A 138094-nucleotide genomic window follows, 5' to 3' on the forward strand; every position below is an offset into this window, starting at 1 on the left:
TTTCCACCACGTCGGGCATCCTTTGCCAAGGTCAGTCCGCAGACAACTCCCGGGGCTACAGCCTGAAATTCCTTGCCGCGGGGGGACCCGGAGATGTTAGCTTTCAGATCTGTCCACTCCTTTCCCTTCCATTCAACACACTCTTGGTTCTTGGCTGTTTGGAACACTCTGCCCTTCGGAGCGCTTCCTCCTGGGTGCTCGAGGGCACCTAAAGGCTTCAGCTGTTTGTTTTCTCTTTGGGGCTTTTGCTAAAAGCCATCTTGTTCTTCTATCAGATTAGCCCCCGGCCCTGCCTGCCCCCCAGAAACGGTGTTCTGCGAAGACTGAGAATGCAGATGGCCAAAGCTCCCCTGGGCAAGTTACTCAACTGCTCTTTGGCCTGTTCCTTCATCCGCAAAAAAGGGGTTAGTGTTAGCACCTGCCTCGCAGGATGAACATTAAATACATATATACAGTATCTGGCATATAGGATGCAGTTTGCTATTATATTAGTATTATTATTATTTTTTAAAGATTTTATTTATCTATTTGACAGAGAGAGAGAGACAGGGAGAGAGGGAACACAAGCAGGGGGAGTGGGAGAGGGAGAAGCAGGCTTCCTGCGGAGCAGGGAGCCCGAAGTGGGGCTCGATCCCAGGACCGCGGGACCATGACCCGAGCCGAAGGCAGACGCTTAACGACTGAGCCACCCAGGCGCCCCTGTATTATCTTTTAAAGTAGGCTCCATACCCAATGCGGAGCTCAAACTCCGCGACCCTGAGATCATGACCTGAAATCAAGAGACGGATGCTCAACCGACTGAGCCACCCAGGTGCCCCTTATTATGATTATTTTATGTTGACAATCATAAGAAATGGGACCCCATCTGAGATCCCCAATCATAGGGGGTCTAGCTCAGAGTAAGTAGACCTAATCTTTTTTTTTTTTTTTTTTTTTTAACTTTCCCTCCTTCTGCATGGGGCACAGAGGTCCTTTCTTCAGCGAGAATCTCTAGTCACCCCTCACTCATGTCTGTCCTTCCCCTTGTTATATTCCCAGCAGTGCCCACAAGTGGGCACACACATATCTACTGAAAAGGAAAGGCATGAAGACCTCTATTGACATGCCACTCTTGACTTCCAAAGTAATTTGCTGAAGGAGACATCACACTGGATTCAATCAAAAGGATTGTTTTGAAAACCTTGTGGGAACTTTTGGTAAATGTTTTGATGGTTTTACTCTAAAGGTGGTAATATAAGGTTGCCAAATATTAAGTTTTACGTCCTTGTCGCACAATTCTGAGACATGACATTCTGATTTAGTTTAAGACTGTAACTTAATCTAACCTTTGTTTGGTTATGTAATATTTAACAGCATACCCTACATTGGTGTTAAAAATAGGTCCATGGGCTCAGTCGGTCAAGTGTCCGACTCTTGGTTTCGGCTCAGGTCATGATCTCAGGGTCGTGGGATTGAGCCCGGAGTTGGGCTCCACGCTCAGCGGGGAGTCTGCTTCTCTCCCTCTGCGCCCCCCATCCCCGCACATGCACGCTCACTCTCTCCCCCAAAATAAAATCTTTTTAAAAATGGGTTCAGTGAGGTTAAAACTATGCCGATTATAACTCAAACGTGCTCATTCTGGCGCTGTTCATGAATTAAGTAAGAAATTAAAATCAACTGGATTTTGAAAAAGTAGTGCTCAGTCAAAATCGGGCCAGATTGTTTCTAACCCACAGGCTGTTTGACAGTTAATACGCCACCATTTCCCACCAGACATCCGATGTGAGGGAGAATGAATGGTCTGAGGCTTGATGAGATGGTAGCAGGGTGGTGACTCCTGCCACAATTTGGAAATTAAATGATCTGTGGGGATCATTCTGATCAGAATATGAGTATAAAGCCATCCCCTAGTCATTCTGGACTTCAGTAGTATTCTAAAAGTACTGCACACAGTGTGACTTTCATGACCACATACGGGTATCTTCCTTGCAATTGTGCACATGCGATTCTCCCCCGTCTGAGCCCGGGCTGCCGCCGAGCACCGATGCTAATCATCTGGGGAATCTGGCGTTACCCAAAAGAAAGCCCTACACTGAGAGCAAAGGAGATTTAGCGTTATTTTTTTTTTTTTTAAGGTTTTATTTATTTGACAGAGAGAGAAAGCACACAAGCAGGGGGAGCGACAGGCAGAGGCAGAGGGAGAAGCTGGCTTCCCGCTGAGCAGGGAGCCCGACGTGGGGCTCGATCCCAGGACCCTGGGATCATGACCTGAGCTGAAGGCAGACGCTTAACTGACTGAGCCCCCCAGGTGCCCGGGAATTTAGCTGTTTTAAAATCTCCTGTAAAGATGCCCAGGTTGGTAAGTCTGAATGTTACGTGTTATATATATATATATATATATATAGTAAACATCAAGTAACACCACAAGCATTTAAAAAAAGGAAGTTTATTGGTCTTTAAATGGCTCAAATTGCAAATAAACCAATCGGGTAGTGGCATCAGCCTGACATGTGATGCATCCTTGTCAGTTTGCTTCATAGCACCTCAGTACCCAGGAGAGGAAAGGTCTAAAGCAAAGTCACAATGTTAGTGGTTAGGACCCCTGGTTAAATAAGACTGCAATGAGTACACATGGAGATCGCTGGGCCCGCGGGGCCGGTGTTACATTGGTAACTTTGATTCTGCACATGGCATAGCCTATGAAAAATATGAAATGAAAGATGTACATCTCAAACCCTTTAAGGACAAATATTTAACATGACAAGTCAGATGTAATACCTAAAGAGCGGAGTTCCTAAAAAGCCTATTTTTGTTCACTTTACGTACACACCTGTTACCTGGAATGCCTGAACACATCTTTGACTTGTTGAAATTAGGACTGAGCAAAAAAGAAAGACAAACTTTGTTGCATCAACTGTCTTAGCCCCAGTCCGAAGAAGAGAAGAAAAATCTGGGCAGCGGTGTATTTCCCGTTGAATTTACGTTCCCCAATAGCACGCTAGAATTCTTCCAGTGGGCGCACCACCCAACGGTGACACAAGCCCATGTGTGGCCTGCATTTACCAAACAGGCTTTCTGCACGACCCTCGGGGTCGACTGCCCGGTGTTAGCGTCAGGAAAATGTGGCTCTGGTGTTCTGCTGATGAATGCGGACTAGAGAGACTCCTGAAAACTCTCCCAGAGCCAAGCTGTCACCTCCTGAGCATAGACTGAGAAATTAACAGGAGGCCAGCACGCCCGCCTTCCCCAAGTGTCCCAGCGCACAATGCAGCAGCAGTAATGACCTTTCTCCTGTGCCCTGGTCCAGAGAAACCAACAGCTTAACACATGCTCACCGCTTGCAGAAAGGGATTTCCAGGGACTGGCATCTTAGAGAAAAAGAGGGATCACTGAAACGTGACTGTGCTGAACCCTCACGGTCTAAAATTATCTTACAAGTATATGCTGGCCCTTCATTGCAAACTACCTTACAGTTAATTAAAAGTAATCAAGCTGCTCTGGACCCTTGCGTTCAAGAACCAGAGTATGGCACACATTTTACATTTGGACAGACTCCTAGCAGATGCTTATGTTTTATGAACCTTCTACACAAAAGTTGTACTCCGTACCAGGCAAATATGCTCTCCTCAACAGGACACACGGGGCGACGGGCCCACGGCACCAGTGAGGACACACCCAGAATGATGTCACCGGGCATTTTTCGGTTTCTAAATTAAGGCATATTCAAAAATTTCCATGTCCAAGTTCACACCACTTTTCCACATGAATCACCAGGTAACCGATGCAGGTTCACAGATGAATTACTCTCAATTTAACTATACGCAACAATCATGCCAATCACTTTTCTTCTATATTTTGCATAACAATGGTTAAAAAAAGTGGTACAGTTTAACTACCATGTTCACAATTGTCATTTTTCAAGGCAGTAGAAGACCAAGACATTTTAAAATGATATAAAATTTAAGCTTTATAATAAACCAGAGGAAGTAGCCTTTCCTCCCATCCCCCCACCCCGTCTCAGCTCTAACAGTTCCAGAAAGACTGCCCTCGAAACACAAGCCGACACGCTACATTCAGGACCGCGATAAATGTAGGCAATTACGAAAGAAGTTGAACTGTGCTTCTCGGCGAAGCCACATTGATTTCTTTTTTAAGTGAATTTGACTTTCAGTGCAGTTCCAATTCATGCTTTTAGTGATACATAACAATTTCCAAATCGTTAAAGTAATTTCAGTCAATTGAGCCTTCGATGGCAATGCTTATAAATTATATTTATTAGTATGGTCAAGATAAGAAAGGAGTTTGGGCTTTGATTATAAAATGCAGCATCTTTCTCTGATTCTCTTGGCTAAACTTTTCCTCTTCTTTTTTCCATTCTTTTCTTTGCTGTCTTCCATCTTTCTGGCTCGAATTTCCCTCATCAGATCAAAAAATACCTAGAAAGAAGAAAACAGGGTAAATAAAGCCAACAGATAATATGAGGTTGGTACTTCTTGGAACCACAGCAGTAAGCCTTGGGAATTAACTAAGAATAACTACTTAAGACCTCTTGTTTGGGGAGTAGAGGGAGGAGACAGCACAAAACCAGTCTCCTTCTCCAAGTATACTGGGAAATTTTCTGAGTTACACTTTTCGGTAAAATTGGTCACATCACATAACCTAATCTTCCCATCCCAATTTTCAAGATAAAGAAGACAAGAGCACTACAAATGATGACAGTTCCAAAGTTACAACTCAATGGATTCCATTTATACAATTAATGAATGTATTTCACCAATTCATATTTAAAGGTAATTAATTTATGTTTAATAAAATTTGTATTTAATAACTTGTTTTCCTTCAGCTCCATTTTTAGAAACAAAGCTGAGGAAAATGAGTGCTTCCTTTATCGTTTTGATACCAGGTACTAAGAAAACAATTTTCTTTGTTGCAACATAGCTGAGATTTTATCAGTTCTGTCTGATGTCTAGAAACTGGCAAATGAGAGCTGTTAGCATAATAATTTAAAAATGACTAGTGTAACAACTCAAAAGTTAAGTATCACTAACAAATGTCTGAGGGCAGACAGACAAGGGTCTAGAAGGACATGGGCTCACACCGTACACAAAGAGTTATGAGTATGTGGATGATGACTGGATGAATAACTTTCATGGTCTGTACTCTAAAATTCTGAATTAAAAAAATTCAGTTATTACTTCTGTTTTATCTCTTTTTCTCGTAAGCATGAAGTAAGAAGTGACACCACACCGATTTATTAAGAACTCAACGGAAAACAAAGATTTCAAAAATTCTAGTTAGCTTGTGCATTGTGACTGTTGTAAGTAAACAAATGTATGTTATGTAATGGCCGGTGTGCTTCTAGCTCTCTAAAGGAAAGGCTAACTGAAAAAGCGAGGTGCTGGAAAGCGTAGGTAGAGAGCTACCTGCAGGAGTTATGTGGATTTGCCTGCATCTGAAACAGAAACGATGAAATGATAAACCAAACACTACTATCATTTTCGGGATGAAGGGAACAGGGGACATGGAACAGTGAGGCATGTCTGAATATGCTTCATTATACAACTTCTACTTTGTCAACTAACTGTTCTACATATTAAAAAATGAAATTAAACACAAAAAAGCAGCTGCCAAAGACTGAAAATCAAACTAAAACAAATTAAGACGAACTACACACAGAGTTGGTGACATAATTATACAGAGGAAAGAACTCAAGAGACTTTCAAACACAGCATACGGAATATACATCTCAGAATAGAAGCTAAGAATAAAAATAAAAACAAAACCTCAACAAATAAAAAACAAAACAAGACCAATCTTAAACCTCACTTTGTAATTTAGCTGTTAATAGGAACAGGGCACAATCTTATATATACGTTGCAGGATAGGATAAGAGAGCAAGCATGCTAATGTAGGTTAGCCCTCAGTGTAAGAGAGAAGGTACAAAGTCAGAGACGCAGAAAATCCTGAAGGCTAAAACTGAATTAGAAGTAACAGTATGCTCTCATGATCTGTTTTCTTTAATAATACACATTTCCCAGCACTTCACTGAAAGGCCCTGAAACAATGACGTTAACAATGGTGAGCGCATTCGTCCTCAGGCTATGGCTGCTAAATACCATTCCTCCCAAGGGAACCAGTGTTCCTTAGATAAACGGCTGATTCCTGATCTGGAGCAAGAAACAAAAAGTCAGACAGAAAGCAAGGAAGCTATTTAAAAAAAAAAAAAGGGCAAGTGATTAGAGACTAATGGCTTAAGTCAAATGGACACAGGACCAACAAAGGGGTGCGAATGGTTAGAACAGGGAAAAAACGAAGCAAAGAAAACCCGCAGAGAATGCAGGAGACTGAAACACACAGTGACGCAGACCCCAGGGGTCTCTGCCTCACTTGCTGCACCTTGGCTTCCCTGGGGTGATTTCGGAATGCCTTTGGCCTTCGAGCCCACAGCTGGCCAGCCGAGGCAGGAAGCTTCCAAACCAGCTACGTGTAACGTCAGAGGGCTCCCCTGAAGCTTTCTGATGCAGATGCATCACTATGGAATGAACTTTGGATAAAAAAAAATTTTTTTTTTTTAAAGTAGGCTCCATGCCCAGCATGGAGGCCAACGTGGGGCTTGATCTCACGACCCTGAGATCCTGACCTGAGCAGAAATCAAGAGCTGGACTCTCACCCGACTGCGCCACCCAGGCGCCCGTTATAAAATTTAAAAAGCAAACTACAGAAATGCATGATCTACATACACAGAAATACTATATATATGTAGTATATAAATGCACTATATATACTGTAAAAATCCTATTTATACAGGGAAAACACAAGCAAACACAAGCCTTCCCTTAGACTATATACTGGTCTTTAAATGCAGATAAACGTCTGGAAGGACACACCTGCGTTACCACTGTTACCTCACAGGAAGGGGAGTGGAGTGGAATCTGGGTGAAGAGTGATTCCCTTTCTCTCCTTACTACGAATTTTTCTTTACACAATAAGCATGTGTTCATGTTTTTAATGAAAAAAAAATTAAAAATACAGTACATTTCTACTAAAATTCTTTTCCCGACATAAAATTGGCTCTCTTCATGTAAGAAATCATACTCTCCTTTTTGACATCCATCTACTTGCTCAACCTCTTTCCATTCCTCCAAGACGTTCCTTAGAAATTAGGAGCAACCTTGGAGTTACGCTTTAGAGAGTCAGAGCGTTTAGCCAGAAGGCCACTAACAAGGTCATGAGATGAACCTGGCACCCAGTGAGTCCGCAAGCAGGTTTGCCTCTGGGTGACTCCTCTGTGACAGACGTGGCCTCTGAGACCGGTGAGGCCCCGGCTCGACCACTCAGGTGGTCAGGAAGCTTTTCACAGGGTGGATTCAAAATCTGCCTCTTTGAAACTTCATTCCATAGTCTATTGGGAATCCAAGAGGACACGGCATGAGCCCTTAATGTCTTGTAGGGGAGCTAGGATTTGTTTTCTGTGACAAAACAAGACACTTCCCAATATAATAGAAGGAGACAATGTTAACACTCACGAGCCCAGAAAAACCTGTAGCAGGCTCCCACAGTGGGTGACGCACACCCCGGGGGGAACCACAGGTACTCCAACCACCGTGTGGAGTAGAAGAGCGAGAGGACGTGGGCCCCAGAGTCGGCCACGCCCAGAGCCAGCAGCTGCCATCACAGGCCTTTTGAACTTGACTCCGGCACGTCATCGCTCCACAGCTCAGTCTCCTCATCTAAAAAGCGAGCATGAGAAGAGCACCTCTGCCTTACGGGGTTAAAGATGCACGCCTCGTGCTGGCCACCGTGCCTGTGTCTTATCAACCCTACTGAGTACGAGCTCTTTCAACTATGCACATGATTTCCTCAGCAAGAAACCACATAGCACCTAATTCTAGAAACTGAATAGCTGCTGCGAGTTACTTGTATTTAGCCACGGAGGTATTTTATCCGGCATGTGCCCTCTTCAGGGGGTAGCAGTACATGCAATCACAGTATTCAGTATGAACCTGGACCTTGGTTTACAAGCCACCACACTGCATCTAATTTTGCTTTGGAGAGGTGACCACTGGCTACAGACTACACTCTCCAAAACCGGCCACAGCAATACTCCCTCTGTGTTCTTCTAGTGTCTTGCCACTCTCCATCAAGAGCTGGAGTCCATTCCCCTTCCTGTTGACCCGGGGGGGAGAGGGGGGCGGACTTCGGGCCTCCTTCCTTCGGGCAAGAGAACAAACCGGAAATAATGCCGCGTAAACTCCCGTGGCTGGGTCAGAGAAGGTGACGTGGTTCCTGCCTGGTTCTTCTTCTCTTGTGACGCTGGCCCTTGGCACCCACCCCACCTCCCTGCTGGAAGAAAGCCTCAAGTAGGGCACCTGGAACAGGTCACATGGCGAGGAACCGAGGTGTCCCTGGACAACAGCCAGCATCCACTGGCTGAACCAGACACGTGTCAACGGTCTTTAGAAGCTGAGCCGAGAGGCTGCCAGTTCCCAGACCTGAAGCTTTTCAGCGGAGGCACCAGACACTGTGGAGCAGGGACAAGCCATCTCCCCTGTGAGCTGTCCAGATGCTCGGCCCAGAGATTCCATGAGCATAATAAATGGTTGTTTTCACCCGTAAGTTTTGGGGGTACAGTTTCTTACGCAGCCAGAGTAACTAAAATAGCCCTATACCTTGACCTTTCCTCCTTTGACAATACACGCATAGGGCAAAAAAATTCATGCGAGCAGATGACACCACAGGGATCGCTGGGACGACAGCTTCATGGCTTGGTTGCTTCCTGTTCGCCTCCTCTCCCCATTCCCCTCAGTTCAAATAGGTTTTAACAGAGTGTGTTCTACCTGCTCAAGACATCAATTAGGAGGAACCCCAATACACACACAACGCTAATATTCAATGTTGCCTCTCAAAACTCCAAACACACTGAACTTTAAGACATATTTTCATTAGTAGTTTAAATACATTTGCCATAGCTTTAGAGAAAACCAGTATACTGAGTAGAAATCCTGTAACACTCATTTTGTACAGGTATCTTGGGCCTATAGGAATCTGACCACGTGACAAAAAAACCTAATCGGCTTAAGACAGTATAATGACATTGTCTTAAGACCTACAGTAAATGAACAGAACGAATCTCTAATTTTTCTTTTTTTTAAGAATCTCTAATTTTTTTTTAGCCTAATGATTCCTGGATCAGCGTTATAAATCTACAGGCAACAAGCAGACCAGTTCACTAACACTTGAGGCCACCTAGGAGCAGTGTTACTTGAAGTGTGCGGTCCCCTGGGCCATAGTCCGTACCACCAGGCAGTTTACTGGAAATGCAAATTCTCAAGTTCCACCCACAGCAAATGAGTCAAAATCTCTGGGGGTCAGACCCAGGAATCCGTTTTTATGAAGTTTCACAGACGATTCTGCCAGTTAGAGTTTGCGAGGCACTCGGCAGAGCTGAGACGCTTGATGGCTGGAAAAGGCCCTACATGGGGCGTTCAAGGAGCCCGTGCCTCGGCCCAGGGGGCAGTTTTCCTGAACACTGAAGATGTAGGTCTCCAGCAGCAGGATGAAATAATGCACCTGGGCTGGCTCCTAGAAAGGAGGCAAGGGTGTTCCTCACCTGGACTCAGGAAAGGGCCACCTGAGCAAAGGGGGGACATACAGAAGAGGGCAGAGGGACAAACAGGTTGAGGGTGGGGAGTGTAAGTGTAGTAAAAAATTCCAAAGCCCTCTCGTCTGGGGCTCCTTTGTCTTGGGAGCGAACCTACATGGGGCTGGGCAGGTGTCAGCTCAGGGGACCTAACACCCTGCCTTCTAAATTACCCAGCCCAGTGGCACCTGGGTGGCTCAGATGGTTAAGCGTCTGCCTTCAGCTCGGGTCATGATCCCAGGGTCCTGGGATCGAGCCCCGCATCAGGCTCCTGGCTCAGCGAGGAGCCTGTTTCTCCCTCTCCCTCTGCCTCTCTCCCTGCTCATGCTTTCTCTCTCTCTCTCTGTATCTCTGTGTCTCAAATGAATAAATAAATAAAAAAATCTAAAAAAAAAAAAATAAATAAATTACCCAGCCCATCAGGATAAGTAAAAAGAAAAATTTAAAAAGGGGAGGGATTCAGGTCAGAAATCCTGTCAGTGCTAGAAAAAAAGTGGTGTCTCGTATTTCAATGTCTCTTGCGAACCTGAGGACAAGGTGAAGTAAGAAATTCCGAACATGTTGTACTTGAGCGTTCAGGGCGGATAACAATCAGCACATATTAAATCACTGTTCGAAAGTTGCACAAATCTCTAGACACAATGGAGCGGAGTTAGAGCGAATCAACGTATTGTTAACACGATGTAGCTGTAAGAAGGGCCGCCCTTTACCTTGTCAACATTAGCTCGAGTTTTAGCAGATGTTTCCACATAGTTAACATTCCACTGGTCGGCTCTGGTTTTTGCCTCTTCTACAGAAACCTGCCTTTTATCTTCTAAATCTGATTTGTTACCAACCAGCAGAAATGGAACATTCTCATCTTCTTTTACTCTTAAAATCTGCTCCCTGGATGAGAGGAAATGAGAAAGAAATATTAATATTACCCCCATGTGTTAGACCAACAAAATAACAAATACCATCTGCAACGAGCATTTATTTACATGTTTCTTTACAGCAACAATGAGCTCATTCGTTGCATGGTGGGACATGAGCAGCACGACCTCCTCATTCTATCATCAATCACTTGTGTTACATACTCACTTTTCCGATGAAGGAACAATACACCAGAGAAGACAATATAAATATGGCAGTAGAGGAACAAAATGGAAGTGCAACTTCCTCCAAATGCTTTTTAAAAATAAACTTTTATGAGAAGGGTGGTTTGAGATTTGCAGAGAAGTTGTGAAGACAGTACAGAGTTCCCGTACTCTCTGGACCCAGTTTCCCCTACTGGTAACATCTTACGCTAGTGTATGCGTTTACCACAACTAACGAGCCAATCCTGATACATCATTAACTGAAGTCCAAATTTTATTTCGATATTCTTAGTGTTTACCTAATGTCCTTCTCCTGTTCCAGGATCCCATCCAGGATCCCACATGACATTTAGTCATCAGCTCTCCTTAGACTCCATGTGGCTCTGACAGTTCCCAGATTTTCCTTGTTTTTGATGACCCTGACAGTTCTGAGACTTGCTGGTCAGCTCATTTGTAGAACATCTCTCAACCGGGATTGTCTGATGTTTTTCTTGTGATTAAACTGGGGTCATGAGATTTGGGGAGGAAGACCACAGAGGGAGAGAGCACCATTCTTATTCTTACTCATATCCTTATTACCTTGTATCGATGGTCCCACTAAATGTTTTTAAAAGCCCCACAAGGGCCAGATATCTCTTGAGTATAGATTTTATGTTTAGAGAGAAGTTATAGGCCGTCACCAGTTTTAAAGGTATCATGGCTCTCTGTCCCTCCTAGTCACGTGACTCTGAGCAAAGTACTTTGCCTCGGTCTCCTCGTGTATAAAATGGGGCTAACAACAGAACCTTCCTTACCCGGTTGCCAGCAGGATGAAATGTAAAGTGCTTAGAACTGAGCCTGGCACAGAGTAAATGCTCAACACATGTTAGCTGTTCTTAACGATTACCAGTACTCTACTGGAGAAAGAGGTTTTCTTCTAAAATCAACATTCTCTACCTTACCAATGCCTCTCCTTTGAAATGAAGAGATGCTGAAACTACAGAAACAGTATTTTAGACTAAGAGAAAATGAGAAAATTAAAGGGGTGATTAGAATGACAGGTCAGCAGAGGACACTGATTTTGCAGGGATCTCTCGTGATGTTTGAGATGGAATATGGATCTTCACCCAGGCTTAATCTCAGATTTGTCTATTTTGTGCTTCTTAGACAGCGTCGCCTGAATACCACTGCCACCTCCATCACCGCTAGCAATTTACTGAGCATCCCCAGTGGGCCACGGGCTTTCAATGCCGCGCACTGCACGCATTATGTCACGCACCACCGGGAAAAACCGCTGCTAGTTACAACTGTAAGATGTCCCACTACAAGACACGGCCCTGATTTTAAGAGATGATAAAATGCAAAAAATGTGTGTCTTAGAATCTGTGAAATTCCCTAGCACCTTGTTCATGCTCAGAGCAGTGCCTGGTGCGTGGTGAGCACTGTGTGAGTATTGGGCAGGGTTATGTTTAGTATTCATTCACCTGATGACCGATGTTGTCGTAAACATTCTAACAGACTCAGTGTTTGCCGGCAGCTCTCTGCACCCGAATTCCCAGTTTTCTAGCAGGAATAGATTATGGACCACACAGTCACCTCCATCTTTCGCTGATTCTCTCTCTCCCTTTCTCCCTTCCCTTTTAGGAAGGAACAAGGTCAGTGGGGCACAGTAACTGGGGGACACGTGCTGAGCTGTACAGGACTGGAGGGCTGTGATGTTTCCCACCACGCACATGACCTCTTGCAAAGAGCATGTCAACACTCACCATTACTATTACATTTCTGATGTGCTTGTGAAGGGAATATGGGCCAGTCCTTATCTTTGTCCAGTGCCGGTAACAACAAATGCGCTGGTGCCTTCTTAACCAGTTTCCTTTGTGATCAACAGCCTCGACTAAGATGTTAACAACAACGGGCTTACCACTTGATCTCACTAACCACCAGAGACGGACTCTGGTTTTTGTGACTCTGGTACTTCTGGTCATATGTATATACAGTCATTAGTTTCTTAGTAAAACACCTACTAAGCTACTCTGAGTCAGGTGCTTCAGGAAGACCAATACTGAAAATGCAGTGAGAGCATTAATGAATGCTATCAGAAACGAGGCGAGGCCATGGAAAGCCTGGACTTACTGGGCTCAGGGGTGAGAGGACAATATTCATGAGAGTTAATTAGTTGGTTTGAATAAGCTACTTTCCTGGATGTCAGAGAAAGGCAATGCTATGTCTACAATCTTCAGACACATTTTACTTAATGTGACGCCCCCTTTAAATAGAGTGTTAGAGGCTGTTATAGAATTTAGAACAGGAAAGTACCTTCACAAACTGGTCCAATTTCTTTTTGACATAAGAAAAGTGAGAACCAAAAAAAAAAACGAGCGTTTTCTAACACTTCTATTAAACGTTTGTTTACTAAGCATGCCCTGTATGATACGTGCCAGGGACCGGGCCGAATATGGGTACTAGGGATACTCAGATGGTAACAAGTGGGTCCTGCTCTCAAGAGTTCTCCCCTCGTCAGGGAAAACACCTGCAAACCGAGCAGGTTCTGGGAGTGTGGTAAGTATGCCGGAGGCGCTGTTGCAAGCACCCTGTGTGTGCAGATGAGGAAACGGTGGGCTGCCCTGGAGACGGGAGGCCCAGGAAGGCTCCAGAGAGGAGCCGCCACTGTGGGTTAGACCATGTGGAGCGCAACCATTCAGATGGCCTCAAAAATGCTTTCCTGTTGCCGCTGAGTCACTGGGACTATTTTTATTTATGGGAAGGCAACACGTCGGAGGTACGGAGGTACGACAGAAGAGCAGTGAATGATTCACTTCTTCTCTGTCACAGCAGTAGCCCAAGATTCTCACTCCTGGCGTAAAAATACTTTATTCCCTTGAGATACCACTTTGGCTTTGGCAAACTCTGGTGACAACATTTATCCCCTTACCTAGAACAGGACTTGCTATATAACAAGCACTCAAGTATTTGCTGAATGAGTGAATGAGCACTGACATTTATATAACTTGCAACATGCCTCCCAAGATTATAAGTTCCCAGGGCCTGCACCCTTTGCACTTTATCACATACAAAACTCCTTCCTTAGAGAAACCAATAAAGTTAATTTTACAAATAAATCTGCATTTCAATTACTTATTTATTTGAGAGAAAGAGTGAGCAGGAGCAGGGGGAGGGGCAGAGGGAGAGGCAGAACCCCTGCTGAGCAGGGAGCCTGTCGCGGGGCTCGATCCCAGGACACTGGGGTCACGGCCTGAGTTGAAGGCAGATGCTTAACTGACCTGAGCCACCCAGGTGCCCCATACATCTGCATTTTGAAAGTTTCTCAATGACATTTTTTTTTTGCAAAGAATGCTCTCTTAAATTCCTTTAAGTTCTTGAGACTTTCAAGTGGACATGAAAAGGAAGCTTTATATAAGCCCAGGTTCAGTTTTTGCTCAACCACCGGAAAACTTCTTTCCTCATCAGTGGAAATCCTTCTTATCCAGGCTCACCTATCTCATGAAGGCCTCTCAGCTTCTCTCCTCTCCAGGATCCCGGCAATGATCACTGCCCACGTCTCTTACTTTGTCACTACCTTGCTCTTGGTTTCATGCCTTTTTCAACTAGGCTGTGTGAATCTTGAAAATAGAGGATACACGACATGTTTCTTTTGCGTCCCTCATACCAAGGCAAACTTGCAACACAAAAATAAAAAAATGTAATTAAAGAATACTTCTGGGGGTGCCTGGGTGGCTCAGTGGGTTGAGTGTCTGACTGTTGGTTTCAGCTCAGGTCGTGACCCCAGTGGGATCAAGCCCCGCATCTGGCTCCGTGCTCAGTGCGGAGTCTGCTTGGGATTCTCTTTCTCCCTCTCCCCGCTCACACTCTCTCTCTAAAATAAATAAATAAAAAATATATATTTTTAAAGAATACTTTTGGGTGCCTGGGTGGCTCAGTCGTTGGGCGTCTGCCTTTGGCCTGGGTCATGATCCCAGGGTCCTGGGATCGAGCCCTGCATTGGGCTCCCTGCTCAGTGGGGAGCCTGCTTCTCCCTCTCCCACTCCCCCTGCTTGTGTTCCTGCTCTCGCTATCTCTGTCAAATAAATAAATAAAATATTAAAAAAAAAAACAATACTTTTGATTATGCATGTAGTATCTGAGACTACTCAAGAACTTATTTATGCCATATCTCTCTTAGAACCTCTCTCTCCTTCACCAACCACGCCCCTGCAAACCAAATGGATGAGATTTTGATGAAGCAAATAGTAAATAAGATATAAGAAATAGATAACAGAACCTTGTGTGCCAATCTAAAGTGTTATTATTTCTATTAAAACAATCAGCGTGTGCTGCCGGGCATGTGTGTCGTGGGGGGAGGGCGACGTGCCTGCGGAGCCTTACGGAGGCGCCGTAACACCGGTGACTCACAGAGACAGATCTAAAATCTGGGGCAGAGCTCCACGAGGTGAGCCAAGTGTCAAGTATTACGGTAGCAGTAGGAGTATACTCCAAAGAGAAACACTTGAGTAGCGGGTATTGAGGCTGTCACAGTGGGAATAAACACAATCACACACAGAGTGAGAGACTAACGAGGAGCCAGCTCCAGCTGTCCGCTTGTTTCGGGGGAAGACATCGCTGTGCGGGATGTCAGTGCAAAGGCCTCCGTCCCCATCATACCTGAAGTCGGCCGTGGCTGCAAAGGATTCCATTTCTGTGATAGAGAAGACACAGAGGAAACCCTCCCCGCTCCGAAAGTAGTTGTCTCTAATTGCGGCATAATCCTCCTGCCCAGCTGTATCCAAGATATCGATCTGCACTTCCTCCCCATCCAGCACTACCTTCTTCCGATAGCTGTCTGCTTTGGTAGGCTCATAGTCCTCCACAAACTGGAAAAGATGAAATACAGATTCACAGGAAGTTGCCAAAACAGTACAGAGAGCTCCCATGCACTCTGCTTCCGTGTTCCCCAGTGGTAAACACAATATTAATTTACATTTTCATTTTAGGTAATTCGGTGGCTTCTACTTTTGCAAAAAGCAAGGGATGAATGATTAAGTTTAGATGGTTTACAGCTTGAAAACTGTGCCTTTTTCTTCCTGCAAAAATGATTATACATCTACTTAATCAAATATATAAAAACACCTTTCAATGTGACTCTAAATATAAATTTTCATGCCAGAATTGTGGAAATAACTTGAAAGTGAGTCAATATTGAGGTAAGCATTGAAAGTTGCTGTGAAATCTTTTCTAAAATGAACCAAGTCAATAAAGTGGCCTATACTACTCAGCAGAACAGCAAATCACGAACTTTGAGATCTCTCTCTAAATGTCTGACTTTTTAAATAATACAATTAAACAACTTTACATTCCCACATCTATCTTCAACTCTGTAAATCTCATCTTGGTATTTTTGATCAGTGTATCATTGTTAGCATGTGTGTATGTAGATACACATACTTTTGCAGGTTTTTTTTTTATTAGTTCCTAAAAATATTTTCATTATCTGATACTTTCTTATTTATTTGCTCATGTCTATATCCCCCTATGAGAATATAACCCCTGGGAGTAGGGACCTTGACTATTCTACTCATCACTGTAGCTCCCAGAGCTTAGAACAGTTCCTGGTACATGGAGGATACTCAATATATAATTATTTAAAAAATGAACACAGTATATTTGTAACTATAAAGGCTACAGAACATTCTGCCATATTTCCATGCTTATTTTTATAAGTATTAAATATTTACGAAGATTTAACAAATACAAATATTCAGATATCACATCAGATACTACTGTGAATATTAATATTGATGAATACTAAGTGAAAGCTTAACCATTCATCAAATGTCAGGTATGTGAATAGTATTACTTTTGACCTCCTCCTTATTGTTAAGAAGGGGCCGGATTTAGTGATTAGTTTGAAAGACTAGCTATTAAAATGAATAGTATGGAAAACAGATTGAACAGATAAATCAGCAAGTTCATTTAAAGAACCATTTCAATCTCTTCTGTTTCCAATTTTTTTTTAAAGATTTTTTATTTATTTATTTGACAGAGAGAGAGACAGCGAGAGAGGGAACACAAGCAGTGGGGAAGTGGGAGAGGGAGAAGCAGGCTTCCCGCCGAGCAGGGAGCCCGATGCGGGGCTCGATCCCAGGATCCTGGGATCACGACCTGAGCCGAAGGCAGACGCCTAACAACTGAGCCACCCAGGTGCCCCTCTTTCCAATTTTTTTGCTATAGTCCCCAGTCAGCGAGACGACTGGCTGGATTTAAGCCATTTGCGCATGTGACAGAAATGCTGATGAGCAGGCAATCGGGTGGTAAGGGTCTGCAGGATTTGTCGTTAGAAGACCAGGCTTCATGCTCCGTTACTCATTGGCGATCACACTCCTCTTGGACAGGCTGAGAAACCTCTCCGAGGTTCTGTTTTCTCATCTGTAAAATGGGGATACTACCATACCAGGATTGTTATGAGGATTAAGTAAAAAAGAGTAATCATAAAATCTTGCTTCTACTGGAAGGAAGAGTTGAGGATAAATGCTTAAGCTGGATTATCAACTCTTAAATCATTTAGGCTTGGTAAGAGTCTTCTGGGGAAAGAATATATTGCTGTATATGGGCTGAGACCTTAACTCTGGGGCAGTAAAGTCTGATATAAATACAGGCACACAAATCTATAGCCTTCTCGTAATTATGTTTTAGGGACACAGCCTTTACCTGTCTAATGGTGAGTGTAGCGCCATGCCAAATACAACGGATTTTTTCACTATTTTTAAATTATTTTATTTTTTTATTATTATTATTATCACAGGACACCTTATTATGTCAACTTCAAGTCTCAATTAGGTACTGTATCTACCGGATCTATTAATTCAAGGTGGGAACCTCCATTAAACACTTAAAACGAAAAAGCCAAAGTTAGATTGCTTTAAGTAGGTACTGTTTCCAGGTTTGTTTTGTTTTTAAAGTATAAAGTTTTTAAGGATCTTAAGTTATTGACTTGTTAAATCAAGATGTGTACAAACATTGGCTCTGAATTTAAAAATGGGAAAAAACGATTACAGTAGCTTTCAATGATTCAGGAATACATCTAAAACAGCACCAAAACGAAGCCACAGAAATCCTCTCTGAAAGCCCAAACTTAGCTATTCATTAAAAATGGGCACTCACCTCATCATACATGAACTGTAGGGTCAAAGCGGACTTGCCCACACCACCACTGCCGACCATGATGACTTTGTGTAGGGCCAAAGAATTCTGACCCTTGGGCTTGTTTGCAGCCATCTTGTGTCACAGAGTTTGCAGCAAAGGAGTAAGAAGAATCTAAAAACGAAGAATGAAAAAATAAGTAATGCCCAGTACATTCTTCTTCAGAATTCCAAGTGTAGGAAAAAGATACGGTGTCCTTGGGCTTCAAGATACTAGTTTTCATTTTCATGAAATCACTGTGGTGATTTTCAACAGATGGCAAATGAAGTATGCTCATTTAGAGGAAGAACCACTTATCAGAGAAGACCATGACAATACAAGTATATGAATCAAGGGCAGGCATTTCTGCTAGAACAGCTCATTTTCAGTAATGAGCTGTGACCCAAAGCAAAAATTTCCCAGTGCAACCACATCCTGACAATAATGGAGTGTTACAGGTATTAGAATATAATCACACAGATTATGAAAACGGGCTAAACAATCACTGTTTTCTTTTTTTTTTTTTAAAGATTTTATTTATTTATTTGACAGAGAGAGAAACAGAGAGAGAGGGAACACAAGCAGGGGGAGTGGGAGGGGGAGAAGCAGGCTTCCCACGGAGCAGAGAGCCCGACATGGGGCTCCATCCCGGACGCTGGGATCATGACCTGAGCCGAAGGCAGACGCTTAACGACTGAGCCACCCAGGCGCCCCACTTTGTTTTCATATTAACCTTTATTGGCAATAATTAAGGAGATGTTTCTTCTAATTCTAGTAAGAAACAACTGACCCGCGCCCCAGCCCCGCAACGAAAAAAGAAAAAAAGAGGTTGCCGACTGAAAGGTTTACTCACTGTCAGTTTATAAATGAAGAAATCTCATCCCGGTAACTTGGCAGCAGAATTATAGATAGAATCCAATACTGTATATCACACCTCCCAAGGGGCATCATGGAGTAGATGGCCGATCTAACTTAAATGGCTGGATGCAGTGTGCCCTCACTCTATTCAGAGCACGCACTTGTGTACTACTTGTATGTGCTCAGGGTGGGAAGACCAGGTTCCTCCAGAAGCTGGAGCGCTGCTCCACACTATGGCACCCAGTACCTGGCCTTAGAAAAAGAGGCCATGAGGTCACAACCAGCAGCATGTGGAGCCCAAGCTAGAAGCCTTTTGTTATTCGAGGTTCAAGGGGCTGGCAGCAGCCTTCCTTCTCAGCATCCTCTGACTGGTTCTGGTCCCGTATGGCTTTCCCAAATTGCAGCTCACAGGACCACACCTCCTCCTGCCTACCTCCCCGTTCCGTCTCCCAGCTAGGCTGCATCAGCCCCCCACTGGCCTCCTTCAGTTCTGCAGGTACTCTTCGGTGCCTCTTGGCCCTCACCATGCAGTAGCCTGCGTCTGGCATACTTATATTCTATTTGGCTAAGACTTCTCAGTTTTGGGGTCTCAGCCTTACCTGAAACTCTCAACCTCAATTAGTTAGGCTCTCCCCTGCCCTGTGCTCTCATGCAACATCTGATGATACTTTCCCTCATAACCATTATTACAGGTTGAAACTGCTTGAATGTGTTAGTTGCTTCTTCCGGGTCTTCTTCCCTAATACACCAGAAACAACTCGAGTGCAGGGAGCCATGCCTACTTGCTTTACTTTATGCTCAACGTGACTAACATGGCTCGGCGAAATCAGCCATTCAGTACAAACGTCCTGAATGAACAAATAAATGTTCTCAGTCTGACAGCCTTGGGGAGTGATTTAGACTGTACTGGTATAAAGCCATTGCTACTAGAGATCCGATCACAAGTCTGGGCAAGGACAGTCCACTGTGGGTCTGTGCCTCACACACTGGCTTACAGGCACTCAAGAGCTGGGCAATTCTCAGGCTGCGCCCAGAGATCACACCCATATGACTATTTGCCCAAACAGAAAAGTCTTTTTTTTTAACAGATTTATTTATTTATTGTACAGAGAAAGAGGGAGAGAGAGCGCGTATGTGTGAGATGGGGGAGGGGCAGAAGGAGAGAATCTTCAAGCAGACACCCTGCTGAGCACAGAGCCCCACAAGGGGCTCGACCTCAGAACCCATGAGGTCATGACCTGAGCTGAAACCAAGAGTCCCACACTTAACCCACTGAGCCACCCAGGCGCCCCCTCAAACAGAAAAGTCTTAAGGAAAAAAAACACAACCACCCATAATCTTACTATCCATTTAACAGCATGAACATGTTATACTTTGAGGGTCCTTTCAATCTGTACGGAGCATAACCTGAGCTGACGCTAGCTATGCCACTGCTGGCCCCGTTCTTATCGTGCATCACAATCATTTTAGCAGAAGCAGCCTGCACTGTGAAGCAGCCGGTAAGGAATCTGTACTTGGAGGCCAGCAATTTGATCAACTCAACCACAAGAATTGAGTCCCTCCTTTTTCCTGGGACCAATCATTAGATTATGAATGACTATCACTGCTCAGAAATAGTGAAAAATAACAGCATTATTTCAGATAAGGAACTAAAAGCCTGAAGTCTTCCCAGCCTAAGCAGTTTATGGAACATGATGTTGCTGGTGTCCCTATGTGAATCAGGAAATGACTTCTCACCATTATGATCCTTACTTGCTGGTAGCTGTAATCACTTCATGACTTCATGTAACTACTGTCTTATTTTTAAAACAGTAAGTATACTCTAAGAGCTGTGTGTGTGTGTGTTTTGAAAGCAAAACATTTAGCAGCAATAGCAACTGGGTTAGAACACTTTTCTTTCCAGAACAATTTAAAATACTGTTTAAGGGGCACCTGGGTGGCTCAGATGGTTAAGCATCTGCCTTCTGCTCAGGTCATGATCTCCAGGTCCTGGGATCGAGCCCCACATCGGACTCCCAGCTCAGCCAGGAGTCTGCTTCTCCCTCTCCTTCTGCCTCTCCCCCGCTTGTGCTTTCTCTGTCTCTCTCCCTCTCAAATGAATAAATAAAATCTTTAAAAAAAAAAAAAAATACTGTTTAAATATTTGTAATATATAATTCAAAATTCACATATTTATTTCATATACATATTTAAATATATAAGGTATTTAAATATTGTAAAATATTGTGATTTAGATATAAAAAAGGCAGATTCCCAAAGATATTTTTCCAAAGTGCAATCGGTCCCTAATAACTATGAGCTGCATATCCCATACGTTCAAGAGGCTATGTAGGACAAGAAGCTTCCGCCGAGGAGACACTCCTCTCTTCCCAGTTCAAAAACTTGGCATTTAGCTCCCAATTCCTAGTCTAGATGTTGTTTTGATGGTAAATAAGCCGAAGCCCCTTCTTACCTAGAACTTAAAACAAACACATACATAAATAAGAAAATTCCATAGCGCTGAGTTCAATAAAGAAGATGAAGGGCATGGGGCTGAAGAGTAGGGGGACAGGCTAGTTTAACCAGGATGGTCAAGGATGACTCCTTTGAAGAGGTAGCATTTGAGCTGAGACCTGAATTTTATGAGAGAACCAGGCAGCTCTGAGGGAAGCGCATTCCAGACGAATGGCAAGTGCAAAGACCTAAAATGGGAGAGTCTGGCATGTTTTAGGGACCAAGCCGAAGTCCTGAGTGGATGGAGCCTTCGGAGCAACAGTGGGGAGAGTAACAGGAGGTGAGACTGAGAGGTAGAAGAGGCCAACTGACAAAAAGCCTTGCAGGCCATGGAAAGGTGTCAGAGTTTAATTTTAATTGTAAGGGAAGCTCCTGGAGAGTTTTTAAGCAAGATAGTGACATAATTGCACTTATACCTTTAAGAAGATTAGCCTGGCTGGTGTGTAGAGAGTGGCTGGGAGAGGTGCAGGAGCGGAGGGCCCAGGAGGCTGTCTCACAGTCCACTTAAGAGAGGGCAGATGCTTGGCCTACGGCAGCTGCAGCCCAAATGGTGATACTACTAGGCCCCCGTAACTAGTACTTGCATAACTATCAATACTATCTATACTGGGGACAACACCGACAAACCTTTACTGAGCACTCACCAGTGCCAGGCACTGCTCAGAGCACCTTACACATACCAATTCAGTTGGGTACCACATGTTATGAATGAACAGTCCTGTGAGAAGTACTATCTTAATTTCATTTGAAAGCTGAGGATCACAGAAGTTGACTCGCTCAAGGCCGAGTCAGGACTCAAACTGAGGCAGCCTGGCTCTCCCAACTGCTATGCTACCTGGCGTACTTCTGGAGAAACAGCTGACGTGGGGGAGATGGCAGGGGGGCGGGGGGAACAAGAGTATCTTCTAAAAGTACTGGATGTGTGGTGGTGCCACCACCGAACATGGAAAAAGACAGGAAGGAATAGGTCTGCGAAAGAAATCCTAAGCTCTGCTCCAGCTGGGAATTGAAAAGGAAACTGGACGTTCTAGTCTGGAATTCAGGAGTGAGGGTAGAGATGGACACAAGATTTGAAGGTTAGTTTACATATGTATTTAAAGATTTTATTTATTTATTTATTTATTTATTTATTTATTTATTTATTTATTTATCTGAGAGAGAAAGCATGCACACGCATGTGGGGGAGGCAGAGGGAGAGGCAGAATCTCAAGCAGACTCCCCAGTGAGTGCGCAGCCTGACGTGGGGCTTGATCTCACCACCCTGAGATCATGACCTGAGCTGAAACCAAGAGTTGGACGCTTAACCAACTGAGCCACCCAGGTGTACCAGTTTACAGATGTATTTAAAGTCACAAATCTGAATGAAGTCACTTGGGGATAAGATGAAGACAGACAGGAAAAGGCAGCAGAGGAGAGATTCCTAAGACAACCCAGCAGTCTCATTCAGAAGTGGCCACTCAGGAGAAAATCCAGTGACTGTATAGTCAGAAGGTGGTTAAATGTCAAATCTGCTGGGAGACTGAGCTGAGATATGACGAGATAAGAGATTTACCGTAAGATATATAAGATAGATAAGATAAGAGATTACCAGATTTGGCAAGATGGAGGTTGCTAATGACCTTGGGAAGAGTCATTTCACCAATGTGGTAGGAACCACAGCCCGGATGGAGTTGGTTGAAGAGAAAACAAGAGGTACAGAAGTGCACTTTTACTCTGAAGATGAAGAAGTGAGGCCATAGATGGACAAATTTATTGTTTGGTTGCTTTTAAAACATTATTAATGGATGTTCATATGACAATCATCTAAAAGAGGCAGAAACACATTACCAAGTGAAAGGATAAAAACCAGATGGTCATCTCAATAGATGCAGGAAAAAACATTTGACAAAGTACAATATCCATTCATGATAAAAATTTTCAACAAAGTAGGTTTAGAGGGAACATATGTCAACATAATAAAGGCCACATGAAAAACCCACGGCTAACATCATATTCAATGGTGAAAAACTGAGAGCTTTTCCTCTAAGATCAAGGATGTCCACTCACCACTTTTATTCAACATAGTACTAGAAATCCTAGCCACAACAATCAGACAAGAAAAAAGGCACCCAAATTAGTAAGGAAGAAGTAAAACTTTCACTATTTGCAGATGACATGATGCGATATAGAGAAAATCCTGCAGACCAACAAAAAACTACTAGAACTGATAAATGAATTTAGTAAAGGTGCAGGATACAAAATTAATATACAGAAATGTGTTGCATTTCTTTTTTTTTTTTTTTTTTAAAGATTTTATTTATTTGACAGAGAGAGAGAGAGAGACAGCTAGAGAGGGAACACAAGCAGGGGGAGTAGGAAAGGGAGAAGCAGGCTTCCCGCCGAGCAGGGAGCCTGATGTGGGCCTCGATCCCAGGACCCTGGGATCATGACCTGAGCCGAAGGCAGACGCTTAACGACTGAGCCACCCAGGCGCCCATGTGTTGCATTTCTATACACTAATGCTGAAGTAGCAGAAAGAAAAATTAAGAGAACAATCCCATTTACAATTGCACCAAGAACAAACAAATATCTAGGAATAAACTTAACCAAAGAGGTGAAAGACCTGTACTCTGAAAACTATGAAACACTGATGAGAGAAATTGAAGATGACACAAATGGAAAGATATTCCATGCTTATGGACTGGAAGAGCCAATATTATTAAAATGTCCATACTACCCAAAGCAATTTACAGATTTAATACCATCTCTATAAAAATACCAACATTTTTCACAGAAGTAGAACAAATAATACTAAAATTTGCATGGAACCACAAAAAACCCTGAGTAGCCAGAGGAGTCTTGAGAAAGAACAAAGCTGGATATTTCAAGATTTACTACAAAGGTGTAGTAATCAAAACAGTATGGCACAAAAACAGACAGACAGATGGAACAGAATAGACAGTTCAGAAATAAACCCATGATTATATGGTCAATTAATCTTCAACAAAGGAGGCAAGAATACGGAAAGGGGAAAAGACAGTCTCTTCAACAAATAGTGCTGGGAAAGCTGGAGAGCTACATGCAAAAGAATGAAACTGGACCACTTTCTTACACCATACATAAAAATAAACTCAAAATGGGGAAAAAAAAAAAAAACACTCAAAATGGATTAAAGACCTAAATGTGAGACCTGAAACTATAAAACTCCTAGGGGCGCCTGGGTGGCTCAGTTGTTAAGCGTCTGCCTTCGGCTCAGGTCGTGGTCCCAGGGTCCTGGGATCGAGCCCCGCATCGGGCTCCCTGCTCCGCGGGAAGCCTGCTTCTCCCTCTCCCATTCCCCCTGCTTGTATTCCCTCTCTCGCTGTGTCTCTCTCTGTCAAATAAATAAATAAAATCTTTAAAAAAAAACAACAACAACAAAAAAAAAAACAAAAAAAACCTATAAAACTCCTAGAAGAAAACAGGCAGTCATCTCTTTCATATCATCTGTAGAAACATTTTTCTAGATGTGTTTCCTCAGGAAAGGGAAACATGGGCAAAAGTAAACTACTGGGATTTGACCTAAATAAAAAGCTTTTGCACAGTAAAAGAAACCAACAAAACAAAATGCAACCTACTGAATGAGAGAAGATATTTGCAAATGATATATCTAATAAGGGGTTAGGAACCAAAACATACAAAGAAGTTATACAACTTAATGCCAAAAAAAATCAAACAATCTGATTAAAAAATGGGCAGAGGACTCGAACATTTTTCCAAAGACGTATAGACAAAGTCGTCAATTGACACATGAAAAGATGCTCATCATCACTAGTTATCAAGGAAACGCAAATCAAAACCACACTGAGGTATCACCTCACACCTGTCAGAATGGCCAAAAGCAAAAACATAAGAAACAAGTATTGGAGAGGATGTGGAGAAAAAGGCACCCTCATTGCATTGTTGGTAAGAATGCAAATTGGCATAGCCACTGTGGAAAACAGCATGGAGGTTCCTCAAAAAATTAAAAATAGAATGACCATATTATCCAGTAATTCCACTAATTGGGAATTTACCCAAAGAGAAGGAAAACACTAATTCAAAAAGATATGCACCCCATGTTTATTGCAGCATTATATATAATAAGCAACATATGAGAGCAAGCCAAGTGTTCACTGACAGATGAATGGATAAAGCAGATGTGCTAAATTGTGTATACAATGGAATATTATTCAGCCATGAAAACAATGAGATCTTGCCATTTGCAACAACACGAAAACACCTAGAGGGTATAATGCTAAGTGAAATAAATCAGTAGGAGAAAGACAAATACCATATAATTTCTCTCATACATGGAATTTAGGAAACAAAAGAGACAAAGAAAAAGAGACAAACAAAAACTCAGATTCTTAAATACAGAGAACAAACTGGTAGCTGCCCAAGGGGAGGTGGGTAGAGGGATGGGTGAATAAACAGAGGGGATTAAGAGTGCACTTACCGAGGCACCTGGGTGGCTCAGTCGGTTAAGCGTCTGACTCTTGATTTTGGCTCAGGTCATAATCTCAGGGTCATGAGATCGAGCCCCGTGTCCAGCTCCGTGCTGGGCGTGGAGCCTGCTTAAGATTCTCTCCCTCTCCCTCTGCCCCTCACCACCAGCCCCCCATACTCTCTCTTAAAAAAAAATGAGTGCACTTATTGTGATGAGCACTGAGTAAAGTATAGAATTGCTGAACCATTATACTGTACACCTGAAACTAACATAACACTATATGTTAATTATACTTCAAAAATAAGTAAATAAAAGAGAAATTAATGATGTAGAAGAGAGGGTGCTTCCAGGGGCAAAGTACCTCTAATAGTGGGCCAGAGGAATGGAGAAGGGTCACGCAGGAGGAGGGCCATCTCTTCCTTTTTAACAGGAGGGGAGGTAAAGCGAAGAACAGGGGTATAGGCGAAGGTTGCAGACAGATTTGATCATTTCTTTATTTAACTGCATCTATATTTCCTCAATGAAATATGATCACACAGCAATTCACTGAGGGAGTTGTAATTCAAAAGCAAAGCCTGTCTAGAAAGATCAATGGAACAGAATATACAGCAATAGATCTGAATACATACTATAGTTTAGTGCGTAATAAAGGTGGCATTTCAAATGGAGGGGGGAAGGGGAGCATGGAGGATAATTCAATAAACGGTATGGGGACAACTGGTGAGCCATCTGGAAAAAAATAAAGTTGGATCCATTCTCCTCACACCAATATAAACTGTAAGTGGATCAAAGATTTAGATGATAAAATCACAACAGCACCGGGGCGCCTGGGTGGCTCCGTTGGTTAAGCGTCCGACTCTTGATTTCGGCTCAAGTCACAATCTCAGGGTTGTGCGGTGGGCTCCTCCCTTAACAGGGTGTCTGCTTGAGAGTCTCTCTCCCTCTGCCCCTCCCCCGCTCGTGCACGCACGCTCTCTCTCTCTCTCTCTCTGATAAATAAATAAATCTTAAAAAAAAAAATATCACAAAAGCACCTGGGCGGGGGGAGGGGGTGGGTGGGGGGGGGCGGGGAGAACCCTGAAAGAACTGTTTGATAATCTCAGAATGGGAAAGGCATGAATTACTGCAGAGCACTCATCATCAAATAACTGACAAATTTTACTACTCAAAACAATTTCTACATGACAAAATCTTCTACAAGCGAAGTAAAAAGATAAAGATAAAACTGAGGAAAATATTTGCAATTCATTTCAAAGAGATAATTTCCCTATATAAAACGTTACTATAAATAAGATCAACAACTATAGGAAAATGGGCAAAAGATATGAATAGTCACAGGAAAGGAAATATAAATGGCTCTAACATGCTCAACTTTGCTGATAAGAGAAATACTAATAAAATTACATTGGGACACCACTGTTTTGCCCAACGGGTTGATAACAGTATGTTTGCAAAGGTCAGCAAACGATAGCCCCTTGGCCTGCTTTTTGGATGGCCCGTGAGCTAACAATGGTTTTGTTTTTGAAGGACTGTAAACAAACCAAACCAAATCAAACCAAGAATATACAACAGAGAATGTATGTGGCCCACAAGTCTAAAATGTTTACTTCTGGCCCTTTACAGACAGTTTATCTATCCCTGGTGTAAAGAAACGGGCACATTCATTCGCTGCAGTGGGAGTGTAAGCTGGATACAGGGAATAACCCCAACCACAAAACACAAGGATGCTCTTTACCCAGTGATATGGAGGGAGCTCTAACATATTGTTAAAGTGTAAAAAACAAGATTTAGAACAATGTACCTCGTATGCTATGAACCGCATACACAGATGAGGAAGATTCTTATTTAGGAATTTACTTGTTTATTGTATCTGGAACAATATAAAATAATGGTAACACAGGGTTGCCAGTGAGGATGGAAATGAGGTCACTGGTGGATAGAAGTGGGACAACGGCTTTTCACTGCATACCATTTTTTTGCATTCTGAATTTTGTATCATGTGTATATACAACTTGTTTTAAATAAAGAATTAAAATTAGTCATAAAATTAACAATATAAGCTTGTTTATTTCTTGCATCCACCTGGCAAAAGTGCAATTAACTACCTTGTTGGAACTTTCATCCAAACTAGGAATTGAAGGACTGAATCTACATTTTAATTAAAATATGACATCTCCATGTGTGTGCAGGGGTTTCCCCCCTCAACTTACGAGATAGGGATTCTTGAATTTCAAATGGTTTGGTTTATTTGGTTTCTCAATTATCTTCTACCTTTTACTGTTCAATTTTTTAAAAGTGATGTCCTAGAATAATACTATAGAACCTGTTTGGTTATGGGTGGGCTTCAAGTTTTCGATCTTACTGTTTTTCTCTGCTTCATTCAGAAACTAGACACCTATAACCATGCTCAAAATATTCATGTAAAATACGAATTCCCTGATTTTCCCTCCCTCTCTGCCTTCCTTCTTTCCCTCCCTCCACCCACAAAGGCACTGTGAACTCCACAGGCCGAGGCCTTGCCACTGAGCTTTAGTGGACAGGTAGCCGCACGGTATGAGTTTCCTGTGGTTGCTGTAACAAATCACCACAAACCTATAGAGGCTTCAAATAATACACATTTATTGTCTTAACACTTCTGATTGCCAGAAATCCAAAATGAGTCTTAAGACTCAATCAAGGTGTCAGCTGTGCAGATTCCTTCTGGATGCTCCAGGGGAGAATCTGTTCCTTGCTTTTTCCAGTTTTTAGAGACTGGCTTCCCTTGGCCCTAAACAGTCTTAAATCCCTTTGCAAAAAGATTTAAATTCTGTAGCTGCATCACTGCAATCTCTGCTTCTGTGGTCACTCTACCGTAGTCAACCCCCCTTCTATCTCCCTCTTAAAAAGGACACTTATGATTACATTTAAGGCCCACCCAGATTGTCCAGAATAAGTATCCCATCTTAAGATCCTTAACTTAATCACACCTGTAAGGTCCCTTTTGCCACAGAAAGTAACATTCACAGATTCCAGGGATTAGGTCATGGATATTGTGGGCCATTACTCAGCCTAGCACGTACAGAAAGGGCAAGGTGCTTCAGACTACAAATCTTCAATCCAAATTCTAAATTCTCTATTTTAAACTTTAAGAAACTTTCTAACAAACGATCCATCTAGTTCTCCAATACTGAATGAGGAATACTCTTACCAAGTAAGGTATCAAACAGTCCCTGCCCACCAAAACCAAAAATCCCAACAATCTTCATATTTCCAGAGTTCATTATTGTCTTTAGACTTTCCTAATAAAGGCACTATTAGGCTTTAGTCTAACAAAAATATTAGCTGTAAAAGTTCTTAACAAGAGATTCCTTGTACTAAAGAAATTAAATGAAACATTCACCTTCCCTCCAATTTCAATAGTGCATTAAAGGTTTATGATCACTCAAGTTCAGTTCCTATCACACCGTTACTAATCACAAGTAGGTAGAAGCCAAATTAGTGACTTTTTCTCAAAATGTAAGGTATTTCATGCAAACTCACCCATGACACTCACTATCTGCATTAAGAATATCTGCTCAGTAAAAAACCCCAGGAATTTAGTATAAAATTAACAATTTTAGAAGAGTTAGAGTATACTTGACCAAGGAAATAAGACACACTATTCTTTCTTGAAAGGGATTTAAGACTAATAAGGTTTATTACCAGGCACAAATAATATCACTGGTATAATTTTCCAGCCATTTAAAGAACAGGTATTATCAATACTATTTACTGTTCCAGAAAAAGCTTCCAAATCCTCCTCAGAGAACTAGCTTAACATCGATGAAATCCTAACAAAGAGAGACTAGAGGAAATGTAGATTAACTGACCTATCATGTGAATACAGTGTAAACACTTGAAATAAAAAAATGTTACCATATAGAATCCAGCACATTAGAAGAATAAACCAAAGTGACCAAGTGGGATTCAACCACATATTGCAAGAACAGCTTTATATTTTAGGAAGTCAATATAATTCCTCATATTAATAGATGAAAATAATATTAGTATCTTCATAAGATCTGGAATATTTGATAAAACTCAAAAGTCCACTACTAATAAAAACCCTTAACAAAGTAGAAATTTATTGGTACTCACACAATACAGAAACTGGCGACCTTAAAACCAAAACCCTAAAAATCTCATCATGCTTCATGATAAAATAAAAGCACTTCCACTAATGTTTTTGTCAGGAGTAAGGTAAGAATGCCCACTATCATCACTCCTTTTAGCATTGTTCTGGAAGTAGCATCTGATGGCATCAGAAAGAGAAATAAGGAGCAAATGATCATTATTAACTGAACATGATTTCATACTTAGGCCAAAGGAATCAATTGAAAAATTGCTATTATAAGAGATTTCAAAGGATAAATGGTTCTGTTAACAAATATGTTATATAAAAAATAAATTTCTTTTCAAATAACCAGTTAGAACGTATAATGGAAGAAGGGGCAAAGCAATTAAATGGGGGAAATGACAATCTTCAACAAATGGTCCTGGAACAACTGTATAAACCTTGGGAGAAAAGAACCTCTATGCATTTCTCACACTGTATCAAAAAATTAATTTGATATGTATGATAGACTCAAATGTAAAGCGAACATATGAAGTTTTCAGAAAACAGGAAAATACCTTTGAGACCCTGAGGGAGAAGAAGATTTCTTCTTAGAGAGGACACAAAATATATGAAGTACAAAAGAAAAAACTGAAAAACTGGACTATCAAAACTAAAATCCTCTGCTCATCAGAAGAGGTTGTTAAGAAAATTAAATGGTAAGCCACAGGCTGGGAGAAAATACTCGCAACTTATTATGTCTGTCAAAGGACTTGCATCCTGAATATATAAATAACTCCAACAAAGTCATGAAAAAATTATAAGCAACCCAATAAAAACTGGGCATAATACTTGACCTTCATAAACACTTCATAAAAGATATTTTTTTGGCCAAAAAGCTCATTAAAAACAGCTCAACATTAGAGGAAAATTCAAATTAAAGTCACAAGGATATCCTACTTCATGCCCACTAGAATAGCTAAAATTAAAAAGTCAACATTGGATGCAGGCAAGGATGATGAACTATCAGAACTCTTATGCCTTGCTGATGGGAGTATAAAAATGGTATAATCATTTTGAAAAATGGTGATTTCTCAAAAAGCTAAACATATACATACCCTATGACCCAAAGTTCTACTCCTATGCTTTACCCAAGTGATATATGTCCACAAAAAGACTTGTACAAGAATGTTCATAGTTTTGGGGCGCCTGGGTGGCTCAGCCTTTAAGCATCTGCCTTCGGCTCAGGTCATGATCCCAGGGTCCTGGGATCGAGCCCCACATTGGGCTCCCTGCTCCGCGGGAAGCCTGCTTCTTCCTCTCCCACTCCTCCTGCTTGTGTTCCCTCTCTTGCTGTGTCTCTCTCTGTCAAATAAATAAATAAAATCTAAAAAAAAAAAAAAAAAAAGAATGTTCACAGTTTTATTCACAGTAGCCAAAAACTGGAAACAACCAAATGTCTAACAATTAAAAAAAAAAAAATATATAGATATAATGGAAAAAAAGACTGAATTTACAACAGCACTCACAAAGGGTACATAAGACTGACACAAACTGTCTAAGATACACATGAAGACAATTTAATAATGTACTAACTTTATAAAGAGTGATTCAAATAAATGAAGATAGATCCTGTTGTGGGGAAAGAAGATCATATATTGGTAAAGGCACAAAATCCTGTTAATAAAAAAAGACTATTATTTTTTAATATCTAAGAATTTATTTACAATAAAAAAACAAACACCACTGACTCAAAAGACAAAGGACCTGATTTAGGAGTCATCGGATCTACCTCCTAGAATTTTCTTTACCCTTAAATTTGTGAAAATAGTTTCTGATGTTGAAAACTGGCTTTAACTTTTTCTTTAAAGGCAGTTTGGTTTACATACAATAAAATCACCCTTTTAATGAATTTTGATAAATGTATAGAGTCATGTAACCACCACCACAATCAAGATATATAACATTTCCATCCCCCCCAAAAGGTTCCTCTTATCCCTTTGCAGTCAATCTTCCCCCATGACCCCATCCCCTGGCAGCCGCTGATCCAACTTCAGTTCCTACGACCTTTTCCAGAACGTTATATAAATGGACCATATTGTACGTAACCTTTTGTACCTGGTTTCTTTTACTTAGCTATGGCTTTTGAGATACATCCATATTGTTACATGTACCAGGAGTGCATATTATCTTTTTTTAATGTTGGATGGTATTCAGCTGCCTGCAAATAGCACAATTTATTTATCTATTCACATTTATTTGGGTTGTTTCCATTTAAAAGATGTTAAGGATGAAGAAGCTATAAACATTCACATAGAAGTCTTTGTGTGTGTGTGTGTGTGTGTGTGTGTATAAATATATATATTTTTTTCCTACTTCTCTTGGGTAAATACCTAGGAATAGGATTGCTAAACTGCATGGTAAATTTGTGTTTAAATATATTTTCCAAGTGGCTGTACCCTTCTGCATTTCCACTAACATGTACGCGACTTGTAGTTGCTTTCTCTCTGGTACTGTCAGTCTAGTAGACGAGTAGTAGTATTTCACTGTGGTTGTAATTTGCATTTTCCTAATAGCAAGCATATCTTCATGTGGTTGTCTGCCATCTATGTCTTTGGTGTTCAAATCTTTTGCCCGTTTATAAAAATTGGGTTTTTGTTTTTTCAGTTCTTTACATTTTCTGGAACAAAATCCTTTACCAGAAAATATTTTCCCCCAGTCTGTGGCTTATCTTTTCATTTTCATTTTTTTTTTTTTTTAAAGATTTTATTTATAAGACAGAGAGAGACACAGCGAGAGAGGGAACACAAGCAGGGGGAGGGTCAGAGGGAGAAGCAGGCTTCCCGCCGAGCAGGGAGCCCGACGCGGGGCTCGATCCCAGGACCCTGAGATCATGACCTGAGCTGAAGGCAGTCGCTTAACCAACTGAGCTACCGAGGTGCCCCTCTTTTCATTTTCTTTACACATTTTTTGAAGAGGAGCAGCTTTTAATTTTGACAGAGTCCCATTCATCATTTTTTTTGTTTCATACTTTTAGAATTCCAATATATCTTTGACAAATATTAAGTGACAAAGAAACTACTGTTTTGAATATTTATAAACAAAACCTTAGTAATTAGTCATTATTAAAAAGAGAAGGTGGAAGGAAGTCCAGGTGAAATATAACATTAGTAGTAACTGTCACCCTAAAGTCTCAGGAGGTCTTCCTTCACTTTAAAGGATACAATCAAGCTCTATATGAGCAACATTCAAAGTCGGAAAGTTTTATTTTTGAGGCGCTGTTTTATTTTTAAAATGTAACAACATAATATTTTCCAATTATTCAAGCTGCACTGAATAAGGAGAATACAAAATTATCATAAAGACTGAACTAAGGAAAGTAATACTGTTTTAAAGATACAGTAGCTGGAAACCACTTAAAGATGGCCTAACATTTTCCCTTGTCTGAATAATAAAATTTATTTATATGATTTGCCAAACATGTCAGATATCAAAGCACAGACTTAAAATCACAAAGGCTCGAATTACTTTATCTCCTTGGGTCTCGGCTTGTTTGGAAAGCCAAGGTTAACATGAATAAAACAGCATATGGAAGATGTCTAATAGAGTAAGTATGCGTAACATAAACATTCATCTTTTTAAGCATCTTTTTAGAAGATCCTACCTTTCTATGCAGCATACATTCTGCCACCAGTCAGGGCAAAATTACTAACAGCAGCACAAAGGTAAAGCCCTTGCCACAGTTAAAACTAACAAAAATTCTCTAGAACAAATGAGGAAGTGAGGGCTGAGACTTAAAAGACAAAGCACTAGCCAACCAGGTAAACGAGTGAGAGATGAAGCCAGAAGAAGTAAAAAGGGCCAGAAATAGAACCTGATGTACCAGGAATTTAGATTTTTGTCCTCAGAGCAGTGGAGACCCACTGGGAGTTTTGAAGACTGAGACTATGACTCAGAGGCAGGCAGAACGGCTGGAAGGCTAGAGGGCCACGTGGACTTGAGTGTGGACCAGGGAGAAGGTGAGGATGGATTCAAGAGATACTCAACCAATTTGGGGACAGGTTAGATGTGAGAGGTAAAGGGGAAAGTTCAAGCCAAATCACCCAACTCTCTGGCTAGAATGGACATGATGGGTAAGGAAAAGAGGAGGAATGAGCGGCCTTTTGTTGGGGGGAGAGGGGTAGGTGGTAAGAAGGGTTCATGCAGGGAAATAATGGAAATCAATACTGATCTTTTAATAGAGCAAAATAATTTAAAACAAGAATCTAAGTATAGCCTAAGTGTTTTTTTTCACCCAGGCCTCAGTGGTTTTGTTACCATATTATGACTTGATTTTTTTTTTTTTAACGACTTTATTTATTTGAGAGAGAGAGAGAGTGAAAGAGATGGAGAGTGCATGAGTAGGGGGGAGGGGCAGGGAGAAAGAGAAGCAGACTCCCTGCCCAGCAAGGAGCCCGATGTGGGGCTCGATCCCAGGACCCTGAGATCATGACTTGAGCTGAAGGCAGATGCTTAACCGACTGAGCCACCCAGGCATCCTTTTATTACTTGATTTCAATAATGTTGAGAAATAAGTAACAGGGCGGAACCCGAAAGGTAAAAAACTGATAAACTACTATTTACAGCTATTTTAACACTTCTCTTTGAACCCCTAAACGTGCTTTTGAAATAAGATTATGTAGTTTACGAAAACAGTAAATAATTAATAATTATAAACAATATACATTTTGCTTCTGTACTGCTATGGTAACTCTGGAAGGATACATAACAGATAGTAATCATTTGAATTTTGAACCATGCGGATATGTTACTTATTTGAAAATTAAATACATTAAGTGTTATTTACTGAATTTACCAGCTACAAAACTGGATAAAGAAATAATACTCAGAGCCTGGATGCTTAACAGATCTAATAAAAAAGTATAATTTGGGTAACTTATATCTGCTTCAGGTTCTACTGTGTATGAGCTATAAATTAGGTATAGATATATACGGTTACAGTTTCTCTTACTGATAGATTTATGAACTTCATATTGTCTATGAATGCCTTGCTATTTTAAAAAATGTAACCAGAAAAAAGAATTGAATTAATCATGTCTGAATGATCCAGCTTAAAAATCATTCAAGTAAATAAGACTTATATCAAACCTAGACATTAGAGGGACGCCTGGGTGGTACGGTCAGTTAGGCGACCGACTCTTGGTTTTGGCTCAGGTTGTGATCTTGGGGTTGTGCGATTGGGCCGGTGTTGGGTTCCGCGCTCAGAGTGGAGTCTGCTTGAGTTTCTCTCTCCCCACTCTGCCCTCTCCCTGCGCTCTCTCTAAAATAAAATAAGCCAATCTTAAAAAAAAACCACCCTAGATATTAGAAGAAAAAACCCTAGATATTAGAAGAAATACTGACAAAAACTTTCAGAGTAAATAGTCACGAAATATTTTTAAGGAATCTAAGTTCACATGAAGACATGTTAAATTCTGCTTTTCAACACATGTTTCATTAGTAAGCTAGCTTTCTCTGTGTCAAGTGGCTTCTCTGATCTTTTGGCTTATTTTTGGATTTCCTTCCTGTTTCTTTTTCCTATGCCCATCTTCTGAGTCAATATATAATTACTGAGAGTCAGGTACCATGCTAGGCATCAGGGGGCAGCAGCGGATGGGCACAGAGATAAGCAAGTCAGGATCCCTGACTTCAAGGATCTCACAATCAAGTACTGAGACATGGTGGGAAGAGGTTAAGTTGTAACACACAAGTTTGCTTTCTGCATCCCTTTCCACTCAAGTCATACTTGTTTTTCAGTGTTATTTTGTTGACTTCATGGCTGTAATTCTTATGGCTACTTAATATGTCATTCTGTAGATGTACGGCAGTTTACTTACCAAGTCCTGTAACAGAAGACGTTATAGCCGGTTAGAATTCTTCAGTGTAACAATGAATGACCATCTATTTCTACACCTAAAATGCTTTTCATGAGGTAGACTCTAAGAAACAGAAATGAATGAATGGATTGTTTAAAGGTTTATTAGGCATAATGTCCAACTCCTTTTCAAAAGGACTGTAAAATTGTTCACGATATTCCTATTAGCGATTAGTATTCTTTAAAAAAACCTGCTATTTATATATTAGGAAAAAGATCTGTTATTTCTCTTCCATCTTTGATTACATGAAGAGTGTGAATATTTTTTCCATGTATTTATTTTGTGAATTGTTAATTCATATCCTGTACTAATCTGGCAATAGTATCGTATTACATTTTATATAATTTCATGTCCCCATTGGCTAGGCTTTCTTTCCTCTAGCTTCCCCAGGCCACCATAGCAGGTTTCCTCTGGTGGTGGGTAGATATACTTCCCATTACAGATCTGGAGACTCCATGTTCACTGGCATTTTAACAGACACACTTCACTTCAAGGTTCTTGGGCAAGCAACAGGATGACAGGTTGGATTCTTCTCCAAATATCCAAACAAGAAGAGTTTACCTTGGGTCACTAACACTTTCACTGGAACTCCTAGTCCTCCTCAGGCTGAGAGTTTAAAAAGAAACTTTTTTTGAAAGCAGATTTCCAAAATTAGCATGGGAACCAATGCTGTTGCAACATTTGTACGGGCTGGGTGTGTGGGCAGAACACCCAGTTAGCTCTTAATGCATACATGCATAATACCATGTCCTACCATCTCTTCTGCTCTGTTCCTACTGACTCAGCTGAAAGTCTCTTCAGCAATCTATGGGGAAGGAGAGATTCCACTTGCAGCTTTTCCTCATGGGTATGCTGGACTGGGGCTTCCTCCACCCCGGTTCATCCATCAATGCCATCTGTCTTCTGCCTTCTAAAACCTGGGAAGGGGGCACCTGGGTGGCTCAGTCATTAAGCGTCTGCCTTCGGCTCAGGTCATGCTCCCAGGGTCCTGAGATCGAGCCCCGCACTGGGCTCCCTGCTCGGCGGGAAGCCTGCTTCTCCCTCTCCCACTCCCCCTGCTCGTGTTCCCTCTCTCGCTATGTTTCTCTCTGTCAAATAAATAAATAAAATCTTTAAAACCTGGGAAATCTTTGCTTTGCTGATGGTCATCCATCTGTTCCCATTTTCAGTGCTGTCATGAATTTACAAATTTCTGTCTGTAAACTTTATTTTCCTCTGTCATCTCACTGGGAGTCAGGGACACAGAGGAGTCAGTCTATTGGCTTTCACTACAAACTTGAGTTAAAATTCTTTGTTGGCTTACTTGAAATCCCCAAATACTTCAAATTCAGAAACTATGAAAATCTCAAAGACATCCAATTAAAATTAGCCTCAGTTTTATCTTTTAAGATTATTTATTTATTTGTTTGAAAGAGAGCAAGCAAGAGAGCACGAGTGGGGCCGGGGCGGGGGGGGGGGTGCAGAATGAGAGGGACAAGCAGACTCCTCGCTGAGCAGGGACCGTGATACGGGGACTCGATCCCAAAACTCTGGGGTCATGACCTGAGCCAAAGGCAGATGCTTAACTGACTGAGCCACCCAGGGGCCCCAAATTAGCCTCAGTTTTAAAGAATACAATTATCCACTACCAATTTTAAGAATAAATAGGTTTCCTGAAATGAGTGACCAACTAACCATAAATAAAGAAAAAAGTTAAGATTAGGCAATATCTGGCACAGAAAAGGAGGAGGAGTGAGGCACAAGTGGGAGAAAAGAGAAAGGAGAGCCAGTAGTCTTCACTGCTGCTATAGAGAAGAACTGAAGTGATTTTTTTAAAAAATGTGTTCTTTATAGCACTGAGACAGGTTAGCTAAAACTAAGAATTTACCAAGGGCCATACTGATCAGTCGTGCTCTGCAAATTAAGTACTGAAACTATTTTTATAAACCAAGAGTTTATTTTTTTTTAAGATTTTATTTATTTGAGAGCATGCACAAACAGGGGGAAGGGCAGAGGGAGAGGGAGAAGCAGACTCCAGGCTGAGCAGGGAGCCTGACACGGGGCTGGATCCTCCAAGTCCCAGGATCATGACCTGAGCTGAAGTGGGATGCTCAACTGCCTGAGCCACTCAGATGCCCCATAAACTAGGGATTTCAAGCTAAAGATGAACTCTACAGCAATAAAGAGAAGTTCCCTTTGTACCAATTAACCTCTACTACAGCTCTTTTAACAGGATGAGAACCTAGGCTAGTTACTGATCTCTGTGCCTAAGGCAAAGAACAGCAATGCTAAGGGAGAAGACAGGAACATTAAAATGCCTGAAAGTATTAAAAAGAAGAACCTTTTCACTTTCTTAAATAAGACAGAAAACGACATCTTTTATTTTCCTCATGCAGTGGCAGCACGCTTGCTGGTTTTCATGCAACACGATTTCTGTAAGGAGGTCTGCGGCCAATCAGCTTGCTCAGTCACGGGAGGACAAACAAGAGGCTGCCTGCTTATGCTAGAGCCGGGTCTTCCCGCAACACCTCCCATAGGTGCTATGCTCAGGCTGGATCTACAGAGGTGCCCCCAACACCATCATGTGCAGCAGTGAAAGCTTCTGGAACATCGCAATGGTATATCGAGAGTTTTTTGCTTTTTGTGTTTTTTGGTGGGCTAGGTCTTTCTTGTACATGTAAACTCTTTTGGAAGAGCTGGAGTTAAAGGATGAGCAGGAGTTTGGTTTTGAGCCACAATGTTTCCCCCGCACAGATGCCCCTGCCCTATTCCACGACATGTTCTTTTCTGAGAAACACATTCAGTGGTTGAGTGTTAAGTCCTGTGGTTGAAAGAAGTGACCGGCTCGCCACCATCCACCATCCTTCTTCCTCCATGTGACTCTCCCAACAGCGGAGGCCAGAGATGGGAAGGTTGTCTCTGTTCCCGGGCACCAGGGAAATGACTTGGCGACCTAGTGAAAGGCAGGGCAAGGTAGCCCCCTGCCACAGAGATGCGGCTGTCCTCTGTCATACAGACGGAGAACTCCTTGGCCTCTCTGCCTGTGAAACGGAACACGCCAATCCGGTCAGTGATGTGCTGCTAGTGTGGAAGGAGCCATCCTTCTTGAGGCCGGAGACCAGTAGAGTCCGCACGCTCCCTTCCTGCCTCCCTTCCTGCCTCCGTTGTTTTCCCAGGTCGGGGCTGGTCAGGATGGGGCTGGTCAGGATGGTCGAGGCAATCTGGGCCCCACTGATCAGGGAGAGTTGGAATACATGGGACGGATCAAGATCTTTAACCGTGACTCCAAGCTTCTGGCTGCCTCAGCATCTTGGCCGACCAGTGACGGTTCCCACGTGCTCCCAATACAGGCCCCTGTTCTTGGCAACAGGATGGGCCGAGACCAACATGAATGCCCTGTTCAATGAAGTGGCGTACAGCCCGGGTGTCCTTGTTGCCATCACCGCGGGCAAAGCCTTGGGAGGCCACGTCAAAGAATGCCAAGAAGTGCTGCTCTTCCTCACCACTGCTGGATTTCCTGCCGCTGCTCAGGGCGAGGGTCCCCTCCGGCGGGGCTGTGGGCACAGGCACACAGGAGAACACTTGGCTGTGGCATTCTCAGTGTCCTCCCGAGTGCCTGTGAAGTAAAGCCGCACATCTTGGGGTTATTGTATCAATTAACCTTTGGCTGCATGCCTGCATCCCTGATTTCCCAGGATGGCTCCCAGAAAGACATTTGGCTGAACTTAAAAAATCTTTGCAGAAAACTGGCTCCATTCCTCAAGGCCCCAGTTCCAGAAATGGTCTTCAGGGTGACATACCTGCTACTTTTCAGCACTTGGTTGTTCTTACCCGGGGCTAGTTCTGCAGCTGCATTACAAAATTCAGCGAGTCTCAGGACGGGCAGGTATTCTTTGTCCAAATTTTTTGCAGCAGTCTGGGCCTCTGCCTTCCGGATGCTGGGGAGCACATAAGGCTTTCCATTACCATCCCGGTAGGCACCAACTCCCAGACTCATCTTTTTGCTGTTGGTGTCTCTCTGGAAGGCTTCTGGGACTCCCCGGATAGGATGTTGGGGGCCCCATTTCCACATGGGTCCACCAGGAGCTGACTCTGGCAGAGGCCACAGAGCAAGGCCTGGGTGGAAGGTGGCAATGAACCGGGACAGCGTGCCTGGCCCGGGGGTGCAGTAGGGCCATGGTGGGCGGAGAGAAGGCAGTGGGGAGCTGCAGGGCGGAGCGGAGGGCCAGCAGCCAATTCTTTTTAAATAATAACAGGGAGTCATTCAAAACACAGAAAGAAAGAAAACAGAAACTGGTAACCTCTGAAATTCTGACTTGCTATTATGCATGGCACCAGGCATCCACGTAGTCCCATTACGCTTTTGGTATGGACTCTATGATGCTTACTGTATAAGTATGGCACAGCAAAAAGACAGGAAATACCACCGTTTTTAATTAAAAACTCTAACAATGAATATAAGAAATAGACGATCTGAACTTATGTTTAATAACAACTTGAGTATTTATCAACTAAATTCTCCATTGCAAATCTCTTTACCACAGGCTCACTTCCGAAGGCTATCCTGAATGCTGTGGAGTACTCTTAATGTTATCATTAGTGTTGATCAACCGCCTACATAAACGTATGCATGTGTGCGTATGCGTACACGTGCATACACACACATGCATGGGATGTGTACTCCTTCAATTTTTCATTATTATAAAAAGTAACATGTACTCATCATACAAAACTTTGAGAGTAAAGAGACAAGGGGAAAAGTCACCTGTGTGGTCCTATTACCCAATGTTAATATTTTTGAATTTTTATCTTCTTCTAGGACTATCTTATCTTTTTAAAAAGATTTTATTTATTTGAGAGACAGAGAGAGTGAGCACAGGAGCGGGGGAGGAGCAGAGGGAGAAGCAGACTCCCCACCAAGGAGGGAGACCCAGGCAGGGCTCAATCCTGGGACTCTGGGATCATGACCTGAGCCCAAGGCAGACGCTTAATCGCTTAACCGACTGAGCCACTCAGGCGCCCCACCAGGACTATCTTATACAGAGCATTCAAACCAATCATATGGTTCAAGAAGCTGGGAGAAAAATCCCAAGGAAAGCAGGAAAAAGAAAAAAAGGGAAATTGAGAAAAAATACCGGGAGATAAGATAATAACATTGGAGGAAAATAAATATTTTCACTTATTGAGTATTTAAGTTGGACACTTTTTCAACTACTTGAGTATCTCGAGAAACTCTTAAAGGACATTAAAACTATAACCCACATTTTACAGCTCAGCCACAGAGAGCTTTTAGAAGGTGCCCAAAGTCACACTGTTGGAGTGAAGCCAGGATTTTTAAAAATCCAAATCCTAAGTGTTTACCATCTAAACTTTACTACCATTATGGAAGAAACTGATAAGAATGACCTTTCTACAGGGTTTGGGCCCCAGACAGTTTTTGTTTGTTTTTTAAAGATTTTATTTATTCATTTGAGAGAGAGAGAGTGTGAGTGGGGAGTGGTAGAGGGAGGAAGAATCTGAAGCAGACTCTGCACTGAGCACAGAGCTGGAAGCTCAACTGACTGAGCGCCCAGAGCCTCAACCCAGGTGCCCCGGGCCCCAGACAGTTTTAAAGGCAATTTCTCTTAAACATAAAAAGAGAATTCTCAAGGGCTGCACAGAAAAACTACCCAAATCATTTCATTTGGGTAATAAAAGCCAGTGGTACCACAATAGCAGTAATCATACCAAAAAAAGGGCCACATTATAATTTCATTAAAGAACATTTCATAAAATACAAATACCTGATTTTTACCTCTTAGTAATGAATAATCCATTACAGTTAAATGTGTTTTATCCCAGAAATACTAACAGCTTAATAATAAGAATGCTAGAATATGATCTAATCACATGAATAAGCCAAATGAGAAAACCCATATAATCAACAGAAGAGAAAAGAAAAAGGCATTAGGTAAAATTCAATATTCCTTCCTGATAAAACATTTTTGAGCTAACTAGCAAAGGCTGCATGTTGTTTAGTGTATACATACACTTTAATGAAATGCTTTACAAATCTGACAGTCATTTTTCTTCAGGAGCCACACTAACCTTAAACTTCTCTGTATTTTAAGAGTATGCATGCCACTAAAGCAAGCCCACTTCATGATGAAGGAATGCAAATCGGAGAGAACATGGTGGCGGGAGGTAGAAAAAAGCTCAGAATCCTCTTTTCTGTGTTTTACTATTTTTGTCTATAGCTGCCAATGAACTAACAGAAAAATTTTGCCCGTAACTTTGGGCTTATCTAGAACCCACTTACCCAGAGATTTCACAACACTGGTTAACAACAAGAGAACAGGACACAAATTACCATCAGTGAAGGGAGAAGCTGCTGTTCAAAGAAACTCCCTCCATTTTCTCTTGGCTACATTAAAATTACATGGGTAAGCTGCCATTGTGAGTCACGTGAGTCAAGGCAAGTTAAACTGAACTGTGGCCCGCTTACTACTGTTTATTCTCTTTTGTGTGAAAAGGCAAGAGTATATTGGAAAAGTGCAAAATCCTAAGTTTAAGTTGTATGAAAGATAATGTGAAGTGACCTTTCACAACCAGGGGAAAGAAAGACTTGGGAAATTCCTTGAAAATCATGAAAACATCCTATAGCACCTAGATTTGCCTTCCCAAGATTGAGTACTGATAAATCTTAATTTGAGATTTGATCGTATCTGAAAGTTAAAAATGATGGTAATTTGTGGAGTCATAAAAATAGTTTCAGTTCATGACCAGATAATGGATTACATGAAAAACATACAGGTATGTATAAAAGAACTTGCACATTAAAAGAAAAACAACCCGAAGGGAAGATTCTCTGACAGGTATTTTAGCAGGAATATGAATCAGAATCATCGGGGGAGCTTCTTAAAAATGCATTTACCCATGGGGTGCCTAGGTGGCTCAGTTGGTTAAGCATCTGCTCACATCATGATCCTGGGGTCCTGGGATCGAGTCCCGCATCGAGCTCCCTGCTCCATGGGGAGCCTGCTGCTCCCTCTGCCTCTCATGAATAAATAAAATCTTTGGGAAAAAATGCATTTACCCAGGAGGAACCTGGGTAGCTCAGTCAGTTGGGCGCCAGACTCTTGATTTTGGCTCAGGTCATGATCTCAGGGTTGTGAGATCGAGCCCAGCACTGGGTTCCACACTGGGTGTGGAGCCTGCTTGGGATTCTCTCTCTCCCTCTGTGCACTGCCCCCACTCTCTAAAAAAAAAAAAAAAAAAAAGTACTTATCCAGGATCCATGCATGAAGATCCTGATTCAATGGGATAGGATGGGGGCAGTGTATATTTACATATTTCAAAAGGCTGACTAGATAATTCTAATTTGCATCCTGGTTAAAAACCATCACTCTGTATATCTATAAAGTTGAACTATATAAAACTGCCAACATTAGATTTCTTCTTTTACTTACAAAACAGCAATTTCATCTGATTCATTTAATAGAAAGTGGCCAAGACTAAAAACAGCTAACATTTACTGAATATACTACTTTGTACCAGACACTAAGTTCTGTACACCTGTCGCTGCAAGTTTCCTAACACTAGCCAAGAAATGGGCAAAAATATACCTGGACTTTGTATGGGGAAATGAGGGGGAAAGAAAGGCAGTTGAGAAGAGGAGGAGCGGAGTCAGCAATGATACCACAGGGCAAATCATCATTATGTCTGGAATAAAGACCACTGGGGTTCTAGATGGATTGATGGAGGCAGGAACAGAGACTGGACGACATTAATTTAAAACGAGTCCCACATACAGCAACTGTCTAGGTGGTCAAGGAGGGACAAGCCTCCTCGGTCATTTCCAACACGTCTAACAGCCAGAATACAGAGCAGAATGCATGTCCTATTACTGTAAGTGGGGTCAGGGGGTGGGCCGGTGAGCGAGAGTGGGTGGAAGGGGCTGATGAGGGATAGTCACGGCTCATCAGGAATGGTCGGGAATCACAGGCTGGGTAGCAGGCCCATGCACAAGGAAGCTTCCCATCTCTTTAAACGGCATCACCAAAAGTCAACCATATATTAAAATGAAAACACTAAACATGTGCACCTAAATTCAAACTGGGGGTAGAAGCAAAGTTGTAGCATCTCATTATCATGTAAGGCTCCCTTCAGTATAGAGGACAATCTGATAATCAAAGAGCTAACATTTGGAAGGTCCAGGCCCCATAGAAAGTGAGATTTACCTAGGGACCTCATTCAATACAATATCCCCTTCGGTATACTAGCCTGTTTCTTCCAATTTTACAAGTGATAGGATTTAAAAAGTTATTTCCATTTTTACCTAGAAGTTTCACTGTAAGATGTTAAGTCAAGTAAATACAATGTAACTGAAGAACTGAGAAGGAAGTCTTAAAATAGTCAATTCTCTCATCCTTCATAAGAAGAAATAAGGGCTAGAGAAGAGTTAAGTCACTTGCAAGAAATTCCACAGAAAGCTGTGGTAGAGTTAAAACTGGAACTGACCCAGGATGGTATGGTCCAGCAGAATCCACGTATCTGCGTCCGTGTAGTTAGAGCAGACGGGAAATCACTGCATACTCACACATGACTTTTGAAGCCAGTATCCCTTATTCTCATTCTTTTGCTCTATCCCAAAACCCAGGGTTCAGTTCGAGGGATGGGCTGAGCATGTTTATTTTAGCAGTAACTGGTACCCACTTATGGGCTTCCACAGTCACCAATCCATCCTACCGGAGGACTGAGTTCAACTCACCTCCTGAAGGACTGGTCTCATATGATCTAGTAGTTTCATGTTATGCCAGGTGTTGAAAAACATGGTCTTGGTTAGGCGGTGACAGGTGCTGCATGAAGACAAAGAAACTTCTAACAATAAAGTCACTTTAACAACAGAGCATTCCAGTTGCCAGAAGCCTGGCCACTGCTCTTAAATCACCTTTTTCCTTTCTGGGTTCTTGCCGTCTCTTGCTGTCATCGAGAATCAGTAGGGCCTTACCGAGAATCATAACTAATCCCAAATTAGTGACCCTTGACTCTACAGGTTTGAAAGGAAGAAAAATAAGATATTAAAACCATTTACATGCCATTTTATAAGATTTCATACTGAAAAACAGCAAGGATGAATACATGAAGCCTGTATTTAATTCCAGTAGACTAAATTCTTAAGCCTAAATATAGCTGTCATTCTCACAAATCCAAGAAGCAGAAGCAAGAAAATTCAGGTAGCTCTGAACTTTGAATTGCTACTTATATTTCACTTGACAGGATGCAACTATAATGTACAAAGCCTGGGAATGAATTAAAGTATCAGAAGAAGAGTATTGACCTGCCTCCCCCAAAAAACTACATATTAACTAAAATACCAAAGAGACTGATACAAAGCCCCTCGTTGTTAATATTGCCTGCCTCTTTATGTAACTACAACCTATCACATTAAAAGGGAAATTAGTCTGACATGGCTCAGCTAAAATTCTTCAAAGACTCCGTAGTGCTCTTAGGTTAAAATCTAAATTCTGTAATATTGTCTCCCTATGTTATCTGTCCCCGATCATTTCCTTTTTTACACTTTTCCCCTTAAACCTTATATATCTTGATCCTATGCATTTTTCAGTTTCTACTAGTGAAATAAGTGTGGACATTTGGGGGAGTCTGAGTTAAATGGATAACAAAGTGGGTTGTACGTAGTGGAACAATGGTACCAAGGAAAGATAACAGACCCTGTAGGAACTGACATGACATAAGGACTTGAATAAAGAAACAGAAGGTATACCTGAAATGAGTTTACAATGATCACATTTTCTGAATGCTTTGTTGAGATCTACACACCATTTTTTTTAATAGGAATAATAAAGCAGGGGTTATTGTATGAAGAAAAGATTAAGGAATAAGAAAAGAAAAATATGAGCTATCAAAAGTTTACTGTGTTATTCTATAGAATTTTTAGAATTTTATTTGTAACAGCTTTATTGAGGTATAATATATAATAAACTGCACGTATTTGAAAGTCTGACCCATTGTAATCTCCCCTTCTATCGCCACCCTCCTTAATACATTGAATTAAATACACTGTTTCCTATATAGGTTAATTAGCATTTCCTAGAGTTTCTAGAATTATGCAATATGTATCCCTCAGGCTTCTTTCACTCCACATAATTTTGAGATACATCCCTGCTGTTGCCTGTATAAGCACAGCACTCCACTGTATGGATACACCACCACTCATTTTCCTATCCACCTGCTGATGGACAAGTGGGTTGTTCACAGTTTTGGACCCCTGTCGACAAAGGTGCAAAAGGCAATGCAGTACAGAAAGGATAGTCTTTTCAACAATGACACTGGAACAATTATGATATCCATATGTAAAAAAAGGAAAGTACCATATACAAAAGTTAACTCAAATTGGACCATTCTTAAATGTAAAACCTATCATTGCAAAATTTCTAGAAGAAAGCAAAGAATTAGGCATGTGGCCTTGGATTAGGTGACCTTGGGTTAAGTAATGACTTTTTTTTTTTTTTTGAGAGAGAGAGAGACAGGAGAGAAGGAACACAATCAGGGGGAGTGGGAGAGGAAGAAGCAGGCTTCCCGCTGAGCAGAAAGCTCGATGTGGGGCCCCATCCCAGGACCCCGGGATCACGACCTGAGCCGAAGGCAGACGCTTAATGACTGAGCCACCCAGGCGCCCCTAAGTAATGATTTCTTAGATAGAATACCAAAAGTAGAATCCACAAAAGAACAAACTGATAAATTGGACATCAAAATGAAAAACTGTTACTCTTCAAAAGACAGGTAAGTAAACGATTACACCATCATCCACTACATGCCTATGGGGTGCCTTTTATTCCTGGGATTTATTCATTCCTAAATGGTGACAAGTGGTAGCTACATCTGTGGTGAGCACAGCGTAATATACAGACTTGTGGAATCACTATGCTAGACACCTGAAACTAACGTGATGTTGTGTGTCAGCTATATTCAAATAAAAACAATAAAAAACGTATTTTCTCCCTTCAAAAAATAAAAGACAGTTAAGAAAATGAAAGGAGTGGTGCCTGGCTGTCTCAGTTGGTAGAGCATGAGACTCTTGATGTTGGGGTCATGAGTTCAAGCCCCACATGGGTGTGGAGCTTACTTTAAAAAAAAAAAAATGATGCAGGTAGAAGAAAATGAAAGGATAGAAAGGCCCCAGTGGAGAAGCTGAGGTCAACACAAAATCTGAAATACTCAAAAAAGATACAAAACCGTCTCAGCACTGCAGACGAATAAACAAGTACATTGCTGTGGGCGATGGTGGATGGTGCCGCTGGTAAAATGCGTCTCCTGATTCCCTACAGGACACATTTCCCTCTGAATATGTACCCAACTGTTTCTGACAACCATGCAGGCATGGTCATGACTGGTGGAGAGCCACATACTCTTGCACTTTGTGTGTTTCACTGTTGTCTCTGTCCTCATTCAAAATGTGAAAGAAAAGTGAGTACCTGAGAAAAGACCCCTTTCTTGCTGGTTCCTTTTCCATTTTGGGGGTGTGTGTTTGGTTTGTTTTTATTTAGTCTTTAAAAAAAGTCATTAGGTGGCACCTGGGTGGCTCAGTCGTTAAGTGTCTGCCTTCAGCTATCAAACTGATATCAGAGATGACCGCTCTCCTACTGAGAAGCTTTAAGAACAAACAGAAGCCTACCACTCCACAGACTGCTTGAAGGCTATCACGTATGTGGAGTGCTTTGAACTCATACGGAAAGGCCTAAAGAATGTGTTTGATGACGCAATACCGGCTGCCCCCGCCAGCCGGAGACCGAAGAAGAGCCGCAGGCATGTGCTGCTATGAACGTCTCTACAGAGCCCTTTCTGCACGGCTGGTGTCAGCATCGTACTAAAAGGGAGGTCTGACTCAAAAATTAAAACCTGTCCTTCCAATAACGACATATGCCCTGCACCTCCCCACACGCACTTGTGTGAGGCAGGGCCCATCGGTATGGCCCCCCACCTCCCCCGATACTGGTTAATTCTGAGTAGTTCTATATTGTCAGAAAAGTGATCAGTATTAGTTTTTGATCTTTTGTTTCCAAAAAAAAAAAAAGGTTTCTGTTGTTGTTTAAAAGCAAGGTATACTTGTGATGACTCTCTAACAGGCTAATCTGGACTGCTGAAGCTGCCCTGGTTCCACTCCGGACAGTAGGCAGGGACATCTTAGTAGTATTCGTTCCTTTTCCATTTTGGGGGTGTGTGTTTGGTTTGTTTTTATTTAGTCTTTAAAAAAAGTCATTAGGTGGCACCTGGGTGGCTCAGTCGTTAAGTGTCTGCCTTCAGCTCAGGTAATGATCCCAGGGTCCTGGGATCAAGCCCCACATTGGGGTCCCTGCTCAGCGGGAAGCCTGCTTCTCCCTCTCCCACTCCCCCTGCTTGTGTTCCCTCTCTCGCTGTGTCTCTCTGTCAAATAAATAAACAAAATCTTTAAAAAATAAAAAAGTAAAAAAAGTCATTAACCAGTGGACAGCCCTTAAGGTATAGAGAACAAACTGATTCCACTTCCTAGATCTAGTTCAGAAAACATGTCATTACCCCCCACCCCCACGCCACCACTACGTGCTCTTAAGAAGGTGTGTATTAAAAGCCTCATGTAGTAACATACTCCTTTTTGAGAGCTGACTTTTCTGTCCACCGTTGAGTAGGTCCAGTATTTGATGAAACTCATAAAAGCAGGTGGTACCTGACCTGCCCCTCCTCTTTTCCGGGATGCACTCTATATGTGACTGTGACTTCCAAGGACATTTGTTTGCCATTTGCTGAGGTTTTTAAAAGCTAATTACTAACTTCTACTGTTGGTAAATGAAGAAAAGTATTGTATCTTTTGAGATATATCAAATGGATTGAGTTCATAATTTAAAAAAAATTTTTTTCCCTTTCAAAAAGAAAATGAGATGTGCCTGGCTAGCTCAGTCAGTAGAGCATGTGACTCTTGATCTTGGGGTTGTAAGCTCGAGCCTCATGTTGGGTGTAAAGATTACTTTAAAATAATATCTTAAAAAAAAAAAAGAAAATGAAAGGATAAGCTACAGACTGCGAGAAAATGTTTAGAATTTGAAACTAAAAATACTGAGGAAAAGAAAAAGGCAAATTTTGGCTCACTGGCAGATTCTTTCTGATTACTTAATTATGGTAAAAAAAATGAATGAACTGTGTATAAGCTCCCAACAAAGGATTCAAACAGTAGAAATGAGGGTGATAGAGACTCAGATAATTAAATTTAAATTGCTTCTTACTCTATAAATATACTTTTTAGCTATTTCTAAGATGACTAACTTAATGCATATTTGATACCATATTAAGTAAATCGTGAAAAAAGTTCTTGATCCATACAACTGGATCAAAACATTTTCAATGAAAACAATGGCCTAACAGGGTAATGTGAAATGTGTACATAAGGGTAAAGAAAGCTGTTTAAACAGAACCTCTTCTGTGAAGCATGTCCAGCCTTCTGACTGCTCTCTGGGGCCTGAGTGGCTACTTCCTTGGTGGTTCCAGAGCATTCTGGACATAACTTCTATCAGTGCTTCACACCACATTAATTATTGGGGGCTTTTCAACAGCAAGGAGCTTATTTTTTCAGTTCTGAAAAAAAATCCCAGCATCTAGCATGGTATCTAGCAAATAACTAATCCATACATATACTTTTGAAAAACAAATCAAACTCTAGAAAATGACTGGAGAACAGGTAATCAGTATTGGTAAAATCCTGAGACATTCTCCCAACAAGAATAGGAACTCCAGTTAAGAATTGCTGATTGAGGGGTGCCTCGGTGGCTCAACTGGTTAAGCTTCTGGCTTTGGCTCAGGTCATGATCCCAGGGTTCTGGGATGGAGCCCCACATCGGGCTCCCTGCTCAGCGGGGTGTCTGCTTCTCCCTCTCCCTCTGTCCCTCCCTCCCTGCCTGGCTCATGCTTTCTCTCTCAAAAAAAAAAAAAAAAAAAAAAAAATTGCTGATTGAGGGGATGGGTAGAGAAAAGAGAGCCAGCAAAGGAGACAGACTGCTCCCACATCTGATAATGTGATGTTGTATTACTTGGAATTACGATGTATTATGCATTATGGACAAATTACACACTGCTCTCAGAAGCTAAGTTAGCTTTTCCAAGACTAATGTCCAAAAAAGGCCTCAGAAAAAAATTAAATGGAATAGTCAGAGATAATTCTAAGTTCAGCAGATACTTCATGCAATTTTCTTAATAAATTAATATAACCATGTCAATGTTATATAACATCTGACTACAAAGCAATTCAATCTTCTGACAATGAGGTCATTTACTAAGATCACTACAGCAAGTGGCAAATCTCCACAAACATTTTTTCTTCTTACCTTACATACGTATCATAAGATTTAGGAGTTTGGGGGATATTAGATGTGTTATGTTCTTATATCCAACCCAAGAGGTTTATGTAAGGTAAGTTTATAGTCACTGACCTATTTTTGCAAATGAACTCAGGATGTGAGTATCCCCGTCACTTTTGAGAACCTAATAATGTCTATGGACCCTCAACACATAAGCCTCACCATGGTCCTATTTAAAAACTAATACAAATATTATAAAATTTATATCTAGAGTTATTGCTTTTGTTGAATTTGTATGTGAATTATTAGTAAGAACTGATACTTGAAAAAAGGCTATCATAATCATGGTTGTACAAAGAGAATTAACAACAAGGATATTTACTGTAACATTATTCATAATTAAAAAATGAAGAATTAAATTATGGATGGCCATAAAATGCGATTATAAAACAATCATTAAAAAGTGACACTGAGGGGCGCCTGGGTGGCTCAGTCGTTAAGTGTCTGCCTTCGGCTCAGGTCATGATCCCAGGGTCCTGTGATCAAGCCCCACATCGGGCTCTCTGCACAGCGGAAAGCCTGCTTCTCCCTCTCCCACTTCCCCTGCTTGTGTTCCCTCTCTCGCTGTCTCTCTCTGTCAAATAAATAAATAAAATCTTTAAAAAAAAAAAAGTGACACTGAGTACTGAAGGACGCTGAAAAATTTCACAAAATATGTGAAAGCAGCTCACAAATAATGTGAAATATGAAAACACATTACATATTAGTACAAACAGGGAAAATATCAGACAGCAAAATAAAATCTCAGTAAGAGTAATCTAAACAGAGGCACATGAAAAATGTGTAATTTCCAGAGCCTTTTACTTCTCTGAATTCCAGTTTTCTTTCATGAATGTTTCTTTTGTAATCAGAACAGAAAAAAGCTTAGGAAAAAGGAAACAATATTTAAACAGTGTTTGCGGTTGGGCTTTAATATAATCAAACTGTCACTACTAGCTGCTGTGGGCAGTTACGAAAACACTGGTCACTACCCGGCAAAGCTGGAGGCGCACAATGTAAGTTTGTAGACGTTCAAATGAGTCTGTGTAGTCAGCCTCCAAGATGGCTCCCAACAGCCCCTGCCTTCTGGTATTCACACCCTTCTGCAGTATCTTCCTGTAAGGTACCAGGGGTGATCTGTATGACCGTTACAAGAGAGCAGAAGTGAAGGCATGTCACTCCCAGGACTAGGCTGTAAAAGACTTAAGGCTTCTGTCCTGGGCACTTGCTCTCATCACTCTCTTCCGGGGAAACCACGCTGTGAGTTGTCCCACGGAGAAGCCCCTGTGGCAAGGCACTGAAGCCTCCTGTCAGCACCATGTGAGCGAGACAGAAAGCCAGACCTCTAGACCTAGCCACGTCTCAAACGACGGGAGTTCTGGCTGACACCTTGACTGCAGCTTCATGAGAGACTGAGTCAGAACCATACCGCTAAACCGCTTCTGATTCCTGACCCCCAGAAACTGTGAGATAATCATGTTGGTTGTTTAAAGCTGCTAAGGTTGGGGTCATTTGTAACACAGCAATAGCTGACTATACGGTTGGCTGATACTTTTGGAGACTGCAGGCCTTCTAAGAACCCACCTTAATTTGAAGAAGCACCTAGGCTATAACTCATTTTGCTCTAAATTCAAGGTTCTCATTTCCTTCTGGTCTGACCCAAGCCAGAAAAAACATTTGAATACCTTTTTCAAAATGTTCAGTTCCTTAGAACTGCCTTCTACTTCTCTCCCGCTCGTATTGCATCTCCTCTTTCAGTTACTGTAAATCCAGGGTCGGCAAACCCGTTCTGCAAAGAGCCAGACAGTAAACAGCTTAGGCTCCTCTGTGGCGACTCTCACAACAGCTTGACAGCAGCCGGAGACAACAGCTAAATAAACGGGCACAGCTGCATTCCAATAAAACTTTATTTCAAGGACAGTTGGTAGGCTGATTTTAGCTCCAGAACTGTGGCTTGCCAACCTGCTATAAATGAAAACTAGTAAGATCAATGCTTCCAACTCATGCAGTAGGATCCCATTCCCTCTAGCTGACTCCAAATATCGCTCCAGAAAGCCCAGAAAACCAATGCATCAATCTGTCCCTCCCTACTGAATGTAAACATGTTATTTCTCCTTTCTTAAAAAACAAAATTAAAAACAAAAAAAAAACCAAAATAAACACTCTCAACCCTCCTTCCATTTCTCCAACGCACTGTCTTAATTTTTCTCCCCTACTCCTCCCCAAGCTTACTCTTACCAGGCTTTTGTTAAGATCACCAATGATATTCAGGTTGCGAAGCCCATCGTCAATTCTCAACCTTCATTATACTTCACTTAGCAGCAGCAGCTGACCCAGATATCATTCCCTTTTTCTTAAAATACCTTGTTTTGGGGTGCCTGGGTGGCTCAGTCCTTAAGCGTGCTCAGTTCTTAAGCGTTTGCCTATGGCTCAGGTCATTATCCCAGGGTCCTGGGATTGAGTCCCACATCGGGCTCCCTGCTCAGCGGGGAGTCTGCTTCTCCCTCTGCTTGTGCTCTCTCTCTGACAAATAAATAAAATCTTTAAAGAAAAATACCTCGTTTTATTTCCAGGATACCATAATCACTTGGTTTTCCTCAAATCTCTATGGCTGCTCCCTTTTGATCCCCTTTGTTCTAAGTGTGGTGGATCTCAGGGTTCAACTTGAACCTCTGTTTTCTGTTTATACTCATTCCTTCATAACCTCACTCAGTATACTTCTATATGAGATGACACCCAAATTTACATGTCCAGATTTCATCTCTCCCCTGAAGGCCAGACTTATATTCAGCTGCCTACTCGACATCTTCAATTGGTTGTGTTCCAAACTCCAAACTATCCAAAACTAAACTAGTATCACCAGTCTCAACCTACCTCTCTCTCTCAGTTTTCCCCTTATCTTAGTAAAAGGCAACCCCATTCTTTGAGTTGCTCAGGCCAAAACCCTTGAGTCATTTTTGCCTCCTTTTTCACAGCCCACATCTGATCTGCTGGCAAATCTGTAAGCTCTAAAATAGATCTACTCCTGAGAAGAATTTCCATGTTACTCTGAATAACACAGTCTTACAATGAAATGTAAGGTCCTAAATTATCTTGCCATGCCTTCTACTAGAAGATAAACATATGTCTTACTCACTCACATCATTTAGGACTCCCCTCAGTAAAATATGAGATTCACGGGGGAAGGGAATTTTTCTTTGTTTACTGTTTGTTACATCTCCATTACTTTATGTAGTGCATAACACATAGTAGATCCTTACAGTAGTATTTGTTGAATGAATGAGTTAACCGTGAAAAATGACAAAAAATACTTTCTAGTTGATGGAAAACTTACTGGTAAAACAAATCGGGTATGTTAACTTTTTTCTCACTTCCTACTTTCATAGTGTTTTTTAAATATAATCAAAGCCCCTGGTAACTTAGAGCATTTTAAAAAAGACTAGAATATGAGTCAGCGGTCTAGGCTCTGCCACCTACCAGTCTCTAAAGTCTTTGGTTTTTCTCTAATGACCATGGTTTTCAGATCTGTAAAATGAGGACTGCGCTAGGAACCTTGGACCCTTTTAAAATTTACGATCATTCAAACCTGTACATATGACTTTAGAGGCTTAGGCAATGAGAGATACTCTTGAAGCCCACAGGCATCTGACCACAGCCTCTATAAAGGTGTGTTGATAGGGAAGTTTAAGTCTGACTTCCTGGAAAAAATGTCATGCTATATAGGAGAAGTGGCAGGGCAGCTGTTAAGTTGGTGGCACGGAGGAGAAACACTTACTTAAGGGCTTTAAATGTCCAAGGCTTTATGTTAGATACAATAATAAGGCTGGAAAGTAGATAGGAATTTTCTTGGTTTATTTATTATTTTTAAAGGTCTTATTTATTTGAGAGACAGAGACAGTATGAGTGGGGGGAGCCCGACGCGGGGCTTGATCCCAGAACCCTGAGATCATGACCTGAGCTGAAGTTGGATGCTTAACTGACTGAGCCACCCAGGCACCCCAGGAATTTTCTTTGTTTAGATTTTTGTGATAGACCATGTAAATGAGTCCCCAAAGTTATGTAACATGTCCAAGGTCACACAGCTTATAAATGGTTGAGCCATTTATTCAAATACAGGTTTATGAAATCCTTGATACTAACAAGCTGAGTGGAGATGTGACCAGAGTCCATCTGTTTCCAAGTGCTACTACTCATATTTATTTGGATATTCACAGACAACTGAAACTCAAATGATGATCCATTCAGGCTCAGGGACCCATATCAGAAACTCCCATTATTCTTGATGCCTCTCCTTAACTTTTCATTTGTAATTAATCACTCAAGCCCTACACAGTATTTCAAATCGAGCTGCTTTTCTTAATCCCCCTGATCCTATTTAGGACATTATACTAACAGCCTGGGCTGTTCTGAGAATCATATTATCCCCACCTGATAGCCTGACCCCTTCCAGTGCATTTTCTAGAATACTGACTTTGAGAGGAGGCTTATATGCACCCCAGGATGAATAGAAAATGAGCCACTGGAATATGGGAAAATATTAGAACTTGTATTTACATGTGTTTCTAATCTTAAAAACTGAGAAAGAAATTAAACTTTACTAATAGCCAACATGCTGACTGACACTGACACTGACATCCTCACTGGGTCTCTGTCAAATGGAGGAGTTTGAGGGGTCGGACCTAAGGGAAGGGCGCGCAATCTGAGAGAGATGGAGAGTGGTGCTCTCCTAGCTGTTCACTAACTGTCAGGATATTAGGGTGTATTTAGTTTACATGACCCAGGTAGACAGATATAAAAAATATTATCTAAGTTTTACCTAAACATCTTTACAAGACAGATAATTTAATAAGCTTACTGAAAAGAAACCATGAATTGAAAAGATGCACACAAGCACAGGTGAGCAATAAGACAATGCAGAGTCAACTCATTTTCACTTCTAGTATAAACTCTTCATCAGTTTCATGGAAGAAAACAATGACAAAGTAAATCAGATCTGAGAAGTAGGCCAAATTGAAATGAAAGATGGAAATGGTAATATGGATTTATATATCTAATTCTGTGTTAGGTTTAGGTCTGGCTGCTAATGATGGAAAACCCCAAATGACGGTTAAAAAAAGAAACTAATTTCCATGATGATCTAACTATAGTCAACCCAGGGCTGACAACACGGCTCCAATGTTATCTAGCAACCAGCATGCTTCCGGTTTTCCAGGGGGCAGCCATCCCCATGGCGCAGAGGATTCCCAGTCATTACAAGTAAGTTTAAGGTGTACAACCCTCTCAACTTTGAAAGCCCTTCCTGGAGTTTCACAGATCATTTCTGCTTGATCTCACTGGCCAGCCTGGCCATGGTTAACTGTAAGGGAGATGGGGAATTGGAGTCTTTATCCTGGCAGCGGCACGCCCTGCTAGTATCCCCGGAGTGCTACTACTCATATTTATTTGGATATTCACAGGCAACTGAAACTCAAATGATGATCCATTCAGGCTCAGGGACCCATATCAGTTCATTTACAAAAGAAGGGGAACGCTGAGATCAGCTGTCTCCAACGTACAAACAATAACCCTCATTCCTATTCCTCCTTGCTAACCAAGAGTCAGCCACAGTATCAAAACACAAAAAGGTCTGAATGATGACGTTTTTCGCAGGTAAGTATGGTGCAAACTGATGTGAGGCAAAACCTGTACTGAACAGACAAGAGACTATTTGTACTATTGACTTATTTAGTGTGAACAGTCATATACTTTGCTGTAGAAATATTATTTGATTAATGGGTACTGCCCCAAATTATGAAATATTTAGTATATGCATAAAATTATCTTTCTTTAGGTCTAAGGATTCCAAATCCTAAAACACATCCATTTTGGATAAAAGGACTATGGAATAGTACTATGTAACAATTAGAATTAATAAGGTCTTTAAAAATTAAGGGTTAGAATAAGAAAATCTCCACGTTTTTTAGTCCTCTCTAAAGTAATGCAGTACTGAGTCAAACTTTTATTATTTTTTTTAAAAGATTTTTTTTTTAAAGATTTTATTTATTTATTTGACAGAGACAGCGAGCGCAGGAACACAAGCAGGGGGAGTGGGAGAGGGAGAAGCAGGCTTCCCGCTGAGCAGGGAGCCCAATGTGGGGCTCGATCCCAGGACCCTGGGATCATGACCTGAGCCGAAGGCAGCCACTTAACGACTGAGCCACCCAGGCGCCCTCAAAACTTTTATTATTTATCATTACTCTGAAATTAATGATAAAGGTTCATAAGCATCCATTCAGGCTTCTTACTTAATAGCAACATCCACATTATATTCTATTAACACTTGTTGTTTCTGTCATGGTAAAAACGTCCAAAATAACACAGAAAACAAAAGGCAAAATTAAACTGAATTTCACTAACAACAAACAGTGCTGGAAATCATATAGGTTTTAGGTTAACAAGAACAAGATTCTTAGGTAGATTAAAGTGCAGATGTTTCTAACATATCAGCTAAGGTACTTACTGGATTCCAGAATAACATAACACACAAGAGCTGCTTTTTTATTTGCTAAAAAAGCAAAAGGTAGCAGAGAAGAGATCTCCAAAAGCAAAGTACTTCTTTCATAAAAACAATGTGCTACATGGAAAAACTATGTACATATATCACTGATGGAGCTATATTGATGAATAAGGAGGATTCTAGGATAAGCACATAGAGGTAGCACCACATCTGAAATTTATTCTCTGCCTAATTCACAGCTAGTGTAACAAAACTGAAACTGGAAGTGCACAAAATGTTATGCCATTAATATGGCTCATTTTATAAAAGTAAGACCCATAAAATACAGAAGAGAAGAGGGACCATATCCCCACTCATTTTGTAACACCAACATACCTTAGTATGAAAACCTGAAAATGAAAAGAAAGTCAATTACAGGACAATCTCTCATGAACAAAGATGTAAAAACATTAAAGATATTAGCAGACCAAAACCAATGATACATCAAAAAAAAAAAAAAAAATCATGATCCAACTGGATTTATTCGAGGAATACAAGGTTCTATTCACAAATTGATGTGTAATTCACAAAGGGGGAGAAAATCATATGAATAGTCATTCATAGGAAAGGCCTTATTAGCAAACTAGAAACAGAAGGAAACCTCTTTATACTAATAAATACTATTTACAAAAACTTTACAGGTAAAATAGCAAATGTTTTCCCCATGAGACGAGGGATAAGACAAGACTGCTTACTTTAATCACTGCTAGTCAGTAAAGTCTTAGAAATTCTAGTCAGTGCAATAAAGCAAGAACAGAAATAAAAGGCAAAAGACTGGATAGGAAGAAGCAAAACTGAGACTATTCATAGGCAACACTCCAAAACAATCAAATTTTAAATACTAACAAGTGAATTTAGCTAAATTGCTGAAAATGTGGTCCTAACTTAACATTATTTTCAATATCTAAAAAGTAATTACAGGATCAAGGACCTAAATATAAGACTTAAAATAATAAAACTCTTGGAAGAAAAAAAGGACAAAAGCTTCATGATACTGGATTTGGCAATGGTTTCCTGGCCAGGACACCAAAGGCACAGGTAACAAAAGAAAAAATAGACAAACTGGACTTCATGAAAATGAGAAGATTTTGTGCATCAAAAGATGTTATCGACAGAGTGAAAAGGCAACCCACAGAACAGGAGAAAATATTTGCAAACCACATCTCTGATAAGGGATTGATATCTAGAACATCAAGGGAGAGCTGTAACTCAACAACAAAAACACCAAACAACCTAGTTTAAAAATGGGCAAAGGACTTGAACAAACATTTCTTCAAAGAAGGTAAACGAATGGCCAACAAGCACATGAAAAGCTGCTCAACATCACTAATTGTTAGAGAACTGCAAATTAAACTACAATGAGATACCATTTCACATGCATTAGGATGACCACTATCAGAAAAACAGAAAACAAGTGCTGGCGAAGATGTGGAGAAATCAGAACCCTTGTGCACTGCAGTGGGAATGTAAAATGGCACAGCCACAGTAGAAAACAGTACGGCAGTTCTCCCCAAAATAAAAAATAGACTTACCACAGGATCCAGCAATTCCACGTCATGCTTTGTACCCAGAAGAATTGAAAGCAGGGTCTTGAAGAAATATTTGTGCACCCATGTTCAGAGCAGCATTATTCACCATAGCTAAAGCATGGAAGCAACCCATCTGTCCATGTGTAAATGAATAAGCAAAATGTGGTGTGGTAAACACACACACACAATGGAATATTATTCGGCCTTAAAAAGCAAGTAAGTTCTGACATATGCTACAACATGAATGAATGCTGAGGACATTATGCTAAGCAAAGTAAGCTAACACAAAAAGGCAAATACTGTAAGATTCCATGTATATGAGGTATTTAGAGCAATCAACATCATAAAGACAGCAAGAATGTCACCACATTCTTGGTTCGAGGACTAAAGGGAAGGAAGAATGTGAAGTTATTATTTATTGAGTACAGTTTCAGTTTTACAAGATGAGAAGAGTTATGGGGACGGATGACAGTGGTGATGGTTGCCTAACAACGTGAATGTCAACGTATTTAATACCGCTAAATTGTACACTTAAAATGGTTAAGATGGTAAATAGCATATGTATTTTACCACAAAAAAAGGAAACAAAACCAGTAATTACATAGAATTTGAGAATGAAAACTTAAAAATAAAATATGTATAAAACTGTGTTGTCTTTTGCTGCACAAATTACCCTAAAACTTAGTGACTTAAAATAACAAACATTTATTATCCTACAGTTCAAGCAGCCCAGCTAGGTGGTTCTAGCTCAAAGACTCTCATGAGGCTACAGTCAAGATGCTGTCAAACTGCAACCATCTAAAGGCTTAAACACTGGAGAATCTGCCTCTAAGATGTCACTCACCACTGGGCTGCTAAATGTTCTCTTAACATGACAGCTGCTTTCTCCAGATGAGTGATCCAAAAGAGCAAGGCAGAAGCCAAAGTGTCTTTTATGACCTAGTCTTGGAAGTCACACAATGTCATTTGGTCAATGTGAAAGGGAACAAAGAGGCAACAATCTCTGGTGGGCAATTTGGAGGATGGCGACCACAGAGAACTTTAAATAAAAAATTATAAAACAGCGATGAGAAAATTTAAAGAAGACCTAAATATGCTTTATTTTATGTTTATGGACTGGAAGACTCATTACTGTAAAAAAAAAAATGTCAATTCTTCTCAAGTTTATTTATAGATTTAATGCAATCCCAATCAAAATCCCAGCAGGTTTTTGGTAGAACCTGGCAGTTGATTTAAAAATTTGTATGGAAACATGGGGCACCTGGGTGGCTCAGTTGGTTGAATATCTGCCTTTGGCTCAGATCATGGTATCGTGGTCCTGGGATTGTTCCCCGTGTCAGGCCCTACACTCAGAAATGAGTCTGCTCTCCCTGCCCCCAACTCATGCTTTCTCTCTCTCAAATAAAGAAATAAAATCTTAAAACAAAAATCTGTATAACATCCAACATCCAAGACCAATTTTGAAGAACAGTCATCAAAGTACCCAGTGGTTGGCAAACTAGGCTGCTTGGGTTTCTTCCTACAATAAATTTATTTTACTTACCTTTTTTTTTTAGATTTTATTTATTTATTTATTTGACAGAGAGAGACACAGCGAGAGAGGGAACACAAGCAGGAGGAGAGGGAGAAGCAGGCTTCCTGTGGAGCAGGGAGCCAGATGCAGGGCTCGATCCCAGGACCCTGGGATTATGACCTGAGCCGGAGGCAGACGCTTAATGACTGAGCCACCCAGGCTCCCCTATTTTACTTACTTTTAATGATAATGTATTTTTTAAGTGTTGGAACTATCTCAAATTTATAGAAAAGTTACAATACAGAAAATTTTCTCCCTGAGCCATTTAAGAGTAAGTTGCTGGGGCACCTGGGTGGCTCAGCCAGTTAAGCGTCCCAAGTCCTGATTTTAGCTCAGGTCCTGCATGATCTCAGGGTTGTGAGATTGAGCTGTGCGTCTGGCTCCGTGCTGGGCGTGGAACCTGCTTAAGGTTGTCTCTCTCCCTCTGCCCCTCCCCTGCTCTCTCTCTCTCTCTCCCCCATCTCTCCAGGAAAAAAAAAAAAAAGAAGAAAAGAGTAAGTTGCTGATAAGATGCTTCATCTCACCTGAACACTTTTGAGTTTATTTCCAACAAACAAGGACAATCCCCTACAAACCAATATACAGTCATCATCATTGGGATATGAACATTAACATAGTCCTATCATAGAATCCTCAGACCCCATCCAAGATTCTGCACTGGCTTAGAATCATGTATTACATTTAATTGTTCCATCTCTTTGGCCTTCTTCAGTCTGGAACAATTCTTCATACTTTGACTTTCATGAACTCAACAACTTTGAAGATTACTAACCAAATATTTTATAGAACATCTCTTCATTGAGTTTTGTCTGATGATTAGATTCAGGTTATGCATTTTCCATAGGAACAACGAAAAAGTGATGCTGTTTCTTCTGTCCGCATTTCTTTTTAACAGACTTTATTTTTTAGGGCAGTTTTAGGTTTGTAAATAAAGTTTTGTTGGGACATAGCCACTCCCATCTGCTTATGTATTGACTATGGCTGCTTTTTATTACAACAGCTGAGGTGAGTAGTTTTAAGAGACCATATGGCCTGCAAAGCCTACATTTGTTATTTTGGCCCTCTGAGAAAACCTTTGCTGACTCCCACTCTACTGACTATAAAGACTTCTACAGTCATTAAGACAGTGTGATATTAGTGAATGGATACACCAGGAGTTGGCAACTTTTACTGTTACGAATGTAAATGTATCACTTTAGAAGATAATCTCACCTGAACACCAACTTGAAAATTAATTTCTAACCTGTTTAAATCTATAATTTCACTGGATTTTGAAAACATTTATTACAAATACACACAAAAAAGGAAACACATTTTGATGAATTTGCAAGAACTGACTGACATCAGAGAAGATGGAAATCAGCAAGACAAATTTCATGAAAAATCTGTTCTTATTTATTAGATAAAATTAAAAACTGACGACTATCATTAAGCCAACACAATCAACAACATCATTCTCCCATTTTTGATCTATATCTTAATGAGGCATCTATTTCAAATGTGACAAGCATTAAAACAAATATAAAACAGATTGCACCTAAAACCAAGCCTTTGAATCACCATTTCACAAAGTGAACTGACTTTCACTAGAATGAAGACCATGTAAGCAGAGATTTTTTTTTTTTTTTGGCATATATTATGGTCTACCGTATCCCCTAGCACCTGTAAGAGGGCCTAAATGACACTTGTTTTTTTACTTATTTTTTTCCAGCTTTATTGAGGTAAAATTGACAAATTTCTATTTGGAGAAATTATATACAACATGATGATTTAATATACTATTTATCTGTTGTATGAATGAACCAAGACTTGTAAAAGTTATAATAAAGCAATCTGATTACAGTGCTTTCACTAAACAATGTTTTAGTGCCAAAGAAAAAATTTATACTATTAAAATTTTTAAATTTAAAATAGCTTATATAACCTCCCATTATTTTCTAATTTATATTTTATGATTTATAATGTATACTGTATAACCTCACAGCAGTATATGTGTGCGATTTAAAAATAAATATACACATGGGGGTTTCTAGAATTCTGTAGTGATGGGGCATATGATCAAAAAGAGATCACTCCTCTGTAGCAGAGGTACTCAAAGCCTAACTAGTTAATGACCAGGAAAGAACAAATTTGAGAGCATACATTTGGAAACTTATAGAGAAACTTAAGAGTGATTTTGTATCTGTTCAATCTAACTTTTGAAATGGGCTTGTTTTCTGTTTTTAAAATTTCATTTTTTAGGAATTCATTTTTATCGTATTTTACAAACTTCTCAGTCTGATACGTATTGAAAATTTTAAAAACAGTTCTTCACCAAAGTTAATTTCAGAAGCACTGCTATCGGGAATGATCAAAACACAAATCTGATCATAATGCTTCCTAAATTTATTTGATGGCTACACAAGGGCCTGAGATGAGGGGCTTTACGATGGGTCTACAACCCTCCCAACCCTCCCCTCAGGGCCTTTGCACGCTCCCCTCCTTACCCCTCAGGAATACACCACACTCACTCTAAATTCATGGCATGAATTTGATTCCCTGGTCCTGAACTCTCAATGTCCAACTCAACCTGATCCTAATTTCTTTTACCAAATTCCTACTCATCCTCCTGGTGGTCACTTCCAGAAAACTCTCCTTGTTCCTGAAGCGTAGGTTGAGTGCCGGTCCTTTTACGTGTCCAGCACAGCACCTGGCACACAACAGGTGCTTATTCATTCAACAAACATTTTATTAAACAAAACCTACGTTCATGTCACCACACCACACTGTCTCCCCCAAAATGTTCTATACTTCTCTTAAAAGTTTCATTCTACTGACAAATAAATGGATGTCTATCAGCTTCAAATATTAAAGAATAAAAAAAACAAATTATAATTTCTAAAGGGAAACCCCCAACTACTATCAATCTTCCCTTTCTCATTTCATTTATGAAACATTATTGCCAACATGTCCAAGTTTTGGAATGAAGAAAAAACACATCAGCAACAACTTTCATCTCAAAATTACTTTCATATGACTGCCTTAAAAGGGAATGCTTCCTGGGATGCCTGGGTGGCTTAATCGGTTAAGTGTCCAACTCTTGATTTCAGCTCCAGTCATGATCTCAGGGTCGTGAGATCCAGCCCCATGTAGGGTTCTGCCCTGGGCGTGGAGCCCACTTAAGATTCTCCCTCTCCCTCTGCCCCTACCCACCTCTCACACTCCCCACCTGCTCCCATGTGTGCGCACGCTCTCGCTCTCTCTCAAAAACCAAAACAAAAAAACCCAGAATGCTTCCTTCTAAACCCTCCTGCCCTAAAACACAGGTTTACTGACTAATCTAGGAAAAATAAACTACAAAAAGGAAACCTGCTGCTGTTTATCCTTGGCCCAAATACTTCAGTGTAAGTGAAAATATTTTATACTGACAGTAAGTTGAAAAAATGAGTCCAGAGTTCTGAACCCAAATGATGTTATAATTACAGTCTCAGTACTTTAAGCCAAAGAGCACTTCACACTTTTTTTTTTTAAGATTTTATTTATTTATTTGACAGGGAGAGACACAGCGAGGGAGGGAACACAAGCAGGGGGAGTGGGAGAGGGAGAAGCAGGCTTCCCGCAGAGCAGGGAGCCCGATGTGGGTCTCGATCCCAGGACCCTGGGATCATGACCTGAGCTGAAGGCAGACGCTTAATGACTGAGCCACCCAGGCGCCCCAACACTTCACACTTTTAAGGAAAGTCACTGGAAACTCTGAATGTATCATACTTCTTCATCTATCAACATATAAACAGCACAAAGTAGTTTATAAGCAGAGGTTGGGTTTCCTACATTTTTCACAAATCTGTCAGGTAATTATATACATTCTATGCTGCATGACAAACTGTTCTTAATATGAAGTTACTAAAATTTCACTAAAAGCACAGAGAAGCTTACTGTTTTATAATCCTCAATGGTAGCAATGCCCTGACAAGATTACTGCTAGGTTTTAAACAACCAAAAAAAAAAAAAAAAAAAACCCTATCAATATTCTGGCACTATACATTTTAATCTTTTTTTGATTGAAGAACAAATTGTCAATATGTGCATCAACTTAAAGATGTAATAATATTAGAGACAGTTGAAACTTACAAGAATAAAGGGCAGTTGACCACTTATATCAAAACAGCAACCAAGTGAACAAACTGGGGTTTGGAAGAAAAGGAGAAGAGTAAAACCTAAAGTATTTCTGGAATAATACAATCTTACACTTTTACTTCCCAATCCAAAAGAAAGCAACTGTTAACTAGGTAATTTAAAAAGTACTCACATACACTTTTATATGAAAATTTAAACTGTTCTGCTTAGTCTAATAACAGCATTCTCTAAATATTTATCAACTGATGGCAGGGGAAGTGGATCAGAATGTGCTGGCACATGAAGGGAAGACAAGCAGTAATAAACCTCAGCACATCCAAGATGGGAGAACCTTGCTAATTCAGCCAACGTTATAGGAAATGACAAATTCTAACTGTATAGGTTACCTCCCGCAATCAATCATCAACAAGTGAACAGCTTATTTTACTTAATGCTTAACACACATTAAAAAAAAATCATCATCATGGGAATTTAGTAAAGAGATGATAATCGATGAGAAACAGGCGATTTAGCCACCAGAAGCAGTATCCAGGTAGGAGAGTACTCTTAATTTTTGAGGTGCATTCAACAAAGTTTTTGAGTTCAGAATTGTATGTCTCACAAATCCCTCAACTTAACTGAGTAAGTTTTTTAAAAAATTCCTTGATAACCCAGAATCCTAATAAGCAACTATTCTCCTGTTCTTAGAGGCTATTATGACTCCGGGGCCATTTTGCCCGGATTCTGTAGCCCTAGAATGTGGAACTGTGAATTCTCCTATGGTCATGTACAAGTCCTTCTGCCTCTTGCTTTCCTCTGACAGTTGTCCCTCACTGACCACTACTGCCTATGTGCTTGCCTTCAGCAGCATCCCTTCGCCCCTAACGACTGTTCGGACGCAAACTACCAGGCTTACTGTAATTAGATATAAAGTAAGAGTTCTGAAAGATGGCATAATTATTCTCTTGAGCATCAGATGCATAATAGCCTTTGGTGCTAGGACCTTGCTTTTCTACTGTGGATGTTCAAAGGTCTGTTGTTTTTTCTATTTGTTTGTTTTTAAACTTTACTTCCTGATTCTGATAGCCTTTCCGTTTCCTCATCTTCTACCTCATCTGGCTGAATCTGGACAATTAAATGGAAATAATGAATCTGAAATTGTTTAGCGTCAGGGCCTGGCTACAGAAGGAAATCTACAGATTCAAGTTTCCTCCTTCCTCTATTCAGTGTGTTTCATATTTTAAGTTGTAAAATTTGACCTCGAAATAAGTGAATGTTACCGCATTATTTTTGGAAGCCTGTGATCAGGATAGTTAGGAACTAACTAAAGAAATGAGGGGTGTTTGGCCTGAACAGGCAGACACTTGGGAAGCTGGCAAAGGACTTGTATCACTGCCATCTTCAATTACTTGAAGAAAGGTATCTGCAAAATGCCTGTTCTCAATTCTGTCAACAGATGTACTGTGTTTAACAAGGGTTCAAAAATACGTCTGGGTACTAAGTGCTTCTTCATAGAGCAAACCAGGCACAAAGAGAAGTCACAGAATAATACACTTCAGTGCAAAACAAGAATGAATTTTTAAATGAAAACATCCAAAAATGACCCAGATTTCCATAAGATCACTGCAAGTGCTTAAGCAATGGCTCGTGGCTGGGTAGTTTTGAAGGGGTTTTTGTAAACGGTGGAAAAATACGTTAGAAAACCTTTCAAGGCCCATTCTTTTTTTTTTTTTTTTTTTAAGATTTTTATTTATTCGACAGAGAGAGAGAGTACAAGCAGGGGGGGGAGTCGTAGAGGGAGAGAGAGAAGCTGACTTCCCACTGAGCAGGGAGCCTGACGCGGGGCTCGATCCCAGGACCCTGAGATCACAACCTGAGCAGAAGGCAGATGCTTAACCATCCGAGCCACCCAGGCGCCCCTCAAGGCCCGTTCTTCTAACTCAGTGAGAGATGATACACCTGATTCAGACAGGCCCAAACCGTAAGTCCTCATTTCTGCATTTCACTTTCATACTGAAAACAAACCCTGAAGAGTACTGGAAGAGTATGGAAGCAACTTCAGGGACAGTATTTATACAGTGGTTAGAGCTATCTATTAAAGATTTTAGATAAGAATCCTTTTAAGTGATAAAAATTATCTCCTTTTTAGAGCAGGAAAACCACAACTACATCAACAGCATCGTCACTATCACCATAGACATCATACACCCAATGTCACGAAAAGGAATTGGGAACTATCCTTACTTTTAAAAAATCACTTTGAAGATGAATCATACAACATATGGACACTGACAGGGCTTGAGAATCCAAGTAAATGAAAGAGAAGAGAAGGAAACTAATTATAAAAAATTGATTTCAGCAATCTGTAGGAATGTAGGAACTCCAAGACAGTCAGATATAACCCCCACTCAGAAAGCTAAAGAAAACTACATGAAAGAACACTCAAGGGGCGCCTGGGTGGCTCAGTCGTTGAGCATCTGCCTTTGGCTCGGGTCGTGATCCCGGGGTCCTGGGATTGAGCCCAGCGTCTTCCGACGCCGGGAATCCCTCCTCAGCGGGGAGCCTGCTTCTCCCTCTCCTGCTCCCCCTGCTTGTCCTCTCTGTCAAATAAATAAATTAAATCTTAAAAAAAAAAAAAAGACAGTCTACACTGGATTTCTGGCTCTTACAACCAAAAGAGCCCTAATATCTGCAGTATCTATCTCTATTTGCTTCTTACGGTTCAGAAGGGAAGTTTCCCACCGCTTAATTGCAGAATGAAGACGAAGGTGACTATCATTGTCTTTAATTATTTACTCTGCTTTTGTACTAGCTAGACATGTGGAAGAATTAAGAAAAGATGCAGCTTTTATTCCAATTGTCTAAAAAAGCCCCATGGCACATGAGAAAAATTAAGCAAGGCTCATGGTTAACATCATTACAAAAACAAAACCGCATTCTCTGGGAGAAAATCTTTGCAAATCACATATCTGATGAAGGACTGTATCTGAAACACACAAAGAACTCACAATTCAATAACAAGATAGATAACCCAATTTAAAAAAATAGGAAAAAGATTTAAGTAGACATTCCACCAAAGAAAATTTGTGAATGGCTAATAAGCACATGAAAAGATGCTCAACACCATTAGTCATTAGGGAAATGCAATTAAATCACACTGAGATACCAATTTATACCCACTAGAATGGCCATAATAATTTCTAAAAAGACTATAACCACTGTTAAAGATGCAGAGAAATGGGAATTCTCAAACTCGGCTGGTGGAAATGCAAAATAACATGTAGCCACTTTGGAAAACAGTTCAGCACCTCCTTAAAAGGTTAAACATAAATGTAGCATACCACTAGGCATTTCTACTCTTAGGTATATAAAAACATATGTCCACATAAAGGCCTGTACATGAATGTTCATAGCAGAATTACTCATAATAATCAAAAAGGGGTAAACAATCCAAATGTCCATCAACTGGTAAATGGATAAGCAAAATGTGGCATATCATAAAATGGAATACATACTTACTATTCACCAATAAAAAGAATTATGGACACAAGCCACAACATGATGAACCAGAAAAAAAGAAAAAAAGAAAAAAAACAACAACCCAAAGACGACATATGGAATGATTCCATTTATAGTAATGCCCAGAAAAGGCAAATCTGTGGAGATAGAATGTAAGTTAATGACTGCCTGGGGCTGGAGGTGGGAATGGGGATTATTAACTACAAATGGGCAAAGGGATTTTATTGAAGTGATAAAAATGTTTTAAAACTGGATTATGGTGATGTTTACACAATCAATTACTAAAAATGACTGTAAACTTAAACGGGTGAATTTTATGATATGTAAATTATACCTCAAAAAAGTTAATTAGAAAAGATGGAATAAGAGACTAAAGAAGACATAATGAGCAAACAGAAATCATGAACCTTGATCAGACCCTGGATCAGAGGAAAAACAGCTATTAAAGACACTGGGTGGCAACTAGGGAAGGAAATCTGAATCTGGATGATGTTATGGAATTACTACTAATTTCCTTGTGTGTTACAAGAGCATTAAGGTTATATAGGAGAATGCCTTTATTCTCAGAAGATGCAAGATGAAGTATATAGAGGTGAAGTTTCATGAGGTCTCCAGCCTTCTTTCAAATAGTAGAGAAAAATAAAGGCATCTATACTTAGAAAGATAAAGCAAATGGGGCAAAATAATAATTGGTAATTGGTGATTGGGAAATACAGGCATTCAATATAATACTCCTTTAACTTTTTTATAAGTTTGGAATATTTCAAAATACAAAGTTGGGGAGGTGGGAAGAGCACTCTCATTTTAAAATGTAACCAACTGTAAAAGAATCACCAATGCAGTTCTCTATGCATTTCAGAAAGAGGGATGCAGTTGAGATATAGAGACTGTCATCTCTTTATTAACATACAGATAATAACAGGGAACAAATGGAAACTAAAAGTATAAAATAATTATGCAAAGACTTAGCGAGTTAGAGCTTTATGAACATGCTAATACTAACAATAATTTTTTGAAAGAATCATTGAAGACAAAGCAACACAGTTATTAGTTGGTGTGGAAATATTTAAGTTATAGGGATATCCAAGAAAACACTGTTGAATGAAGGTCAATAAATTTTCCCATCCCAAAGAGCACCCATCCCACCTATAACTCTTGGCTGATATAAAGATCAAATGAGATCATGTACACAAGAGTGCTAAGTTTCAATTTTAAAAAATTTAGTCACTTACACTTTGTACCTTCCTGGTAAGAACAGGTATACAAACATAGGATCAAACCTAGCATCATTTTTGGCTGCTCTTGTGTATAACTGGTGTTCCTCAATTTTGTAGTGAACACTGCACCAACAAATCTCCAAAACACTGTTGGTGTTCATTATGAATGATTCCCCCTCACCCTCTATCTTCGGCATTTTGTCTTTCTACTTGTTAAGCCACAATTTTTAACAGTGTGCTTTTAACAATTTAAAGTTGTAACAGCTTAAAACTCATCAGACACACTAATGTAAAACAGAAATCTTGTTATGAATCAAAAGCAAAGTTCACCTGGAAGTTCAAACAAAAAGCCACGTTTATAGTTTTTACAATAAAGAAAACATTCTTGGAATTGGGCCTCAAAGTAAAATATCTAAGAAGAAAAAGATGTGATATGCTAAGATGTCATTACTTCACATACACAGGGCATCTGAGACAAAGTATTCTAGCAGATGAAAGAAGATAATCACACTCACTGGATGGCTGTAATTAAAAAGATGGACTATAACAAATGTTGGTAAGGATGCAGAGAAACTGGGAAGCCTCATACACGGATAGTGGGCATGTAAAACAGTGCAGGTGCTTTAGAAAACAGTTTGGCTGTTTCTCAAAATGTTAAATATGGACTTATCACATGACTGAGTAATTCTGTTCCTATATATATATATATATATATATACATACACACACACCCAGGAAAAATGAAAACACACATCCATGCAAAAACATGTACGTCAATGTTCATGGCAGCATTATCCAATATAAGCCAAAAAGTGGAAATACCCAAATCTGTCCCTCAACTGATAAACAGATAAACAAAATGTGCTATATCTATTCAATCGAACATTATTCAGCCATAAAAAGGAATGAAGTACTGATACATGATACAACCTGGATGAACACTGAAAACATGCTGAGTGAAAGAAGCCAAACAGAAAAGACCACATATTGTATGATTCCATTTACAGAATGGAGAAATGTCCAGAATGTGAAAATCTGTACAGATGGTAAGTGGATTAATAGTTCTCTGGTGCTGGGGCTGGAGGGAATCAGGAGTGATAGCTAATAAGCATGGGGTTTCTTTTTGGGGTCATGAAAATGTTCGTAAATCAGACAGTGGTGATGGTTGCACAATTCCATGACTATACTAAAAACCACTGAATTATACTTTAAAAGAGTAAATTTTATGGAATGTAAATTACATCTCAATAAATCTGCTTTTTTTTTAAATCCAGCCCCTCCACTCCCCCAAGATAAGCAAATGACATAAAGACAATTCACAGAATAAAAAATATGAATGACCAGTTACTGTACAAAGAGCTTAAACAGTTGTACCCAAATAAACTTCAAAAAACAAAACAAAATATAACGACAAGAATGAGTTTTATGATCTGAGCCAAAGCAAAGAATAAGAAGAGATAATAAGCAGAGCAAATGATCAAGTTTTATTTATTCTAAGGGGTCAAGAAAGCTACACAAAACCCACAAGCAGCAAATAAGAATAAATGAAGTAACAGACACAGAGAATTATCTTAGTTGTAGCATGCAGACACAGAAGTAGGGAGACCCTGGAGACCAGCAGGGTAGTGGTAAAGTTACCAATAATCCAAGCATTAAGACCAGGGCAACCGAAGACCTCAGGGAATGGGGATTTTCTGTCACAGTCAAAATGTCTTAGGCAGAAGGATGAGGGGAGACAGACTGTCCTCAGCCTTAAAAGGTAGGGGTAGGTGAAGTAAGGAAAAAAAAAAATAGCAACATGACCCAGAGAGAAAAAGGCAACATGGGTCCCAGGAAAAGTGGAGATGGACAAATGGACCACTCACCTGGTGAGTGAGAGCTCTTCAACCTAAGGACAAGAAGAGATTATTAAACACTCTACCTACCAGTGCTCCTGGGACAGTGAAGATGGACAACAGGCCATGGAATAAGACTTGTAGGGACTTCTGGGGAGGAGCTCCTCAGCATAAGGGGCAAGAAATTAATAAATATCCTACCATCCAGCACTCCTGGGAAAGGAAATACTTAGAATGAAAAGACAACAGGATGTGGATTGGGAGTTCACAAATGGACCTAGATAATTGTGAAATTATAAGAATCTACAGAAAATATGCTATTTAAACTCTGTGGGTGAATTAGATGGCAGTGAAATGAAAGCACCTCTAGAACTTGGGAGACAGCACTGGTGTGTATCCATAATTGACATGTGGATGGAATGTGTGCTAGAGGCCCAACACTTGCTTCCACACAAGCATATCGCTTCCAGCTAGAGGACTAAGTCTTTGAAAATGAATTTTGGAGAAAGAACAGATGATCCAGGCCCTACAAACTTGTCTGGAACCACCCCCTATCTGTGTACTTTAGGTCACCCCCATGGATAAACTCATCTAATTACAAACCTGCCTCACCACATGACCTGTAGCCCCAAGAACCCAAGCCATAACCACATCAACACAAGGTAAGCCTAATTTGTCTGTCTGCAATGCAAAGAAACCACTTGAGACTGCAAAAGCCTGGAAGGGCACCCTTAGATCATCAGAGACACATGGCAGCTTCAGCCCAGAGGAGAAAAGGAGGTCACCCTGTGGCATCCATGACTGGCTGAGAGAAGATTACGATGAAGTTCGACAAAACTGTGTGGCAAGGTAAGAACGAACAAACTTAGGACTGGTTGCGTGAGCTGGGAAACTACAGATCAGTCCTTACCTTGCTTATCTTTGTACTTTGCCCGCTAAGAAAATCCATCTTTTCTGCCTCTCCATTTATAATTATAGAGACAGTGAAGGACTGCAGTCTTTGAAAGGCACTTCCATATCCAAGTTAATATTTAGTGCAATGTACATCTTTGTATATCCACAGAAAAAATAATGAAGCAATCAGCACCTCTTATTAAAGACACTGTTAAACTGCAGTTTAACTGTCCTGGAGATATTAATCAATGCAATTAGACAGGATAAACAATTAGAGGCATAACCACTGGAAAAGAAAGGAGTGAAATCTCTGCAGGTGATATAATAGTATCTGAGCCTAAAAGAAGCAATGATAAAAGTAACTCAAACAATATGAGTTTAGCAAGGTAGCAGGAAAACATGCAAAAATCTGCAATATTCACATACATGAGTAATAACCAGTTAGAAGATATAATGTATAAGAAAATTCTATTTATAATAGCAACAACAACAGCAACAAAGATAAAATACTTAGGAATGAACTTAACAAGAAATGTTCAAAACCTGTATGAAGAAAACCATAAACCATTCCCCAAAGACACAAAAGTAGATTTAAGAAAATGAAAAAACATTGCTTGTTCTAGGTTAAGATGTCTCCACACCATCAAGAAATTAGTTCTAAGTTAAATCATAAGTTTAATGCAATCTCCATAAAAAATAGCAATAAGCTTTTTAATGAATGGACTTAGATAAACTGATGCTGAAGTTCACATGGAAAAATAAAACATGCAAGAAAAGCAGGGACAACAATGAAGAGGACGAGCTATAATGGGGACTAGTCCTACATGGTATGAAATCATATACAATGCCTCTATGACTAAAACAGTGTAGCACTGGTGCATGAACGGTCAGACAATCCAACAGAATAAAATACACCCAACTACATATAGAAATCCAGTATGTGATAAAGGGAGCAAAGATTTTTTAAAAATAAATGGCATTGGGACAACTGGATAGTCATGCAGAAAACGATAACATTATATCCATTCCTCACACCATATACAGAAATATACTCCAAATGGATCAGAAAACTAAATGTGGAAAATGAAACTATACTGACTATTAGAAAGCATGGGTAAATTCCTCTATAACTGGGGGATAAAGAAAGACTCTCTAATGATAACTAAAAATCCAGATGTAATAAATTTAAGATTAATATATTTGATGGGGCGCCTGGGTGGCTCAGTTGGTTGGGCATCTGCCTTCAGCTCAGGTCATGATCCCAGGGTCCTGAGATCCAGCCGTCGGGCTTCCCTGCTCAGTTCTCCCTCTCCCTCTGCCGCCCTCCTGCTTGTGTGTTCTCTCTCTCTCAAATAAATAAATAAAATCTTTAAAAAATAAAATAGGGGGCACCTAGGTGGCTCAGTCGTTAAGCGTCTGCCTTCAGCTCAGGTCAGGATCCCAGGGTCCTGGGATCGAGCCCTGCATCGGGCTCCCTGCTCTGCAGGAAGCTGCTTCTCTCTCTCCCACTCCCCCTGCTAGTGTTCCCTTCTCGCTGCGTCTCTCTCTGTCAAATAAATAAATAAAGGGGCACCTGGGTGGCTCAGTTGGTTAAGCGACTGCCTTCGGCTCAGGTCATGACCCTGGAGTCCCGGGATCGAGTCCCACATCGGGCTCCCTGCTTGGCAGGGAGTCTGCTTCTCCCTCTGACCCTCCTCCCTCTCATGCTCTCTGTCTCTCATTCTCTCTCGCAAATAAATAAAATCTTAAAAAAAAAAAAAAATTTTTTTAAATAAATAAAAAATCTTTAAAAAAATAAAATAAAAATAAAAAGTGGGCAAATAACGTGAACAATTATTTTTTTAAATGTAAAAAATGGCCCTTTAGTATACAAAAAAATGTTCAATTCACAAATTAAAACTATACTGAGATACCATTTCTCACCTTAGATTGGCAGAAATGCAAAAGCTTGGCAATATACTCCGTCGGTGAGGCCGTGGCACTCTTACACGCTGCTGGTAGGTATTCAAAATAGTACAGCTCCATTAAGGAGAGGAATTTGGCAATACCTAACAAATCTTATATATGCATTTACCCTGAATATTTACTTCCAACGATACAAAGACACACGTACGTAAAGATTTTCATTATAATGTCATTTGTAATTGAAAAATACTGGAAATGACTTAAGTGTCCAAGTACAGGAGACTGGTTGAATAAACCATGGAGTACTATGCAGTTAAGAAAGAAAATTATTTAATTCATGTGTATTTCTTTTCCAAACAGCTACTAAATTTTTAGGACTTAAATACTTAGTAAGTTGGTTGGGCTTATTTAATAAATTAAACCGTTAGGTGTTTCTTTTGATCTAGGGATGCTGTGAAAAAGTTATTGATATGATAAGGATGTCATGAACTAAAAAAGTTTGGGAACTTCTGGTAAAGGCCTATGAAGGCTTTTAAGAGTGTATTTATGCGTGTAGTTATGAGTTATGTGTGTAGTTACTATGGATTGTGGTCAACAAAGTTTATAATAGACTAATGAAGGCACTGCCCATAGTGGTAAAAGTGCTATGCTGGATTTTATGGCAGCCCAAAAAAGAGTAGCTAGCCCAGTATTGAAAGTTGTTAAAGTTTTTATTTGTTGGTTTTTTGGCTTCTTGTTTTTGAGGGATGAGATCAAGAGAAAGAATCTAATCAAGATACAGTTTTGGAGAGGTACAACCTACACTGAGTGCTGGAAGACAAGCAGGCATATAGTGGACTGGGGTAAGGAGGAATGGCTACAACGACAAGAGGAGGAAATGGGGCACTAAGAAAAGGCTAGCATTCTAGAAGCTTGGTACTGCTGAAACAGAATATCCTGGAGGGGAAGAGATGAGGCTAGAAGGAGCAGGTCTTGAAAGTTTTGTATATGAGATTAAGGATTAAAGGAGTTTGGATTTTATTAATGGGCAAGAAGGAGCGGCAAAATGGCTTTAAGCAGGGGAGTGTCATGACTGCTCTAACCAAGTGTGGAGAACAGATCCAGGTGGGGTGGGCAACAAAAGGCTAACAGGCTGCTGCAGTAATCCAGAATAGATGTAAGAGGGGCAGATGAACTAAAGCATTTGCAATCCGTAGTGGGCAACCTCCATTTTCAATGAGTTACTATGCTAGCTACTCAACTGCATTAGAAAGCAGGGATCCTGTGGCTTAGATGACTACAATCATGATCTTTGTGGAAACTGGGGATCTCTGCCTGCCCTTCATGATGCATCTGGGAGTAGAAGTCATTTCATAATCTTGCTATGTTTCATTCTCCAACATGACATTGTCAAACCCTGATACTTAGTTTCAATAAGTGAATTCAGCAACCCAATTGGATCCCAGACTTCAAAAAGATTATGTGTGTCAAGCGTTAGGTCTATTGCATCTAAAAGAGAATTCTAACTGTGACGGGCTTGAAGAATAGTATCCTAATATTTCATGTAAGCTCACTGTTTTTGGCTTGTACAGACTACCCTCTTGATGTTGAGGAATTACATCAAAGATTCAAATTCTCTTCTAAAATTTACTCACATGACTCTTAAAACTCATAGAGCTTTAATTTCATTTTTTCTATATTGTAACCAAATCCTTTTGAGTGTAATAAGGTAGTAAGAAAGGTGTCTCAGAAAAACAAAGAATAACTGTTCCTAATGGGGGCTGGGGAATGAGCCATTGTTTAGTTAGAGCTATATACTTTTTTTTTTTTTAACCAAGAGATGAACACATCCTTCAAATTAAGCCCATTAAAAGTGCATTAAAAAAAAAACAACTGCACAGTCTTGAGAAGAGTAAAGAGAGTTCGACCAGCACTGAATAGCAATTAGACCCTTACAAGAACTCTGCCACCTTTAAACCTCTATATTAAACCCAAAGTGAAAATGATACATGGTCTGAAATGGTAAAAACAGACCCAGGATACCTCTGCTTCTTTTACATTCTTCCCAATTCTGCCTCTTCCCCCCACCCCCAACATTCCCCCCGCTACCTCCTTTAGTGAAAGAACTAAAAAACAAGATTTCAGGAAAGGTCACTACAAAATAGGTTTTCCATAGTCCCCTCCAGTAGGGATTATTCAGGTACTTCAGAGGTGAAAAGCAGTAATCAACACCACTGTTGAGTTCCTAACACTCTCCTCCTTCAGGACCCCTCTCTGAACAATACCAACCACTTCATCATGGCACACACAGTGGATGGTAACACCGCATTTGTAGGCACGCTGGAGATAAACAGTGGTAACCCCAGGGCCCACCTGATGGCCAAGAGTGCTGAGATCATTAGATTCATTTCCTGAAGTTCAGCTCAATCAGAAACTTGTTTTTCCTCAGCCTTTTAGGATTAACTGCAATATGCGATGCTCCCAGAAATCGTTACTTTCAAATCCAGACTCTCCTAAATACTAGCTATTACCCTCCAGCCAATAGCTTCACTTAACCTTAGTAAAGTATGGAAAAACTACCTATCCTACAGAGGTACTGTGGAAATTAAAAATAATATAACTAAAGCTCTTATCACAGTGCTTGGCAGGCAATCAATGTATACAGACTGTTATTACCAAGAGGGTTGCTGAATTAAAAAGAGAGATCTGACCTCTGTACAGTGGTGATTTTGCTGAGATAAGAAACTGCAAGCTTCTCTCTCCTTAGTGTCTAAGAGTTAAAACATTTTATAAAACAATAAAAACCATAAACCGTCTCCCTACTACTTCCAAATCATAATTCTTTTCCTCATTAAAAATACATACTATTTCAAAAATGACTGTCCTTGTCACCCATCTATAAGGGTTACAAGTATGTGTAACAGTGATACACACATATACAAGAAGTGATTCTGGTACATTCATTTATATCCTGCAGAAGCTGAGCTTGGAAAACCAGTGCAGCACCACACAAGACATTTGGAGAGGAAAGAAGATATCAGCACTAACCATCTATAGACAAAAATTATTCCCCCACACAAATGGTACACAAGTTTCTTCCCTATAATTAGCCCTTTTTTCCCCTGAAAGCCCTGCAAAGAAAGGGTTGTATGAAACTACTTTAAAATAAGTGATACAGATGACTGCACATTCAGCAGACACACTGAAGAACATCTGATCTCTGCAAAGAAATGTGAAAGTGGCTACTGGTAAATCATGCCAAGGTCATATCAGGATGTCAGAGGGTTTCATGTACCCATGGGAGAAATAAGCCACTATAAGCAATTCTGTGATGTATCAGGTTTTCCAAACAGTGGTAACTCCCAATTTCCTCTTTTTTATTAGGATATGGTACGGTTATCAACCCCAAACATAAACTTACTATCACTAGGAAATCTCTTAATAACCCTGGCTAAACATGTTTAAGTAGTAAGTACTGAAGACTGGAATACAAGTTATTACAATGTCCAATCACAATACCCCAAATATAATTTCAACCTTTCAGGGGAGGATAGTTTTGGAAGAACAGCAAAGGATTCTTCTTGGATTGTCCTTTCACCACTCTAAAAAACATTAAGACAACGCAAAGTCTGTATGTGCCAAGAAACTGGAACACAAAACAAAAAGCCAACAAAATAAATGACTCCTGAGGCAACTGTGGGATTGCCTACACATTCATTCATTCAGTGAAGAAATATGGGAATAACTTCTATGTTCCAGTCATCACTTGTGAACACAGGAATGCATAAGACATGGTTCCTGCCCTGAAAAAATTCAAAGTCTAAAAATAATGTCTGAAGAGTCACAAGAGTCATTTTATAATAATATTGTATTAATAGGCACAGAAACACAAACTAGTAAGATACATTTAAATATATTAATAAGCTAAAGAAAAGGCCTTCTACTGCGAGTTTACTAACAAATTTTGTTATCCGAGTTTGGGAACATGATTAAAGTTGTAATGTACTTTCAGGACAAAAATTAACTTATGACACATGTTTTATAAAGGCCTCCCCACTCCCCCTGCCCCCAACACACACCGAACACAATTTGTAAATTGGGTCCTTTTCAGCGTGACACGTATGGCGTGGCACTGGAGTTTTCACACAACCCCAAAGACACTTGGATAAGCTCTCACAAGTCTGGACATTCAGGTTTCCCAAGCAAAGGCCAGTTAACTCCCTAATTCTCCTTAAACCTTGAAACAACACTGCCACCTCTCTGTGCGGTCATCCCTGCCCACTTACACACATATACCCAGGCTAAAGCATACAAATCACATCTTCCACTCCGAGAAACCATAAGGAACAAATCACAGGAATTACCCGCTACTCAAAAATAATCTATATTCTCTTCCTCGCTTTAGAGGCTAGATTACTTTAATATGGGTAAACCTGTGCAGTTCAATGCAGAGCATCTAATGACTTCAGTCTGAAAAAGCCATTCCTTTAACTGGCACAAAACCCTGGCGAAGATGCTTAAAAAGCAACTGCTCTAGTACAGGCGAGGAGTGAAAGAAAGGGAAGGAGGGGAGAGGGGCGGAGGGAAGCGCGGGGACTGCGGCGGTGGCGACGGGTCCCCCCAGGTCGCGGGCACCGCCCAGGCGGGGACCTCGGCGCGGCGGGCCAGAGATGCAGGGTGACCTTCCGACGAGGCCAACTCAAGGAGGTGCTCGGCTCGGAGGACCGCGCCGCAGCCGCCGGCTCTCGGCGGTGCGCTCGCCCGCACAGCAGCGAACACCGCGCCCCGGATTCCAGCCCGGGCTCGTCCCGCAGCTCGCTCCCGGGTAGAACGCGGGATGTGCAATCTCGGCGTCCGGGCCCTGAGCCTGGGCCTCGGCCCGCCGCCGCCCGGACACACCCCCGCCGCCGCCACCGCCCCGGCGGCCCCAACCCCTCCCGGGGCGGCCCGGGCAGGCATCGCTCACCTGCACCGCAAGCCGGTCCGCCGCCCCGCGGGCTCCGGAAGCCGCGGCTGAGCTGGCTTCGGCCGGAGAGAGCTTGGCCCTTGTCGTCTGGGAGGCTCCCCGCCGCGAGCGGCAGAAGGACGAGTCCGACGGGCGGCGGCGGAGCCTGGGCGGCAGGAGGAGGAGGAGGACTCGGGGCGCTCCGCTCTCCGGAGATCCACCCTCCTCCTGGCCGCTCTGCAGCAGCCGCCGCAGATCACTTCCGGGGCGCTGGGGGAGCGGGGCGGGGCCGGCTGGGGAGCGACTTCCTGTCCGTGGGCGGAGAGGAGGGTGCTGAGGGCCGGGGCTGGAGAACAATGGCCAGGAGGGCGCGGGCTTGCCGGCGTCCACCCGCTGCGTGCCGACAGCTGGCTGCGCTGCCCTTTGGACCGCCCCACCCCCGGCTCCCCGCGCGCGGAGAGGTGGAGTCGCCTCCCGGGGGCTCGGGAGCTGCCGCAGGCCTCGCGGAGGTTCCCGGATCTCGGCGTCGGCGCCGCGACGTCCTTGTCTCTCTTCTGGGGACCAGGAGGGGGGTTTTCGGGGAAGGAGGGGAAAGCGGAGGCCGCCATCTTGCTTCCGGGGGGGCAGCCGCTTCTCCTTGGTTGTCCAAGGGTGGAGGCCGCTCTGTGCCGTGGCCGGGGTTTTCCAGAGTGGAGCTGGCGACGTGGCTCCTTGCGGGCCGAATCCTTGGAGATGGTTTGGTCAGTTGCCTGCCCTGGCTGGAGGGTTTCGGTAGCTGCCCTGGGCCTCCTGTCTAACTGCTGATCCCTGGAGAGCTCGGCCCGGAGGATGGTCTGTGGTCCTTTACTCAGGGGGTTCGAGCCCCCCGGACACCGCAGGTCTGGTGTCTGGTGCGGCGCTGAGATCAAACGGCGCCCCCATCTCGTGATTTGGTAGCTTAAGTTTCAAGTAGTTCCACTAAATCGGTTGCTTTATTTGAATCCTTCCACAGATTGGAAATAGATCGTTTGCCTAACATCCGTTAGCACTTACAGACTTATCTATTGACATATATTTATCCCCTTATCTCCTGCCACCATTGAGTACCAACTCCCTGCTTTGCACAACTCGTTCGAGGAATACCCAGTCTAATGGGCAGACATGAAAGCAAATAATTATGATTGGAAGTATGGTATATCGAGGTATTCAGAGGAAAGAATGGATGACTCGTAACTGCGTTAAGATTTTCAAGATAAGGGATTTTCCAACACAAAAATAAGGGGTGGGATGGTAAATCCAGATTCCAACAAAAGGACATGCAGCACAGGGACAAATAATATGTGTTTAGAAGTCTGGGTAGTAATGACAGGACTTAAAAGTTCAAGTCTGAGTTGCTGAAAAAGATGAATCTGGAGAAGCAGATAGGAACCAAATTGTGAACTTTCACTCCTTGGTGAAGCAATGGGTAGAGGAATGACCCTGGACAGTTTTACAGCTTAGGCTGTTAGTAGAGGACATTAGTTGAGGGGAGGAGAAGGGTAAGAGGGCTTGTAGACAAGGGGCCGTGAAATCAAGAGACAGGATAAGGACCATTAGGAGAGTGTCAGTGAGGACCCAAAGAAGATGGATTCCTAAAATATCAGGATGCCAAATAAACTGATTGTAATTGCTGGGGGCAGATTCTGGGTAAGCAAATGGAAGTAGCAACATAATGCCTTGTTTTGCTTTTGGGGGAGGGTAAAGGTGTAATTTACGAAATGAGATAGGGAATGGCTGGGATGGGATAGGGGAGGGGATGTGGAAATCAAGTGCCATTTTGGACCTGGCTGGCTTGAAGTACCAGTGGTGCTGTCTAATGGCAGTTGCTACATGGGTCTAGAGCTCTGGGGAAATTCTGGGCTAAAGTTAGAAACCACAGGCTTGTATCACTACATCCAAGCCCACTGCGGTCTCACTTCATTGAGCACAGTTTCAGAACCACTTCTCCCTTTTTTTGGGAAAACTGCTGAAATACTACATTTTAAAAAATCCCCACGTGGTGATACCTATGCCCAACGACATGGTAATATTCAAATGTTTAATGTTCCTGTTAAGGACCAGAAAGGTCAGGCTTACAAAAAACCAAGTATGACAATGATTAACTAGGATATAATCATAAACTCAGAAGATGAAATGTCATTGTTAATTTAAAAAATTTTTAGGTTTAATCATTGACAATAAACAACTTCTTTAAAGCAGCCACAAAGGATTGAGGATGGTAGGCTGCACAGATATCTGTTGAATGGAAAACGAGGAGGATGACTTCAAGAAGAGTGAGCAATGAGAACACAATGACAGACAACCTCAAGTTCATTAGTCAGCCTGTCTCAGCTGCTTCTTAGTTGTTGATAGCCACGCTAACCTAGCTGAAAGCAGTCAGAAATAGAATGGATCAATTTGAGCAGAGACTTCAGAAAGCTACAAATAACAAAAGCCCTGTAAATAAGAGCTACAGTGGCAAACCAAAGAGTAATTATTAGTTTTTATTCAGCATTTTTGAACATTAAAACTAAGGAACTCTCACCTTTAGTTCGTAGATTATTCAAATATATTATTCTCAGTTTTCCTAGAGTAGAAATACATGTAGGTGTATTAAACAACCCTTTAATGGATACCATACCGAACTGGAAATGAGAACAATGATCTCGAGGCCCTTTTTTGTTCTTTGTTCACCATATGATCCTAGCACAGTCACTGAACCTCTCCATGCCCTAGTTTCTTTGTAAAATAGAAATAATAATAACCCTCTACTGGCCTGCCTCTCAGAGATATTATAAGAAATAACAAATTAATGCTTTAAAAGCTCTTTGAGGTACTTGGATGAAAGGGTATAATTGTAACTACATATCATTAATAATTAGCACTAATATCCAGTAGAACTCATGAGCGTTCCTAAATTAGCTGCCTCGGTGACTCAAAGAACATGAAGGATTCTATTTTTAAAATAGGCTTAGATTACAAAAAAAAAGATAAGCTTAGATTTCTTCTTGTGAGTTTAATTTTTATTATTTATGATCAAACCGTAAATATTAAATATAGTATGAGTAAAAGTAAAAGAAATTTTTAGTAACTACAATTCTTATGTTCACTGCTGTTATAGCTAATCTATGTTTGGGGGGGATGTATAGGTAGGTATGCTTTTGTCAGAATCTTGTTTTAGAATTAGTGATTAGTTTACTGCAATTAGTTTACTGGAATTTTCTATGAAAGCATTATTCACGTCCCTATAGAATAATAAGAATTTTACCTGCAATTAAATGTTTATCTGAAACATGAAGCATTCCTGTGAGTCTTCTGTCATTCCCATCATTGCTTAATCAGAAATACAAAATCAAATACGTAGGCCTGTGAGGTTTTATCCAATGTCTACCCTACAGTAGATGAAATTTTGCCCATTAGATTCGTGGCTTCAGTATTTCTATTTTGAAAGGTATATGCATAAACACATTTAAACATCCATGACTATATAATGTGCATATTTTTATATACATACTTACTATATACCAATTTATAAAAATATTATATGAATGTACATTACACATATACTAACAACTGTTAACAACAAAAGCCTCTTTGGGTGTATTGGCCAGATAAAAAAGCAGTGGTTATAGACAATTTGTCACTATTGATGGAAAAGCAACTCAAAATATATGTTCCTGTCTATAATACTCATGGTTCCTTAACATTTATATTACTTCATTTTGTTTTCACAATTTTGTGAGGCACACATTGTTCAAAAAAAGAGGACCAGAGGGCTTAAAGACTTGCTACAAATTGTCAAATAGCAGAGTCAAAGTCAAACTTTTGAGATTCTCAAATGCACTGTTCCCTGTAGTACTTGGTGGTTACCAGCTTGATATGACAGGCCAGAACATATTTATAATACGGACATTTTTGGCTTGTGATTGCCTGCAGAATCTAAAATTCAGCCAGACTTAAATTTTTAAAACTTAAGCTGCTATTCTTATGTTTATGGCTGTGTCTTCAGCAAAAACTTTGTTTTATTCATCTTTGTATCCATGATGTCAGGCATAAATACTCGAAGTATTTTAGGGATGAAAATAAAAAGTATATTGTGATGATCAGTTGAATAAGAAAAAGAAAAATCCATATATATAATCACCTCCAAAACAGGCGTGTGCATGTGTGTGTGTGTGTGTGTGTGTGTGTGTGTGTGCGCGCGCGCACATATAACACCCTCCTTCGAATTCTGATCATCAGTCAGGTTTGGGAAGCTCTGGTTTCATTAACTTATCCAAGGTCACCCAGAACTGTAAATAGACCCAGAAACAAACTCAAATCTTACAAGTCCAAGTTAAAGATCTTTTCACTGCACCTTTACTGAATACATATGATGGGGTAGGAGAGAAAAGTAGCAATTTCAAGTTTTTTAAAGTATTTTTTATCATATTGTGTTACATGGTTTTGTTTTATTTTTTTAAGATTTTATTTTTAAGTATCTCTACAACCAACATAGAGCTTGAACTCACGACTCCGAGATAAGAGCTGCATATTCCACCAATGGAGCCAGCCAGGTGCCCGTCTGTTACATGGTTTTAAGATTAAATGAGTTTAGGGGCGCCTGGGTGGCTCAGTCGGTGAAGCGTCTGCCTTTGGCTCGGGTCATGGTCCCAGGGTCCTGGGATCGAGCCCCGTATCAGGCTCCCTGCTCAGCAGAGAGTCTTCTTCTCCCTCTCCCTCTGCCTGCCATTCTGCCTACTTGTGCTCTCTATCTCTGTCGTATAAATAAAATCTTTTTTAAAAAAAGTATTAAATGAGTTTATACCTGTAGAGTGCTTAGAACCGTACCTGACATGAGGCAAGTAACATGTTAAATAATAAGTCTGTTGTCTAATTATAGTGCTCCCGTTGCCCAGGGTTAAAATTGGTAAGATTGTGTTAGATATAGGCATTTTCTGTGTAGAAAAAATGTATGTAAATAATGGTGGAATCCCCAGTCTTTTTTTTTTTTTTTTTGTCATGGAAGCTTTGAATTTGTATAGCTGAAAGTATTTCTATATTGTTTCTTTTAATCTTTCCTGACATCTTAAAAGAAATGTTAATAGTATACCTATTAGAGGGACGCCTGGGTGGTTCAGTCGGTTAAGCGTCTGCCTTTGGCTCAGGTCATGATCCCAGGACTGGGATCGAGTCCCGCATCTGGCTGCCTGCTCAACAGGGAGCCTGCTTCTCCCCCTGCCTGCCACTCCCTCTGCTTGTGCTCTCTCACTCTCTCTCTAGCAAACAAATAAATAAAATATTTTTTAAAAAGTAAAAAAAATAATATATCAAAGTTTTGGACTTGTAGCTGTGTAGTATTTTCATACCATTTTCTTTAAGATACAGTTATAGTTAAGGTACCTGAGATGATGTACTATATTTTACATTGTCCTCCTATCACTAAACTAGTTCCAAAATTGATTCTTACTGTTGTGTAATCAAGTATTCATTGTTTAGAAGCCATCAGCTGCTCGGATTGATCTTTCAAATGAAATATTTCCCTGGAATGAGGTAATAGGTAAACTTGGTTCTATTTAATTTATCTACTTCTCTACAAGTTTCTTTGTAGTCTTTCAACCTTTAACAAATTTTTATACTTGTTAACTATAAATACAATTGTACATTTTCACCCTGAGTAAACGAAGAACCCAATTTGATATTTTTAAGGGCTTTTTTTTTTTTTTTTAAGATTTTATTTATCTATTTGACAGATAGAGCCAGAGAGCACAAGCAGAGGGAGGGGCAGAGGGAGAAGGAGAAGCAGGCTTCCCGCAGAGCAGGGAGTAAATGCGGGACTCGATCCCAGGACCCTGAGATCGTGACCTGAGCCGAAGGCAGACGCTTAACCACTGAGCCACCCAGGTGCCCCTAAGGACTCTTTGATATATTGTGAGAAAGTCTGTGAAAGACTGTGAAAATTAGTTTTTGTTCAATTTTATAAGTTGTATTACTTTTCAGAGGAATTATCGCATAGCTAGCAGCAATTTCTAGGGGCTCCTCTATTCCTTTGTGTGCTTTGGGGGTGAGGGGGCACACACATACACAGAATGCCTTCACATCTTCATGCAGAATATGAATGTAGTCTTTAATATACTTCATTAAGTGAATTATACTATTCCGTTTTCCAGAGGTGGGGATAGACCAGAACAGAAGGTATTTTCAATGTCAGGAGGGACCTCGTATGTAGAGAGGATTAGACCAGAAGGTACAGATCTGCGAAGCCAGAAGGGAGAATTAGATACCATTAGTGGTGAAGCAGCTGACTACCGGAGTCTAGAGTCAGCCAACAAAAGGGAATTAAATTAGCATTTATTGAATACTTATTATGTTTCAGACTTTGTAGCAGGTACCTTGCAAAAGAAGGAATGTCTGGCTAGGCTTCATAAACCTAGATGGTTTGAGTCTCGGAAGTCAGAGAAAATGGTATTAATAAGCAGGACACTTGAACAAATTCTATTATTCTCTGCCTTTTAAAATACTTATACTGGGGGTTCCTGGCTGGCTCAGTTGATACAGCATGTGACTCTTGACCTTGGGGTTGCGAGTTTGAGCCCCACGTTGTGTGTAGAGATTACTTAAAAATAAAATCTTAAAAAATACTCAGGGGCACCTGAGTGGCTCAGTTGGTTGAACACCCGACTCTTGAATTCAGCTCAGGTCATGATCTCAGGATCATGAGAGCATGGTTGGGCTCCGTGCTCAGCGGGGATTGTTTGTCACTCTCCCTCTGCTCCTCCCCGGCTCCTGCTCACTCTCTTTCTCAAATGGATGAATGGATAAAATCTTTTAAAAAATACTTATACTGTATAGTTTATTATAAGAATTAAAAATTACATGATAGTGAATGTTAGTTATTATAATCAACCCCACATCTTTTGAACCATATCCATCCCTTCTTTGTTCTTTCCACAATAGAAGACCATCATTCTGTCTTTTCTGAATCTCAACTCCTCCTGTCTACTGGAGGACCTAGCTCCATCAGTCGTTCTCTTTGTTGTGTATTCAACCTCTCACCCTACTTGTTCCTAGCCATTGGTAATTTCATTTGTGGAAAGTATCTCCCTCATATCCTCCCTCCCTCTAGCTTCTACCCAGATTCTCCTTCCTTTCACTAAAGAAAATTTTCCAGAGAATTTTCTGTGCTTGTTATCTCCCCTACCTCACCTCCAAGTCACTCCTTAACCATTTTTAACCAGGCTTTCATTCCCAACACTGCTTTGAAACTACTCTGATAAAGTCACCAATATCATCCCTATTATACGGTATCTCTTATTTATTTATTTATTTATTTATTTATTTATTTATTTATTTATTTATTTTTGGAGGGGGTGAGGGGCAAAGGGAGAGGAAGAGAGAGAATCTTAAGCAGGCTCCACTCCCACCACAGAGCCGGACACGGGGCTTGATCTCACCACCTGAGGTCACGACCTGAGCCGAAATCAAGAGTTGAATGCTTGACCGACTGAGCCACCCAGGCACCCCATGGTATCTCTAACTTAATGTTTCAACAGCATTTGAATTCGTTGAGCGTTCCTTTCTTTTTGAAACAATCTGTTCTCTTAGCTTCTCTAATACCACACTTCACTGTTTCCTTTATGGCCACTCCTCGTTGTCCTTGGTCCTTCTGTCTTTGCTTAAATATTGCCATTCCAAGGAAGTCTAAGGATCTTAACACTCTAGTGTAGTCTACACATTCTCTTGGATGATCTTATCCATGCCCATGGTTTTACTATCCATATGTCGATGACTTCTAGCCATCAACTCATTCCTGAGCTTGAAACCCATATATTCAGTTCCCTCTTTGATATCTTGGGTGTTTCATAGGCACCCAACTCAAACACAGAATGTCCACATTGAACCGATGCCATCACCCACCCAAATGCCCAAAACTGGAAATCTAAATGTTTACTTTGCATTTCCCATCTTCTTCCTCAACATCTACTCTATCACCACAATCTTTTAAACTTTCCTCCTTACTATATCTCGAAGTCATCCATTCCACTCCATATCTACTCCCACTTTCCTAATCTGAGCCATTATTACCTGCTTACTATTACTGCAGTACAGATCCAGTGGGTTCAGTGTATTCCCCTTACATCCACTCTTCATGCTGCAACCCTCATGATCTTCTGGAGGCAAAGAAGTTCATATAATTCCCTGCCTCAACCCTTTCAGTACTTCCATTAATCTCAGGATGGTTCTGAATTCCTTTATGTGTCTTATAAGGCCTTACACAATCTAATGTCAGCTTATCTCTGTAGTCTCATATCAGGTCACTCACCATTTCCCTCACCACACACACACACACACACACACACACACACACACACACACATACACACACACACAGAGATCCAGGTCAAGGAATACAAGTAGTTGTCTGCTTTTGTACATAGTGGGGTCCCCCAAAATATGTGAAAGTTAAATGAGCAGAAGTTAAGACATGTTATACCAGGCTTGTAAGATTATAATATAAATACTAGATTATTCCCAATTATTGTACAAAGGTTTTATTTTTTTAACCCCTGCCATATGTATATATAATATTTTTAAAACCTAGATTAAACATTAAATATGATAAATTTCTTAACACACATTCCAGTTCTCCCATTTATGGTGACATTTAGTAGAGAAAATTCATTTTCATGTTTGAAGGAAGTTGATGATGTATATTTCTTAGAGTATTGATCATTTTTGTTAATGTCTTATGAACTTTGGAAAATTACTGAGAGAAACTTGAATTCCAGCTTTCTCTTGGTAATGGGTTCATTAATGAGGTGCATCCCTATTCTGTTTGCACCATGTTCTTCCTGTGTTCGAATCACTGGAATACTTAAGGATGGCAATTATCAATCCATAATTTTAACAATTTCTCCATTTCCTTCATCACTGTATTTTATGTTTTAGACACAACAGTCAAGGGTAAATTTCCGGTATTTTCTAAACATGCTTTAATATCGTTCTTTCCTTTCATTGAACTCACAGGAAATCCACTTCAACAAGCATCTGATTTGGGCTAAAGTTTCACAACATGAGGAAAACCTAATGATTTTTTTTTTTTTGGCCTTTGTCTCAATTACACTGTTAATGGTAGCATTTTTTATTTCTTTCATTCATTTTTATAAAATATAAAGTTCCAATGCAGTAAAATATTTAGATACTTGCATAAGCACTGCTGTACAGAGATTGTCTGGAAGTCAGCTCTCAGTTGGCGATGAACGCTGCTGTACAATAACAGCTTCCCATTTTTATCAGTGGGTATGTTGTGATCTCAGTTCAGCCGAGAAAAAGTAGAGGGTGGGTGGGAGTGGGGTCAGCAAAGTCTAGTACCACCTTGTGTGGTGTTCTTGTCACTGCTGTTTCTTCTGCCTGGAGGAAATCTCTCACCTCCCTCTCCAACCTCCTACCTCCCCTTGGCTCCTCTTTCACACCACATGGCAACCACTCACCGCTACTTTCTCCTCTCCTTTCACATCACAACTTAGATGTCACTTCATCCAAGAGGACTTTCCACAACTTCCCTGACTACCGCAGGTGACGTAGGCATGGGCTCCTTTCATGTCCCTGGGCTTGGCTTAACACATAGCAGAGTATATTAGAATCGCTTGTTTGTATTTCTTACTCACTAGGGAGGGCAGGAATTATATCTATTTTGTGTATAGTTATATCTTAGATTGATATCAACTTTTAAAAAAAAAAGATTTTATTTATTTGAGAGAGAGAGCACGAGCAGGGGGAGGAGCAGAGGGAGAGGGACAAGAAGGCTCCCCGCTGAGCTGAGCACAGAGCCCAACGTGGGGCTCAACGTGGGGCCCAATCCCAGGACCATGAGATCATGACACAAGCCGAAGGCAGAGCCACGTGGGCGCCCCAGGGATTTTGAAGTTCTAAGAGACGTTTGAAGTGGTCTAGATCAGGGAATTTCTAAAAAGTTGTTTTACTATGACCCTGGAGGTAGGGCAAAACTGGCAGACCACCAGTTTCCATTTTCTTTTCTTTTCATTTTTTTAAAGATTTTATTTTTAAGTAATCTCCACACCCAGTGTGGGGCTCGACCTCACATCCCTGAGGTCAGTCGCATGCTCCACTGACTGAGTCAGCCAGGTGCCCCTGTTTCCATTTTCTAATGAAAAGAACTCAACAATGATGAATGGATCAATAAAAATTGAAGTAGAATCAGAATTCTAGTTTTCCTCAGACCAGCAATAAGTAAAAAGGATAATCTACAGAACATGAATCACTCACCTGTAAGAACTGAAGAAAAGACTTGCCTTGTAAAAAGTTCTCAGTTCATATATGTCAGGGTTCTCTAGAGAAACAGAGCCAATAGGAGATTACCTATCTATCTATCTATCTATCTATCTATCTATCTATCTATCTATCATCATCTATCTATCTATCTATCTATCATCTATCTATCTATCATCTATCTTTATCTAAGAATTGGCTCACACAACATGGAGGCTGAGTAGCTTCAAGATCTGTGGTCAGCAATCTGGGGACTTGATGGGGGGACAATGATGTAAGTCCCAGTCCAAAAGCCAGCAGGCCAGAGACTGAAGAAGAGCCAGTGTTTCAGTTTGACTGTGAAGGAAGGAAAAACGCTGATGTCCCAGTTCAAAGATAATCAGGTAGGAGGGGTTCCCTTTTCTTTGCAGGAGGGTCAGCCATTTTGTTTTACTCAGGCCTTCAACTGATTGGATATGGCCCACCCATATTAGGGAAGGCAATCTGCTTTACTTAGTCTAGTGATTGAAATGTTAATCTCCTCTAACAACACTCTCACAGACACCCTCAGAATAATGTTTGATCAAATATCTGGGCACCCTGTTGTCCAGCGAAGTTGGCACATAAAGTTAGCCATCACAGCCCATTAAGTAGGGTGCCAACTTACAGTAGGTTACAAAGTCACTGTGACCTGACCTGGTTTCCCACCAAAGCGAGAAGCTCTCAATAGCATTGCTGCAAGCTGGCTATGTTCATTTGACCTGAAGGGTGTTTCACTGTAGTTTCAGCCAATTGTCCTACTTCTAACCTGTGGAACTACTCAGAATAGGTCTATACCATATCCCACATACTAATTTTTCAAATAAATTAAGACTCCTGTTATAGTCTCCCAAGTGTTTCCCCTCCCCAGGTTAAATAGCCCCAGATTATTCTTCTAATCCTCATAGCATAGGATTTCTTTGATGCACTCTAATTTTGTCAGTTTTCATAAAATATGATGCCTTGAACTGAACACATTTTCTAAATGGGTTCTAACTCCTTTATGCTGAAAAAAAAAATCAACTTTGAGTCTGTTTATATTCTTCCCATAAAACAAAAGGAACTTCTTGTTGCGAGAACCACTAAAACCATTATTTATGACTAATAATCAAACTAGCCTTAATATAGTATATACTATATATATATTGTGTGTATGTATATATATATATACACACACAAACTACAAACTATATATGTATATATGTGTATACCTCTTACACATCCTGCAATGTATCATTTTCCTTGAGACTCATACACCTGTGGAAGTCACACTGTATACCTAAAATCCTGATTTTTTAGGTATCTGCCTATACCTGTCTTGTGAGTCAGGTGAAGATGACTCATCCCCAACCCAGGAGTAAATCTTGATTGGTCTAAGCCAATTAGAGTGTTTCTGGATGGAAGCAATCTCCTTTATCAGGAGATTGGTTTAACAGCAAGCGTGTGATACAGTTCTGGCCAATTAGATGTGTACGGAAGTCTGCTCAAATTGCTTCTTGGAAAGATTTCCTCATTCATAAAAAGGAGATTCCAAGAAATGGCCTCTTTCCTGCCTCTGGATATTATATCAGGATATATTGGCAGGAACTGCATTTTGCTATCAGCTGGAAATGTCAGAGTGAAGATATTGAAAGCACATAATCCTTAATGTCAACCAACCCCTCCTCCATATTTTCTGCCCTTCCTTTATTCTTGCAATTATATGAGATAATTAACTACCTTATCATTTAAGTCAGATTGAACTAGGGTTCTCTGTTACTTGTGTCCAAAGTCATCTTAATTGATAAACTCTGCCCTTGATGTATTTCAAAAACTGAGTTAACTCTTCATCTAGCCATTGGTGGGAAATCCAAAATCCTCCCAATATTTCTTTGAAATTCCTCAGGCTGACATTCTTCAAGTCCAACTTCTTGATTCTATTGAATTCTTGATCACGCATCTCATCTCCTGTGGCAAAGAGTTTCCTTATGCACTGTGTTCATCCAGCCATGGAACATGACTTCTTTTCCTTAATATAAAAAAATCCATTCATATCAGACACACAGAGCCTGTGCATTGTGCGTGCATGTGTGTGTGTGCATATGCGTGCACCAACTTTACTGAAGGTTTAGGATAAGGGAATAGAGTTTACATTATTCCAGTAAAACACCTTAAAATGGATTATTAGACATTCTTGTTTTTTTTTTTTTTTTTTTTTTAAAGATCTTATTTATTTGACAGAGAGACACAGTGAGAGAGGGAACACAAGCAGGGGGAGTGGGAGAGGGAGAAGCAGGCTTCCCACGGAGCAGGAAGCCTGACTCTGGGCTGGATCCCAGGACCCTGGGATCATGACCTGAGCCGAAGGCAGATGCTTAACGACTGAGCCACCCAGGCGCCCCTACATTCTTGTTTTTAAACATCCTCAGGAATTCTGTCTATTGGAAATTTTCACTGATCACCTTCCATAGTAGTCTCTGACTTCAATCTTCAAGCTAATCTCTTCAGGAAGAAGCACTTCATCACAATTCTCAGACCTTGTTTTCAGATTAATTCCATTTTCCATCTACTTAGGGACTGGGGTTTATCTTTGCATGTCAAAACTCATTACATGCACTGCTAAATTAGGAGCCATTTACTTTGGGTCTTACTTTTGGGGGTTATAGAAAAGTTGGCAGATACTTGAAAACTTCAGTCCCTCCGTTCATCCTCTTCTATGAGTATCTGCCAAAGGAAGGAAGCAACACAGAGTAATGTCCTCACTGATTGGAATTCTGCCACTTCATCTTAGAAGAAAGAGCTGTAGTAACTGTGAGTTTTATTTATTATTTATTTATTTATTTATTTATATTTATTATTTTAGAGAGAGAGAGAGAGCACATAAGCAGAGTTTGGGGGACAGCAGAGGGAGAGGGAGAGAGAGAATTTTAAGCAGGCTCCATGCCCAGCGTGGAACCTGATGCAGGGCTCGATTCCATGACCCTGGGATCATGACCTGAGCTGAAACCCAGAGTTGGACACTTAACCTACTGAGCCACCCAGGCACTCCAAAGTCACTGTGAGTTTTAAAGAATATTTTCCCCCTGTATTAGCGTTACAAGAATGCTAATACAAAGAGTGTTTGACAATATTAGCAAAGTGAGTCTTCTCAGAAACCTTGAATCTTTTTGTGTGCTAAAGACGTCTATGGCATGGGAATTCCTCATTTCATCACCAGTTTCTATTCAGGGTAAAACTTTGAGTAAAATAAAACTTGACCTTTAAGAACTCTTAGAAATGTATTGTCTACCTACATCCCTGCAAGTCTCTTAGGTATCAAGGAAGCCAAATATGTCACTGCTTTCGTTCAGTGGTGTGTCGGTTGGACTGGGCTGGGGTGTGGTGTCTTTCTGGCAGTAGCGGACTGGGGAATTTTCAGGGAGAGACTGGGTAGGCTGAGTCCACGCTAAATTTAACCACGTCTCTCTAACCAGATATTTTCTTAGGTCTCCTTTCTGACCAGCTGTCTTTTTGAGTCCCTCTGGTCTGCTTCTAGAAAGGATGGAGGTAGCAAACATGATCACAAGACAATTATGACTCCACAAAAATTCCCCTTAATTACTCTTTTGTGGTTGCATTTTCAAAAGTAATCTGCTCTCTTAATACATTCATTTTTTTCATTCATTCCTTCATTCAATATTTATTGTTTTCTATATGCTCAGTATGCCTCATCATTACTCTCCTTGAAGTTAGAATATTCATGAATATACTTCAAACTCTTGTTATTTCATAACCGTGTCAAATCGATATAATGCTCTTCCTAAGGATTCAAATGGGATTCAATGCAACAAGGACCAGTTAGGTCAAGGTAAGTTGGGCTGTTCTTTACAGTTTATTGTGACACTTATTGTCAGTTATTCTTGAGAATTCAAAATAGTGCCATAAGCAGATTTGTTTGCTAGTGTTACTTGGCTCCGTAAACATTTTACAGTGTTTTCATAAAAGTAGTAGAGGTGATTACAGAACTTCAACTTGAATAAAATTAAACAATGAGATTTATTCTGTTGCTGATCTCAGTCTGCTTACTGTAGCTACCGACTTAGTCAGGGGTAATGTCAGATACTGAACATGCTCTTGGCATAGAGTTTAGTAATATGATGCTGGTTCCAAAAAACTTAGATAACTTTTTAGAATTGTGCCTACCCAAAAAGCGATTTCATTTTGCTCTTGATTATGTTTGGTTTGAACAATGTTTGCTTATGCAAAATAATACTAACCAAAGCATCTCTTTCAGAATAGATTGAAACCACCAAGAACTACACTTATAAATAAACATACACAGTTTTTTAAAGATGATGATGCAACTAAACTACTGGATTCATTTCCTGAGGCTGCCATAACAAAGTACCACAAACTTTGGGTGGCTGAAACAAGAGAACCTCACAGTTCTGGAGGCTAGACATTTAAGTTCAAGGTGTGGACAGGGTTGATTTCTTCTGCCAGGATGGGGTTGGGAGGGAGAATCTCCCCTGTGGCTTCTGATGGTCTGTTGACAATCATGGGTGGTCCGTGGCTTGAGGATGCATCACCCCAAAGCTGTCTTCATCTTCACATGGTGTTTCCCCCGGTGTATGTGTCTATCCCCAAATCACCCTTTAAATAAGGACATCAGTAATACTGGATTAGGGGCCTACACTTCTCTGGTATGACATCATCTTAATGATATCTGCAACAACCCTTTTTCCAAATGAGATCACATTCTGAAGTACTGGGGATTAGGACTTCAACATAAGAATTTGAGGGGGAGGGGCCCCTGGGTGGTGGGTTAAGCACCTGACTCTTGGTTTCAGCTCAGGTCATGATCTCAGGGTCCTGGGATGGAACCCCGTGTCAGGCTCTGCCCTCAGCAGGGAGTCTGTTTGAGATTCTCTCTCTCCCTCTCTCTCCGCCCCTCCCCCATTCTCTCTCTTCTCAAAATAAATAAATAAAGTCTTTTAAAAAAACAATTTTGGGGGGACACAATTCAACCCATAAGACTTGTAATTGAAATTATGTTTTGTAATAATTGTTCTTCCATTCCTTCAACAAATATTTATCACTTGTGTGCCAAGCACTATGCCAGATACTGGGAATACCATAATAAGTAAGATACACACCTTGCCCTCAAAACACTTTGGTTCATGGATTTGTGCCCCTTTTCACTTCCAAGGAAATGAAATAAAACACAAAGGGACTATGAATGATCATAAACCATGTGGCAGGATAGCTAAAAACAATAATAATGGTCAATATTTGTTGGACACTATGCAGTGCCATCCTGTAAATTATCTCACTGAACCCTTAAAACAACACTACAAAGTAGGAACTATTATCACTTCTATTTATAGATAAGGAAACTGAGGCTCTGGAAAGGCTAACAGATGACCGCGGGAGAATTTAACCTGATGGTCTGGCACTTGAGCTGGATTCCCCTGCTACCTAATGCTTACATTTACGTACATCTTGTAATGGCGGGAAGAATTGAAACGTGTCTTTCTTTCCTTTTTTTTTTTTTTTTAAGATTTTATTTCTTTATTTGCGAAAGAAAGAGAGCATGAGGGAGAGGGAGAAGCAGGCTCCCCGTGGAGCAGGGATCCCAGTGAGGGACTCGATCCCAGGACTCCAGGATCGTGACCTGAGCCGAAGGCAGATGCTTAACCGATTGAGCCACCCAGGCGGCCCTGAAAGCATGTCTTTCTATCATCTTTGAACAGTGTGTAAAGTAATATCTATGACTAATCCAGGGTAGGGTTATCATTTCTTCCCTTTGTTGCTTTCTTTCTGACTTGTCAACATTCACAAATCCATTTGTTTCTTTTGTCAGCATTTCTTCCTATGTATCTTACTTCACCTTTCTCCCCCCTTTCCAGAGAGGGCTTCCCTTTCTACCCAGAAAGTGAATTTGCACCGCAGAGTATGTTAAATCCAGGTTCTGTACAGAGAAGTTTAATGGGAAGGTAGTTGGCATAGTCTTCTAGGACAAAGAACAGAAAGCATCTTACCTTTTAGAGATAAGCCTTTTGGAAAGGGGTTCTTTCCAGAATTGAAAACAATCCTGTTTTCAGGCTGTATCTATTGAATCTACCTCTCCCTCTATCAAAAGCCCAGCATCTCGGTGCTACTGCTGATAACGGGCTTCTTATTGACCTGGTGACAGTAGATAAGGGGTTGTTGGCTGATCAGAGGGGTATCTTTTCTCCACGATTTAAGGCAAAAATGTAACTCAGTAATAGCACCTTTGTGAAGAAAAACAAAATGTAATAAGCTGAGGCCAGCTAGTTCTTCGAGCTGATAAGTCTCCAAAATTAAACTCATAATAAATTAAGCAGGTGCCCAGTCATACATTTCACTGTCTCTTTTCTAATAAGTGACACGGTTCTGAGGGTGAAACGATTCTGTTTGATTATGTAATGCATCGTGAGTAATACAAGAAGGGTGCCTAGGGCATCTATATCTCTATATTTATATAAATATAGATAAATATATATATATATATTTACATTTCCTAAAGACTTTAATAAGATCCTCTCTATGGTAAAGAGACGCAGTTCAAAAATAACCCCATTTTAGGGACAAGCCTTGCACTTCCAACGTGTTAAATGACGGCAAACCCCACGGTTACTGTGACTTATTCCAGAAACGTCTTTTAAAGTTTAGGTACTAATTATCACTGGAAGTACAAACTGAAAGAAGGTCAGTTCCAGCAATGTAGAATATTTGTTTCTAAAATCTTTCCCTTGAAATTTGTATAGACACGACCCATTTACTTATTGTAATGTTAATTAATTTCCCTACATTAGTTGCATCTTGGGCACAGTCATTAATTTATCCAACAAACATGTATTGAGGATCTACTTTATTCCAGGTACTGACCTAAAAGCTGCGGATTCACAGTGAAGTGAGAGATAAGAGCATATCCTCAAGGAGTAGATTGTCGAATGGGGACGACGGGGACGTAAATAGGGCATTTCAACGCGATGTGGTAAGTAATAGGATGCAAGTATGTACAGGGAGTCTGCAAGCCACAGCCTAAGCCAGGCTGTGAGGTGAGTGGAGTCAGGAAAGTGATCCAGGAGATGGAAACATTTAAGCTACCTCATGAGTAATATCTATTGTTAGAGGTGACTTACAGATCGCAGATCTGGTAAAACTCGATTTTGTCAGTTCCCAAATGTTCCAAATAGTAAGTGCCTTCCTTTTGCAAACTCTAAAAAAAGAAAAAATTATTTTGATGATGGAGAATTCAGCCATGTGTGACTTCCTTTGTCTTTTCTAGCTCAATTAATTAAGGCCAGAGACATTAAGAAAAAGATGTTTTCAATGGAGAAAATTAACAACTGGGCAGGAACTTAACTGCTTGAGTTAGAGAAAGAAATATCCATATACAGTCTTAACCAGAAAGAAACAGGTGTGATTCCTTCTCATTTCAGGAGGGCTTAATGTGAGACAGTTTCCAAATGTGTTCCTTAGATACCAAATCTCTGTTCTTTCCATCTTTAAAACCACTCATTCCAGGCTTAAAAGTCAGCCATATATCTGTTTACTGACACCACACACAGCTTTGAATAAGTGTGATGATAGCAACAATAATTGTACTTGAGAGTCAGAGGTGAGGGGCCCATTTCCCCCTCCTTTTGTAATACAGCAGTTACTGAAAAAGTCGTTTAGGAACTTTTTATTCACTTATTCAGATATTATTCACCCTTAAAAAATTATTGTATGGCATGTAAATTATATCTTAATGAAGCTGTTTTATTTTATTTTTTTTTACTTTTTAAAAGAGATTTATTTATTTTAGAGAGAAAGAGGGTGAGCAGAGGGAGGGGCATAAGGAGTGGAAGAGGGAGAGAAGCAGACTCCCCACTGAGCACAGAGCCAGACGTGTGGCTCAGTCTCACAACCCTGAGATCCGGACTTGAGCTGAAATCAAGAGTTAGATGGTTAACTGACTGAGCTACTCAGGTGTCCCAATAGAGCTGTTTTAAAAGACATTTATAGTGTGTGCCAATGTCACCTCCCACCCTCAGTCCCAATGAGACCAGCACCATAGTTTGGCACATAAAGATTCCTCTTATTGTTCTTGTTCTCCTCCTCCTCCTCTTTCTTCTTTTCTCCTTCTCCTTCTTCTTCTTTCTTTCTCCTCCTCCTCCTCCTCCTCCTCCTTCTCCTCCTTCTCCTTCTCCTCCTCCTTGTCCTCCTCCTCCTTCTTCTTTAAGGTTTCTTGAATTGAGTAGACTATGTGGCCTAGTTGTGTCCCTCTATAGGGCTTTCCATCTTCTTTGGCGCATGTGACAATCTTTTCTCCTTTCACAGTTATTACATTAGATATGAACTCAAAATCCCCTTTATTCAGAAATGGACAGTACAATCCTCTAGAAAAAGTCTATATAAATATTTTTGTCAATAAAAAGAGAATAATTGAATGGAATGCTTGGAAATGTTCCCAGGCACTTCATCAACCTTGGAAAAATAATCCCCCGTCTGAATTGTTTCTATTCACTAATCCACAAGAATAGAATTGGAAAGATAAATCAGGACAAGTAAAATCATATAAGTAGGGAGGTTCTGGAGAAAAAGTAGCCTGACAGCTTCTTTTCAGCAGAGAAATGAAATAGCAGCACCAGAAGATGAGGGGAGAGGCGGTCCTCTTTCCAAATATTTTATCTCTAAAAAGTGAAAAAACAAATCAAAGCATATTTTGGTAGGGACCAACAGGGTTGGTATAAATAAATACAATGCAGATGTCTAGATATGGAGCAGATTTTTCTTGGTTAAAGGGGAAAAAAATGAGGTTCCACTTCCATTAATGGTTGAGTAGCTTGAATCAGATCAACCAATCCATATGTAACACTTTTAAGCTCTGTGCAAAATATAAGAAAACAACTGTATGAAAGCACTGAAAAGTGACCAAAGCAGGCAGAAAGTGGAGAGAGTTGACACTTGGAAGAAGGGAAGGACATTAGATGAGCTTTCCATTTTTAATGACTCTACCTGAGGGCCGACTCCTGTCAGCATCATGCAGTGTAGCTAAGGCTCAGACACTTGTAATCTCACAGGTTAAATATTCAGAATCAGTGCTTGGAGCAACTACATTTGAAACATGAAGGAGAATAATCCAGAAAGGAGAGGGCCATAGAGGGGTCTCCAATTTATGAGTATAAACTCTGCATCAACTTCTCGCTGATTCCTGCACTATGTGTGTGCAGGGCAGAATCCAAGCAACCTCTATAAAGCTAAAAGAACTGAACGGAGATTTCAGCTGCGGCCCAACACAGAAGAGTCAGAATTTGGAGCCTAAATTCTGCCAAGTTAACTGTCTTCTGTTACAAAAATTGATACTCTTGAGAGCATAATGGAGTTCAGTCTCTACAATGTATCCTCCAACATGTCCAGTGCAAGATCCAAAATAACTAGAGTGAAGAAGAAACAGGAAAGTGTGACCAATAGTCAAAGAAAAAGATAATCAATAGAGACCAACCCTAGGATGTCTCTGATTATAATTAGCAGACAAGGATTTTAAAGACAGTTACTGTAACATACTTAAGGATATAAAAGAAAATATAATTGCAATGAACAAACATATAGGACATCCCAGCAGAGAAACAGAAATTAAAAAGAAATAGCCAAATGGGGGCACCTGGGTGGCTCAGTTGGTTAAGCATCTGATTCTTTTTATTAAAAGATTTTATTTATTTATTTGAGAGAGAGAGAGAGAGAGAGAGCGAGCATGTGTTCGTGAGTGTGCACGAGTAGGGAGTGGGGGAAGGAGCTGAGGGGGAGGGAGAAAGAATCTCAAGCAGACTCTGCACTGAACATGGAGCCCTACATGGGGCTCGATCTCACGACCTTGAGATCATGTCCTGAGTGGAAACCAAGAGTTGGACACTCAACCACCAGGTGCCCCAAGTGTCTGACTCTTGATTTCAGCTCAGGTCTTGATCTCAGGGTAGTGAGTTCAAGCCCTGTATTAGGCTCCACACTGGGTGTGGAGTGTACTTAAAACAACAACAACAATAAAAAAAAAAAAAAAACAGAGAAAGAAAAGAAATAGCCAAATGGAAATTCTAGGACTAGTGATTAAAATATCCGATATAAAAAATCCACTGGATAGCTTTAACTTCAGATTGGAGATAACAGAAGAAAAGAATTAGTACCCTTAAAGTTAGATCAATAAAATTATCCAATCTTAAAAAAGCAGAAGAAAACCTGGGAAAAATGAGCAGAGCCCCAAGTGACTTGTTGAACAATATTGAGAGGTCTAACACTGTGTGTAAATGGAGACCTATAAGGAGAGAGAGAGAGGTGTTTCCAAATTTGGTGAAATATCCAAGACTCTTGGCAAACTCCCAAGCACATGAAGTACAAAGATAAGCACACCGAGGCACATCTTCCTTAAACTACCGAAATCCACTATTAAAGAGAAAATCTTTAAAGCAGCCAGAGAAAAAAAGCACATTTGTAAACAGGGCAGCAATGATACATAATGGCAGCTGACTTCCTACCGGAAGCCAAAAGGCAATTAAATGGCATATTTAAGATGCTGAAAGAAAAAAAAACCCAACAACCTGGAACTTTGTATCTATTTTATATCTAGTGAAAGTGTCTATGATTTTACATCTTGCAAAGATACCCTCAAGAATAAAAATGAAATAAAGGCATTTTAATGTCAATGAAAACTAAGAGTCTCCATTGTTGGTACAATAGCACTTTACAAAAAACACCAAAGAAATATTTAGGATTGTGTACCAAACAGTATCCTTCATGTTTGATGTAGTTGTTTGTGCTCCCAATAAGCCACGCCTGGAACAAAGTTTCAGGTGAAGTAGTGTATTTAGTAGAGGTTATGGGCTGAATTGGGTCCCTCCCAAGTTTATATGTTGAAGTCCTAATCTCCGGTACCTCAGAATATGACCATATTTAGAGATAAAGACTTTAAAAAGCTGATTAAAAGGAGGTGCCTAAAGTTAGGGTGGGCCTAACCCAATATGACTGCAGTTTTTATAAGAAGAGGAGACATGGACATGGGGCGAGATAGCAGGAACGTGAGTGCATGACCGTGTGGAGGACGCAGGGAGGCGGCAGCCATGTGCAAGCCTCGGACAGAAGCCTCAGAAGGGACACAACCTGCTCACACCTTGATCTCAGATTTCTCGCCTCCAGAACTGTGAGGAAACACATTTCTGTTGTGTAAGGCACCCAGACTATTGCATTTTGTTATGGCAGCCCCAGCAAATGAATACAGAAGGTGGTGGTCCCAGGGAACACGGTAGAAAAGTGGGGAAGACAGAGAGGTCACTGGTGCAAGGTGTATTAGGAAGCTGTGTGGGCGACCACCAAGGTGGGCACTCCAGTGGAGAGGCCTGAGGGGATGTTGCCAAAGATCATAGCGTTTAGGGGGATAGGTTTGCTGCCAGGCGGATAGGGGTTCAATCTTACTGGCTCTTGATTTATCTGTAAAATAGGGATAACAGGGGGCACCTGGGTGTTTCAGTCGTTAAGCATCTGCCTTCAGCTCAGGTCATGGTCCCAGGGTCCTGGGATCGAGCCCCGCATTGGGCTCCCTGCTCCGCGGGAAGCCTGCTTCTCCCTCTCCCACTCCCCCTGCTTGTGTTCCCTCTCTCACTGTGTCTCTCTCTCTGTCAAATAAATAAATAAAATCTTAAAAAAAAAAAAGGGATAACAGTAGCACTTAATGAGAATAAAATAAGTTACCCTATGAAACCCTTAGCCAGTGTTTCACATAATCTAAGTGCTCAATGAGTTTCATGATTTTATCATTTAATAAATAGATAATAAATAATAAATAATCATTTCATGACAAGTGATGATAATTACATCTAAAATATCTCCACTAATTGAAATGATTAAAATTTAAGTTATGTTGGGAATCTTAACTCTATTATTGTGGTTTATAAGTGTTTAGCATAGTGTCTTAGTAAATACTTAGTATACTAAATACTTAAATACATACTGTATATTCAGTAATAATCCATTTATATACACATGTGATTTTCATGTTGATGGGGCTGGGCTGTGCTGAAATTATACTCCCTTGTGTTCTGAATTTCCTGCTTCTACAATCACATACTGTAAAGTATAACACATATTTTATTAGTGACACATGTCAGGTGTTTACTTCCTCTAAGGCCCAAGGTTTGGAAAGGGACTTTTGGTGAGTCATTGTCTTGGTGTCTCATGATGTATGACCTTATTGTCTGCCTGCTACTTCCCAGCATGGCTTCCTGAAATAAGGCTGCATTTCCCTAGATGCTGACTCGTTGCAGCGGCTTTGTTACTGCTCTGGATGCTGGGGCCAGATTCCTGGAATCGCCCTTGATGGGCCTCATGGTGCCTCCTGGCAAACACAAGAGTATCTTGTAACAGAGGTATCAGGTACTTAAGTAAATCATCTTCAGTTATGGAAAACACAAAGGCTCATAACAGCATTAGTGATCAAAATGGATTATCCTTTCATAAGCAGTAGTTAAGAGGAATGAAATTTTTTTTAAAGATTTTATTTATTTGACACAGAGAGAGAGATCACAAGCAGGCAGACAGGCAGGCAGAGGGAGAAGGAGAAGCAGGCTTCCAGCTGAGCAGGGAGCCTGATGCGGGGCTTGATCCCAGGACCCTGGGATCCTGACCTGAGCCGAAGGCAGATACCTAACTGACTGAGCCACCCAGATGCCCCAAGAGGAATAAAAATTTAAATACAGAAGTTCTATTTTCACATTTTAAAAAACAATTTTCAGGTCATACAACTGAAACTGAAAGAGCCAACTCACTTTTTTTTTTTTTTAAGATTTTATTTATTTATTTGTCAGAGAGAGAGAGCGCAAGCAGGGGGAGCAGCAGGGATGCCCAATGCAGGACTCCATCCCAGGACCTGGGATCGTGACCTGAGCCAAAGGCAGACGCTTCACCGACTGAGCCACCCAGGAACCCCAAGCCACGTCACTTAAAAAAAAAAAAAATTCTTCTTTAAGAGAATGTTGAAAACACATTTTTAATAGTTTTGTTTCTATTAAAATCATGATAAGCATTTTATTGATTTCAATGACAGAAAAAAAAATCAATTTGTGTGTATCTTATAACCAGTATTAGGAATTGGGGGATCAAAGAAAAGGATTTGATTTAAAATGTTTACCTATTCATTCAAGGTATTTAAGGTATTTATTAAGCACCACATATTACCGAGCACTAGTCGAGGTGGGGTAATCACAACTGTGAATTATATACAATTGTTTCTTGAACAACACAGGTTTGAACTGCGTGAGTCCAATTATGCACTTTTTTTTACAGTAAAGTACTGTAAATGTATTTTCCTTATAATTTTCTTAATAACATTTTTTTCTCTAGCTTACTCTATTGTAAGAATACAGTATATAATACCCATAACATACAAAATATGTGTTGATTGACTGTGTATGTTATTGGTAAGTCTTCCAGCCAAAAGCAGGCTATTAGCAGTTAAGTTTTTGGGGAGTCAAAGTTATACATTTCGATTTTCAGCTGTGTGGGAGGTGGGCATCCCTAATCCCCGCATGGTTCAAAGGTTAACTGTACACTTAAAAAAATTACTTTCGGGGTGCTTGGCTAGCTCAGTGGCATAGAGCATGGGACTTTTGATCTTGGAATCATGAGTTCAAGCCCCATATTGGGTGTAGAGATTGCTTAAAAATAAAATCTTAAAAAAATTTACTACTTTCACATTTGAAAGAATTATTTCAATAAACAAAAATATCTGGAATAAATTATGAAAGAATAATGAACACTTCCTGGCATTTAACAAATGTCAAAGACACAGTCAAATCCCAGATGAGGAGTCAGGGGTAGGCAAATTATTTCCAATTTGGAAAATGACCAAAAATAAAAGAAAAACAAAAATAGAAACAGTCACACATTACACATAATCAAAACAAAAAACAAAAACCAAACAAACAAAAAACTACCACAAAGATGGTTGGACAATAATGGTATAAAAAAGTCAAGGAATGTTGTTGGCCATTTAAAACTTAAACCCACGCACCAACAAGCAATCCCAAATGGATCTAGATAGCCATCAGATCCAATAATCCCAAAATTCTAGGGATGGGATAAAATAAAAGAGGAAAATCCAACAGTCATCTGAATGTTCCCACAAGGTCTATGTCTTGGTGGGTTCCCTTGGATGCTTGATAATCTCTTACTCTGTGTTCAGCAATTCTATTTCTTCTGTTCAGAGCAATCAAGTTCTGTCAAATTGAGTCATATAAACTATAAATTCAAAAGACCTAAACAAACCAGACCAATTATGTCACTTTATTCATTAATACCATTCCAGTGGACAAAATCCTCATAGACATCCAAGATACCCTTCCCCCGAAAATAAAAGGGACTTGCATGAATTTAAAGAAGTGTCGTCTAGACTGTGGGAGAGAAAAGAATCATCCTGTGGAATGTTATTTGTCTAATACATGTATACTGAGCACTTACTAGATGTCTAGCAGTGTACTAAACGCTGAGGATCCAGATTTTTTTTTAAGATTTTATATTTATTTATTTAAAGAGAGAGATAGTGAGAGAGAGAGTATAAGCAGGGGGAAGTGGCAGGCAGGCAAGGGGAGGGAGAGGCAGGCTCTCCGCTGAGCAAGGAGTCCAACGTGGGGCTTGATCCCAGGACCCTGGGATCATGACCTGAGCCGAAGGCAGTTGCTTAACCGACTGAGCCACCCAGGCGCCCCTGAGGATCCAGATTTTAATAAAATCTGTTCAATCCCAGTAAGAGCTCACAGACCAATGGGGCAACCCTTAGGACTAATTATAACAAGTGATATGGCAACATAGGAGGTCCCAGGGAGGTACGGAGGAGAAAGTTATTAGTTTAGCCCTGGCAGAATGAGTAATGGCTTCCTAGAGATGGTACTTTGGTTGAATGTAAAGAAGAAGTCAGTGGAAAAAATTTATTCCAGGCACAGCAATAAATACTTAGATGAACACAGAGTACTTAGGGAACAGCATGTGTTACTCTCCCTGGTGGGTGAGGCTTTATTGTACTAACAGGAGACATTGAAAAGGAAGGCTGGGTGGGGTGCCTGGTGGGCTCAGTTGGAGGAGCATGCGACTCTTGATCTCGGGATTGGAGTTCAAGCCCCACGTTGGGTGTGGAGATTACTTAAATAATTAAATAAATTAAAAAAAGAAAAGAAAAGGAAGGCTGGGACCAGTTGTTTCCGTCATGGAGACACATGGAAGAGAACAATATGATCTTTCAGAAAGATCCTTCTGGCAATATTGTGCAGGACACGGGAGCTATGGGAAGTAGGGAAGTTGACAGGGTATTCCAATGGCACAGGCAAAAATGGTAAGGTTGTGGAAGTTAAAGTCAATGCATTTAACATCCGTCCCCGAGCATGACCAAGTGCTCAGCTAAAGAAAAAAAATTTTTTTCCCTAGGACAGTGCTCCATACACACCAACAAATATTTCTGCATTGATTCTCCTTTTTCTCAAATCCATCCAAACAATCAGTGAACAATTAACTTGATATATTTATCTCTTATTAGACCTTAGACTTCTATCTCTCTCTGGAGTTCAGGAGATGGACTAAATCACTGACAAGATTTTAAGAGAGGGTAGCCTATTACGTATTGAAGTCTAACAGTTGCCTTACCAGATAGAAACAGGCCTTTTGTTACACCAGGATTCCTCAGGTGTTTGGGAGTCAAAAGGGAATACTACCTTTGGGGGGTGGAGGAGGGTGGATCAGATTTAGATTCTGCTGGTTAAACACCAGCTTGAAGAAAATCGGGTTTCTTGCACAGCTAGGAACCATGTTTGAGCTATTTTATACTCTTAACAAGAAGAATATGGGGGGGCACCTGGGTGGCTCAGTCAGTTAAGCGGCTACCTTCAGCTCAGGTCATGGTCCCAGGGTCCTGGGATCGAGCCCCGCATCAGGCTCCCTGCTCGGCAGGAACCCTGCTTCTCCCTTTCCCACTCCCCCTGCTTGTGTTCCCTCTCTTGCTGTGTCTCTCTCTGTCAGATAAATAAATAAAATATTAAAAAAAAAAAAAAAAAAGAAGAACATGGGGACTTTTACTAAAACTCAGTAGGATTTGGTGTCCCCAATTATATAAGAAAAGATAATTTATCTATAAGTATTTTTATACACATTAGTAAGTTTGAACACTACTGTATTCTAATTAAGCAACTCAGATGCTGCAAAACTGACATCCCACAGGAAGGACGTATTTCAGTCTTGGAACAGCAGTACTTCTTTGTATATGTTTAAGGATGTTCTTCCCAAACAATCAACAAATAGCTTCAATTTCAGATTTCAGATCCTAAAATCCGTGTGCACTTGAGGCCACTGAACTAGCTATATAGAAAGCTACATAGTGGGAATGTTTATCTACGGCTACCGTACTTTTCAAAATTCACCAATTTCCAAGGTAAATCAGTTTCTATTGCTTCTAAAATGACTGCAAGTGACTTACTTTATAACTTTTTTATTTTACACTAAACTAAAATTAAAACTGCATAGTGTATTCATTTTTAAAGTAAGTTCTAGAAATGGAGGGTGATGTCTTTAGAAATCAGAAGCAAGCAAGAGAATAAACAGGAAGCCTGGCTTGTTGTAAGTGGATGTAATCAGCGAACAGCTTCTAACCAAATAACCACATACTTGGTAGGAGTGGGGAAGCCTTCTCCTCAGAGAGGACACTTACTGCCAGAAAAGAAACACTGGAAATTCCTGTCCCTGCTGGACAGTGTGGGGAGTAGCTGTGATTTTTCCTTCCTCCAAGCTTTGCTAAGTTTACAAGCTCCCTACATGTACAAAGGACTAAGTGTCACTAGCTTTTCAAAACCAGAAAGCCCACAGTAACATGTTAATTAAATCGAGTCTGGAGCAAAAGAAAGACTGGAGAAAATGTAACATCTCTCAGAGACAGATATAGTTTTGGAGCTTTAAAAAGACCTGGGAAAAAAAAAAAAAGCCCTGGAAACCGGTAGAGACTAAGAATAAGTTGGAGCCACTTAGCCAAGGAAAGGAAATAAAGAAACTAAAGAGAATTAAAAAAAAAAAAAAAAAAAGGTAGTGAGGAAGATACATACCAAAGTTTTTGTTTTCCAGATTTTATCCTAAGTTGTTACCTTTAAAGTAGTGGTTTTTAGAACCACGTTGACCCATGTGTCTATGCACTTTTCCATGAGTAATAGGTTGTAATGCATCCTTGACTCCCTTGAAGTGAAATTTATAATATCTTACCTCCAGACATAATTTAAAAAATTGTGATGGGGTTCACCTGGGTGGCTCAGTTGGTTGGACCTCCGACTCTGGATTTCCACTCAGGTCGTGATCTTGGGGTTGTGGGATCGAGCCCCGAGTTGGGCTCGGAGCTCAGCACGGAGTCTGCTTGGGATTCTCTCTCTCCCTCTCCCCCCTCCCCAAATAAATAAATAAGTAAAATCTTAAAAAAAAAAAAAAGGGCTGTAATTGTAATATAAGGGAGAAGTAAAAGGAAGATAATTAACAGCAAAAGCATTGGTATTTTAAGATGTGAATGTGGGGGCACTACTTCACCGAGGCATGACAGAGTCTGCAGCTGGCGGGGGGGGGGGGGGGGGGGGCTTGTGACAGATAAATTAGCTGCATCAGCGGCTTGATACCAGGAGCCATTTGTTGTCAGTTGGCAAAATTCCAAACACAACCCATTACAACATTCTTTCTTTTTAGGTAGTAGTATCCGCAGAAAAATTCTGTATGTACTAAACTGCACCCCCCCCCCCAAAAAAAGGTATCTCATGTTCTTAAGGAAACCATGGTACCAGGGTGGTAAAGGAAGGGGTTGTAGAACAGAAGATTGACCTGAAAGTCAGGATTCCTGATCCTGAGCCCGAATTTCCCCTTGGTGGTGGACGTGGGCCGCTTTGTGTCCAGCATGAGTCTCCTTCCGAGACTGGGGGATCCTCCCACCGTCTGAGGCTTGCTGGCAGACACAGCTCTCCCCCCGCGATGTGAGGTACCAATAGTCCTTCTGCCTGTCCCTGACAGAACAATGAACTGAACACTCTTGCCTAGAGCTTGGAATCTGAAGGGAGTGGACGAAAACCTTGGAGTGGTTATGGAGCATTTCTGGCGACAGTGTTCTGCTGAGTCCAATGGCAGACTCAAGAGGCCACACTGGCTGGGGCCTCGCAGCGGCTGGGTGAGCTGTGGACGCCCTTCCTTAACCTCCTGAGCTTGGTTCTTCCGTGGTGTCCCAAGAGCCCGCAAGAAATGATTTGGGGGGCTTCTGTTGACCAGAATCAGGTCCCATTTCCCCTGGGTCTCAGTTTCCTTCCATGTGTGGTGAGTAAATGCTCCTTCCAGGCTTGATGGTTTTCCAGTCAGTGACTCCATGAAGGCCACTGTTGGGGAGACATCCTTTATGTGCAGTTTGAGCTTTACAGTTTCCAAAGGGCTCTCAAGTCTACTATCTCAACTGGCTTCGAGGACCAGGGAGTAAGACATTGCAAGCAAAGTGTTTATTCCAGTGCATGGAACATACGAAGCCCTCAGTAAATGAGAGTTACCACTGCAGACACAGGCTGATACCTAGGATATATTATAAAGGGAACAGATCAAGCTGCTTTTTGTATATTTGGTATGATTTCATTTTAGTAGGGATTTTGTTCTGCACATCAAAGTATCCTCTCTGAAAATACTGCATATTCAATGTGTATCTGTTTTGAGCAATGAATTTCTGTAAAATAAAATTGTGCCATTTGCTAGTATGTACCTAGAAAGATTCTGGAGGACTCTGGAGGGGTGACTTATCAGTTCGCACAGGCTCCCATAACAAGGTGTCACAAACTGGATGGCTTAAACAACGGAGATTTATTTCCTCAGAGTTCTGGATCAAGGTCAGGACGTCAGCAGGTATGGTTCCTTCTGGAGTCTCTCTCCTTGGCTTGCAGACGACTGTCTTCTTCAATGTCCTCACATCGTCTTTCTTCTGTGTCTCTGTGGATGTCCAAATTTCTTCTTCTCATAAGGATACTGGTCAGACTGGGTTAGGGCCCCCCTACCAGCCTCATTTTAAGTTAATCACCTCTCTAAAGACCCTGTCTCCAAATATAGTCACATTCTGAGGTACTAGGGAATAAGATTCCACCATGAATTTCGGGGGGACACAAATGAGTCCATAACAGGTAGCAATATGGAAGATTTACTTTTCCTAAATAATATTTTCTACATTGTTTCTGTAATGTTGAAATACTTCACGAGGAACCTAATTATTTAATAACTTGGAAAATCAATAATGTTCAAACAAAGAAAAACCCATTTGGGTTCATATTTAGTAAGTAGTTAGGTTCTAGGCTTAGATCATTATAAACAGATTTTCCATTTACATGAATGTCTCCGGGGCATTTGAATGTCGTGAGGGATGCAGGACAGTTCTGTGTTGTGAAGGGCTGATCTGGGTATTGCAGCAGGTACAGCATCCTCTCCCTCCAACTATTGCTAGGGGCACCCTCCTCTATCACTCTGACAACCAAAAAAAGGTCCCCAAAGTTTCCAAAAACTCCCCCATCGATCATCACTTTAAAGTATAATTTTATACTAATTTCTGTAAATCTTTAAAACGTTTTCTTCTTTTCTTTATGTAACCATCTCTCCCTCCCAACCCCCACTAAACAAAAAAAAAAAAAAAAAAAAGAGAGAGAGAGAGAGAGAGAGGAAGGAATCATGCTAATTACCTTTAGCCGTGGCAGTGGCAAGCTCGGCTGTGTCTGCCTCAGGGCAGATTTTCATGATAGCTAAAGTTGTTTAAAGACAGCTAAAGCTCTTGCTGCAGTTTACCCAAATAGCAGGCACGATGCTCAGGAGAACAGAAAATAAACAGCTAACGGGTAGTGAGCACCGCAGATGTACCAGACATTGTCCGAAGTACTCCACATACCCAAGTTCATTTATTCTTCTCGACAACCCTATGAGGTAGGCACTATTATTTGAGAGATGCAGGAACGGGCACAGGAAGGTGACGGGACTTGTCAATGATGGAGCTTCAGAGCGGACAATCTGCCATCCTTAGCCATCAGGGACACTGGCTCTCCTGGGTATCCGACACTGAGTAAGCTCTTGACTTGCATACGTGATGGCAGGGGATCCTCAGAGAAACACTGAAATTGCTACCATTACCTCCATTTTACAGATGTGGGAATGAAGAGGCTCCAGTTGTTTGCGGAAGCAGACAGAATACCATATGTATGTATGCATACAGTTTATTAACATGCACAAAATAATGGCAAATTTGACCAGTTATTGCCATAGTCCAATCAACATGGAGAACCAAAGAAATATGAATATATATATATTCTCTTCCAAATCTATTTAACTTAGCAGTCAGTCACTTCTTGTTGAACTTTTTGAAGTTCTGAGTATCTTATTATTGGGTAAGCTGTATTGTGTACAAGTGATTCCTATGTATGATATTGGTTTTCCCTGGGAGTCAGTGAAAAATAACTCAATTGGGCTAATAGGAATTCCAATTTTGTGAACCGATCTTTCTCTTTTAAAATGGAAGCAATATTGTGACAAATCCAATAAAACACTTTTTAATTTTTGTTTGTTTTGTTTTATTTTGTTAAGGCCAGTCTACGCATGCTACTGAGAATGTACCCACATTCCTGGGGCACCCCCCAGCAGGTGTAATTGTTAGTATCAGCCGAAGTAAAACCTTACAAGGGCTGTTAGAAAATGCACTAAAGGCAAGTAGAAATGGCTTCTAGTGTACCCCCTTTCTCTTCCATTGGGGTTTAAAGTCGATTATGATTACTTCAAGGAATAAATTTTAGGTTTTGATATAATTGAAAAAAATTATAAACTTAATAAATATATTTTGATTTATTGTTGTATGCCCCCTCACCAGAGAGTAGTCTGGGGATCTTCTCTTGATCCACTGTTTTGAAATAAGTGCATTTGCTTTCTTCCAGATTCTGATTTTCAGGATAAAGCATATGTGGTTCCTTTTCTTAAAAATGAACAGTTTTCCAAATATTTTTCTTTTCTTATTGTAAAATAGCACAACATGAAAGAAAATTCTGAAAAAGAAAAAAACCCTCTAATCCCACCACATGAATACATTACCATATCTGAGCATAATCTTCCAGTTTTTATCTGTAAAGTACACATTTTTTAACATAATTTTTCCACATAGGTATGTAACTTTTAGCTTTCACTTAGAAATACCCCATAAGTATCTCTTGTTTCTCATAATGATGACCTGTAAATGGGTGTGTCACACTGCTATGAATAGATGGATTATAATTTATGTAGCTATTCTTTTTTTTGAAGATTTATTTATTTGAGAGAGAGAGACAGAGTGCATGCAGGGAGAGGGGCAGAGGGAGAGAATCTTCAAGCAGACTCCCTGTTGAGCACGGAGCCTGAGGTGGGGCTCAATCCCATCAACCTGAGATCATGCCCTGAGTCATGACCAAGAGCTGGATGCTTAATCAACTGAGCCACCCAGGCGCCCCTTAGCTATTCTTTTAGTGCTGGTTGTTTAGGTTGTTTCTAATTCTTCTCTACTTTAGATAGAATGTAGCAATGAGTATCTTTGTGCTGAGTTTTTATTACCTGTTCAATCATTTCCTTAGATCAAATCCTAGAAGTAGGGTATCTTTGATTTCATACAGACCCCACCATGTCAAACTAAAAGCTGTGGAGCTTCAGCAAACTTCTTTGTCAGCCTCTCTACTCATTCTCTCCATCAACTGAACAATATCTGTCAATGGCCACTTACTCTGCCTGACCTTTCTCCAGTCGTCCCTTGGTTGCTTCCCTTGAGCCAGCAGTAACTTGGGATGAGGTCAGGAGTCTCATGTTCACGCTAGAGGTAGAGCCTGTGAGCAGCTGAGTGAACACGGATCGCATCTCTGCCCCCAGTGCTGTTGCTACCTTCACCAAGGCAGTCCTTTATTCTAGCATATGGACAGAAATAAAAACGGTCTCTGAGCTGACAAATGGGGTCATCATGAACACGGCCAGACTGCAGACTTTGTGGGAGCCTCATACAGTCCTATAAGAAGATTAAAACACAGACTAATAATATATTATTTGGCATCTTGAATAGCAAAACATAGTGATTTCAAAGAACAATAGTTTAATTGGCTCCTGCTTGGGATTTAAATCTCTAAGTGCATTAAATGAGTTTTCCTTCTGTGATCAACCCCATGACCATAATTTCTAGCACAGATGAAAAATTTGTGGTTTTTATTTTTTTAAAGATTTTATTTATTTATTAGGGAGAGAGAGATCACAAGCAGGGGAAGAAGGGTAGAGGGAGAAGCAGACTCTCCCCTGAGCACGGAGCCCAACGTGGGGCCCGATCCCAGGACCCAGGGATCATGACCTGAGCCGAAGGCAGATGCTCAACCGACTGAGCCACCCAGGTGCCCCTTGTTAGTTTTTAGCAAGTAAATGACTTCATCGTTGAAGGTTCCTAAAGTACGATTTGATGTTTTACGAGACAGTTGATAATCACAAATGAGAGTCCCTGGTTATTTTAGGATCTGATTTTGAAAGAAATTGTTTTGTGGTGTTTCCAACGAAGAAAAAGAAAGGTGTTTTATTTTCAGGTTATTTACATTATACCCTCCCTCACTTCAGTCCAGTTTTGCTTTATTGGCAAGAACTGTCAAATCACTCTTATTGTTGTCAAATCACTCTTATTATTACAAAGGATTTGGCAAGTTATTTATATTTTATGTTAAAAAATTTCTTATAGAACTTATATACTTATTTTATAAGTAATATTACATGACGGTGACTTTGCGACTCCTAAGGAAACAGGCTTAATAGTAGCTGGAAAGAGTTGTATTTGATGTGAGGAAAACCTCTGGTTGTAGACTTGTTGACGAAAAAAGAAGGGTTGTGACATACTGGAGAGGTTAACAAAGTAAGTTGTTGTCCCTCCCTACCTCTAAATCCTGAAAAGTTCTGTTTGTGTGTGTGTATGAAAGAAATAGAGAGATAGAGATGGAGGTAGGATAGAGGGAAAGAGGGGGAGAGAGAGAGAGAGAGGGAGAGAGGGAGGGAGAGAGGGAGAGAGGGAGGGAAAGATGGAAAGAGGGAGAGGGAGAGAGATTAAGATTGTTTGAAACATTTTAGGCACAGTCCGGCCTCACAAAATAGAGATGCTTCAAGCATGTGAAGTAATTTTATATCACTTCTGATTAAAGGCCCTATACTTTGGGTTTTTTTTTTTTTTAAAGATTTTATTTATTTATTTGAGAGAGAGAGAGAGTGAGAGAGAGAGCGCAAGAGGGGGTAGGGTTAGAGGGAGAAGCAGACTCCCCGCCCAGCAGGGAGCCCGATGTGGGACTCGATCCCGGGACTCCGGGATCATGACCTGAGCCGAAGGCAGTCGCCCAACCAACTGAGCCACCCAGGCGCCCCTATACTTTGGGTTCTAGGTGCTTATTTTTAGGCCTCAGGGATTTGGAGAATAAAAGGGGCTTTTTTCTTGTGAACAGGTTTCCTTATGATGGTTATTTTGATTTAGAAAAATTCTCAGCCTAGAATTTAAAAAGGGGGGGCCCTCCTCATTTCTTGGTTTCTTGACTCCCCAACCTTCCAGTGTTACAAATGACTCAATCTGTCTGGCATAGCTTTAGGTATAATCATTGGCTTCTTGTCCTTGTGACCATGAAGACGAAGCAAAGATGCAGCAGCGCCACCCAGTGGCCAACTCATCCCACGGCTCCTGGGAAATAAACAGGATCCAGACATTCACCGCCTCCCTCCCGGCCTCGAGTTGCACACGCACGCCCGAAAGAACGGAGAACTCAACTTCTCAACTTCCGCAGCATTGAATCCATCATAGGTAGGTCTTTGTACTTTGCTTACCTTCTTTCTGGAAAGGTCAGACTACTTATAGGGCAAGGAAATGAAGTTTGGTGTACGTTAAGGATCCTGGCTCCTTTTGGCCGATCTGTATCAATGGATATTTGTAAGCAGTGAGCTAATCCCCTGCTTTGCGAAAGTTAAGTAGAAATTTATGAAAGCTAAAGGAATATTATCGCAAAATAGGTGGCACAAATTATCCTCTCCATGAGGAGTGTAGAAAGTCTAAGGAGTCCAAGGGGAATTTAATTTCTGAATATGCTAAATGCACCTTGCTGTACCACTCCCTACATGATAGATTCTCTCTCTCCCCACCCCCCTCCCCCAAGTAGGGAATGGTATTTTTCTTTTTCTAGGTATATAGCAAACACATTTTGGTAAACTTATCGTTCTTTGTAGCTGCTGATTATTATTATTTTTTAAAGATTTTATTTGTTTGTGAGAGAGAACGTGCGCAGAGGGCAAAGCAGACACCCTGCTGAGCAGGGAGCCTGATGCGGGGCTCATCCCAGGACCCTGGGATCATGACCTGAGCTGAAGGCAGATGCTTAATGGACTGAGCCACCCAGGCGCCCTGTAGCTGCTGATTATTATGCACATTTTATTAAAAAATAATACTTGACTGGAGAAGATTTGAAAAATACAGAAAAGTAGAAATGAAGAGTGAGGGGAAAATACAGTTCATAGTCCCTCTGCTAAACACAGCTCCTGCTACTGGGCTATTACTCAGTACACATCTACCCTGAGCACAGACTCTGGAGCTAGGTTTGCCTTGCTTTAAATCTCATCTGGGCCATGTAGTAACAGTGAATTGGAAGAGTTACTTCATCTTCTCAGTGCCCCAGTTCCTCATCGCTGGGATGGGGATAATTAATAGCTTTGTTGCATGGGGTTGTTGTGAATAATAAATGAATTAATATATGCAAAGTTTTCAGAACAGTGCTTGTATATCATGAACACTGTATTTGTTAGCTATTTTTTTCCCCACTCCTTCATTTCCTCCAGCTCCTTACTGCTATCAGAGATTAGGCACGAGGCATCCTGCTAGAAACAAGTATTTTTGTTTCTTTCCAGTTTTTTTCCTCCTGCGGTTTCTTTCTGTTCTTTCTTGCTTCATAGCTGAAACTGTACTCCAAACATAATTTTGTATCTTTAAAAATTATACTGTAATTTTATTCATTAGTGCAATTTTAAATGATTGATAAGTAGTATTGCTTTTTCTCCCCCAAAGATTTATTTATTTATTTGGGGGTGGCAGAAGGTGAGAGAATCCCAAGCAGACTCCCCGCTGAGCATGGAGCCCACATGGAGCCTGATCTCAGGACCCTGAGATCATGATCCCAAGATCGCGACCTGAGCCAAAATCAACTGACTGAGGCACCCAGGCGCCCTGGTAAGTAGTATTGTCTTAATGTTACTGTTTAGCCTGGTATAAGATGATGACACAATTTGGTTATGTGGACTTTATTGACATGCAAAATGAAAGGAAAATTTTTTTCTTAAAGTTAAATACAAAGGTTCCTTTTCCCTTTTAAAAACAAAAGAACGTGATGTATTTTGAATCCTAAATTTCTGGTTTTCTTTTCATTTTGTCTAGTAGATTCACTTATTCTCTAGTCAAGCACCACCTAAGTATAGGTTATGATGCTAAGTGCTGGGGATGTAACAATGAATAAGGCAATTTCCTGAATAAATTTGAAGTCTGAGATACTCAAAATGATGCAGAGGGAATACTGGAAAGAGCTAACTGGGCCTGGGAAAGTTGAAATTTGAGCTGGTACTGAAGGTTAAGTAGGAATTTGCTGGGAAGGATGGATGTGGAATAAAATAATCTGGGGTGAAGGGTCAGCAATGAATAAAATTAGAAGTTGGGAACTGTCCATAAAGCATGGAGTATTGTTCATCAAGAGGTGTAGAGTGCACGGTGAAGCATAAGGCAGGATGGGAAATCACACGGACAATGCCGTGGAGGTCCAGAAATGAAATTCAAGTTTATAATTTAGCCAGTAGAAAAAAGGGAATAAATACAGGCTTAAAACTCTAGAAGGAACCTGTTTCGGTAGATAAGGGTGGCAGTGGAGCATGGACAGGAAGACCGCTAGAATCGAGGTACGGACATTAGTGATGAGGCTGGTGCAAAGGTTAATTAAAATTTGGCGATTAGAATGAAAGGGGGGTCAGATTCAAGGCATGTGTGTGTTTTTTTTTTTAAGATTTAATTATTTGAGAGAGAAAGAGCACGAGCGGGATGAGGTGGGCAGAGGGAGACGGAGAAGCAGACTCCCCACCGAGCAGGGAGCCGACAGGGGGCTCGAGCCCAGGACCTTGGGATTATGACCTGAGCCCAAGACAGCCGTTTCCCCGACTGAGCCACCCAGGTGCCCCTCAAGGCATGTTTTAAAGTAAGACAGATAAACTCCCCATTGGAAGTAGGGTCCGATAGCAAAGGAAAAGCAGAGAAAAAAACGTTTCTAGCTTTTACAAACTATTTATAAAATAAACGTCATGGGGATGTAATGTGCAGCATGGTGACTATAGTTAATAATACTGCATTATATATTTGAAAGTTGCTAAGAGAGTAGATCTCAAAAGTTCTCATTACAAGAAAAAAAAATCATAACTGCGTGTGGTGATGGATGTTAATTAAGCTCATTGTGGTGACCGCTTTGCATTATATACAAATATCGAATCATTATACTGTCCGCCCGAAGCTAATATAGTGTTATGTATCAATTATATCTCGATTAAAAAAAAAAGGTTCCGGCTTTGAGTGAACAGAGATTATAGGAGGAGATCGCAAGTACAAAAGGCACAGCAGTTCGGGCGGCGGGGGAAGGGAGAAGATGGAAACGAGGTCAGTTTTAGACGTGCTCTGTAGCTAAGCCTGGACCCAGGCAGGCAGAAATTGCAGTCGGAAATACGGGTCTAGAGCTTGGGAGAGAAAGAGGCGTGGGAACATCAGCTTTGGGATAGTATGTTTGAAACTGTGGGAGCAAGTGAGACGATCTGGTTAGAGTATAAAAACAAAAAGAGGTCCAAGGATGAAAGTGTGGCATCCTCAGGCAGGCAGAGAAGGCAAGACTTAGCAGAATGGTAGGAAACAGCGAGAGACCAGGGTAAGCAGGGTAAGAAAACGTGCTGCTGAAGGCAAGTGGAGGGACTGTAAAAAGCCGGGGATGGTCACCATGTCCAGTGACGGGGGAGACAAGTCAGGAAGGGGCCACTGTGGGAGCTCAGCCACAGGTGACCTTAAGAAGAAGCAGGTTGACGCTGAGGAGTGAACGAGCAGAAAACAGTCTGAGAGCGACAGCAGACTCCTCTTCTGGTAGTTTGTCAGGAAGAGGCGGTGACAGCAGAAGCAAGAAAGGCCGACTATGGGTCAAATACCATCAGGATAGAGATTTGAGAATTTCTGTCGAGCCAGAAGTCTGATCGGTAGTTTATTAACATAGCATATGACATTTACTTCATCCATTGGTCTGAAATTAGTAAGATTTTTATTTTTATTTATTTGAAATCAGTAAGATTTTTAATATAAGTTAAGGACTTTTCCTATACGTATCTATAGGCCTATCTTGGACTGGAACACAAAGCTTCGACTTCAGTTTGAAGATGGGTGAGAATCCCAACTTGGACTTGGTTCAAGGCTTTTATTTTGGTTTACCACAAAAGCAGTTCATAAGCAGTGCTAAGGATATAAATGAGATAAGGATGCAGGTAGGTAAATTCAGCTGCCACTTCCTGTTGGTCTATCACACACATTTTGGTGGCCTCAGCAGCTCTAGCAACTGAAAATGTCCAAAAAGCAGAGTATTGTGGACTCTTCCTTCCATTGAAACAAACTAAAGAGCTCCAGGGATTTCAGCATCTAGAAATTATTTAGGGTGAGAATTCTGTTTGTAAGGCGGCCACACCCCTCAGGCCTCATGTATGGGTTCTGGGCCTTACAACTCTGGCTGCACCTGCAGTCTTGCTTTACCTTTATGGTCGTCTGGGGTCTGACCATGGCAACAGCCAGCACGCCTACAGCATGAGTCAGGACAAAAGACACACGGCAAGCAGGCTTTCTTTCCCTCAATCCTGCTGGTTCTAGTACAGAGGCTCGTGTTCATTAGACACAGGTATGATAGGCATACCATTAACATTCATTTCTGCAGTCCAGAAACTTCTTTCAAAGGCAAAGCAAGTTTAAGAGTTGTTTTCGACCAAACAGCCTCATCAACTCAGCTAATTCTCTTGATTTCTCTATGAACATCTGCACAAAAACACCGTATTATCAGTAGTGGCAAGGGGTATTATCTGCAGAGAATCTTAGCAGGGTGAGCCCACATAAAATCTCAAGATTTACTGCACTGGTGTAATTTTCACGCAGGGTGTGACTTTCTTGAGATGCATCATTAGAGATGGATATTTCATATCTAATATGCAGGGCAGAACAACACTTTAACTTTAGAGACTGCTTATAACATCCCATGTGAACTTGAGATTTTGACTGGTCCATAAACATGGAAAAAAATATATATATATAAAACAAGACAATTAGTAAATATCTGAAATAGTGTTTACACCTAGAGAGATATAAGCACTTTTTAAAAAAAAGATTTTATTTTTTAAAATTTTTATTTATTTGAGAGAGAGGGAGAGCACAGAGGGAGAATGAGAGGGAGAAGCAGACTCCCCGCTGAACAGAGAGCCCAATGTGGGGCTCAATCCTAGGACCCTGAGATCATGACGTGAGCTGAAACCAAGAGTTGGATGCTTAACTGACTGAACCATCCAGGTGCCCTTAAACACTTTTTTTAAAGTCAAATATCACTTGGTTTCTTCAACATGTTTTAGAAATCTTCAAACAGTATATAGTCTTTAGTTTTTTAAAAAGATTTTAAGTAATCTCTACATCCAACATGGAGCCCGAACCCACAACCCCAAGATCCAGAGTCCCATGCTCCACCGACGGAACCAGCCAGTCGCCCCCGTATATGATCTTCTCACTTCAAATTTGTTGCTTAATTTCTTAATGTTCTGTGAACTTTTTTTTTTAAAGATTTTATTTTTAAGCAATCTACACCCCACATGGGGCCCAAACTCACAACCCCAAGCTGTGAGCCAGCCAGGCACAACTTTTAATGTTCTGTGAACTTGAAGGAGGTTGTGAAATCACAGTAGAATATTTTATGAATCTCTTGAAAGACTTCTTTTATCAGATTCTCTCACTATCTTAGTATGTCTATCTTTTAGAGAAAAGAAGGTCTGGTCTGAAGGCAGGCATCTCATACAACTCTGTATTTTAGCCAAGAAAGCGCTGAAAAATCCTTTCCTGTTCTCATATGCTTAGGTCCTGGAGCAAAAGCTCGAATCTTAATTTTGTCTATGCTAGACTAAGAATACTGCTACCGGGTAATGTATGTCAGTGGTTTCAGTGTTTATTCCTATATGGATACGTGAAACAAAACTGCAGCTTAGAAATAATCCGGCACTTTGTTAGGAACCACTACTAACCCTTAATACGTGGAAAATCCACGTACTTGAGCACGGAATGTATTTTGTATTTTCCGTGGAATTGTACGTCCTTGCCTTTAACATAAAACTAAGATGAATTTCATGGGGCACTTGGCTGGCTCAGTCGGAGAAGCATGCAGCTCTTGATCTGGGGCTTGTGAGCTCCGGCCCCATGCTGGGTGTAGGGACTACTTGTGAATAAAAAAAACAAAACCAAAAACGAATTTTAATATTTTGTTTTTAATCATCAGTATAAACATTTCTTCAGTTTCTTACACTTATAGCCTCTTAATTTCAATATATATATATATTTCTATATATCTATGTGTGTCTATTTATAATGTTATCCACTATGTTATTTATGGTAACTTTGGTCTAATTAGAGGGTGGTAAGGTCCTAACCACCCGATGGTGACAAGAGCAGAAAGCAGGGTTAGGTCCTTACAAAATGTGTTTGATTCTTGTTCACTTTTGCTGATGAGTCTGAAAATGCTTGATTTTGATCAGAAACTTGAAAATGACAATGGCAACTCGAGTTACTGAGCATATCTTAAATGACATAAAAATTACCAGTGACAAAGAAAAAAAGCTCTTATTACATTGAGTAGTGTTAATTTTGAAGATATTGCAAATTTCCATGAAGGATAACCTACAAGTGATGTGTTCAACGTAGAAACTGGTACAAATTTTGGTTAGTTTGTTAAGAAACAAAATGTTCTGAGAAATGTTATGAACATTACTTTCATTAGAAAAGTGAAGAGAATTTTTAAAGTTGTTTGAGGTGCTGTAATATGTCAAGTGATATTCCCAACTGTTTTACTAAACCCGCTGTCTGTTCTAAAATCCAAGTGAGGCTCGGGTTTTCAGAATGTGCATGCTGCTGTATTCTACAACATTCTAAAGATGAACAATCTGCCTCACTAAGACTCTTGCTACAGTTTTTGTGAAGCTCAGCATTATTTTCACAGAGTCTTTCATCTTTAGCTTCATCCATCTTTTTCTCCGCTGGAGCTACATGACAAAGGTCCATATCCTGAATAGAGTCCAGTAAATCTACAACATGGGGCTGAGAAGTGATTGATTTTAGATGTTTGAGCACATACTCTTCACACTGGCCAACTGCATCCAGAAGATTATTTATTTTACTGATCAGAGCCGAACCATTATCATGAAGGTGACACCAGGACAGCAAAGCACTGAATGAAAATATAAACAAGCGTTTAATAGGAAAAAAATTAAACAATCACTTTTCAAATTTTTGATGCTGAACCCTATGTTTCTTTTCCAGATAACACCATGCAAAAATGAATCAATAATAATGCAAGTCAAAATCAGGAAAAGTAATGATGCTAAAATAGATTTTAAAATATATAAAGATACTATCTATTGATAAAAATTAAACTGGAAGTAATCACATAAAGTGCTTATAATTCCTAACACCTCCTTCACAACTGCACATCCACTTTTTTTTTTTTTAAGATTTTATTTATTTATGTGACAGAGAGAGACACAGCGAGAGAGGGAACACAAGCAGGGGGAGTGGGAGCGGGAGAAGCAGGTTTCCCGCCGAGTAGGGAGCCCGATGCGGGGCTCGATCCCAGGACCCTGGGATCATGACCTGAGCCGAAGGCAGACGCTTAATGACTGAGCCACCCAGGCGCCCCTCACATCCACTTTTCTTGCTTTTAGATTTTTTCTTTATGACTGTGTAGCTTCCACTGAAGAGGGATGCAACTCAGGGAAAGAGATCACAAAAATTAGTTTCTCCTTGAAGGACAGCACACAGCTTCTGGACTAGTGATTCTCAGACCTGAATGTACATTAGAATCATCTGGGCGGCTCTTAAAACTGTCAAGGCCTAGGTCACATCCCAGACCAATGAAATCAGAATCTCTGGGGGTACTATTTTTTAAGGCTTCCCAGCTGATATCAAGGTGCAGCCAAGGTTGAAGACAATTGTTCTAACCATAGTTACTTGCCATCAAAACTAAAGGGTAGAAAAAAAAGTTTTGAGGCAACTTCTCTTTCCCAACTTTGTCATAGAGTAATCACTGTTGAGATAACTAATAATTTTCTTGAAGAAGGTAAGAATTCTTCTAGTCCTAATATCTTTATTTTTCTAGTACAGACAATACTTTTATTTTCTGACATTTCAGATTGTTCAGGTAATCATGACATAAAATAATGGTTGTTGTGAAAAGTAATCCTGTGGGTTTTTTTTTGTTTGTTTGTTTCTTTTAAGAAAGGGAGAGAGAATCTTAAGCAGGCTCCATGCCCAACACCAACCCTGAGGGGCTCAGTCTCACAACCCTGAGATCAGGACCTGAGCAGAAATCAAGAGTTGGATGCTTAACTGACCCAGCCACCCAGGTGCCCCGAAGAGTAATCATGTTTTAAAAATGGAATCAATTGATATAAAAGATTTAGCAATAAACTTTCTGAGATTGTAAAAGATTTAACTTGATGTAAAATGAATACTTGATCATTTTCCTACTGTATAAATTCTGATTTCTGACAGTTGAATTTCCTAAAACCTCAAACAATTAATTTTTTTTGTTTTGATAACTTTTATTTCCTACTTTTTAAAATTAGTGATTCTTTGAACCGTTTTATGGTTGTTTGTTTTTCTATAGAGGACAATTTAAAAGGTATAAAGTGTCAAAGATGACAAGCCTGTCATGCTCCTAGCTCTTTCTGCCATTTGACCACTTGGGTCTGATATATGCTGTTATTACTATGGAATCTTGACAGGTGTTCAATGTTCAGCACTAAAGTAAATGGAATCACTTCTCTATTACCAGTTATAATTTTCATCATGCACTTCTAGTCTAGAAGTCTGTTATACTGTGTTCTGCCACACGTGCAAGATTGAAAGGTTTATTCAAAACCTGAAGATCTTTTAAATTACTTTGAGATACAAATTAGTGGTAGTTCAGGTAGCAAAAAATATACACCTTCCTATCATTTTCTTTGCAATAAAGGACAACACCTGACTCACATATCAGAGTGGATGAACTGATGATTTTGACTTTTTGAAGGCCATATTATTCTATGCTCCGCAGTACTCTTTTGTGGATTTAACACTAGAAAAAGCACTTCAGTTTAAGTGCTTTATTTTTACATACTACTTTTATACAAGTCCTCTAGTATTACTGAGGTTAAAATGACTCAGTATTTAAGTTTAAAAAGTTACCTCAATGTTCCTCTGAGTTGTCCATAGTTGATAATGATTTCTGCACCTTCCTTATAACCTTGATTGAAGCCTTGTTGAAGAGTAACTGCTTTGCCAGCATCTATTCCATCTCTATAACCTTCCTAAAAATAAGTAATGAAGAACTGCAGCTGTAATTAACACCAAGTAAACCACTGTAGGTTTTTCTAGAAAGTCACAGAACCAGTTTGGAAAATTGATGAAATAGGCCTTTACTAAATTACTATTTACTATTTAACGTAATGGTTCTACAACAAATGGCAAAGCCACACAACCAAAGCAGAGTACGCCTCTCATAAAGGTTTATTATTGGCACATCCCACTTTTGAAGTCGGCTTATTTGGCACATTTAAAAATACTGATTTTTTTTTAAGATTTTATTTATTTATTTGACAAAGAGAGAGAGTTAGTGAGAGCAGGAACACAAGCGGGGGAGTGGGAGAGGGAGAAGCAGGCTTCCCGCCGAGCAGGGAGCCCGATGCGGGGCTCGATCCCAGGACCCAGGGATCATGACCTGAGCCGACGGCAGACGCTTAACGACTGAGCCACCCAGGCGCCCCTAAAAATACTGATTCTTGTACAGTTTTAAAAAACCCTGTGTTAACAACACCTTCACAGAAAGGAAACAGAGTTACACGTCTGGCCCCTTGGCAACACTGACTGGTGTGAGTGGGTGAGAAGGCAGGGTCATAAATAGGTTATTGGAGGTCTTCAATAATCAACTCAAGTCGGGAAAGAGGAAACTGTGTTAGGAAAAAGATGAAAAGTGTGATTTTAGACATTTTGCTTGATATCTAAATTCAAATGAACTGCAGATTCTCGGTGGGCAGGGATTTTGTCCTGCGTCTGCGATGGTGCCACAGAAGCCGAAGGGGCTTGCTTACTTGTCCAGGCCCCGCCTCACACGAAGCGTTTCTGAAACTGGTAACACGGTCGTTGGGCTAAGCAAACATTTTACCGAAACAAACAAGGGCAGATCAGGCGCAACATAATGGCTGGCAAGGATATCAGGTGGAAGTGGACCTCCCCATGTGAACTCAGCTCTGAGTACTCCAGCTGGAACCTGAGTGTGTGGTATTAAGCTTAGTTTCAGTGACCAGTGAGACAAAGTAGATATGGGCAATTCACACCGAACAGAGAAGAACCCAACTTTGGTATTCCTTCACTTAGCCACAGTATCCCACAGTAGCTTTCCTTTATTGCTCTTCGACATTCCTCAGTTCACTTTTTCCGTACGTCTCGGTTAATGCCACTCCTAACTTTAGGCTCTTCACCCATTCAAGCAACCACATGTCCTTTGACAGCCCTAATTAGTACAGTCAGCGTCTATGTTTCTCCCCCACCTTCTCTGTGGTCCTCATCAAACTGCAATCTCTTCAAAGTCTAGACCCACCTCATTGGTCTGTGCCCAGCGTCTAACGCGCCGCCCCGTGCTTTCACACGCTTTCAGTGGAAAATCCTGGCAGTATCTGGGTGGCAGGGGTAGGGAGGGCAGCGCCGGGCCAGGCTGGCACCACGCTGGCCTCTACTCTCGCGACCCTGACTCCTGACAGCTCCCTGCCCCTGTCCCCGCAACCCAGCATATCTCCCCCGCACCCGCCACGCAGCTTTACTTTGACTCGTCTCTGCATGTGGCTCCGCCATTCCCGCTGCACCAGGAGCGACTCGTCCGCTTCCTCGTCAAACACGTCCCCCTCCTCTCCGGGACCCCGGACCAAGGGAGCCCTTTGAACCCACGACATCACCGAGGCAACCACAGGCCTGCTGGGCGCCGGAAGCGCCGGCAACGTCTTCCGGTCCGAGGGGCGGGGCGAAGGCTGCGAGGTGGACGCGCCCGGCGGCTGCCGCTGCGCATGCGTGTGTGGTGTCGGGCGTTGGTAGGTGAGTCTCCGCTGAGGACTGCGCTTCTTCCTGCCTGGTGTTTGGGGCTCCCTCCGTGGACCCAAAGTGTCGGCGAGCGCCTGTTGGCGAGACAGATTGCTTCCGCGCGGGGCCTGTCCGCCCTTGACCTCTGCGGAGGGCAGCCGGGACGCTCAGTGCAACACTTTGCATTCCGGCCGCGGTCTCTAGAGTTTTGTGGGTTTTGGAGCCCCGCGCACCGGGAAAAGCATTCGAGGTCGTTCAGTGGATGGGCGATTACTGGCCAAGGTCGCTGTCTCTTTTAGAAGCCCCCTCAGTACGTTTTAGGGATTTGACAGCCGATGGTTTTTAGTTGTTAGAAGCAAAGGACGACAATAGAGTCGAAAAGGTAGCCACTGCGGCCATTTTAAGATCAATACAACAAAGAGTACGTTTATGAAAGGCATACGTTTCTCGTTGATTCACGGTATCCTTCACTGGCTCCCGTTCCTTCTCAGATGCCCTATTGGCTGGGTGAGGACGGGGACTTGTTTATCTACATATACTTAGCACCAGCATGATCCTGACACGTGGCGGATGTTGAAACAGATGTTAGTGAATTGAATGGACACCGGTGGTATTGCTGTTTTGCTTTTTGTGTGGTCATGTGGTAATGATGATTTATTTATTTAATGTATTTTCTGGTGCCAGGCACCGTTGTAGCTTTTGGGATACATCAATGAACCGCAGACAAAACTTAGCAGCTCTCCTGCGCCTTACATTCATGTAGAATTGACAGGATGAACAATAAGCACTGTATAAGTAAATTACGTTGTTACAAGATCATAAAGGATACATGCTATGAAAAAAAAGATAAGCGAAGTAAGGGGAACCATGAGCATGCGTGTGAGGGTGCGTGGGTGGTTTACGTGATAATTTTAAATGCTCAGAATTTTGCATCATATATATAGTAATTACAACATATATATTATATACTACATACATAGTATGTGTATATATATAGTATATACATAAATACATATATATTACATATAATATACATACACATTACATATATATTATATACATATATATATAATTTACTTGGTAGGTCCATGGAATATGTATAAAAACACTCTATACTTGGCCACATAAAATACCTTAAAAACCCAGACATTTTATAAGTCATATTCTCTGATCATAATCCAACAAAATTAGTAATAAATAATAATAAAAGACTCCAATAATTTAAACTATTACACTGGGCTTTAGAATTACCTTATTTCCTTTGAATCAAAAAGGAAATAAAAATTAAAATGACATACAATAAGCAATTAAAATCTGAACACTTCCTACCAGAAAATATGGGACCAAATGAAAGTTGTACTGAGGCAATTCTAGAGGCTTAAATGTCTTTAAAGAAAGAAATACATACTTATTGTATATCTTAATTAGCAACAAAATGATAGTAAGAGAAGCAATAAAAATATCAATTGAAATTAATAAAATAGAAAATCCCCAAACTTACATAAATAAATCCTAAAGCTGGTTCTTTGAAGAGACCAATAAGATAGATGATTTTTTTTTTTTTTTAAGTAAGCTCTACACTCAGCGTGGGGCTTGAACTCTCTACCCTGAGATCAGGAGTCATATGCTCCATCAACTTAGCCAGCCAGGTGCCCCATATGTGTGTGTGTGTGTGTGTGTGTGTGTGTGTGTGTGTGTATTATTTTTTACTTTTTATTTTTTAAATAAGCCCAACGCCCAACATGGGGCTCAAAGTCCTGACTTTGAGATTAGGAGTCACATGCTCTACCAACTGAGGCAGCCAGGTGCCCTAGATAATCCTCTTTTGACCTCGACTTAAAAAAAGCAACAACAAAATTATACAAGGTAGAGATGAGAAAGGAGGTAATGATACAGAATTTCAGGTACTATACTAAAACTCAAGAACGACACATTTGAAAACCTAGGAGATGTGAATGACTTTCTAATAAAACTGACCCAATAAGTAGAAAACACGAAGAGACTAATTACCCTAGAAAAACTGGAGATTAAATATCCACTATAAAAAATAGCACTAAGACTTGACACATAGGTAAATCCTTTAAATCCTTTTTAATCCTTAAAGAACAATGGATGGGACTCCTGGATGGCTCAGTTGGTTAAGCATCTGTCTTTGGCTCAGGTTATGATCTCAGGGTTGTGAGATGGAGCCCCAAGATGGGCTCCACACTCAGCGGGGAGTCCGCTTGAGATTCTCTCTCCCTCTGCCCCTCCCTCCCTCGCTCTCTCGCATTCTCTCTCTTTCAAATAAATATTTAAAAAAAAGAACAATGCATAATTAAATATTTTTTACTCTTTTAGGGCAAAGAAAAAGAAACTCCCTAAATCATTTTATGAAGCCAGCCTTATAGTAACCTGATAAAGATAGTATAAAAAAAATTCCCAAGTTCAAGTTAGCTTATGAATATGTATTGAAAAGAGAATCCAGTACCATATCAAAAGAGTAATTCAAGATGTTTTATTCAAGGGAAGCAAACTCTTGCAAAATTAGGAAATCTATAAGCATATTTCATTGGAATCAGCAGTTTAAAGGAGAAAAGCCGTATGTTATCTAAGCTGCAAAGTCATTTGAAAAAATTTAACAAAATAAAATGAAATGGAAAGAAACTACAAATTGATAAACCCTTTATGAAAAATCCAACTGCAAATAGTAGTCTAAACACTCAGTTATTTCCTTGAAGGTAGAGAAAAGGCCATCTGGTGATGCCCTTTATTATTCAACATTCTTTTGAAGACTAGTAAATGCAATAAGAGAGGTAAACAAAGTAATCTATAAAATGTTGGATAATAAGAGATGAAGTTATTTCTTTTTGCTGTTTATATGATTATATGCCTACAAAACCCAAAGGAATTCTGTTAAAAACAACAGAATAAGGGAATTTGATAAGGCCGCTGGCTATAAGAAAAATAAACAGACCAACAGCCTCTTTACTTTCTAGCAATAACCATCTAAATGGAAATGAGATAAATATTCCACTTGCAATACCAACAGATACTATTAGATATAGTATTTATATATTTGTTTAGTATTTATTTAGTATAGTATTTATACATGCCAGGAATACATTTTTAAAAATCAATTTTATTGAGGTATAATTTACATGTAGTAATATGCATACATTTTGCATGTAGAGTTTGATGAGTTTTGACAAATATATACCCCTGTGTAACCCCCACTGAATCGAGGTGTAGAAATTTCCATCACCCTCGGAAATTTCCTTGTACTTCTTTGCAATCAGTCCCTCACTCCTTGAGGCAAACTCTGATTCAATTTCTATCACCCAAGATTAGTTTTGCCAGTGTTAGAACCTCATAGAAATGAAATCATATATGTCCTTTTAAGTATTTGACTTCTTTGACCCAGAAGCCACTTTGATTCAGTGTTTTCGAGATTCATTCATGTGGTTGCACATACCAGTACATTGTTCTTTTTAAGTGCTAAGTACTCTTTTCATGGAATGGATATACCGTAATTTGTTCACTCACTTATTGTTTGGATTATTGCCAGTTTTTGGCTATTATCAATAAAGCTGCTGTGAACATTTTTGTACAAGGTGTTTTGTGTACAAGTTTTCATTTCTCTGGAGTAAATGTCTAGAAGTGTAAATGTTGAGTCATATGGTAAATACAAATTTAACTTTATAAGAAACTGCCAAACTGGTTTCCAAAGTGATTGTACCATTTTACACTCCCACCAGCAATGTATGCAAATGTCAGTTGCCACACATCCTCTTTCTCACTTGGAATTGTCAGTCTTTTCAATATTAGCTATTCTGATCGATGTGTCATGGTATCTGACTGTGCTTTTACTTTTCATTTTTCACCTGGCTTATGATATGGAACATCTTTTCCTGTGCTTGTTTGCCATTTGCATATCTTTTTAAATGAACTTTGTCCATCTAAAAAGAAAATTGGGTTGTCTTACTGTATTTCAAAGATCCTTTGTAGAGTCTGTCTTTTGTCAGATACGTGAATTGTGAATATGTTCTTTGCATTAGTTGTATCCATCAGGAGACAGCCGTGGAGGTAGAGTTAGGAGTTCATGAAATTTCCTGGGGGACTGGGGACATAACGCCTGTGAAAAGTAAAAAGCCGAGCAGGCATGATTAGGTGGAGAAAGCCTATGCAAAGGAATGCTGATCTGATTCCTGTGATAGGAAGTGTGAGATCGGTAGACCTCACAGAGTCCTGGACAACATAAAAGGGAACTCAGGAGCCGAGGGCAAAGAGGATGCTTTTGTTAGGTGCACAGGGCCGGACTTTGGTGGCCCTGCCGTGCTCAGTTATTGGCTGGGCGATGCCCTGGAAGAGTGTGACCTTGGCTAGAAGTCCGAGACCGATGCTCTAGGTGCTAACAGCTGGAGGAGGCTGACAGCTATACTCCTTTGTCAAGAACTAGATGATTTTTCAAGGTCCTTTCAAGTGTGTGATTCATTTTTTTTCCCCAAAATAGCTATCCTTTTCCTTTTTTTTTAATGAACTATAAATAACAATGACATCTCCTGCATAAATTTTGGTGTCATGTTGTGAATTTACTCAAAGTATTTAGCAAACTTATCTTGCAGCTCCATATCTCTTATATAAATACTCTGTGATGAGGTCAACCTTTAGGATTCACTCTACCCTTTCCCTGTTCTTCTGCTTATCGTTCATCCTTGTCTTTTCTTTCAAAGCCTTCAACAATTCTTTTTTATGTCCTTCTATTCCCCATCTCTTGCTAAGTTTCATTCTTTATCTCAGTCTTCCACACTTTATTTGTGCCTTTGCCAACTGCTATTTTGTAGTTAGTGTAATAAACTCTAAGAGAGCACAGACCTTTCCTCGGTTTCTGTTCCGAGTTTCTGGCGGCCAGCCAGCAGAACTCCTAATTTCCATATGCCTAGTGAAGTAGTTTTCCACTTTTCCTTGTCCTTTCTGAACTTTCATATGTTCTACGATTCTCAGTGGTATTCAGTGATTAAGTCCTTGGGTGCCGTCTTTTTTTTGGAGCTTGAACCCATGACCCTGAAATCAAGACCTAAGCTGAGATCAAGAGTTGGATGCTTAACCGATTGAGCTACCCAGGTGCCCCTGGGTGCCGTCTTTTAATTGCTTATGTCAGGTTTGCTCTAAGGGCATATAAAATGTAATATGATATATAATAGTAATATGAAAAATAAAATTGTTGTTGGTGGTGAAAATGATAGGAAAGCATTCAATATATGGCTTCTAGAGAAAGAGCCTTAGAATAAGGCGAGTAGGTAGATCTTGGGCAGAGTTGCCTTCTTTATGTTCTAGTATTGTGTCTATGGGAGACCCGAGTTATAATATAGCTGTCAAAGCTAACAGGAAACTTACTAGTCCAATATAGAATGTTTGTTGACTGTTAGAAAGGATGAAGTAGAAATGTCAGACAGGAAGCCTGCTTGATTTTCCTAACGGCCTATTGATGGACAGCAGTCTAATAGCATTTAAGCATGTTCAAGTCAGTCTCATCTTAAAAAAATCCTTTCTCAACTCCACACTGTCCTCCAACTATTGCTCTATGCTCTCTTTCCCTTTACAACTAAATTTCTTGAATCCGTGTCTCTACCTCTGTACCTTTCACTTTTGAACCCACTGCCATCTGGCTTCCAGCCCCACTATTCCATTTAAAATGGGAGAGAGGGGGTGGGGGCAACTTCCACAATATTTTTACTGGTGACTCAAACCTCTGCTTCCAGCCCAGCTCTTCTCTGCGTGTCAGACTCATCTCTCTAACTGCCTACAGGACGAGATCTCCACTTAAATTTACCGTATGGATTTCAATGCATTACATTACATTTTTTTCTTTCAGCGTTCTTCCTCCTCTTCTGTTTTCTGGCTCCTTTTTGCTCCAACTGTGCTGCAGGCACCTGGAGCTATTAGAAATGCAGAGTTCCTGGTCCCATCCCAGACCTATTGGGTCAGAATCTGCATCCTCAGGTGATGCATCTGCTGAGTCAAGGTTGAGAGGCGTTGCAGCTCACTGAATGGCCACCGCATCCGCTCATTCACCATGTCATAAATTGGTGTCCATTTTTCTTCATTCCCACTGCCATTTCCCTGGTTCAGGCTACTACTATCCCGTCCTGCCTGGATATTCTAACAGCTTCCTAACTGGTTCCCCTTGCCTCGTGTCCTATCCCTCTTTCAATCCGTTCTCCCTAGTGAGAGCATTATTCCTAAAGCAAAATCTGATAGGGCAATCCCTTGCTTAATTCCCTGGAGTACCTTCTGATTGTTCTCCAGGTAAACTCCAAATGTCTTTATGTGCTCGGGCTCCTACTTACTTCCTGGCCTCATTTCTTGCCACTCCTCACTTGCACACATTTGTTTTTAGGCCTTTGCCAAATAATTTTTCCTCTGCGTAGAAATGTAGTCCTTACCTCTATCAAAGGCTACTTATATTAGATGTCATTTCCACTTGGAAGTTTTCTCTGGTTAGTTGTCCTTCTTACATGTGTTATGGTGTTTACTGCCTTATATTATAAATGACTAATTGTCTGCTTCTCTACTAGACCGATAAGCTCTTTGAGGCAGGGACTGTGTGTCCTAGTTAACTGTTTTATCCTTTTTGCCTTGTATAATCCTCAATACATATTTATTAAATAAATGAATGAATTTCATTAAAAATTCTTCAAACACTATATTCTAAGCAGTTCCATGTTCCAGTTATAATTATGTAGTAATAAACTGTGTCAGTACAGATTAGTAACTAACTAACTGTGTCAGTACAGATTAAATAAGAATTAACTAAGATTAGGTTGTTACAGGGGAAAGTGGGGTAGGCTAGGGACGATACAGAAAGTTCTAATAAAAAGTCACTTCTCATGGATTTTTAAAAACTTTTCCTTTAGATTTTATAATCATGGTTTTAATATTTATTCTAAAGTCTATATATTTAGCTGATTTTGGCATGCACAGTGAATCTTATGCTTCTTGGTCTTGCCCATATTGTGTTTCTAGTTTTAACTTACCTCTTGGTTTTGAGATCTTCATGTATATGTATACATGCACACACTGACACATATCCTGTGTGTGTGTGTGTATGTGTGTGTGTATTTTGGTATGATCTGCGATGTACATGTCCTATATATGTATGTATATATGTTGTGATGTGATCTGAGTTTTAACAGGGATATTTAGCCCATAAACATTTGTTACACTTGAGCCATGTAGTAGAAGTATAAGCCATGTGGAGGAGAGCTTTATTCTCTCCTTTCATGAGAGGCAGAGTAGAGGATAATGGGGTTCAGAGGATTAGGGAGCAACTCCTTGGAAACAGTAGGATCAAGTTGCTCCCATAGGCTGTCAAACAGCTTCTGATTTTAAGGACAAGTGTCAGAGGTCGGCAGGGTGGTGGTGGTGGTAGCAGAGACCTCTGGCTTCAAGGGGTGTTAGTGAATTCCTGCTTTGTTAGCAAGGGGGCAAAGCAACCAGGTCTGACCTTTTGGGATCCTAAGAAACATCCCCGGGGATTTTTAGGCATAGAAATATAGTGAAAGTTCATCAGGGAAAGATTGGCAGTGACTCCAGTCAGGTTCGATTATTGATAATTGTTTTCTCCCCACTGTGTCACACATTTAATGCAATATTTACTGAGACAGCTGGAGTGGTCGGCACAGAGATGAATGGGCTTCACCTTCATGCCTTCTTCCTACCTTGGTCTTCTCTTCCGCTCTTGTGGTTTTCTCTTTCTTTGGGATGGGCCGAGTAGAGGCGGCATCCGTGCTTCCAGTTTTCCATAAGATCCAGCTACTGGGCGAGTGAGGTCGCATGGCACTGTACCTAAGTGACACCTGACCTATGGAGGCCATGGAGCCTATTAAGATCCTGGCCTCCGTGGGGTCACATTCCCTCGGGGTGATCTCTTGTGCCAGTTCCCTCTGTATATACCTGGGAGTGAATAATTATGAACAGGCCCTGCTTCTGTTCAATACGTTTGCCTAGAGGATTTTCGCTTTCCATCCCCTTTGATGGAATGACATTTGAGACTGTCCCCACAGGAAATACGGTAGACATGGCTAATACTCACCATTACCTGCTTCTTGTCCCATTTCTGGTTATCCATAATACTACACTTCCTAAATTGTTCACACAGGTGGGGGCGAAACATAACAGTAAGTGCCTGTGAGTGGCAGTGACTCGTAGGAGGCAATGATTTTCTTCACTCCCCAACTTCAGCTGTTTCAGCTCCTGCCTGAGCTCCAGCTCTTTCTTCCCCAGATGCAACAATCATTAGTGCTGATGGATCAAGTTGGTGGAGACACAAGATGGAGTCAGCCTGGATTTTCGAGTTACCACTTGGAGGGAGATTCCCTAGAGAACCGTTGGACTTATAGTAGACCTTGTATGTAGCAGAAATTAATTAATTTGTTAAACTACTAAGATTTAGGGGTAATTATGTTATCTAGCAGAGCCCTGCAAATACAAGTACTATATGTGCTCTGTCTGATCTCTCTGGGTGTTTTCTGAACCATGAAACCATACTCCCATGGTTTCAGTGTCCCCTAAGTGTTTCAGCTCTCCTTCTCCTCATCAGTATGTCCATCTCAGACCTTTAGACTGCTTTAGACTTGCATATTTAACTGTAAACAACTGGAAATCTGCAGCCAGAGGTACCACAGGAACATCATACTTAATATGTCTAAAACTAAACTCATTGTCCTTCGGCATCAAACCTGGTCTTCCTCCTGTAATCTCAATATCAGATAGTGACAGCACTTTGCCCTCTGTGTTTTGATGGGTAATGTAGCAGAGAAGTTTGAGTATGGGCTCTGAATGGATAAACAGATGGTGGTGTATCTATACAATGGAATATTATTCAGCCATAAAAAGGAATGAAATTTGGATATATGCTACATACAACCTGGATGAACTTTGGGAACTTGCTTAGTGAAAGAAACCAGTCACAAAAGGCTACATATTGTGTGGTTTAATTATATGAAATGTCCAGAATAGGCAAATCTATAGAGACAGGAAATAGATTAATGTTTGTCAGGGGCTGGGAGGAAGGTGAAGTGGAGAGTGACTGCTAATGGGTACAAGGTTTCTTTGCAGAATAATAAAAACATTCTGGAATTAGATAGTGTTGATAATCATACGACTTTGTGAATATGCTAAAAGTAACTGAATTGTACACTTTATTTTTTTTTAAAGGTTTATTTATTTATTTGAGCAGGGAGCCAGACGCTGGGCTCGATCCCAGCACCCTGGAATCATGACCCGAGCCAAAGGCAGACGCTTATCTGACTGAGCCAACCAGGTGCCTCTGAATTGTACATCTTAAAAGGTGTACAATTGAAGACAGTTTTTTATTGCATACATTTCACTGAAAGAATAAAACACACCATCAATGTTTGGAAAGCACAATGTCTCCAATAATGATATAACATTAGTGTTTATAACTTGAAGCCAAATTCAGCAGTACAATTTATACTAAACAATATCACTTCAAGGTGGCTAGCAGAATGAAAATGGAGATAGGGAAAAAGTTTTAAGAATGTGTTAAGTTGAAGCATATGCAAGTGTAAGATTACAAACTACATCGTACAAGTTAGGAAATCAAACATGTTTTGTGGAATGTCAGTTAAAGTTATATTCACTTGTACAGTTATTTATCATCTACTTAAAGTCTAGTTGGTTAAAAAAAAAAAGAGTATCGGTTCTGGTGTTCTGGTGTCTGGGGTCAGTAAAGATCAGCTCTTACACTTAACTTTCTTATGCTTCATTTTTCTCATCCATAAAATGGTAAAATGTGCCATTATGAGGTACCACTAAAAAACAAATGCTGTGATCAAAACCACAGTGAGATACCATAAAATACCCACTTGATGACTATACATTTAATACATTAAAATAATAATTCACCATGACCAAATTGGTTTTATTTCTGGTTCTATTTTACAGGGTGGGTCAATATTTGCAAACCAATCAATGTGATACATCACATCAACAAGAGAAAGAATAAGAACAATATGATCATTTCAATAGACACAGAAAAAGCATTTGACAAAGTACAACATCCATTCATGATAAAAACCCTCAACAAAGTAGGTTTAAAGGGAATGTACCTCAACATAATAAAGGCCATATATGAAAAACCCACAGCTAACATCATCCTTAATGAGGGAAAACTGAGACCTCTTCCCCTAAGTTCAGGAACAGGATAAGGGATGTTCACTCTCACCATTTTTATTTAACATAATACTGGAAGTCCTAAAAAACAAACAATCCTAAAATTTGTATGGAACCACAAAGGACCCTGAATAGCCAATGCAATCTTGAAAAAGAAAAGCAAAGTTGGAGGCATCTCGATTCCAGATCTCAAGTTATATTACAAAGCTGTAGTAATCAAAACAGTATGGTATTGGCACAAAAATAGACACATAGATCAATAGAACAGAATAGAAAACCCAGAGATAAACCAATAATTATATGGACAATCTTTGACAAAGCAGGAAAGGAATATCCAATGGAAAAAAGACAGTCTCTTCAACAAACGGTGTTGGAAAAACTGGACAGCCATATGCAAAGGGATGAAACTAGACCACGTTCTTACACCACACACAAAAATAAACTGAAAATGGTTGAAAGAACTACATGTGAGACCTGAAACCATAAAAATCCTTGAAGAGAACACAGGCAGTAACTTCTTTGACTTTGGCCATAGCAACATTTTCTTAGACAAGCTGTGTCTCCTGGGACAAACAAAAGCAAAAATAAACTATTGGGACTACATCAAAATAAAAAGCTTCTGCACAGTGAAGGAAACAACAAAACTAAAAGACAACCTACTGAATGGGAGAAGATATTTGCAAATGACATCTGATAAAGGATTAGTATCCAAAATATATAAAGAACTATCCAACTCAACACCCCAAAACCAAATAATCCAATCAAAAATGGGCAGAAGACATGAATAGACATTTTTCATACAGATGGCCAACAGACACATGAAAAGATGCTCAACATCACTCATCATCAGGGAAATGTGAATCAAAACTATAATGAGATATCACCTCACACCTGTCAGAATGGTTAAAATCAACAACACAAGAAACAACAGGTGTTGGTGAGGATGTGGAGAAAAGGGAATCCTCTTGTACTGTTGGTGGGAATGCAAATGGTGCAGCCACTCTGGAAAACAGTATGGAGGCTCCTCAACAAGTTAAAAATAGAACTACCTTATGGATTCAGCAATCACACTAATGGGTATTTACCCAAAGAATCGAAGAACACTAATTCAAAGGGATACATGCATCCCTATGTTAATATCAGCATTATTTATAATAGCCAAGATATGGAAGCAGCACAAATGTCCATCAATTGATGAATGGATAAAGAAGATGTAGTTGTAGTACACACACACACACACACACACACACACACAGAAAGAGAGAGAGAGAATGGAGTATTACTCAACCATTAAAAAGAATGATCTTGTCATTTGCAATGGTATGGATGGAGCCAGAGAGCATCATGCTAAGTGAAATGCTAAGTGTCAGAGAAAGACAAATACCATATGATTTCACTCATATGTGGACTTTAAGAAACAAAACAAATAAACATAGGGGAAAAAAGAAACAGGCAAACCAAGAAACAGACTCTTAACTATAAAGAACAATCTAATAGTTACCAGAGGAGAAGGGAGTGGGGGTTGGGTCAAATAGGTGATGGGGATTAAGGAGTGCACTTGTGATGCACACTGGGTCATCAAAAAGTTGAAAATAGAATTTTTTGGAATTGTTGTATCACCATATTGTACACCCGAAACTAATGTAATACTGTAAGTTAACTAACTGGAATTAAAATTAAAAGTCTAAAAAAATTTATACATAAATAAAAAACTTCTGCTCTGAGAAAGATACTGTCAAGAAATGAGAAGACAAGTCACAGACTGGGAGAAAATATTTGCAAAAGACATCCGTTAAAGGATTGTTATCCAAAATATACAAAGAACTCTTAAACTCAACAATGAGAAAACATATAACCTGATTTTTAAAATGGGCAAAAGACCTGAACAGACACCTCACCCAAGAGGAAATCTAGAGATGGCAAATAAGCATACAAAAAGATATTCCACTTATTCATCAAAGAAATGCAAATGAAAACAACAATGAGAAACCACTACACATCTATAAGAATGACAAAAATCCAAAACACTGACAACACCAAATGCTGGCAAGGATGTGGAGCAACAGGAACGCTCAATTCATTGCTGTTGAGAATTCAAAATGATACAGCCACTTTGGAAGACTATTTGGCAGTTTCTCACAAAACTAAGCATACTCTTATTTTATTTGTCCTTCCCTAAGAGACTCTTAACTACAGGAAACAAACTGAGAGTTCCTGGAGGGGTGGTGGGTGAGGGGATGGGGTAATTGGGTGACGGGCATTAAGGAGGGCACTTGACGTTATGAGCACTGGGTGTTGTATGCAACTGATGAGTCACTAAATTCTACCTCTGAAAATAATAATATAGTATATGTTAATTAAATTGGATTTAAACAAAAAATTTTTTTAAAAAGAAAACCCTAAACATACTCTTTCCACATGATCCAGCAATCATGCCCCTTGATTTACCCAAATGATTAAAAACTTACTTCCACACAAAACCTGTACACAGTTGTTTATAGCAGCGTTACTCATAATTGTCAAAAATTGGAAGCACCATGATGTCCCTCAGTAGGTGAATGGGTAAATAAACCCTGGTACATCCGGGCAATGGGATATTATTCAGCACTCAAAAGAAATGAACCATAAAACCATGAAAAGACAGGGAGGAAACTTCAATACATATTACTAAGTGAAAGAAGCCAGTCTGAAAAAGCTATGCACTGTAGATTCCAATTATATGACAGTCTGGAAAAGACACAGTTACAGAGACAATAAAAAGACCAGTTGGGAGGGAAGAAGGGATGAACAGGTAGAACACAGATCATTTTTAGGGCAGTGAACTACTCTGTGTGTTATTTTATCATAGTGGATGCATGTCATTATACATTGTCCAAACTCATGTATTGGACAACACCAAGAGTGAAATAAAGTAAATTATGGATTCTGGGTGATAACATGTCCATGTAAACTCATCAGTTATAACAAATACCATACACCACTACAGTTCAGAATGTTGATAGTGGGGGAGATGGAGGGGTGCAGGAGCTATATAGGAAATCTATCTACCTCTGCTCAATTTGGGTGTGAACCAAAACTGCTCTAAAAAATAAAGTTTATTAATTAAAGAAAAAGAAATTGGAACCTAGTAAAATTTTCAATAAATATTAGCAGTTATTGTTTTCCCTTTTATGTTTTCTTTGCCTATAACATTTTCTTTAGGCTTCGCTTTCTTATATTTTCTTAGGCTGGCCTTCTAGTTTTTCTCCTCTGTTTTAGCTTATTTCACTTTGTACTGCATTTTTTTTCCAAGTCAAGCATTTCCTTATCCTCATACACTCTCTTTTGAAAACAGTTTTATTGAGGTACTATTGACATCCACATTTTTTAAGCAAATGTGTTTTTCATTTTTATGTAATATTTTTAAAGTATAATACACATACAGAAAAGAGCACAAATATGTGTAGCTAGCACACAGATCAGGAAATAGAACATTATTCCAGAAGCCCTTTTTTGCCCCTTCTCACTCACTGCCCTTCCTCTCTTGAGTAACCAGTCTCCTGACTTCCAGTATTGTAAATTAATTCTGGGTGGTTTTGAGCTATAAAAGTACTATAAAAGTACACAGTATGTACTTTTTTTTTTTTTGTATTTGGCTCTTTTTGATCAATGTTATGCTGTGAGATTCATCCATATAAACTTGTAATTCATTCGTTCTTGTTGATGTTCAGTATTGCATTGCATCAACATGGTATTTATCCATTTTACTAGTCATGAATATTTGGACTTCTCCCAGATTTTTAGGCATTAAGAATAATCCTGTTCTGAATGTTCTTGTCCGTGCCTTTTGGTCACTCTGTATGCTCATTTCTGTTGGATATATACCTGGGAGTGGAATTGCTGAGCTATGTGGGATGTTTATGTTCAACTCTATATGATGTTTATGTTCAGATACTGCCAATTTTTCAAAGTGATTGTGTAAATTTATGCTCCCATCATCAGTATCTGAGAATTCTGGTTGCTCCACACCTCACATTCCTAACTCTAACCCAAATCAATTTGAGTAAGATCAACATCTTCACAATACTGACTCTTTCAATCCATGAAACTCTTCTTTAATTTTTCCTAATATTTGTAATTTTTAGCATAGAAGTTTTACACATTTTTGTTAGATTTATTCCAAAATATTTGATTTTTGATGCTATTATAAATGCTATCATTTTTTATTTGTTACTGGTTTGCCTTGTTTGTTAAGATATTTTTTATTGTGAATTGTTGGTGAATATTCTCAAGTACTTATGCTGCATCCAATAGGATGATCATCTGATTTTTATCCTTTTTTCTCCTAGACATGTGAATGTTTAAAATATATAATTTGATGGGGCACCTGGTGGCTCAGTGGGTTAAGTGTCGTACTCTTGATTTCAGCTCAGGTCATGATCTCTGTTCCAGGTGGTGGGATCGAGCCCTGCATTGGGCTCCATGCTCAGAGGGGAGTCTGCTTGAGAGTCTCTCTCTCCCTCCCCGACCACATGTGCACGGGCTCGCTCTCTAAAATAAATAAATCTTTAAAAATATATATACAATTTGATAAACTTTGACGCCCTTGAAGTCATCACAATCAAGATAATGAACATATTCATCACCCCAAAGTTTCTCCATACACCTCTATACGCCTTTCCTCCCACCCTCCTTGTTCCTCCACCTGCCCATCCTTAGCAACTACTGATCTGCTTACTAACATTTTGGTTAGCTTTCATTTTCTAGAATTTTATATAAATGGACTCATAGGGTATATATTCTTTCTTGTATGGCTCCTTTCACTCAGCATAATTATTTTGAAATTTATCTATGTTGTTGCATTTATCAACAGTCATTCCTTTTTATTGCTAAGTAGTGGTATCCATAAGAGGGATAAACTACAATTTGGCTATTTAAAAAATCCTGCTATACAGGAAAGAATGTCCAATGGAAAAAAGACAGTCTCTTCAACAAATGGTGTTGGGAAAATTGGACAGCCACATGCAGAAGAATGAAACTGGACCATTTCCTTACACCACACACAAAAATAGACTCAAAATGGATGAAAGACCTAAATGTGAGACAGGAGTCCATCAAAATCCTAGAGGAGAACACAGGCAGCAACCTCTTCGACCTCAGCTACAGCAACTTCTTCCTAGAAACATCACCAAAGGCAAGGGAAGCAAG

The 138094-nt window shown here is 40.4% G+C and overlaps 3 protein-coding genes and 2 long non-coding RNA genes across 7 annotated transcripts in view; 2 read left to right on the plus strand and 3 right to left on the minus strand.

Moving 5' to 3' along the window:
- Nucleotides 1-2409: 2409 nt before the first annotated feature.
- RALA (RAS like proto-oncogene A) lies at nucleotides 2410-78160 on the minus strand. 3 transcript variants are annotated; one of them, XM_036108960.2, is made up of 7 exons: nucleotides 78022-78084; nucleotides 44541-44639; nucleotides 44361-44448; nucleotides 17830-17982; nucleotides 15334-15542; nucleotides 10330-10504; nucleotides 2410-4415 (listed from the first exon to the last, which is right to left on the minus strand). In XM_036108960.2, the coding sequence occupies exons 4-7, from the start codon at nucleotides 17941-17943 to the stop codon at nucleotides 4293-4295; spliced, it is 621 nt and encodes a 206-aa protein (XP_035964853.1). In that variant the 5' UTR covers nucleotides 17944-17982; nucleotides 44361-44448; nucleotides 44541-44639; nucleotides 78022-78084; the 3' UTR covers nucleotides 2410-4292. The 3 variants fall into 3 exon arrangements, with proteins under 3 accessions (XP_035964853.1, XP_077916112.1, XP_035964852.1); XM_078059986.1 differs by lacking the exon at nucleotides 44541-44639 and having other exon boundaries at nucleotides 78022-78123; XM_036108959.2 differs by lacking the exons at nucleotides 44361-44448; nucleotides 44541-44639 and having other exon boundaries at nucleotides 78022-78160.
- On the minus strand, nucleotides 37961-78608 carry LOC118546268 (aspartate aminotransferase, mitochondrial). Its single transcript, XM_078059867.1, is given in 7 exon segments — nucleotides 37961-38694; nucleotides 38697-38847; nucleotides 38850-38931; nucleotides 38933-38979; nucleotides 38981-39121; nucleotides 39123-39549; nucleotides 78022-78608. Coding segments are annotated over 7 exon segments (1704 nt in total). The 3' UTR covers nucleotides 37961-38425.
- Nucleotides 78609-111801: 33193 nt separating this feature from the next.
- Nucleotides 111802-120108, plus strand: LOC144379720 (uncharacterized). The gene is made up of 3 exons (XR_013443068.1): nucleotides 111802-112135; nucleotides 113387-113548; nucleotides 119897-120108. It is a non-coding gene; the product is annotated as an uncharacterized LOC144379720 (long non-coding RNA).
- On the minus strand, nucleotides 117876-122672 carry YAE1 (YAE1 maturation factor of ABCE1). Its single transcript, XM_036108957.2, has 3 exons — nucleotides 122479-122672; nucleotides 120848-120969; nucleotides 117876-118850 (listed from the first exon to the last, which is right to left on the minus strand). Exons 1-3 carry the CDS (start codon nucleotides 122605-122607, stop codon nucleotides 118421-118423), a joined length of 681 nt encoding a protein of 226 aa, XP_035964850.1. The 5' UTR covers nucleotides 122608-122672; the 3' UTR covers nucleotides 117876-118420.
- Nucleotides 122673-122674: 2 nt separating this feature from the next.
- Nucleotides 122675-138094, plus strand: part of LOC144379719 (uncharacterized) — a 50924-nt gene continuing 35504 nt past the window's right edge. Inside the window, exon 1 of the long non-coding RNA XR_013443066.1 lies at nucleotides 122675-122746. This is a non-coding gene — a long non-coding RNA (uncharacterized LOC144379719). The remainder of the gene's footprint in view (nucleotides 122747-138094) is intronic.

The sequence above is a fragment of the Halichoerus grypus genome, chromosome 12, assembly GCF_964656455.1.
Source record: "Halichoerus grypus chromosome 12, mHalGry1.hap1.1, whole genome shotgun sequence".
NCBI lineage: Eukaryota > Metazoa > Chordata > Mammalia > Carnivora > Phocidae > Halichoerus > Halichoerus grypus.

What these genes read in the sequence shown, in the direction of transcription:
- YAE1 (XM_036108957.2), bottom strand. Translation starts at nt 122,607, where the DNA reads ATGTCGTGGGTTCAAAGGGCTCCCTTGGTCCGGGGTCCCGGAGAGGAG. An exon ending in ACATGCAGAGACGAGTCAAA is followed by an intron (nt 120,970 to 122,478) that starts GTAAAGCTGCGT and finishes ACTTATTTTTAG; the next exon opens with GAAGGTTATAGAGATGGAAT. An exon ending in CAACTCAGAGGAACATTGAG is followed by an intron (nt 118,851 to 120,847) that starts GTAACTTTTTAA and finishes ATTTTCATTCAG; the next exon opens with TGCTTTGCTGTCCTGGTGTC.
- RALA (XM_036108959.2), bottom strand. Translation starts at nt 17,943, where the DNA reads ATGGCTGCAAACAAGCCCAAGGGTCAGAATTCTTTGGCCCTACACAAA. An exon ending in TACAGTTCATGTATGATGAG is followed by an intron (nt 15,543 to 17,829) that starts GTGAGTGCCCAT and finishes CATCTTTTCCAG; the next exon opens with TTTGTGGAGGACTATGAGCC. An exon ending in GCAGCCACGGCCGACTTCAG is followed by an intron (nt 10,505 to 15,333) that starts GTATGATGGGGA and finishes CCTCTCATCCAG; the next exon opens with GGAGCAGATTTTAAGAGTAA.